The 138516-nt window shown below is 32.1% G+C and overlaps 8 protein-coding genes across 9 annotated transcripts; 3 read left to right on the plus strand and 5 right to left on the minus strand.

Annotated features, from left to right (window-relative positions):
• Positions 1-8223: 8223 nt before the first annotated feature.
• On the plus strand, positions 8224-11769 carry LOC118056815 (indole-3-acetate O-methyltransferase 1). The gene is made up of 4 exons (XM_035069175.2): positions 8224-8475; positions 8721-9137; positions 10048-10323; positions 11163-11769. The coding sequence occupies exons 1-4, from the start codon at positions 8365-8367 to the stop codon at positions 11514-11516; spliced, it is 1158 nt and encodes a 385-aa protein (XP_034925066.1). The 5' UTR covers positions 8224-8364; the 3' UTR covers positions 11517-11769.
• Positions 11770-30049: 18280 nt separating this feature from the next.
• Positions 30050-47072, minus strand: LOC118056814 (1,4-alpha-glucan-branching enzyme 3, chloroplastic/amyloplastic). The gene is made up of 21 exons (XM_035069174.2): positions 46610-47072; positions 46459-46530; positions 46287-46351; positions 45386-46072; positions 44506-44678; positions 44316-44405; positions 43702-43777; positions 42687-42794; positions 40699-40789; positions 40454-40555; positions 39821-39923; positions 33512-33649; positions 33378-33449; positions 33163-33267; positions 32864-32941; positions 32649-32756; positions 32355-32435; positions 31875-31979; positions 31557-31642; positions 31396-31450; positions 30050-30610 (listed from the first exon to the last, which is right to left on the minus strand). Exons 1-21 carry the CDS (start codon positions 46960-46962, stop codon positions 30578-30580), a joined length of 2781 nt encoding a protein of 926 aa, XP_034925065.1. The 5' UTR covers positions 46963-47072; the 3' UTR covers positions 30050-30577.
• Positions 47073-61622: 14550 nt separating this feature from the next.
• On the plus strand, positions 61623-68686 carry LOC118056813 (uncharacterized). Its single transcript, XM_035069173.2, is given in 10 exon segments — positions 61623-61893; positions 62758-62829; positions 63451-63540; positions 64355-64397; positions 65011-65036; positions 65038-65118; positions 65476-65571; positions 67189-67379; positions 67527-67596; positions 68355-68686. Coding segments are annotated over 10 exon segments (972 nt in total). The 5' UTR covers positions 61623-61704; the 3' UTR covers positions 68469-68686.
• Positions 68687-75729: 7043 nt separating this feature from the next.
• On the plus strand, positions 75730-81078 carry LOC118056811 (transcription initiation factor TFIID subunit 6-like). Its single transcript, XM_035069172.2, is given in 12 exon segments — positions 75730-76152; positions 76232-76348; positions 76430-76538; positions 76614-76717; positions 77169-77306; positions 77409-77504; positions 77722-77846; positions 78841-78973; positions 79370-79450; positions 79452-79496; positions 79599-79710; positions 80480-81078. Coding segments are annotated over 12 exon segments (1644 nt in total). The 5' UTR covers positions 75730-75933; the 3' UTR covers positions 80845-81078.
• A 5958-nt stretch (positions 81079-87036) lies between these two features.
• LOC118056810 (cell division protein FtsZ homolog 1, chloroplastic) lies at positions 87037-90903 on the minus strand. Its single transcript, XM_073409201.1, has 6 exons — positions 90489-90903; positions 90196-90295; positions 89771-90000; positions 89255-89422; positions 88001-88234; positions 87037-87460 (listed from the first exon to the last, which is right to left on the minus strand). Exons 1-6 carry the CDS (start codon positions 90717-90719, stop codon positions 87191-87193), a joined length of 1233 nt encoding a protein of 410 aa, XP_073265302.1. The 5' UTR covers positions 90720-90903; the 3' UTR covers positions 87037-87190.
• A 404-nt stretch (positions 90904-91307) lies between these two features.
• Positions 91308-93449, minus strand: LOC118056784 (uncharacterized). The gene is made up of 3 exons (XM_035069129.2): positions 92447-93449; positions 91956-92352; positions 91308-91868 (listed from the first exon to the last, which is right to left on the minus strand). Exons 1-3 carry the CDS (start codon positions 93193-93195, stop codon positions 91308-91310), a joined length of 1707 nt encoding a protein of 568 aa, XP_034925020.2. The 5' UTR covers positions 93196-93449.
• Positions 93450-103695: 10246 nt separating this feature from the next.
• LOC118056809 (V-type proton ATPase subunit e1-like) lies at positions 103696-106502 on the minus strand. Its single transcript, XM_035069170.2, has 4 exons — positions 106382-106502; positions 106171-106297; positions 105033-105080; positions 103696-104040 (listed from the first exon to the last, which is right to left on the minus strand). The coding sequence occupies exons 2-4, from the start codon at positions 106266-106268 to the stop codon at positions 103974-103976; spliced, it is 213 nt and encodes a 70-aa protein (XP_034925061.1). The 5' UTR covers positions 106269-106297; positions 106382-106502; the 3' UTR covers positions 103696-103973.
• Positions 106503-110101: 3599 nt separating this feature from the next.
• LOC118056808 (DNA topoisomerase 1 beta) lies at positions 110102-116909 on the minus strand. Of its 2 annotated transcripts, none has more exons than XM_035069169.2 (16): positions 116589-116909; positions 114925-116054; positions 114562-114756; positions 114104-114184; positions 113796-113855; positions 113561-113655; positions 113287-113443; positions 113079-113204; positions 112146-112226; positions 111857-111947; positions 111649-111782; positions 111464-111532; positions 111275-111364; positions 110901-111004; positions 110652-110820; positions 110102-110517 (listed from the first exon to the last, which is right to left on the minus strand). In XM_035069169.2, the coding sequence occupies exons 2-16, from the start codon at positions 116035-116037 to the stop codon at positions 110449-110451; spliced, it is 2634 nt and encodes an 877-aa protein (XP_034925060.1). In that variant the 5' UTR covers positions 116038-116054; positions 116589-116909; the 3' UTR covers positions 110102-110448. The 2 variants fall into 2 exon arrangements, with proteins under 2 accessions (XP_034925060.1, XP_034925059.1); XM_035069168.2 differs by having other exon boundaries at positions 114925-116083; positions 116589-116908.
• Positions 116910-138516: the final 21607 nt, after the last annotated feature.

Consider the following 138516-nt stretch of genomic DNA (forward strand, 5'->3'; position numbering starts at 1 on the left):
ATTTAGAAAGGTGACATACCTAATGGCTTAAGAATGACTTACCTGGCCATCATACTACTTCGATTGAGACTTTTGATGATTAGATGTGATTATTCCTAGTACAAGTTAAATTTTACCACATGATATGAGTACTGGTTTGAATTCTTATGATGGTTTGAACTCCACCAATGCAAGATCAGTCTTTTGGCACTATTTGAAATTCAGTGACTCAAGATTTACCTTTTAGTATTTTTCATGATGGTTTGAAATCCACTGACACATGATTAGTCTTCTAGAACTGGTTGGAAACCCAACGACTTAAGATCTACCTGTTTGGTACTTGTTATGGTTTCAAATTCAACAACTAAAAACTAACTTTTAGTGATAGTTTGAACTCTATTGATACAAGATTAGCTTTTGGTATTGGATTGAACTCTAATGATACAAGATCAACCTTTTGGTACTAGTTTGAAACCCACTAACTCAAGGATATTTTTCTAGTGATGGTTTGAACTTAACCAGTATAGAATCAACTTCTAGTGTTGGTTTGAACTCTAGTGACACAGGATCAACTTCCTCGTACTAGTTTGAAATAAAATGATTCAATGATAGCTTTTACTGATTTTTTGAACTCTATGGATATACAGATCATATTCTGAACAAACTTTTAGTGATGGTCTGAATTCCACCAACACAGGGTCATTTGATAAAAAAGTATGATTCTTGGTGCACTATTTTATCAAAGATATCAGCTCGAGGTGATTTTGAATTTTTCCTTTTTATAAAGAGATCATCACAAAGTGATTTTGAAAATTTAGTCCCTCTAAAGAGTGACAAGCATAAAAAAAAATTTCAATTATACATTTTAATTCTGAAAGGGAACACAAATTACAAATTTTAAAAGCTCAACCTTCCTTTTTAATGTCATTCACATCTTTAAAGGTCTTTAGCTATGAAAGAGTCAATAATCAATAATTAGTTTGCTCTAACTGTTTCAATGCCCTTGATGCTCACTATGGATTTATCCTCTCATGTTCTTCATTATTGATTACTAAATCAGTATAATTCATCTATCATCTTAGCTCATGTTGAATCCATTTTTTAATGCCCCCGAGTTCTGTCTATGGTTATTTATTCATTACTACTCACTTTTCAGCATCATTATAAAGATGCTAACACTTTTTCCTCTCACAACTTGTGATGAAATTCTTTAAATTACTATTTGGTTATTATCCTTATAATGGATCCCTTCAAACATAAGTGCCTCCAAAAATTATAGATGTATTCATTTTTTCAATGGTTATAAAACAATGCATGCACCATCATCATCATTAGATGTATTTTTATCACTTATAGATCATGATGGAGTCCCCTCAAACATTGTTTGAATAATGCTATTTCAATTAGTTTCTTTAAATTGAATTACCTTTAAGTTGATCTAAATTTGATCATCTTTCTAGTAGTTATTAAAATGTATAAATGCATTGTCTTCATAATAAATTCTTTTAAATAGAGATATCTATAGCTGATATAAATGTATTCATATTTCCAGTTACCATCAAAATCATTCTTGCCAAGAAATTTGCAAATTCAGTCAATAAGAGTTTTGTTATATAACATTTTTCTTCAAAAGTCATCTTTTTATGTTTCAAGACTAGGCCTTAAATTTTAATAGTTTTGTTCATATAAGTTCAATTGTTGAAATAAATCAATGATATGTAAATTTAAAAGTATTTTTATCAAATGGACATTTATATATCTTTGGTCAAAAGCCAAAAACATGTCATTCAAGTGTTATGAAGCAATGTTTGGATTTTATTTTAGGAATATGATGAAAAGGATATTGGTTGAGAAAGAATAGTTATCCTAAAAATTTAATTATCTTTTAAAAAATGATTAGCTTGGATAAATTATTTGGTAAATAAAGTATTATTTTAGAAAGAAGAAGTTGGATTCCAAAATGAGAGTTTTGGCTTGTAAAAGCATTTTGCTTCATGTTGTAGTGAACTTATTTATTTATTGTTGGAAACTCATAATTCCATGTTATAAAGAATGATTTACAACACATAAAGAAGTTGTGATTTCTGATTAAGCTTATCTTCTTAGAGGCTAAAACTTATTAACACAAATAAACTATTTTTTTTTTATCAGAAAAAGCTTTTAAAAGCATGTTATATAAAAGCATGTTCTATAGGTTGAGGTTCGTGTCTACAAAGGAATGAGATATTCATAAGTCTAAATCAATGTTCAAAGGTTTAAAGACATAGGGTCACTTGTTTATCATGATGATCTTTTTAAGCTTGATTCATTGACTTTGTGTCATTATAATGATTGATCTCACTTCAATCTCAATTATTTCAATTGTATCTTATGGTTTGTCTTTGACATTTTTGTCTTTAGTTTTGAACTTTGCACCATTATAAGGGACACTTTGGAAAGATCTTACTTTTTCATTTTTTTTTTAATAATTTTCTAGCTCTTTTTTGTAACACTTTTGTCCCTTTCACATTTTTATTTTTCTTTTTGTTTGGAGAATTTCATCTATTATTTATAAATTTCTTAAACATGCCTTTAATATAAGGGGTGATCCTAACCCAGGTTATCATTCAAGAAATATTTAATGTTCAAAAGGACAACAATGAATATAATTTTACTTGTGAAAGTTGTACCAAAGATGGTATTTCCATAGTTAAAAATCAAAGTTGCTCATATTGATAAATTTTAGCCTTATCATCATAAATAAAAAAAAACCATGAGGTTAACCTTAGAAAAGAAATAACATGATATATGAGATTATGATCCGAATACACGCTATTTATTTAAGACACCAAATCATTTGATTATGTTTTGGACATAACTATATTATTTTATTAAAGACTCTTGTAGTTGAGGTTTGATGAGAGTGAAAAAGGTATTTTAGGGTTCAAATAAGGTTTGATATAAGATTTCACCCTTTCATGACCTATTAGGGGAGGAGAAAACATTTTGGAATCCAAAAGGAAGAGATGAGCCTTAATATACCTTTTATGGTTTATCAGGATTAGAAAAAAGAATTTAGGATTTAAAAGGAAAGATTATCCTCTAGCATTCGCATGACATGCTTTGGGGGTCTTTGAATGAGTTTTTCATTGTATTTCCAATCATTAAAGATAATAAAATGTCAAATGTTACTTTCACATAAGCATTTATTGATTTCATAACAACTACAATACATAGAAAAAGGCACATTTCATTAAAAGATGTGATTCAATCACAAAACATACTAAAAACAACAAAGTTCTTAAATAAGTCTAAAATGGATAATATGACTTTGCAAATTTTTAACATCCATTTTTCAATAGTAATGATTTCTTTGGTTCACTTCGATAAAATCTAAATTATGCCTCTTTTCCTAACCTTTTATAAAACCAGTTGTTTGATCCATGCATCATTAAGATCTCCTCATACCTAGGTTATTTTGTTCAATAACCTAAAACCTCTTGTGACTATGCTATATTTACCATTCTTCTCTTCAAGTGACAAAATCCATATTAAATCATATTGTTAACTTGCTTTTTGAACCCTTAACAATGATCAATGAAATGACCCATGACTCCTGTATGATATTCGTATATAACATTTTTGTTTGTACTGTTTATGAAAAGGTGGTTAGATAGGTATAAAAAGGTTGAGGTATTATTGGATGGGCATTCATAGGGATTTGGTAAATATTAAGAATAGGGATTGGAAAGGAAAAAGATTGTTCATAGTGTTTTTTTTTTTACAGCTTGAACCTTGCGTACTTTGAGAAGCATGGTGTTCATGATAAAATAAGGTTGGTGATTGTGATTAACTTTTAGGGTAGAATGTATCATTTTATGGGATTGATAAAATGTGTTTGATTTGGGGAAAATATGGATGATGTGACTAAGGTTGTGGACCATGTTCATAAATGATATTGACTTGTGAGTTCATTTTAGTTGCCTTCTCTTCAACCATTTTAGGTTGTATCCTTATATATTGGATCTTCCTCTCTTTTAAAGCCCTCTTGACTTTTTCATCTATAACCACTATATCTGATAATTATTTTGAGGTATTATAAATTATATATCCAAAATAAAAAGCTTTGAAAGTATTCATTAAGATAAAGGTTATTTCATTTTCAACCAGATGAGGTTTAGCTTGAATGGTGAGTCATTTTAACCTTTAAGCATATTCTCTAATAATTTCATCAGCTTTCTTTTCCATCCTTTTATAAAAAATTATGTCAGGGGCTAATTCTAGATTCAACTATTATCGTTTAGTAAAATATTTGATCACATCACTTTATTTCTTGATTTTGGTTGTATCAAATCCCAAGCATCAATCAACAGCAAGTCTACTTGAGCTTTCATGAAAGTAATGCATCAATAATTTTTCACCATATATTACTTTAACCATTTTGCTATAATGGAGCCTTTAGTGAATTATAAGACATCAAGATTCGATAAATTTTTTGAATTTTGACACCTTGAAGTCTTTAAGAATTATGATATCAAACACTAAACACATCTTAACAGTCTCACGGGGGCCATAAAAATCTATTTTCTCAATAGATTTTATTCACTCCTTAATTGAATGATATCAACTTGCGCCAACTGATTCAATTTTCATTTCAACATGATGGATAGTTTAAGCTTGACATGGTTGAAGTAACTTTAAAAATGTGCTTAGAGTAGTTGAACCTTGTGTACGTAATATGGTTGATTTGATAAAAACTATAGGCTTACTTTTTATAAGTAGGCATGTTTTGAATTGTAGGATATGGTTCTTCAAGAGTTACCTTGATTGATGGAGGGTGAAAAGAAGACATCCTTATAATGAGTTTAACTATATAAATTGAAAGCCTTTTCTGGATAATGAAGTAGGTTTAAGCATGCCAGTTATCTGGTTCATTTCTCCTCTTAAGAAATTGATCTAATTCAACCTAAATTTGAGCTTTTTCATTATCCTTTATGTGGGCTTTCAAGTAAAATTACATTTTCAAATTATCATTTATATTTGTTCCTTTTTTATTATTATTATTATTCTATACAAACTCAAAACTAACATATATATAAATACTTACAAAAATAAAAATAAATAATTAGATATGGAGTGGTGATAATAGAAGGAGACACCATAAGAAAAGGTTATAACCATTACGTATACCAAGTTAAGTTTACTATTGGTCACAAAGGATCTCTTGTTGCTTAGTGATCAATCTCTAGAAGTTAGTATGAGGTTTATAAGGTGCGTGAAAGCATAGGTCATGACTATGTCATATCAATATACTAACCAAATCTAAGTTGACAATGAGATGGGAGTGGGTAGTTTCATGAATCTTTCCCAAATCGATGGCCATTAAGGTATCGTTGCACCCTCATCTAACCTAAAGCAAATAGTGTGTCATCTTAAACACTATTGCCCTAAAAATAGGTCTACATCCATATCCAATATAAAAAAAAGATAGAATAAAGTATGAATGTTAGGCTGAGAAAATAACATGCAAATTAAACAATAAGCACATCAAGAAAATTAATGATAAAAGATTAAAAAAAATGAGATATACTATCACACCAGATATCACGGCATCCCACCATTCTTTTTAGAAAGGGGAAAGGCTTTCTCATGTTAAGAGGTGGGAAAATGTATTATGTTAAAAAATGATCATCACCTAGTATTATGGTTATTATGAAACCGTAATTGGTATTCAAAGTTCATTAATATAAAGCATCATACATGAGGTAAACTTCATTGTTAACTTGTCTTCTATTCCGAATGGTTTGTTATGTTTAACGTGTTTGTGGTCTATCTACATGGTAAGAATGGGTTTATTATAATGATTTAAACCTTAGGTGGTTGATTAAAGCCTAATCATTCTAAGATTTAGTTCATCTTTGTCACTCTTAGTTATTATCTTTTGATAATACTTGATGAAATGACATTTCTATAACTAGTGACTCTTGATTATGACCTATGAAAAAACCAATAGACTTATAAGTATGCACTTAAACATTCATAGTTTAACATAAACTCAAACGAGGACCTTAACATCCATTCACACTCAGTATAAAAAATATTTTTACATGTTATCAAATTTTAAAAGCAAGGACAACCATAAAGATGATTATAATAGGTACAATAGGATATGCCTAGGTTGCTGGTTGACACTAGTTGAACAGGACAAATAGAGGTAATGTTTAGGTTTCCAAGAATCTTAACTTCGAGACCTAACACTGAAATCTCATAGGAACAAGCCGAGAACAAAGTAGAAACCTAGAAACCAAGAAAACAAGAGCTTATTGTTTTCATATTCTCCTCTAGAAAATTTCTTTAAACCTTTTATGTTCTTTAGAATTCTTATATTTCTTAGGAAATATTTCTCTCAAAACTGTTAAAAATCTCTTTCGAACTCTCTTCCTTTTTCTCTTTTTTTTTCTCTCTCATTTTTTAAACTTTAAAGACATGGTTCTTATATAGTTAAACAATGACTGACTTGAACTAACATGGGATTTTATATAAAATCCTCTCAATTCTAACCCTTAAACATATACAAGACTGAATGACAACTAGGTTATGTATGAGAGAGCTAACTCGCTCACGATGTCAGAGATAAAATTGTTGAGGAAACAAACAAAATAAAAAATGACACGCAAAACTCTTAATGCTTCACGAGTTTTAGCAAACAAAACCAAATTAAGAGGCGTTGAAAGTTAAATTAACTTGAATCGATGTTTAAATCACTACAAATGATGGTAAAAGTGAGGTTCAGAAGAGAGCTAAAAAATAATTGCTAGGGTTTGGTCACATTTTTATTCTCGAGCGAAGAAAATGATAATGCATCACATGATATATATATATATATATATATATTCAAACTTTAGATCAGTCCTTGTAAACTAAGGATTTCATTCGAGTTCCTAACTAGACTTAAAAATAACTTGTTAATTTCTTCATTTTTTCAAAATAGCTCCAAGATTTCAAAATCCTTTTAATTGAAATCAAGTAAGCTATAAGCATTAAAAAAAAAAAAACTTATTTAATTAAGCCCTTGATTGAATTAATAAAACCTCTCAAATTATGCCAAATTGAAAAATTTGATCCTTGATCCTTTAATTCTTTCAATTATAACTTATTTCAATTCTTGAAAAAAATTATCTTGTCCAATTAAAGCTTGGAAAATATGTCCAATCAACTGGAGAATATATTTTGAATTTTCTTGTTTCTAGATGTTTTTTAAAGAATGTTTGGCTTTTTTCTGAAAAATAACTCTGGTTTAAAATTGGGTTATAACATTTTATCAATTATGTCAGATGCTATTCTTTTATTGGACAATTTGTACACATATACCCATTGTTTGAAATGTACATTTAACTCCATGTATTTATATTGTAGGCATAACAACTAATTAGGGAGTAAGAACAGGGCAAACTAAGTTTATATTGTTTAATAATTTGACATATATATTGTATTTGAAATTCCTTAAATTAAATTCATTTAAATCAATTTTTCTATTTGTTTTTTTTTTTCCACGATATTGATGGAAGGTCCTTTAAATTACTACAGTAAATTACTTAAAAATTAACCTTGAAATTTTTATCACAAAAACATCCACTTTTTAACACAAAATGTTTTATGTGGAAGTGAGTGGCAATAAATAGTACAACCTCTTCCCTTTTCTCCTTCTTTTCTTTTTCCCTCTTCCCTTTTTCATATGGTTTTGCATGATGGTTACTTTTTTCTATTCCCCCAAAAGACCTAAAAAAAAACAAAACCCTTTTAGATGTTAGGTAAAATCAAAAGTCTTGGGACCTAATCGACAACGAGGTAAACATGTAGGGACTTAATCAAAAGTTTTCCCGCAGTGCTGTGTGTGTCTATTCCGTGTCTGTACGTATTTAGCAACAATGATCACAATAATTAGCAAATGCAAATTGATCTCAATCACCATCTTATCCTTTCACTTTCTAATTAGGCAATATCATGAGCTCAATCCCACCATAAGCACACAACACAGTGCTAGTGAGTTATTGCATAGCTAGGCATAGAGAGAGACGGCAGGCCAATAGGAAATCCGGCGATAATCTAGGGCCTAGCTACTTCTTTAATTTGTTGTTGCATGTGAGGCCCCATATGTGTGGATTTTGTACCTCATCATTTCTAATTTCTCAACTTTTCTTAATTAGTTTTTAATTACACTGATAATAGCAGCTAAATAGCTAACTTTTGTATCCTTGCAAGAGTACAAACATAACCTCCATATATCCTTCACTGCCTCTATATATACTGAACTCTGCCTAGCCTCCTTCCACAACCACCACCACAGCATCTACTTGATCTCCCTGTATTGCTAACAACCAGCTAGAACACGCCAAGATTATAGATATGGCTCCTAAAGGTGACAATGTTGTCGTGTCTAGTATGAAGCTTGAGAAGTTGCTTTGCATGAAGGGAGGCAAAGGAGAGGCGAGCTATGCCAACAACTCTCAAGCTCAGGTTGCCGATTTCTCCTTCCATTCTTGCATTTCTTTCTCGTGGTTTAAGTTTCCTGACAGTTGTTTATATAAATGTTTTATTGTGGACATGTATATGCGTATCAACAGCTGATTAGGTTGTTAAATTAATTCCTTTAGGAGCTAGCTAGCTATCAGTTAACTATGAACTCTCCTAATTAGGATTTCAGTCTTACCGAACCTTTTTATGTAGACGAGTTTTAAACTAACTCCTGAGTATCCATGCAGGCCATACATGCTCGATCCATGCTTCACCTTCTGGAAGAAACCCTAGATAGGGTGCACCTAAACTCCCCAGAATTCCCTTTCCAGGTGGCCGACTTAGGATGCTCATCTGGCAACAACACCATCCACATCATTGATGTCATCATCAAGCATATGATCAAGCGATTCGAGTCATCCGGACTCGAGCCGCCGGAGTTCTCGGCTTTTTTCGCCGATCTCCCTAGCAATGACTTCAACACCCTTTTCCAGCTCCTCCCTCCCCCGGCCAATTATGGGGGTAGTATGGAAGAGTGCCTAGCTGCTAGTGGCCATCGAAACTATTTTGCAGCTGGAGTTCCCGGCTCCTTTCACCGGAGGCTTTTTCCGGCAAGATCCATTGATGTTTTCCACTCGGCATTTTCCTTGCACTGGCTCTCTCAGGTTTTTTCCCCCCACCTTTAAACCTTGTTTTGCATGTTTAGTCAAGGGATAGCTTTTATATTCTGTTCTTTTTTAAGTTTTCTTATGAATGGCTAGGTGAAGCATTAACGCTACGGAGTGTGCAAACATTTTTAAATAAATATTGATCAGGAAGTGCCAATAACTCGTTGCTATGTGTTATAGAATTAACTCTATAAAAATAGCCTGGTCATGTTCTTGAACTAGCTATAGACAAAAGAATATATAGCTAAGTAAATAAGAATAAAATAATTAATAGTCTATATATAATCTTTTGTCGGTTTTTAGACGGTCAAAAGTCACGAGTCCATGGTTATTATCATCCTAACAGGTGTTGAAAGAAAGTGTATGAAATCTTGGGTGTGTAAATTCAAGGCGTGTTTGATTTTCAAAGCATCTTTTTGGAGGTGTGTTGAGTGGGTGGATGCTGTGCTTGATAGAGACAGGAAATAAGGAGAGAATTCTGGGACCTTGAGATTTGATTAAATTAAATATTTATTTTGTGCCATGAAATTCATCAAGTTTTGAGGTATAATTAACTAGCTAGCTAGTTGAGTCTCTGTATTAATCAAGATCGACTCATCATTAAGTTATGAAAACTTGCTTAGATTTTAAAGTGATATGGAGCTAGCCCTTGAATAATTTAATTTCCGTGTGCAATAATCCATGAAAAAAACTTGGATTAGCTTAGTTAATCACTACTTTTTCTCAGAAAAGTAGATTAATTAGCACCTGACATTAGATCAAAAGGCAGTTAAGCTAAATTATTAGGGGTATCTAAGAGCATGCATCGATCGCCAGCAAGCAAATCAAATTGTAAGTTGAGCAAATTAATTACAATTAATTACTCAAAGTGCATGGCCTGAATTGATCACGACCAATAATCTTGCAGGTGCCGGAGTGTGTTCTAGATAAGAGATCAGCAGCATATAACAAGGGGAGGGTGTTTATCCACAATGCAAGCGAGTCCACAACAAATGCATACAGGAAACAGTTCCAATCAGACCTCGCCGGCTTCCTAAGTGCAAGATCTCAAGAAATGAAGAGCGGTGGGTCCATGTTTCTTGTCTGCTTGGGCAGAACTTCTGCCGACCCCACAGACCAAGGTGGGGCAGGCCTCCTCTTCGGGACCCACTTTCAGGATGCCTGGGATGATCTTGTCCAGGAGGTAATCATCATTTCTCAAAAAATGCTCCTAATTCTCATGTTTGAGTGTATGAACAGTCTTTATCCATTTTGCCTTCGAGACCAAAAAGCAAGAAAACACCATGCAGCAGGGGATATGATTAAACGCGGAGCTTACAAGACCTTATTATGAGATGTCACTGGTCATTATTAGTCCTATTCAAATCGAACCGTTGATGCGATAGGTTCTAGCCATCCATCCTCTGATCTCCATGTCGGCAATATGATTAACTGTTTGCAGATGGGCAGGCCATATTATTGATCGCCATGCTAGTTTATACAAGTGCTGACTTTTCTGTAGCACAACACAATCATAGCATACTTTTTTTATCTGGACAAGAAACTCATTTTTGGATCCATTATATCATAAAATGATGGATTGTGGGGCTCAGACCATCGAGTTTGAGTACATACGTATGATATCATGTCTCTTAATCAACTACTCTAATCAGAATGGTACGTACTATAGATTATAATAATTAGGTTTTCATGGCTTTGAAGCCTATGAATGAATCAATATCTGTGTAGCTTGTGACGAATACAGAGCCCTGCTTACTGGTATTTTCTATCCTAATAATTGGACCTTTGATTACCATTATCTAAGTTTTAACTGTGTGGGATAGCTAGCTGTCGGCCCATCAGGCAGCTGCTGTTAATGGGCCTGGTTTGCAGCTGAATCTAAGTGGGCCGAGAGTGAAAAGGCTCGTTCTTCCCTAGGGGTTTTTTTTTTGGGAGAAAACCTAGCTAGCCTTAGTTATGTGCACTTCTCAAAAGGGTTTCGGGACACTTACTGATGAATGGTATGCTGCTAATTAATCTCAGGGTCTGATTACTAGCGAGAAGCGTGACAATTTCAACATTCCAGTGTATGCTCCAAGCCTCCAAGACTTCAAGGAGGTAGTGGAAGCCAATGGCTCTTTTACCATAGACAAGCTCGAGGTTTTCAAAGGAGGGAGCCCTCTGGTGGTTAACCATCCTGACAACGAAGCTGAGGTCAGCCGGGCCATGGCTAATTCCTGCCGGAGTGTGGCCGGGGTCCTTGTTGATGCCCACATTGGTGATGGGCTAAGCGAGGAGTTGTTCTTACGGGTGGAGCACCGAGCCAAAAGCCACGCGAAAGAGCTTCTAGAGAAGCTGCAATTCTTCCATATAGTTGCATCTCTTTCTTTTGCTTGAGAACAAGGGCAAGAAAAGCAGGCATTCGGAGAAAGAAAGGGGAGCCAGCAAAGGGTCTGCAGTTTCTTCCTCGACACTTTTCCATCTTTTCTCCTCTTTCATGTGAAGGTTTTTGTCAATGTATATTAAAGAAATATCGTCAAACACACAAAAGAGGAGACAGAGACTTTGTTTCACTTTCCTTTCTCCCTCAATTTGTGTGTTTTTGTGTGTGATTACTGACTATAGCTACCTTTATACTTGATGGGTGTTACGACTTTGTGTTCCCTTGAATCCAAACTAGGTAAATAAAGCTTGCAAAACGCTTCCTTTGGAGACCATTGCACCAGCTTCGTTTACTTTCCTTCAAGTTCTTTTGAATATCGTGGGAGGTTGTGGTGGCCTGGGGGGTCACCGGTAGTTTTTTCAGTTGGAAAGTCCTTAATTAATTTGTTATCTTAAGCAAATCCTTGACCACTACAGCAGCCAGGGACCATGGCACATTCAACCTTGCTTAGCAGGGCGACTAATTCAACGAAATGATGGCTTTTTAGCTGCGTATGCATCACTGTTCAAAGGCTTGCAAAGTCAATTGTATCAGTACCATTCCCCACTTTTATATATATATATATATATATATATTTGCTTTATGCAAAAAAAGTAGCGTAAAGACATGAGGTTGTGGAATATCAGAAAACCTTACGCACAATCTTTTTCAATGCTAAAGATTATAAACCTCTTTTTGACTCTACTAAAAGATATATCTAAGTGGTCCAAGTATTACTTACATTATTACAATACTTTTTCTCTCTTGAAAGAATGAACACACCTAACATGAGTAAAAATAACAAAGATTAAGCTCAAGTTTCTATGGAATTATAATATAACATATAAAGGTGAGAGAATGAATTTGATGCAATAAAGATTCGAAGCTTTTCAAAAGAATACAAGGAATTGATCAAAGCTTTTAGAAATACCAAAGCATCAATAGCGAGAACAATTAGAAATATTGAGATATTGTGTAAAGAGAGTTCTTACTTGAACTCAATTGGATATTTATAAAGAAACATGAAAAACTAGATGTTAGGCCCAATTAAAAAAAGAGAGAGAGAGAGGAGATTTTGCTCTTCCAAATGGTTTCCTAAGATGTAAGAAACGGTTAGGTTATGACTTTTGAGAGAAAAAGATTTTGTTCCAAGAATAATAAGAGTATTGTGTACACTTCCCTTAAAATTATAAGTCTGTCGCCTTAGGTTTTAACATATGAATTGTGCAAAAAGCCATACGATAAGGGTTTTAAATACAAATAAACAATAAAATATTTTATAATGTAAAAACACTTGAAAAGTAAAGTGCTCTTCGGTTTAGTGAAAATACCAAAATTATATGATGAAATAATTTTTCATGAGGTAATTTTTCCTAGAAAATATTTTGTGTGCTTAAAATGTTTTAAGATGATGAAAAACATTTTATGATGCCAAATTAAATCATATAAAGATTTGATTACATAAAGACATAAGATTGAGAATATTCAAGTCAATATTGCATTTAAGGAGTTTATAGCTTTGGTTTTATGTATAGAAATTCCTATCACAATAATTCTTTGATATACATGTTAAATGCAATAATATGATGTTATCATCAAAACAAATAATCCATAGGGTAGTGTTTAATTACTGTCCCGAGACAAAAGAAACAATGACAATGGAGATAGAGAAGACAAGATAGAAAATAAAACTAAGACAGATTGTGTTTGGTAGTAATGTACAGGACTAAATTACTGTCTTTGTATCCTGTTTGGTTATGGTGAACAAGACAGAAAAAAATATAAAAAAAATCTATTTTACTCTTAATATGTATTATTGTCAAACTTACATATTTAATAAAAAATTGACATTTTATTTTTTTACTTTTTTTTATATCGAGTGTTGAAAAAAATAATATTATAATAACTCTACTTATAAAACCTTGATTGACTTGACACGTTGATCCGAGGCTTGTGTTGGTCTGAGTTTAAAAAAAAATAAAGGAATGATTGACTCAACCTAGCTCAATCAAAAACCCAAGTCAAATTGAGAATAAAAAAACGGGTCAAAAACCTGTTGACTTTATTGAAAAAAATTAAAGATTTTGGATCAACCGAATTGACCAGCCCAACCTTTGACTTGAACCTTGTCTTGGGTCAACTCCCGTGTGTCACTCAGGTCAAACCCCTTGGGTCGACTCTCAAGTCGGGTTTTGAAACTATGATAACAACCATTTTTGTTCTTATGTTGACCTGGGTCAATGTTCAATCTCACTCATGACCCAGACCTTACCTCGATTGACCCTTGAATCGAGTTTAAAATTATTATAATAATCATTTTTGTTCTTATGTTGACTCGGGTCAATTTATGTCAACTCGACCAGAGACTCGAGTTTTACTCCAGATCAACCTTCAAGTTAGTTTTTAAAACTATGATAATAATATCATTTTTATTCTTACAAATATCTTATTTTACAATGATATTTTAGGAATAAAAAAATAATAAATATTGTCTCTGGAAATATGTCCCTTTTGTACCTTTTATTTTGAAAGTACATAAATTCACTCTAAAGCTATCTTAGAGAGAAATTTATTTTTATATCTTTGTCTATATCTCTTCAACCAAACACATTTTTATCTTTATTGTCTCTACCATTTCTGTCACAAACAGTAACCATACACTACCTAAGTGATTAAAGACCTTCAGGCTAACATAATCAACTTCTTACCCTCAATCTTAGCATAGAAAGTCATTAGGTTTCCTTGTTGCTTTAATACTAGGTCGTAACTCATTTTCTTTATCTTTCCCTTATAAGCTTGTTGTTCGATGTCCCCCTACGATAATCATAATGATTAATTGTATAAATATTACTATAATTTTTTTTTCAATTTAATAGTCAAAATAAATAATTAAAAGACAATTATCATTATATCTTATATGATAAAAAAAAAAAAAACAAAAACAAAATCCATCCAATATGACATATGTTAGGTGTTACGTGTCATGTAGCCAATAGAGTGGTTATACTTGGTATTGACTTTATTCATACAAAACATATATTTATTATTATTTATAAAGGCATTCTTAACCTTTAATATTCATTTAAGTTTGAATAATAATTCTAGACTAAAGTTAAAGTCCTTGGAACCAAAATGTTCAATAAAAAAATTATAAAGTGATTATAATTATATAGATATTAATTGAAGCTATTGAGATTGTTTTATATTTTATTCTTTTCTTTATAAAAGGAAGTAACTAGTCTTATAAGCTAAGGTATTAAAGATTCTAAAATCAATATCTAGATGCATGTTAAATGATAAGTACACTGAACTAACCCATATCAAGATTTCAGGTGGAGAGATTACTCATGTATATATATATATATATATATATATATATATATATATATATATATATATATATATATATATATATATATATAACTCATGTGATAGTTGTGTAAGTGGTCCTTACATTTGATATCACTAAGTTATATTATATAAAAATATTGTAATTTTATTTTAACTATATATTGTCTTGATAAAAAAATAACAAAAGGACAAATATTGGGTATAGCATAAACTATACGAAGGTATTTAAGAGATTAAAAGATGATTCATCACTTTAGGTGATTTAGAAAAAATATATCATATGCTCTCAAATAGCATTGATTATTAAATACATGGATAAGGTGAAATGAGATTTGAAAATAATTTCAAGTTTTATTCAAATAATCAATGATCATGGTATTGAGAACAAATATGATTTGAAAAGAAAATACATTCAATGCTTAAATCAAAACATTCTTGATGAAGGGATAATAGTTACACTTATAAATTAGTCACTAAAAGGTTAAGTCAAACAACATATGATTTTTCTAATATTTAGAGGCTCATAACATGTTATCAGATAATGTACTTGATCTTCAAATATAAATTAATTAATTTATTAAATTGATAATGAGATAAATTATTTAGTTTATTTAATCATGTTCAATATAGGATTACAATTTATATTCAGGCCAACATATTAGGAAAAAAAAATGATTGCACGCATATTAAGAATCATTGATAAAAAAAAAAAATTAAACTCATATGAGTAATGAAGTATTGTTTGATTGTACATAAATTTTAGAATTTGACTATAATATAATTACTATAGGAGATTACAATTATATACCTAGAAAAACCAAGACCTTGATTGTATAAATTTCTAATAATTGTCCTAAAATAAAATATGAAATATTTTTCAATGATCAAATTTGATGTTTTATCATAAATAGGGTTATCATATTTTTTTTCTATGAATAGAATGTTATATGTTATTTTTCTTGACGTACAATATACATAGAAATACAATAGAGTATATATGAGAGCAAAGAATTAAAAAAAAAATAATATCAGCACTCATTGCATACAAATCCCTCTCTCCTAAAAAGGTTTTATGACTTGGTAATTAATGTGGATTACTATTAAAAGTTAGACAATTTAAAGACATGTGGTTTGTGACAACCTAACCTTGAAGAATTGATCAAGCACAAGAAACAAGAAATAATTTTCAAAAAATCTTTGCACTAATCCTAAACAAACCTATTTAAAAATATCATTTTTGTTGCATTCATATCTTTCAAGAAATCTAGTGGTGGTAATTGAGTCCTTGTTAAACAATTAGAGTTGTTGATTGCTTGTTTTAATTCTTACTGGTATTAATCATGAATTAATTTTATGTGTAAAACAATAATTTTTAAAAAAATTGTTTTTCCTCTCATATATGTAAAAAAAAAAAAAAATGTTTTGTTGTTACAATTCTGACCAAATTTGTTGGAATTTAAAAACAAAAATAGGAGGTTATGTCTCTACCAACAACGAAGTTAGCATTGTTGGTGTACTTGGTCACGCACTAGGCTAGCACGCCACTAATAGATAGGTAGTAGTCAAGGGCTACTACCCCACTATGAAAGCACTAGCTTAGCTGCCAAGCCTAGAACAGAGTGAGGCTACTACCTCTTATTGTTGTGGAAGCTATTGGTAGTTGGCAAGTGTGCCTACATGCCTACTACCACTAGTGGTAGTGAAGAGAAAAGGGGAAAATTATAAAAGTGTCATGATTGTTCTCGTGTACATATAAAATGTTGATTATAGATTAAAATTAAAATACTAAAATAAATTAATTATAGAATTAACTTCTTCTAATGGATTAGGATTAAATTAAGTTATTTAATTTAAAATTTTATTTTTATATTATTTTTATTTTTTGTAATAAAAATACATTTAAATCTTATAAAAAAAAGATTCACCTCGAAAAATATTTGTTGCATTAGTTATAAGAACTTATTATTTAACTTAGCATAATAGGTTGATGCTTGAATTTTATAATTCTTATTATGTTTCGGTACTTTCTAGAAATATCATATCCATTTTTATTTAGCTTTAAATGAATTTAAATTTATTATTAAAGGCCAATGTTGTTCATTTTATAATAATGATGTTTATTATGGATTTGTTATTTATACAAATAATTTGTATATACTTGATTTAGATATGTCCATATTCAATGTAAACAATAAAAAGAATATATTATATAATCAATATCTATCATAATTATGGCATTGTAGACTAGGTCATGTCAACGAAAAAAAATTACTAGTTATATAAAGAAGGATATTTTGATCCTTTTGATTATGAATCAAATAAAAAATTTTAAATTTATTTATTGAGTAAGATGATAAAAACATCCTTTATTGAAAAGAGAGAAAGAACAAATGAATTGTTAAGTCTAATACATACAAATATATACATATTTCATTACATTAACTAATATTCATTTTGTACATGGTTATGTGTATAAGATGAAATAAAAGTTTGAATCATTTAAAAGGTTCAAAAATTTAAAATAAAGTTGAAAATAATATCAAAATACTTCAATCAACTCAAGGTGAATAATTCTTGAGCCAAGAATTTTAGAATTATCTGAAAGAGAATAAAATTCTCTTACAATGTACATCTCCTAGAATATAGTTTATAAAAGGAGAAATTGCACCATGTTGCATATTGCAATGCGTGATGAGCTATGTAAATCTTCCACCTTCTTTCTAGGGACTCATACTTACCTTTTAAATATAGTTCTAATAAAATATATTGATAAGACTCAATATAAGATATAAAAGGATAGGAAACCCAAAATTTATTATACTTAAGTATTTGGGGATTTGATGTTTATTTGAAGCATATAGTATTTAAAAAGCGAAGAGCTAAATATTATAAATAAAAGTTAATAGGATATTAAAAAAAAAAAAACTACTAGATATTATTTCTATCATCTTGTTGAGCAAAAAGTATTTGTCTCAAAACATTTCGACCTTTCTAGAAAAAATTGTTCTTAAAAGGAGAACTTGGAGGAAAATAAAATTTGAAGAATTTCAAGAGCCACAAACTGATATATAAATAGAACCTAAGCTTAAAGTTGTAAAATTTTATGTTCAGTTTAAAGATCAAGAAACATAGCAACTTTATAGATCAAGTAGAACATGTGATGCACCGATGAGATATAGATCTCTCATGAAAGTTAGAAATGATGAATTATACATATATGATAAGCCTACTAACTAAATGAAAGAAATACTTAATATTGATTTAGAAAAATAGCTTAATATTATGACATCTAAGATAGATTTCATGTACACCAACTAAGCATGGACCTAGGATGATCCATTTAAAGGGAAAAACTCATTGGATGTAAGTGGATCTACAAGAAAAAAAAAAAAAAACTAATATGGATTGCAATGTCCAAATATACAAAATCAAACTAGATGCCAAATGTTATAGAAAAGGCAAGGAGTTGACTTTAATTAAACTTTTTTGTTAATAGTTATGCTAAAATCCATAAGGATTTTACTTATAGTTGTTTGTAATGATTATGAAATATGGAGAATGGATGTCAAGATTGCATTTTTGAATGGAAATCTTCACACAGATGTGTATATGACACAATTAAAGGTTTTGAATCTAAAAAAAATTATCAATGAAGTATTCAAGCTATAAAAACTCATTTATAAACTTAAGCAAACTTTAGGGATTTAAAATATATGTTTTTGATGAGATAATAAAATATTTTAATTTCATAAAAGAAAATCATTATTGTTTATAACAAGGTTAGTGTTAGTGAAGTTGTTTTTCTAGTGTTATATGTAGACAATATGTCATTGATAAAAAAATAAAAAAAAAAAAATAATTTTACTTTAGTCGGTAAAGATTTAGTTGTCCAAGAATTTATTCATGAAGTATATGGGATAAATAACCTATGTATAGGCAATAAATATCTATAGATATAGATCTAGAAGGTTGCTTGGATTATCTCAATTTACATACATTAATGAAATGCTAAAATGGTTTAGCATATAATAATCCAAGAAAGGATAATTACCTATTTCACATGGGATATATCTCTTCAATGGCATATGTCCTAAGACATAAATTGTGAGATATAGGATGTGAAGGATTCCTTATGTTTTGGCTATAAGATTTATCATATATATGATGTCATGTACAAGATTAGATATATTTTATGCTTTGAGCATAACAAGTAGAAATCAATCTAATCCATGTTACAATCGCTAAAAAATAGTTAAAAATATTCTTAAGTGCTTAAGAATAACTAAAAATATCTTTCTAGTCTATAGAAAAAATGAATTGGCAGTTCGTAGATATTCAGATGCTAGTTTTTAATCAGTAATTAATGATAGCAAGTCCCAGTCTGGATATATCTTTACTCTAAGTGTTGATGTTCTGAGCTAAAAAAATTTCAAACAAGGGCCATAGTAAAGTCAATAAATAAATTTGAGTATATCTCTCAATCTAAAGTGAAAAAAAAGGTTGTTTGAATCAATAAGTTCATCACAGAACTAGGAGTGGTTCCTAACATTATTGATTCAGTAGTCCTTTGATATAATAATTATTAGTACTTAAAAGTGCATTTTTATCAAGGTTTTATATCATCATTTTACACTTGAAGTATCAATAACTCCTTAACTAGAGCATGTTTTATAATAACAAGTCTAATAATATAAGTACCTTTAATTTTTGGTAAATATTCATTTTAAATACAGTCATATCTCACAATTCAAAGGATTGATTGATGTGATTAACTATTGAAAGTGAAAGGACAAAGACAAGGCTAAGCTTAGAAAAGAGATGTTGATTCAATTCAAATTGGAACACTGTTCAGTTATCGGGTCATATTTGAAGCTGTAGATCTTGGATTTTAGTTTGGTTTATATGGATAGAAAGCTAAGACATAGGCCTAAAACATTCATGAGAGTCCAAGACTTAATTTTGTTGTTTGGAAGTCCAAATCTTAGCATCAAAAGAGAAGTCTGAATCTATCCTGTAGCTTAAACATTGTTCAGTATTTAGCCTATATTTTGAGTTTTAGAAGTCCAAATGACCTTATTCTTGTTTTGTTGGAAAGTTGAGACAATTTTCCAGAACTTTCATGAAGACTATTTGTTCAAATTCTGGTGTTAGCAATGGCGTTTTCTACAGATAAGAAGATATGAATTGTTATCAAGTCAAGAGGTGGTCACCCACTCAACAATTAATCATCAAATCAATAGTTTTGAATTTTAGCCAATAAAAGAAGGCATTTGCCATGCATTTAGGCATCTTGGTTTTCACATCAAGATCATGTTCTTACTTTCTTTCCTTATATTTTTATAATGCTTAAGTTTTGCTTTCATTAATATCTAGTTGATGTCTTTTATTTCCTTTATTATACTTATATAATCATGTTCTCCTCTTGTTTATTTATGTTTCTCTTCTTCATTATGTTTAGCTAAGTTTATTATGTCAAGGTGAAAAGGTTTCACTAACTGTGTTAGAATGGGTATAATATAAACTCAACATGGACTTCAATGTTTATATCCAAGAAAGTTTGCTATTAACATGTCTAATCTTTTTATCTTATTAATTCTTAATACCTTTCTTGTTAAATGGTTAATCTAGATTTGTGTTGTATAACACTTGGTACAACAAATGCTTAGCACTTTCATAGCCAACCGTATGGTATAACCTACACATATGATATGAAAGGAACTTGATTTATTATTAACATAAGTTACCATCATGAATTCCTGACAATATTTAAAAGTATGAGGTTACTAAAATAAGATAATTAATATGATTATGTTAAAAATTTATAATGAACTATTAAAGATAAATCATCCGATTGGAACCTTCTTTGTGTGAGGTTTCCAGTTGATTAATAAAAAGAATTTATACTATACTTATTTCTAATACTATTAGTAGATCCTCTAACCTTGATAATTGCTTTTATCTTTGATTAATACTCACATTAATATCACATCTCAAAAGTTCTCTTCAACTCCTTTTTCATTTGTTGTTTATAATTTTATATAGTTCACCTCCATGTGGTTCGACCCCGTTCTTGCTAGGTTATTTATTAATTCAACACTCCTGCACTTGGGATAAGACATCAATCTTTTGATCATGTTAAATAACAATAGAGCCATTGATTAAAAAAATGAGCAAGGTCTCATTAATGGTCCAAACATGTACTAAGGCAATACCATTTAGTTAGAGAAATCATAGAATTTAGGTAATACCATTTAGTTAGAGAAATAAAAAAAAAAAAATGTAATGATAGAGCGAGTACCTAGTGAATAGAATTTTACAGATCCTCTTACTAAGGCACTATCCTAAAAGAAGCATGATCATCATATAAAGCAATATGATATTAAATACATGAGCAATTAGCTTTAGTGTAAGTAGAAGATTATTAAACTATATATCTTGTATCTAAGGGGTTATTATATGCGGCACTACCTTTATTTTTGCAAAACATATATTTCTTATTATTTATAAAGACAATCTTTATCTTTAATATTCATTAAAGTTTGATTAATTAGTCTAGAGTAAAATAAATTTCATGAGACAAAAATATCTATAAAGACATTATAAAGTGGTTACAATTATGTGGGATCCTATTCTATCAAACCAATGTTTTCAAATGTTCATAGTCATTATTTTGTTAAGACTGAATATTAATTAGAGTTGTTAAGGTTGGTACATATTATATTTTTTTATTACGAAAAAAAATAGTTATTTTCATAAACTGAGGTATGAAGGATACTTGAATAAATAGGTGTTTGTTAAGTTTGTACAATGAATTGAATTATATAAGGATTCTAGATAAAAAGATTACTCGTGTTTATAACAAGATTCATGTGGCGGTTGGGGTGTTCAAAAAAATTGATTAACCGAGAGAACTAATAGAAACTTAACCGAGAAAACTGAACCGAGATGGAAAACTGATTAAACCGATTTTTAAAACCATAAAATCTTGCCTGTTCGATTCGGTTTTGTTTTTACCACTAAAATCGGCGCACCGAACCGGTCCACCCATAAAATAAAGCTAATAAGTGACCTAGTATAAATAATACAGTAAACCAATAAACATAACCCTAATTGACATTACATTTGACACCGCCGCCCACACCAGAGACGATTTATCGCCTTCTTCCTTTACCTTTCAATTTTCATCCTCCCTACATCTTGCCCCTTACATCTGTCTCTTCTCTAGCCGAATAATAAGTCAATAACCCACATCTCCACATCCATCTAGTATACTTGCAGCCGAACAAAAACCCGAACAAAACCCCTTGGCTTCTCTCTTCACATGCAGTAGAAAAAGAGGGCTCCTCCATCAGAGAAAAGGTAACAAGGTAAAGTTTATCTTCGTGTGCTTGTAAGTTGTAACATTTGTTTTAAACTTTGATTCTTCTCTGACCTTTGCTTCTTCTTTTTCTATCCTTTTGCAGCTAGGGTTTTTGCATCTTTCTTCAGGTCCGCCCCCCTTTCCCTCGCCCTCTCTTCTTTCTGTTGATTTATGTTGATATTAAGTTCTTGATTGCTTTGTTTAGCATTGTTAACTGTGACATGTATCGATTTATCTTGATTGCTTTAATATGTATTATCGGTTTCTTTAATTTGTATTTTGCCTAGTCCATTACAGTGTATATGGTTAATATGGTTATTGGTTAACATGGAAAATCAATATATGGTTACAATATTTCTTCTTGATTCTCAATCTCTTTTTTGCCTAGTCCATTTACAGTATTTCTACTTGATTCTCAATTAGTCAATTAGTCAATTGTAGTTAGTAGGCCTATATCTTGATTGCTTTGATATGTATTACTATTATCGATTTCTTTAACCTGTATTATGGTTATCAGGTGTTATGTTAGCTTTAATAATAAGTTCAATCTATTTTTTCATGGTTGTTGGGTGAATCTGTTGTATCAAAATGGATTTGAATAGTGTTCATAGCTTTATTCTGAGTAATAAGTTTAATCTATTTTATCTTGATTGATTTTCATGTATGATCTATTATAAACCATTGGTCCATTATAGTGTACACCTTGTTTGAGATTTTTTTGCCTAGTCAGATGCAATGAATTGATTTTCAATTGTATTTTGCCTAGTCCATTACAGTGTTTATGGTTAATATGGTTATTGGTTAACATGGAAAATCAGTTTATGGTTACAGTATTTCTGTTTGATTCTCAATCTCTTTTTTGCTAGTCCATTACAGTATTTCTACTTGATTCTCAATCTGTTTTTTGCCTAGTCCATTACAGTATTTCTGTTTGATTCTCAATTAGTCAATTGTAGTCAGATGTTGATTCATGTTGTTGTTTTTTTAATTTCAGATGGATAATCGGGAAGATCCTACACCAATTGAATCAAATCCTTCAAGTTCAGAACCCAATTATTTGCCTATTCCAGTTCCAGTTCCAGTTGCTACTTCTAGTACAAATAGCAACATTGCAAGTGAAGGTAATCCAGCTTCTAGATCTAATAAAAGAAAAACATTTCAAATTTGGGATCACTTTAAAAAACTAGATGGTAATTTAAAGCCCTATTGTGGAGACTATGCATGTCATACTATACTTAATGGGACTAGTAACATGTGGAGTCATCTAAGTGTATACAAAAAATTTCCTTTTGTGGTTAACTAAAAACAAAAACTTTAGTCTTAGAACCCAGGCCTATAATAAAAGGGGATAATAATGGAGAGGAAAATCTAGTGACTATTAAAGCGGTAGGATATAGTTATGAAGAGTGTAGGAAAGCCCTAGGAAAAATGATTATACTTAATGAGCTAGCTTTTAACTTTGTTAAAAAGCAAGGATTTAAATCATTTTGTCAAGTAATGCAACCTAGATTTGATGTTCCTTCTCGTTTGATGATTTAGAGAGATTATTTGAAAATTTATGTAGATGAGAAGGAAAAATTAAAGAAAGCTCTTAAGGATCAACGTTTATGTTTAACAACCGATACTTGGACATCAATCCAAAATATTAATTATATGTGTTTGACTGTCTATTGAATTTATGAAGGTTGGAACTTGAATAAAAAAATTCTAAACTTTTGTCAAGTTTATAATCATGAAGGTGAAACAATTGGCCAAGTAATTTAGAGTTGTTTGTTAAAATGAGAAATTGATAACATTTTAATAGTTACAGTAGATAATGCATGTTCAAATAATTTAACAATAAAATATCTGAAGAGAGTAACAAGTAATTTGGCAACTAATATATTGTTAAATGACTTCATGCATGTTAGATGTTGTGCATATATTGTTAATCTTATTGTATGTGCGGGATTGAAATATATTGATGATTCAGTTGTTAAGATTATGAATGCAGTGAGGTTTGTTAGATCTTCTCTTCCTAGACAACTTATTTTTAACCAATGTGCAGAGAGGTTAAAAATTGAGAGTAAAAAACATGTTTACTTGGATGTTGCAACTAGATGGAACTCTACATATATGATGCTAGATGCGGCTGATAAATTTGATGTGGTTTTTATGAGGTTAGAAGAAATTGATCCTAGGTATTTGAGTTACTTTAAGGTTGATTCAAAAGAAAAACAAAAAAACTTAGCTCCTCCTGCTTTAGAAGATTAGGAAAAAAGCTAGATCTTTTGTCAAGTTCTAGCCTTCTACCCCTCTCCTAACGTCGAGCCGCTTCGCCCCTTAGTCCGGAGCAGGAGCAGCGGATTCGCCTGCTTAAAAGTCTAAATTCAATAATTCGGATTTCCCCTCTTTCCTTCAAGTAAAGCTGACTTCATTAGCTATAGGTAGACTTCACACAAATCCAATCGTTCAAGACTTTCTAATCCAGGGAACCGAAAACGAACCATGCGTCGTCGGAAAGTCTCGAACCTATCTCAGGATAGTTCAGTTCCGAGTAAGCATGTAAGCGGGGTCTGGCTCTATGAGCTCCTTTTAGAAGCTTCAACTAACACACTCACAGAAAGATAGAAAGAACTCTTCTTTAAATACACAATTCTAAAAATTGAACTCACTTCGCTACCTTTCTCCGAGTGACTAATCAATTAGGGAATAGGGGCTTTCGCTTTCCTTTTTTTTGTAAACATAGAGTATATATACGAAAAGACTTCAAATCCCACATTGAAAAAATAACTTTTTTCTTGGGAACATAGAATATATATACTAAAAAATTTCAAATCCCACATGAAAAAACATGATTTTTTTCTTGTGAACATAAAGCATATGTATGAAAGGGTTTCAAATCCCACATTGAAAAAAAACTTTTTTCTTTAGAACATAATATATATACTAAAAGGTTTCAAATTCCACATTGAAAAAATAAAATATTTTTCAAATATTTATATAGTGAACTTTAATAGTCAACTAAAAATATATAAAAAAAAGAAGGGTATAGAAGAAAAATCACATTTGAAAAAAAAAAACATCGGGTCTCGCCCAAGGCATGGTTCAACCCGTTGAGTTTTGCCGAGTTGTTTGCACTAACCAATCTTTTAAAAAAACTCGGACCAGTCCAGTCACCAAGTCGACCCGTCGGGCCAGTACAAGTTTAATAACAATAATAAAAGCCAAGTAAGGACTTGATTGCATAAACTCTTATTAATTATCATGAAATAAAATATATGATATTTTGTAGGGAGTCAAATTGATATTTTGTTATTAATAGAGTTATGAGCTTTTCCCTATAAATAAAATATTATTCCTCATATTTTTCAACAAACTATATACATAGAAATACAATAGAGTAGATTTGAAAGCAAAGAACAAAAAGAAAAGGAAAACACTAGCACTTAAAACATAACAATTGCTCTCTTAAAAAGGTTTAGAAGATTCTAATCTAGTGATTCGTATGGATTACTATTAGAGACTCGATAATTAAATAGTTGATGATTTGCAACAACTTAACCTTAAAGAATTGATCAAGCACTCAAAGAAAGAATTAACCTTTAAATAATCTTCACACAAACCCTAAACAACCTTATGTCATTTAACGGGATCTAGAGGACTCTTAATAAAATTTAGAAATAGTATTTCTTATACAATCATGTCTTTTAAGAAACCTAATATTAAAGGCATCACATCTCACTACATCCATTTTACTATTATTGTATAGATCACCTAAAAATAAATAATTATTCATAGTATTTTGAACATTTTTATTGGTTTTGAAGATTTTTATTAAATAATATTTTTTTAATCTTGCATTGGTTTTGGAGATTTTTATTTTTTAGTATTTTGAAAGATTTAGTTGGTTTTGAGGGTTTTTATTTGTTTCTATAATTTATTAATGCAATCCAACTTATACCAAAGGATCCATTATTAGTTTTAGTAGGGTCAATCACTATGGCTAGGCAAAGAAATTCAAAAAGCCCTTTAATGAGCTTTTGCAAGATACATAGGCTAAGGTGGACTACAAAAGAGCAACAACCAAAAAAAAAAACAAGCTCTCAAAAATTTGATTCATATTTAACATGGCTTGAAGACCATGGATTTCGACTTAGGGAGTAATTTGGCATCATTTGGCTTGTTTTGTTAAGTATTTTATGTTTCCAAATCCAACATGAAAATCATGAATTGTTTAGGCAAAAAAAGTATAACTTATCGAGTTAATTTATCAAAGGAGATTTAATTAAAAGAAAAATCTTATTATACCTTGGACACTAAAGGTGGCGGCAAAATAGAATTATTGGGACAAGAGAATTTCCTAGTCTAATTTTCAAAAATTAGTGGTGGCACCATAAAATAAAATTTCAGAATATTTATTTTATTATTTTCATGTTATTTAGTTTTTTTTTTTGGGTTATTTTGAGCATAATTCAAATTGGCTCAAGTGAGACCATTAAGTTATCTTAGGGGTTTATTTTTAAAAATATAAATATTTTTTTGTAAGACTTGATTTTCATATTGGAATAAACATTAATTGCTGCATATTGAAACATAGAGAATAAGATTATTTTTTTCTTGCTTAGTTGTTGATTGAACTACATTCCTCAAAGAATTGATCAATCTTTATTTTGATTTTACATTTTTTATGCTCATCTCCAGGTGAGTACGTTGTGTGAGGGTGATTATTATAATTTTTGTATTTTGGGGTAAGTCACCTCCTATGTCATGCTGAATTATCAATCTCGAACTTGAATTAGATAAATTTTGAGTTAATGAATTTAATTAAAAAAATTCTGCTATAGGATTCACATCATTTATCATTTATGTATTTGATTATTATTGTTTTGTAGTAAAATAATATAATGAGTAACTAAATTATATATATATATATAATTGTTTTTAGGAGAAATTAATTTTAGGATATTCAAAAACTAAATAAAATAAAATAAAGAAACTAAGAAATTACGAGCCAATAAATCAATAAATCAATAAAGAAACTAAGAAAAACTAAGAAATTATATATATATATATAATGAGTAACTAAGGCATACATGATTTATTGATTTATTGGCTCCTAAATTTCTTAGTTTCTTTATTTTATTTTATTTAGTTTTTGAATATCCTAAAATTAATTTCTCCTAAAAACAATTATTACAATATTTTAAAACATTTAACAATACCATATTTTTCAAATAAGGATTAGATATTTTTCCTACACCAATGTTAGTGATTTTTAATGAAAGTAAATTTATGAATCTAATGTGCATAATTTTTTTTCAAAAAAAAAAATTAGAATCCAAGAGGATTTAAGTCTAGTTACTATTTAACAACTAAAATTATTAAATCTTATTTAATATTTTTAAATTTTTTTAACATTAATTTTTTTTTTTTCATAATCAATCTTTTTTTTTTAATTGAAACTTGCTATTGAAATTATATTAATTTTTTATTAAAAAATAAAAATAAAAAGACAAATAAATCATGTTTAAAAAAAAAAAGGAAATTCGACTGGGAAGTAAAAATTAATTATTTTGATAAACAAATATATATAAAATCAATAGAATTTGTATTTGTATTGTTGAGTTTATCTTTTTAATTTTCAATTTAGTAAACTAATTTTTTAAAAAAAAACATACTTAAATATATTATTAATTACAAGCACAATAACACTTATTATTAATAATAGTTATTTTAAAATCACTATTTCTTAATTGAAAAGATATTAATAAAAAATAGAAAATATTAAATAATTGACATGCGCTTCGTCGGATGAAAACAAATTAAACAAAAAAAATAAATGCACATGCTCTTCTAATATGTTTTTGGCATTAAAAAAATTAGTTGCGAAAAAAATATAATTATCTATAAAACAATTGATAATATCATCAAAAAAAAAAGGTTATAATAGTTATTGAAGTAATGGCATACTTCTTTATTAGGAGCATGTTTTTTTTCCAATAAAAGTCACTAACAATCAAAATAAAGGTTTCTCAAAAAATTCCATCATTCGAGATAAGCAGGGAAAATGCATATTTTCAATCTAAACTCAATTTTCTTATCAATGTATCTTTTGATTATTTTGATAAAACAATATTTTTTAATTGCAGTCATTATTCTCTAGGTAAAAACTTATTATAATCTTAAAAAAAAGTTTAAAAAAACTAAAATAATGTCTAAATATTTTGTATGCGATCAAAGGTTAGAAAAAATAGTAAATTCAATAAAAATCCTATTCAAAATCTATTTAAAAAGATTTAAATCAGTATTTTTTAAATGATTATTATGACTTTGTTTTTCCATATTAGACACATAAAAATTTGATGAAACAAATTGCTAAGATTGCCATGAAAACCTCTAATATTATCAAAAATCATGGCAAAAATGAATAATAATTAAAAAATAATGCCAAGACTTTATATATATAAATATAAAGAAACAAAAACTCAAAAGGAGTGAAGTCCGGGCATGTGGCTCAGATAAAAGAATGCTTGGAATGTGTAGGTCTGCTAGGTTAAACCCACATGCTTGAGCATTTTTTTTTTTTTTAAGATTAGTTGGGCAACGCGTCACCTGCATACCTAATTTTTTGCCGCCCTAGAGATGGCTGAAAATTTGAATTGTGTATATTTTGACCATAAAACCCTATTTTCACCTAAAAACAATCGCAAAACACTCATAACCTCAAGAAACTAATTTCATCAGGGAAAAAAAAATCAAATCAATTAAATACATAAAATCAAAAAAAAAAAAAAAAACTTGTGCAACCCTAATATTATGTTTTGGGCAATATAGAAGCTCAAAAACACCTCAATATATCTTATCTAGTTCAAGATAAAACATTTGACACCAAATTTAATTATTTTAGTCATTGAAATTTAATTAACCAACTTCTTTCTCTTTCGTTTATTATTTTCTAGCAACTCTCACATATATTTCTCAAACTTAAAGACGTAAAAGTGAACAAAATAAAGTTTTGGGCTAAATTGTTTAATTTCAAAATTAAAAGCATCAAAAAGAAATTTTAAAAATATCCCAAGTCAAAATTAAGTAAAATGACTCTAACACCATTTTCTGTTTTTAAAAAAATGGGCCTCCATGTTTTTCTTTATTTCATTCTTGGTACCTTTATTTTCAATCTTTTTCAAACAATAAAATTGAATTATTTTTTATGAAATCAAGCATTGAATAATAAATTAAAAAAAAAGAAAATTAATGATTGAAAGCAAAACACACAGAGAGATGACCCAAAAAAATTTTAAAAAAAAAAACAAAAAGATTGTCATTTTTTCTTTGTTTCAATTTTGATCCCCTGATTTTCAATCTCTTGCAACACAATAAAATTAAATTCTATTTCATGAAATTAAATGTCAATTCAATGCCAAGATTTTTTTTGAGACTTTCAATAATAATTAAAAAAGAAACAAATCAAAACAAATTGTCAACTCCAAGTCTTAATCAACATTGTCAAAATATGAAATTGAAAAAAAAATCAATGAACAAATAAAAATAATTAAAACAAATAAAAGAAAAAACAATATTATAAGCCACTACATTTTATGTATGTAAAAACAATGTTTTTTCCATCCCTTTCAGGTTTTTGTTAATATTATGAGTTAAGAAAGAGGTTTTTTAAACCAGTTTTTTTTTTCTTTTTTGCTTTTTGATTGAAACTCCCTCTTTAGATTAATATAAATTTTATTTAAAAATACATGCATAAAGAAAAATAACTCAAGTTTTCAATAAAGGAAACTTATTTGAAATGATAAGAAAGAATTAACTAAACACAAAATTAAATCCATTCAACAAATTTTAGTGGACATCAAACCAGTGAAAGCTAGGCTGCAAGGATATGGGATTCTACCTAAAACAAAGGCAAATAACATCAGTAATATTTGTTTGCTATTATGTGGAGTTTGCATTCTACATTCTACCATGTAGACAACGAAGGGGTATTTCCATTTGTTACTGAAATTGTCGAGGTTGGTATGCAGAAAACCTTCTATTTTCCATTTCTTCAAGCAGCGTGACCATTATTCACTTGGTCCAGTCTCACAAAAAGATAAGATCACTGTCCAAACTCATGCAGTGAAGCCTTCGATGCAGCGGCAACCGTTTAACTGCTAGTACCTCAAAAAATTATCATAAACCATGGAGCGCAATATGTTATTCCCATCTCATGTATGGTTTGAACATTCGATAATTTATGAAACTGCTCTTGGAAATGACACAGTCGAAGTGAGCAGTGGGTTTTGAGTTGCTACCCTTCAAGTTCCTTGGGAAACCAAAATGATAGAAGACAACTCAAATTCGTAATATGCGAGTTAATTTGTAAACCTGTAGAAAAGAAACAAACTTTTGGTCACACAAATAATTCCTGCAAAATCAACTGTTGGGTGGCATAGTTGATGAGGATTTTTTCTTCCATGTAGTATAGGGTATTCGGATCCATGAATATCTTCGTAACTAGAACATGATGAGTAGAAATGGCACAGGGTGCTACAGCTTTGATTTCAAATGCAACAGGAACCCTAACATACCATTAAAACATGCAAAAGTAGTGCCATTCACACGAGCAATAAACACTGGCAATAGCTAAATGGATCTTCTGTGATGAAGATCAACTGCATAAACTCTGATTGCCATAATCACAATTCATTACAGCTCAAACAATGTTTAAGCAATATGCATGACACTCAATTTGAAAGGAAAGTATGATCAAGAATTCAGTTGCTGCCATTTCCAGGTTTTAAGTTCAGAGAGTAGCATCAATTCAGAAGAATTTGTACAAGGGGCAGCCACTTGATGACCATAAAAGATGAAGCAAATTGAAGCTTACTCCATGGCATGTGGATGTGATGGTTTGCATGTGTGGTTTAAATATTCATGAAGTTTATCCCAAACTGTAAACCAGATTGGGGTTCCTGGCATGAATGCATATTGAGGATTAGGAACGAAAACTTGGTTTGACAGTAATAAATTGCAAACAATCTTTCTGTTCTTGCTCTTTCTTCACTATTTGTTAATATAGAAAGCAGTACATTAGGTGTCTAGAGTCATCTGATATAGGTTTAAGCGTCCAAAGTAGTGAAAAAGAAAAAATATGAAAAGCAAATACTAACCTGAGCAGTCCTGCTAGGCAGAGGCAGTTCTAAGCAATTTTGGAGGCCATCAGCTCTGCGCATAAATGGATGGAATACAATTAGAAAAGAAAAGAAAAGGAAAAATAAATTTGGAAAAAACATTTTTATACAAGCAAAAGATCCAAAAGAGGAATAATTACTTTCTGCTGATTGTTCTTTGAATATGTTGCTGAGCATCTACAAGTCCCTGGCCTCCATACTTCTTTTCATCAGTATTTAGTATGATCTGCAACATCAGTACAAGTTAAATAAGAAAAAGACATTTGTTGAAGAGTAGAATCAGACTACCAGGAATGTTTTGGCGAGGAGAAATGAACTAGAAGATAATTAGCAGTGCTAAGACTAAAAAAGTATTATGTATTATGCTTTGATCATATAATCCTCAAAGCAACTAAAAACTGAGAACAGCATATCTGAACAGTGAATATAATTATAGAACAGGCATCGACCATACGTACTTGATACTCTCCAGCTTCTTCCACACCTACACTATATCTTTCATAAGCTTCAGTTGGATGAAAGTTGAATACGAAGAGGAGAGGTCCTCTTATGTATGATATTACCTGTAAACAGCAGTGAATCATCCAATTACTGAAAATATTACACGACTTGCCATTCACCAGAAATTACCAATAGCTAAAATAAAGTGAGTAGCTGTATTAATACCACAAAAGGTCTGTTCGACGATGGCTAGTATCTTAGTCTCAAACTTTGCCCATTTTAGAATTTGAGTTCCAAGAAGTTTCAAATGTCTTTGTTATTAGAGTATTAGCATACCTAAGGTGCTTTATACATGTTTGTACATTCTGATTCTGAGAAATTTTACAACAATGCAAGCTTTTAAAAAAGGAGCACGATATTTTTCAAGTTTTGATACTCAAATGCACGTGGACATGCATGCACAAAGTAATTTGTATGGAAAGAAAGTACACCCGTACCATGGTAGTGTCATTCACATGGTGAATGTGTGGTAAACCCCTTGAAAGCAATCTGTTATTTTCATCCAAATTCATAAGGTCCTAAAACACAGGGAAAGTCAATTAAACTGGTAGCACAACAGTCAATGTATTTGAAGTCCAAAACCGAAAGAATATAAAATTTAACAAAAATAAATCTGCGCATATTATATTAGAACATGTATGGTGCAAACCAATTGGAAGTTTCACCTTCCAAATCTAAGCTTAAAGCAGTACTGCATAAACTGTATTAATATGGAGGAGTAAAACTGATACCTTATCAAAGGAAAACAAATTGTGATGCACTTCATTTGACAGAAGATACCAACTACGATGAGCAAGCGAATATGAGAAGTTGTTGCTTGCCATTGGGAACTCAACCCTCTAAGACAGAGAAAATTCATAAACACAAGTAAAGTCTTCAAATTGCAGATGCTTCACCTAGCCAATATATAAGATGAAAATAGAAGGGACTGAAGCCAAAATCTCACCTTGGGATGCCCAAATTCATTGCCCATGAAATTGAGGTAAGCACGCCCACCAATTGTGAAGGTAATCATTCTGATCATCTACGTCAAGATGAATAAAATATATTGAACCAAACACTCGTGAAATGAAAAAGTGGGAAAAGGGAATGGAAGTTGATTTATGCTCACTAAGTTCACATAAGGAAATATCTCTTTAACTGCCATTCAGAAATGGATATTTACCTAATCTCAATTTACAGTGCCACTAAAACAATTGAAGCTGATTACACTCTGCATATGCGAAGGCTAGTGGCAACACTTACTTTGTGTAGTGAACATCCTCTAAGCAAAGATTCTGTAGAGCCAGGAGTGTGCTCGTTGATTTCACCAAACAATATCTCAGCAAATGACTGCCCTCCAGAGATACACTGACATGCAGAACATTATAGAAGGATGTGAACGATATTCAAACATGCATACAGTAAAGTAGCATGCAAACATTTGAGCTAGAACAAAGATTTATTGAAGGGATGCTTACTTGATTGTGATTTTCAGCATATATAAGCATCTTATCAGCATATTGTCTGTTGCCCATTAAAGCACTGACTATCTGCAGCATAGAAGCAAATTTAGTAAATGTTCACCTGAGAGAAAGAAAAATCAACAGCACACCTTGCTCATGCTCCATTCATGATCTGGAATATTCTTTAGAAAAGACGACCACATCTCTGGTGCAGAAAGGTTGACATAATAATCAAATCCCAACCCCCCTTGTGAAGTAGGATCACAAAGTCCAGGATAAAATGTTGCCTGAGCGACAAACAAACAAAACTTTTTTAGAGCCACATAATTTTATTTAAAACCAGCTCAGCTAACTAATTAGTGCTAAATGTTATCTAGATAACAACACAAAGGCATTGAGACACAATTAACAATTGCAATAAAAACACAGACGATGATATTGATTAGAATGTGGCCCAAACAAAAGCATGCATGATCAAGTGGTTTTCACTGCTTTCAGTAGACTTCATTGCATCCAAACTTTTTGCTTATGCATATAGCAGTTATGCTTGAGCAGAAATGGTGAAGAGAGCATAGGGCTTTAGGGTTTGCCAAAAAAGATTTGATCATTGGGAGAACAGGATCTGTCTGTTCAGTTAACACATGGTTTCTTCTGATTTTTATCTTTTTCTTTTTCCTTCTTTTCTATAGCCATGCTGGCATTTATCTTGCTATCCATGTGGAAATTTTTTGCCATTTGAAGAAAATGCAAAAAACTATCATATCACATGTTTTTTAGGGTTCTTCCAAAAGTTATCAATTCATGCAAAAATTGACCACACAAGAGAGACAAAGATGCTAACCGACTATTCTATCTTGCCCAACACAAATATGGCTACAAAACACAATTCATGTAAATGATATTGTTATATTGTTTACATCTCAAATAAATATACACGTGTTAATCATAGAAAACAATGATTATTCATCACAATAAAAAAGAGCTAAAATCGATCATGAATCAGAAGAATTGACCTAGCTGGAAGATTCCTTGATCAACCAAGAGAATTGAAGATGCAGTCAACCTAGAGGTTATAATCTACCAAAAGAAAGCAATTGACCAACAAAGTTTTGAATGCCCACAAATAATTTGAAGATATAGTCCTATTCAAAGCATAAGTCCTCAACATAATAGATTAGCCTAGGATTTATTTGGGTATTAATAGAAGAAAAATTTAGCTTGTATTAGGATTTAATAAACTTTTTTATCTTATATCAATGTATGCATAGGATTAGGATTATCAATGTAAATAAGATTTAAACTCTATAACAATATGCATAGGGCCAAATACTTACAGTAAATGATGGTAAGAAGCAAGATCAAGTTTCTAAATCCGCCACCAAGTCTAAATATTGTGCTATGTCATTCATATGCATTGAGATTGTTTGGCTTCAGGGTATGTTGGGTGAACTTGGTATTCCTCAACCTTTTACTCCTCAACACCAATGCTATTCAAATTGTTGTTAATCCAGTCTTTCATGAACGCACCAAGTACATTAAAATAGATTATCATTCTATTCATATAATACTTAATAGATATATGATTACTCGCTCTTACATTTTTATTGAGTCCCAAATGATTGATGTGTTTACTAAGGCTCTATCTCATCATTGACATCAATTTATGGTTGATAAATTGATGCTTCTTTATCCAACAACATCAATTTAAAGGGGGGGTTTAGCTATACTATCTTGTTTTAGGAAGGCTAATTGATTTAGGTAGTTTGGTTTAAGGAGATTGATTGATAGGAAATTAGGTGTACATAACTACCTTTTTAAAGAGATTATAATTAGGTCCAGGAGCGATTACAGGGTGTAAACATGTTAATACTTGACTATTTAAAGAAAAGAGATTCCCCATTAAGAGGCATTCAGACCATTTTGACATAATAACTTTTGGAAACATGACACCAACGGTTGTGTAGTCTTTAGAAAATGAATCCAGAAGGCTCTAGAATCTGGATACATCCGTTTTTTGAATAAGAAGATGAAAGGCGATAATAATTCATTCTCAAAATCACTACGGCAGTAGTTATCCCCAAGCTTGATGGGCTCCTTGTAAAGGGAGAGCTCCAAACAACAAAGGCTCATCAACCATGTTAAAGGATAAAGTTGGTCATGGATGCTAATACTAGAAAAAGAAATAGACGATGGAAAGTCAGAGGGATAGTTTGACAAACCCAAGATATACCTCATAGTCTCATAGTGAGGTCTATATGTGTCCTCCCACCACACAATTCTTCCTTATAGTTAAGGGGTAATGTTAAGCAAGCAATACCTCAACAACAAGCCAAAACATTTAGGCATAAAAGAATTGCTGAAAATGACTAACACAAGTACCAATCACAACATAAATCATCCAAAGCCAAGTGATGAGTTGTGATGAACTTGTCAGCCATCACCAATATCTCTTAGATCTTGAAAGGAGATGAAGACAAGAACTATTGTCCAAAGCTCGTTTTAGGAGAATCCAATGCATGGACACCTTGATAAAGGGAGGATGCACATGCCTAAGAAATAGGTTTTGGATGTTACACAGACTAACAAAATGGTCGAAAACAAATTGCCACAAGTACCAATTAGGTTCTTAAAAGTACACCAAAATGATCATTATTGGACATGACCTCACCTGCTCTTATGCAAAACAGGTCCAAATTGATCATTAGTTGATATTTGTTAAGAACATAATCATCAAACAACCACAAACCTTAACAAAAAGGATGAAGAGGGTTCTTATCCCTACACCACCCCCATCTAGGAGGCTAAGGAGACAAATAATGGAAGAAATCTTTAGAAAAATAGACAAAGCTAATGCTAAGACAGTAAAAGAGAATGTGAAAAAGCAACCAACTTCAAAGATGAAAAGGCAACAAGGTAAAGGCAGGGATCAATCAACAACCACAACCACAATGACAAAACAAAATTGTCCATAATGTTAAGCACCCTTGGAGATTGAACAAAGAAGACAAACACCATAACAATGAGAAAATAGTGTTAGCTCTTGAGCAAAAGCAATGAGAAAATGCTATTAAGAAAGCCACCTCAATAAAAGAAGAACATGCACCCGTTGTAAAAGAGACAACACTGACAGTGCTCGAAGATAGCAAAAATGTCAAAACTCCAAACGAACCCATAAGCTGTGAGAAGGCTTCAACATATACGCTTATCCAAACAAAAAAACAGCTAAATGAAAAAATGAACATGATTATTGAAGTTGATGGCTTCTTGGATGATGGCATGATGGATCAAGGTTAGAAAACCCTTCCTGATGACAACACATGGGAGGAGAAGGTAAAATAACTAGAATTCTAAGTCCTTGTGCAATAGGTAAGTGAACAAAATACTTTAAAGGTCCGAGGAACTGGAAAAACCTTATAATGCATAAGCAAGCGACAATGAGGGAGTTGCATCAACAAACATGGTGCTCACACTATCATACTCCTTCAAAGCCAAGTCTGACCAACTAGCTTATTTGAAAAAAGACTATGATGATAGTGCAAAAGAAAAGCATAAATTGTTGAGGTCAACTAGTCAGAGCCAGCTATTTAAGAAGAGTCAAGACTCACATTTCCTATGCCAACATTGGGTATGAGGCGCCATTTGAAGCATTGTATCAGTACATAAGGTCTTGGTCAATAAATTATTTCATGGCAATTATGGTTTGATAAATCCAAGACTAAGATAAAATTGGTGTAAAGGTAGTCATAATATCCCTCAATAGATCATAATGTGACCTTATCCATTTATCTTGATTTTTCCTGCATAAACAATCAAGCTGAATATGATGTCTTCATTATAAGTCTATAAATACTCCTAGAGTTTGGAGCAAAACCAACCACAATCAATCACGATAACTAAGGATTCATTACTTTAATGTCTTTGGAGAATATAAGTGTAAACACTCAACTCTAGCTCCATATCATATTATAACCACAAATCTTTTAAAAAAAATTTCTAATCTTATTTTGTTTTTGCAGTAAGAAAATACAAAAGCTAATGACTTGGGTCAACATGTATCAAAGTACTTGACAAGACAAGTTTAGTTATGGCATTATCCTTGTCAAAATCATTGATCAATCAGCCATGGCTGATGTCCAACAAGAATATCATGACAATTTGAGAAGTGCAAAAAAGCACATGACAATAACCACAAAACTATTGCTAAAATTTTCTATCAAGTACAAGCTTGTGAAATCCTTCACAAAAAGTTCAAGGTTTTTCAAAAAAAAAAAAACAGTCAATTATATACTCTTAGCAAATATATATTACACAAGATATAAGACTAGAATATTGTTAAAATGTTTAGTTCCAAAAAAAACCTTGCTGGTCTTGTTTCATGAAGGGCATTCTAGAACTCACCAAACTAGAAATAAGATGGGGTGGCTTATTATGAATCATGACTTTCATTTACCAAGCATAACCAAAGATTAATTATGTAAAAAGATACCAAGAACATCAACAATTTGGTCCAATCCAACATGTGCCTTCTAATGAACTCAATGTAGGAGTCAAACCATGAACATTTATTGGATGGGAAACGGATATCATTGGCATGATACATCCTCCATCATGAAGAGGGCATAACTACATTGTGGTAGCAACGAATTACTTCACCTAGTGGGTTGAAAATAGTGATCAAATTCATTAAAAAACATATCCACAAATTTAGACACTCAAAAACTATCACTACTAACCAAGAGTCTATATTTATTGAGTGTTCACATGTCTTTGTACATTGTTGACTTCTTGTTGAAGAAAAACTAGCAAAATGTCACACAAAGGTTTGGGGATCAACAACTCTTTGGTAGAAGTTCTAGGTGGAGTGACAACACCAAAAAAGTAACACCTCATTTCTTTTCATAGTATTTTTGTGATAGATTTGAATGTACTTGAGATTACAGAAATGTTGAGCCGTAAAAGAGTTATATTTTTCCATGTGTTAATGTTTGTGAGATTGATTTGTAAAAAGGATTTTGTCTTTGTGATGTTCTCTAGTTTTATCCACATGTATATTAATACATTAGCTCGTCCGAGGAACATAGTTGGAGTGGTGAGGAAAAGGAATTGAAGTTATCATTTTACAGAGGATTATAGCTCTAATTTCATTTCTTTTTTATGAGTAAATTTAGTGGAAGGTTAGATTTTATAGGTATGGCATTGATTATTGGGCAAGGTAATTGATTATGGGTTAGACATGCATGAGTGGAAACCTAAATGTTGAGCACATGTAGTTTTTAAAATTAAAATAATTGGCTAAAACGATTGACATGTCAGATATGTTTTAAAACATGATCAATTAATTTTAGGTGAACAATGTTCACATCATACTTCATTGATTTAATTGTTTGACTTCAATACAAGTGTGATTGGGTTGACATTCCTTCATTTGATAAATACAACAATAAAGGGCATTGTGTACTCCTAAAATATACACATACCAATCATAGAGAATAATGATTGTTCATCACAAAACAGGGAAAAAGTACTGAAATCAATCATAAAGGAAGCAATCAACTAAAAAAGTTGAATGAGAAAATGACCATGATATTAGAAATCATGGTCAACCAAAAAGAAGCAATCAACTAACAGAGTTTGAATACACTAGATAACTAGAAGATTAGCTTAGGATTCACTTGTGTAATAATAGAATAGGAGTTTAGCTAGTATTAGAATTTAATAAACCTTTTTATCTAATATCAATATTTGTATAGAATTAGGATGACCTATATAAGTTGGATTTGAACTATGTAACAGTATAAATAGGGTCAAATACTATTGTAAACGATGATCAACTTTTATTTATCTTTTCCCATTGAGGGTTTTATTGCTCCTCTTATTGTTTTATTTATAGTTTTTTTCCCTTTATTTTCCTACATTTTAGATTCCATTAATCTCTTTCTTCCTAAACTCCTATCTTTTTCTGTATGGTGGTACTTCTTAGAAGAGATAGCCCTTTTTAAGAGTTTAAAATATAGATTCCCCACTTCTCCTTTGATAGAGATAATTGTCGCCTCATCACATGTTCAATCCTAAATAATCAATCCTAAATAAAATTTAAGTGGAAATATCTACCAAACAATGAAAATTTATATCAATTAACAAACAACACGAAGTTAACTCCCCCCACAACAAGTAAAAGAGTACATAGAAGAAATTGTAGTGAGCTATACCACAAAATTAGACCCTGAAAATGATTAGAAGGAACTTCCTAACCTAAAAAACTATAGCACAGACTTGCATTATATTTACATGGGGATGGTGTACCACAAAATTCAAAGAGATGACTTCAAGTCAACAAAAGCACAAGGTTTTTTTTTTTTTTTTTTTTTTTTGCAGTTCATTAGCTTGAGAAGTTTCTTCCAAAGAAATAAACAAGGAAGGCCATATAGTAAACTACAGCATAAACCATAGTTACCTACATCTTCAGCAATTGTTATGATATCAGGATGAAGAGCATGCAATAGCTCATTTGCCAAAATGAGATACAAGAATGCATCCTTGTCAACATGTTGATTGCAGTAACTGCAATAAAACAAAACTTGTTTCAAAACACGCCACAACCTTGAGTGCACACATTGAAAAAATTCTTGAAAAATAGATGATATGGAATTAAAACTAGTGACACGGATAACTTACCAGAACCCTGCTTTGAGAAGAACTAAAGACCTTTTTTTGGACAAATGGTAATAGGATCTTTTTCCTTAATAGCAGTTGATCTTTCTATTTGTACCACTAACCCATAGCTCTTATTGCCATTAGCCTCCAATTCATTTGTACCATGTCAATTTTTTATGCATTTTAGGGATTATAGTCATTTGCTCATCTTAGAAGCAACATATATAATTTGGATAAGCACCAAAAAAACATATCATCTATTCAAAGGGTACAAAAGCAAATTAGGGGCAGATTTGATTAATTGAGAGGACTTGAGCAATGTTTGAGAAATTAAATGATCCTATAAAGTCAAGAAGCTATGAAAACAATTAATAGATATATGGGAAGAAAATGAAATTAAGATTAGGAAATCAAGATTGACATAACAAATGCCTTACTCTTCCAGGTTGCCTGTAAAAGAAGCAAAACCATTGTGTGTGTACATCATTGATGAGAGTGAATGAAACTGGAAACCATCTATGTGATACTCCTCAACCCACCTGCTCAAAGACAACATCTTAAGAAATGCCATGAATTATGTACTAGAAAAGTACATGATGCAATATGTTTCAAGAATTATTAGCTAGCAGGAGATACTATAAAGAAACAGAATTTTTGAATGATTTCTTGTGTTCACATTTACCAATTCAGATTTGAGAGTAGATACTGTAATACTTCTTGGTCGCCATATTTGAACATTCTAGTACCCCAATATTTGTGATGTCCTCTTTTACCTATTCAAAAAGGGGAAAGTTAAATATAGAATTAAAAACAAATGTGTATATATAACAAAAGGGCATAGGCTTATGGAGAAGTTTGCAAGACCACTGCATCACCTTGTGTTTGTCAAAGAACCATCTCAACCCAAAAGCTTAAGTTGTTAGGTGAGGCTCCAAGATATAATTTATATTATTCTCTAATACGTTTTTGGGTTGAGATGGTTTTTTAACATAGTATCACATTCTCACCATTCATATTATTTGATAAAAATTAAGCATAAGATAATGTGGGTATGTGCAAGTTTCAAGCCCAAATAGCTTTCACTTGAGAGGGTGTGTTAGAGAATAATATAAATTATATCTTGGGACCTTGCCTAATAACTTAAACTCTTGGGTTGAGATGGTTCTTTGATGATGTTTTAATGTTTCACAAAAACATGTGTGAACAGAAAAGAAGTTAATCTTAACATGACATTGAAACGGTGTTTTGCCCATAAGTGTATATGACTCCCTTAAATACTTCACACATGAGAGAAGAAACACTACTAAGATCTTCAGTGAAGGAATGTTGCATCCTCTTAGGACATTCATTGTTTGTCCGAGTAAAGCAGGTAGAAGATGAAGATTAAAAAAGTAAAAAGTAAAAGCTTGATACATAGACAAGTCTTGATTTGGACATGAAAAGGATTTTACATCAGGGATATGGACTGAGATTATTACATTATCCTTGATTTTTGCAACTAAAATTAGGTATACAACTCATACAAAACAACACGGTGTAACCTCTTTCCCATGCTATTTTGAGTATATAAACTATAACTCAGCTATATAGGACCATGGGCTTTCGGTAAAGGAATTGTTATGAAGATATGCATGTCTATGAACATCTAGAAGGAAAAGTTTTGTCAGCATGATTCTTCAGTGCATGTTTCAACTCATTGGTTGAGGTGGATGTTTGGGCAAATTTACTGGCAATTGGGTAGAGCTTTTTGTCCCTCTTTGAATAGAAAATACTTGGAAAGCTTATACAAGTATGAGATTCCTTGTGAGATATCAGCTCCGCCCTTGCATAAGTGTGATATGCACAAATTGAGAAATTAATATTGAAATTGACTTCCCTAATTAGTATAAATAAGGCAAGTTACCTGTAATCCGATCACCATAATAGAATAGGTACCTTTTCCTTCAATTTATTGATTTCATGCCACAACATTCAAGGTGTGGAGATAGAACACTAAAAATACATGTTCATCAAAATGCTCCATATGATTTTCTAGTACATTAGGAAAAGGAAATTATTTGTTCCTAGATTTCTTGCAAAAACAACAGACAATGTTAGGGCATGGACATCTGCTTAACAATTCTGCTTTATACAACCTCAAGCCTTTAAATGACCACCAACTCTGTCACTAGAGTAGATTGACATGCTTGTTGTCAATCCACATGCTAACTTTTCGTATGTGTTCCTGTTATGTGCTCATTTACCTTGTGATCACTTAGGTCATAATAATACTTATATATAGAGAAAGCAACTCATATTTCCATTAGATGAGAGATTGGTTACTCAAAGACCTCTGTGAGACTACCTTACACATAAACATCATATTGCCACCTCCCCATCTCCCTCAGCAACTACATGACAGAAGCACAAGGCTGGCTCGGTTAAAGCCCAATAAAACTATGAAAAAGAATCGGGCTCATCTTCATTTTCTTTTCCCAAAGACAATTAATCCTAACAACCTCTTTATAAGCGTAGATACATAATGTGCACATTGCAGCCATCTTACACAGAAACAAAAATTATACTCTTTCAAGTAAAAACATGATGTATTTCGCTTCAAGCTAATCAAGAAGCTGGTAGGAAAACAGAGAGGTGACAAACATATTTCACGGATTATAAGATCAATTTTACCAGTGTGAAAGTAGCAATCATTTGATCCATCAAACAGTGATAGTCCAACCATCTCATCTGCAGCTGAGTAGGAATGCACAATATCTAAGAACACCAACAGTCTCAATCCTGTAAAACAAAAGGCCCCAATAAGAGAGCCTCAGCTGAAAATTAATTGATGAATGACAAACATGATCAATGTGTATGTTCAGAGAGAGTGTTTGTGCCAAAAGGAGACAAGAAAAAATATGTCTGGATGAATATTGAAGGTAGAAGTCAATTTTAAACACTTTTGTATTCAAAAGTTGATAATTGGTTGTTTGGGGATTATTTTCTGTTCACATTCAAGGTGAATTAAGAATTTATTTCATATATACATCCCATCTCTATTGTATGTTAAGGGCCCAGAAACAAGTTGTAAATCTACACATCATAAGAATTTTAACGAGATGATACAAGACCTTTAGCCTTGTTATTTTTCCTTCACCCTAATTGGTGCAATATGAGATTCCATGCAAACATAGTTATTATATAAGCAATAAAAGGTAACTACAGCCACTGGTTTTGAGTTAAAAGGGGTTAAATGTTAATTAACCCCCTTTAACCTTGTTTGGGATATTTTTTAGGAAGGGAAAAGTTAACGGCCTTAGCACCTACCCCCCAAAAAAAATGGGGGTTAAGCGTTAACCTATTGAGGGGTGGGGTAACAATTTTTAAGGGGGAAAGATTTTGAAGATATTTTTTTCAAAATTCAGCTTTCATTTTCCCTCTTTTTTACACCCAGCCAATAAATTAGTCTCACCATTATACCTTATTTATTATTGTTTTCATTGTTTTAATTTTTAAATTGACTTAAAAATTATTGGGTCCAACAATTATATATAATTTTTACACATCTACCAAACATCCTTAACACTTTACCCTTTAACCACTTTCTTACATCCTTAACACTTAACCTCCAATTTTTTACCCCAAACCAAGCACAACCTTAAGGTTAATGAATCAAATGAACCAATATCAGATGAGGAATGGTAACCGTGTGCTGCATCAACCAAGCGTTTGAAATCATCAGGAGTGCCATATCGGCTACTAACCGCATACAAATTGGTGACCTGCATTGCCATAGAGATTATCGCTCATCAATGAACAAGGAAAAAAAGCACTTCACGGGTCCAAACATGTGTTGAGATTACAAAACCAATAAACTTTGGAAAGAAATTTAAGATCGCTAGTAAATGGGCTAGTTGTATGATATTCAAGTAAAATTGAATATATTATGTCTGTAACATGCTCCATTTACATAACACAATTAAGTAAACAAGAGGTTGTGATAGCAATTAGCATTGAACATGTAGTCTGTAAGATGTTCCATTTATACAACACAATTAAATAAACAAGAGGCTGCAATAGCAATTAGCATTAAGATGCAATTATTCTCAAGGGTTTAAACTTCATTAGAAATGGGATTGAAAACATTAAGATTTTACAGCATCCAGTAAATCCAAAACCTGCTTATTGATTAGAATATGCGTTTCAGCTTACCACCATAAAGGAACAAATTATGGATGTCAGCATTTCAGGGAAACTTAGATTCACCAGGTTTTTCAATTCTAAATAAGATACAGAGTGTGGGAAGAGTGCTTGACTCACCCGATAGCCAACAGTGAAATAATCTTTGTGTTCAACAATTCCAATCAACTGGATTGCATTATATCCAGCTCCCTTTACATGAGGAAGGACCTATCATGAGAAAAATCATAGTGAGGAACAGAAGTATGGGTTGCCAATCATGTTACTCTGTGTAAAAAATAGATCAATAAAGAAAAACATGAATAGCTACCTTCTCTGTGAAGTCAGTGAAAGAAGATATTTTTGGCTCTGAGCCACTAATACCAACATGGCACTCATATATACGCAAGGACTTCGGCGCCTTTGGGTGTTTGTTTTTCCATTTGTAAGCATGCTCTGGGGGTGGTTCCCAATGGATGGCAAAAGCTTCGTTCCCGTTTGTATCTGATAATCATGAACAAAGTTCAGATGAACCCAATAATTAATATATGCAGAGTATATTCATCGAACTAAAGAAGAGTAGAAATTTTGAAGGCAATGGGAATGTTCCTGAAACAGAGCTAGGCACTAAGATTTCAAGCAAGCAGAACAACACTGGTTGTCTAGAGCAATACTATCCTAGAGAAGCTGTTTCACCTCATATGCATTTCTAATTTCGAGAAGGTAGGGTCCCAGTAGTAGTCTGGAGTAAGGGAACCAATTATAACAACTAGGAAAGAAAGGCGATCTTTAAGAGCCCAAATTAATCATCCATGATGAGAGAGGATGAGAGGCAGACAGAAGGAGGGAAAGGTCTTGCCCAGAGATATACATTGAGAGGGTCATATAAATGGAAATCAAGTCCCATGTTTTCCTTATGGTCAAATACAAAACCCCACCTTCAACACTTAGACTTGTTCAGTACGTGGTTTTTTCTTTCAGGAACGAAGAGTGGTGCTTGTAATTCTGGGGGCTGTGTAAATATGCAGGGTGAAGGCGAATCATTGTGTGGATAAAGTTAACTTCCATTCAGCCATCTTTTATTTTTCATTACAATAATATCACCATCAACCAAAGAGTACCTCGATGCTTAGTTAACAAAATTAAACAGGATTCAGTGCTCTCAGTAAAAATGTTAGAAAAGCAACAAATGAGTTGCGGAATTTGTTTACCTGGTTGCACATAAGTAGCCCAAGCAGGCACACGTTCCAGTGGTCCACTAGGAGTGTTAAAATAGACCCTGTATTTGCTTCCATGAGGAATAGCTGGGGTGTACTTTTTCAACCATGCTTGCCTTCCTTTACGTGTCTCAAACCAATATGGCAGAGGAGGCTTCTTAGCACGAATTTTCTCAAGCCATACAGGGTCACTCTTGATATTATATATATCATATTCTTTTCCTTCATCAATCACCGTACAAGGAGGTAAGTTACTTGGTGGATCATTTTTATGTAGTTGTTTCCATTCATTGTATCTTGTTTCTGCATCTGGGATAGGTATTTCTTCCAGTTCTTCTTGTGTTTGAGGGCCATTAGGGCCAAATAATTGCTCATATAACTTTGCTGGCACTTCAAAACGTCTATTTACAAAAGTATCTTCTCCAGGTTCCCAGTAGTCATCATTTGCTTTCTTGAAGATTTCTTCAATACTAGAATCGCCACTGTCACCTTTATCGTAGTCATCCACATAATTATACTGCTGAAAATAAAGTTGATCAGGTTGAACTCCATCCTTGAGTTTATCTTCAAGAATAATAAACCAGTAGCCATAATCATCATGACCAAAATGACCCTCTCTAGCAGAGTTTTCCGTGGGTGACCACCCATTGAAGTCACCAATTAATGAACAGTAGCGAGCACCTGTATCCAATTCACCATCCCTTATTATTTTTCAATTTCATCCAAACAAACAAGAAGTTGAAAACAAATCAAAGCTATCTAACCGGAAAGTTAAAAAATGAAGACAGATGAAACGGAAAACTCAATAAGTGGTGATGATGGTGGTGGTGATGGTGGCGGTGGTAACAAATATCAATGAATCAAATCGAATAGAATGTGGTCTGAATTCAATAACCTGGAGCCCATTCCATAAAATCCATCCGATGCTCTGGGTGACGATGCAAACCCATAAGCTCAAATCTACACAACAAAAGTGAAGTGTTTTTTATCCTGGTTTGTTTAATCTCTTTTTATTCAAAAAAAATAAACAGAGAGAGAGAAAGCGGGTGGAATGAAAGGAACCAAACCCATAAGCAATGTCCTTCAGCATAAGGTTTCGTTTGAAAAGTTCATCTTTGAGGTCCTTCAATGATTTATACCTGCAAACAACAGGGAATATTTATTAAAAAAAAAAAAGTTGGTGGTTTCTCAAAGGAGAAGAGTTGATTATGTGCTTACCTTTCCCTGAGAAAGTAAGCAAACTGTTTGTGAGAAATGCCAAGTCTGGTGAGAAACCCAACTGGGTTTATCCCTTTTTTCTCTTCGTCTTCTTCTGTTTCATCATCACCTTTCTTTTTCTTCTTCTTCTTCTTACTACCGTTATTATTCAAGTCTTGCTGTTGCTGTTCTTTTTGGTTTGCTGAGGCTGTGCATTTTATTATTCGGACTTTGTTGAAGAAATTTAGTGTGGTATGAGGTTTGTTTTGGAGAAAGAAATTGTTTGGATAGAGAGATTGACATTGACAGAATCTGGTTGAGGACACTGAGATTGAGGCTGAGAAAGTGTTTAGTGTTGAACAAGTCACCAACATGTTCGTCGTTCTCAACTGGAAGCAGCACACAGAAACAGAGAACACTCCGAGAGGCTTTCGGGGTTTTAGATAAGAACAAGAGGCTTTTCTTTTGAGGTTTTAGACATGACTCCGTCTTCGTGTATAATTGGAGGCAGTTTGTTACTTTTTTAATTTTTTATTTTAAAAAATTGTTAATTTTGTTTTTAACATTATATATATATATATATATATATTATATATATATATATATATATAAAAACTCATACTTAATTTAAGATTATAATAATATATTTTAATTGAAAATATAAAAAAATTATAATAAAGGACATCACAGTTATAATTATCAGGACCAATCCGGGAGTTGACCTAATCAAAGAATCGGGTCTCGAGTTGCATTGGTTAACTCAAATAAATCTGAAAAAAATTAAAAAATACATATTTAAAGTTTTAACATTTTATATGAAAAAATTAAGAAACAATTCATATGAATATAGGTTATGCATGTTATAAATAATGAAGTTTAAAATATTATTTCAAAAGGTTTTTTATTCCACATTAAAAAGATACTATTTTATTACATTATTCTTTTAAGTTGAAGTATTTAAACCAAAAAAAAAAAATTATCCCACATTAAAAAAAACATAACTTTTTTTTATATACATAAAATATTCATGCTAAAGGATTTCAAATATCATATTAAAAAAATAAAACATTCTTCTAGTGTTTATTTAATGAACTTTGAAAAAGGTTATATATATAAAAGGAGTCTCTAGCTAGAATAAAAAAACATTTGAAAAAAAAAATATCTCAAACCGGGTTTTGTCGGGTCACCCGGGTCATAGGTCAACCTGACAGGTTAACCAGGTTTTGCTGAGCTTTTTCTCATCCTGGTCTTTTGCCTTACTCGACTGGTCTAACCACCGAGTCGACCTACCAAGCTGGTCTAGGTTTAATAACTATGATCACAACAACAACATAAATAATAATAATAATAATAATAATAATAATAATAATTGATAATATGGTATGGTTAATAAGATGTTAAAAATAATGATAAAAATTATGGTTATGGTTATACTAAATTTATGGTGATTGTTAATTTATTGGAAAATTTATAGCTCCAACTTACTTGTTGGTTGACAATAAGTGCTCGAGATATAAGATTATTGAGATTTCTTTATTGAAAAGCAACATGTGGAGCGTTGAAATGTTCAATTACAAGTTTTTGTTATTGCATATAAGGTTGTTATGTCGTGAAGTCTGCTACATAGGGCATTGAAATGCTTAATAATTTTTTTTTTTTTTGTAAATAGGGTTGTTATGTTATGTTATGTAATTAGTGAAGTCTGTTATATACATGTGAGATAGGTGGTACCTTAGAAGTGATTATGCTTAAATTGGACTAAGCTTGTTATAATGTCTAATATGTGGTCACGTGATATCCAATAAGAGGTTGAGAACCTTCAAACATTTTTATTTGAGTACTTGTTATTTTAAAATGTCTTAAGACTGGCCTTTTAGATGTGGTAGACAAAATAAGTGTTGATTTACTCTGTTTAGGCTCATTATGGATTTGATTGAGTTAATTTGCTATGGCATGCATGGTCATGTCACTACCTCAATTTTATTGTGGTAACTTATTTTAATTGTATTTAATATCTGTAATTGGATAGCCTTAAATCAACGTTAGATATGTTTAGATTCTAATAATAAGATATTCCTTTAAAAGGAGTCATTGCTAGTTTATTGGATTTTGGAGAATTGTTTATGATCACTTGATAACACCATTAGGTCCCCAAAAAAGTGGTCGTTTGGTAATGTGGTTGCGGGTGAACCTCACCCGCAACCATATTACCCAGTGTTTGATTAAAGAAAAAGGTGTGTTTTGCTGGTAGGACCCATTAACATTTAAGGCTGAACCGCAGGTTTTGAGAAGTAGCATTTTACTGCTTCTCATGCATATAAGGTAACCTCAACAGTGGAGCCATGCTCCACTGCGCATTGTTCACATGAATTTTTTTTTTTGAAAAATCAGTGCGCAAAATTTATTTTTTTCTTGAAAAACTAGTACAGTTAATTAATTGCACTCATATTGTTCACGTGAACGTGAACAATATATATTTTTTTAAATAGTTTAAGGTAAATTAAATTTGTTCGTACTGTAATCTCAATTTTATTCCTGATAATATTTTTACTTAATTTTATTGCACGCAGGATAAATCATGATAACTGTAGTTATTGTCGAATGAATTTTGTACATAATGAAATTGTTGATTTTTTTTAAAAAAAATTGTGTTTTACTCGAAAAACTAGTACTTAATATTATTTAATAACACTACATAAATTAGAAGGATATCGCATGATGACGTAACATTTGTGAAATTTGATCGCAATTCCAATTATGTTATTGCCGGGTCCGACCCAGTTAAAAAAAATTCAATTTTTATTTTTATTTTAATTGTGTTCTATTCAAAAAAATTAGAAGGAGATGATTTGATGACATAACAAAAGATTCAGTTTTTGTTGTTGTGCGCTTAAGAAACCATGAAAAATATTTTCCTTGTTAGATAGATTTTTGTATGTGATGACATTGCACATAGTTTAATGGAATAATAAAAAATATTTGATATCAATATTATTTATTTCATGATGTAATAACAGTAGTTAAATTTACAATATTTAAATTAAAAATCATTAATATTAATATATATTTTTTAATTATTTTATAACCTCAATTTGAAAAGCATTTTTTTAACCAAACACATTAAACTACTTTTTCTTCAACCTCAATTTCAACCACAGTTTTAACCAAACACCTATTTTTTCAAACAAACTTCAACTAAAAGTACTTTTTTATAAAACAACTTTTTTTCAAAACACAACTACAAAAGCTGCCGCAATACCAAACACACTCAAGATAAGTATAGGGCTATGCTGGAAACATAAAAGCTCCAACATATTCACTCTAAGTCAGAATAGGTAATAACATTAAGTAAAAGCATGAGGGACTACATAAAGTTACTAAAGTTTTGCCTAAGCACAGTCTTTTACTATTATAGAAAATTATACGATGAAGAGACATCATATGAAGCACTTGTTACAGGTTATTCCATTTTCACCTGTGTTGGTAGATGATATTCGAACCTTCATGGCTAAAAGAATGGCATTTATTAGTTGCGTGAATCGACTAGTCATTAGTCATTATAACGATGTTCTCATTTTCAACATGATTACTAATAAGTTATGGTGTTAACAAATTACTCATGTTGTGTAAACCCCCGGTTATAACTTTTCTAGGTATTTAAAAGAAGAAAAATTTAACCAATAGTAAAATGGGTTAAATTAAATTAAAGAAACCTAAATTAAGATAAAAATAGTGAAATTAATGAAAATAAAAAGTGAATATAGTACTAAATCATTGAAAAGAAAAAACATTTGTGAGGACAAAATGAATATGGAAGATCAAGAGAGGTCAACATTTGAATAACAGAAGGTTGGGAGTTTATGTACAAATGATAAAAAGGGGTGGGGATAAATGTGCAATTAACAAGATGTTAGAAGTATAAATATCATTATGTTTCCTCTCTTAGGGGGATTGACAAGAGTAAGAGAGAGTTTAGAGAGAGGCTGGAGAGAAGATATATTGATGGCAGATCAACCGACAGTTATAACTCCACCTTCCACCGTTGGATCAGCACGATATTCGAATATGTTGTTCTCATCCATGTTGTGTACATTGTCACCGTAGGGATTCTCTATATCAGTCCTTGTTTGAGAGATACAGAGGGGGGAATATATCTGGGGAAATACACTTCTTGATAGTCTTCTTTGTTGTCTGTTTTCTCCTTCGGCCACCGTTGGATTAGGCTATAACTTGGATATGTTGTTCTTCCTGATTCTGTCTAGATTCAGAACGGTTAAGATCTGAAACAAACATTCGGTATAGAAGTTGTGTATCTCGCACAGTAGGTCTGCAAGTTTGAGGTCAGTTCGGTTAAACCCATATTTCTGGAAATTTCACCATTTGATGAAGTTAATATTTGGATATGTTATACTCATAATAATGCATTACAACTTGACAGTATAGATTGTTTGGAATATTATTCCTTTGTTATTTATAGTTGATAGAAATTGTGTGAATGATTGTGTTTAGAAGAATATTATTCGGAAAGTTTGTAAAATCAACAAGAATGTTTAATTTTGATGGTAAGAGGGAAGATTGAAATAAATAAGATAAATTGGCTCTTATAAAGATATTTTTTTTTTCAGTCTTAAACGATATGTGATATGGCCAGAGGTTGAGACGATAGAGAAAAAAAGTTAAATTATGGATATTGTGTGTAATTGGAAAGGTTGATGAATCTGGACAAATTCGTCTCCTAACTTTTGGAGAGAATTTGAGTAGAAGGATGAGAGAATTAGGATAAAGTTTCTTCAAAGTAATTGTAGTTTTGATGTTAGCTAACTAAGAAATTGGTCTTGCTCAATATGGAGCTGTAGAGCCCAAACTATAGGTCATCAACCAAGATTGGGTCCTAACAGACCCTGTAGGGTAGTGTTTCTTGATGAGCAATTTTGACTATCTCAAAGGAAGAACTGGGTTCTCCTTCCTTCAGAGAACTTGTAGCCTTGTGTATTAAAGTTAGACAATAACTCTAGATATAGTTAAAAATCTGATGAGTGTTCAGGTAGTAACAATTCAATGTGTGGACAGTAACAGTTCAAATGTCTAGAAAATAACAGTTCAATGTTTAGATAGTAACAGTTCAAAATGTCTAGACAGTAATAGTTCAAAGTTAGACAATAACTCTAGATATAGTTAAAAATCTGATGAGTGTTCAGGTAGTAACAGTTCAATGTGTGGACAGTAACAGTTCAAATGTCTAGAAAATAACAGTTCAATGTTTAGATAGTAACAGTTCAAAATGTCTAGACAGTAACAGTTCAAAGTGAGACAGTAACAGTTCAAAGTTAGACAATAACTCTAGATATAGTTAAAAATCTGATGAGTGTTCAGGTAGTAACAGTTCAATGTGTGGACAGTAACAGTTCAAATGTCTAGAAAATAACAGTTCAATGTTTAGATAGTAACAGTTCAAATGTCTAGACAGTAACAGTTCAAAGTGAGACAATAGCAGTTCGAAGTCAAACAGTAACAGTTGGAAAAAAGTCAAACAGTAACAGTTGAAAAAGTCAAACAGTAACAGTTCGAAAAGTCAAACAGTTACACTTCAAAGTCAGACAGTAACAGTTGGAAAATGGACAGTAACAGTTCAAAGTTAGACAGTAACAGTAGACTTCCACGAGAATACTATATAAAAGAATTAAGTCATACGAACACTTGCATATTGAGATACTAACTCTGAAAATATACATGATATATGTATGTATGTTATTATGAGGAAATGAACATGCATAAAAAAAGTAACATATAAGTAATAGATGAATATGGATTCTTTATAATATCGGCCTGAAGGAATGATGACTATGGTTGGATAAAGGATGACAACATTAATGGGTGTAATGAGAAAAATGTAAGATATAAAGAAAGAAATGATTGAAAGAAAGATTTATTAGCTATTGATATGATTATTATAAAACATATCCTTGAATTAGAAAAATTTATGAGATGAGTCTGTGACTGTAGGAGGGACCACTGGTGTGGTGCAACAGCAGCAACAAGGGAGCACGAGTAGAACTTTTACTGCAGGTAGGTGACTTCCACCTTCCTTTTAAATAATGTTGAATAATGAAAATACTTTATCATGAAAGTTACTGTATTATGTTAATTCAGATATCAGATTTGCCAAATGCTTAAAATGTTGACAAATGGTTGATTAACTTCGGCTAATGACATCTGAAGAGATGACCTTGAACAATGAAATACCTTATCATCAACATTGTTGTATTGTGATAATTCAGATATCAGATTTGCCAAATGCTTAAAAATATTGACAAATAATCGATTAGCTTCGGCTAATGGCATCGAAATGGATGACCGGGACAAACGATTGATTACCTTCGGCTAATGGCATCCGAAGGGATGACCGGGACAAACGATTGATTAGCTTCGGCTAATGGCATCCGAATGGATGACCGGGACAATCAATTGATTAGCTTCGGCTAATGGCATCGGAATGGATGACCGGGACAAACGACTGATTAGCTTCGGCTAATGGCATCCAAAGGGATGACTGGGACAAACGGTTGATTAGTTCTGGCTGATGGAATTCGAAGGGGATGGCCGGGGTGAGTGAATGGTTAACCTCGACAAATGATGTCTTAAAAGAAGGGCCAGATTTAAGATTATAGTTGATTGCAAGAATTGGTGCATCTATATGTACTGCAAGTTGTGTATAGGAAGAACATAAAGGAACTACAAATGTCACGCTTCAAACATGAGATAATGTTAATGCTTCATTAAACTGCTAGACCATTTTCTTATTGTTATTATTATTATTAAGTAATTGCATTCTTGTAAATATTTTGTTCTGCAGTAGGGACGTCATACCAACAAGGTGCCTAGGAAACCCGATTCACGGGAACCCATTTTTACAAGAATCACGTAGTTGCATTCTAAATCATGATGTATTTTATATGAATCAATGTACTGAATGTATAACTATTATTAGATCCTTTTAGATTATATTCGTGATGACTACTTGCAGGATAGAATACAAACTCATGACTATGCATGCATATTTTAAATGCGAACTTCTAGTCATGCAAACATAATATTATGAGTTTATGTAAGATTCACTTTTAAATGAAATGTTAGTTGTTGTTGATGTATGGATTATATATTGATGATGTGAAGGGAATATGTTCGCCGATTATCGACATGATGTGTGTCAAGTATATATAAAAAAAAAATTACTGTTGATTTGGGCTTAAAAAGCCGGGTTGTTACATGTTGAGTATGTCAAAATGTTGATTTGTTAGATAATCTATTTAATTGATCGTCATCAAAATATTAATTAATCATTAATTCTCTGATCAAGATGTTAAATATTCTTCGTTTCTTCTTCCTATCAAAGAGAAACTATAGTTAGAAACTTAATCTTGAATAGAAATATATAGCAGTCTTGTTGATCAAATGGAAAGTGGTGTTCTTAATTTATGTTAATCTAATACATAATTTGATGATCGGTCATCACCAACTTGTTTATCGATCATCAATTTCTTGATCAATATGCTAATTGTTCTTTATTTTTTTCCTTCCAACAAGGAAAAAATACAATTGAAAATTTTAATTCTGGAAATAAGCATGTAGCCACCTTATTGATCAAATAGAATGTGGAGTTCTTAACTTTAACAAGTTACAAAGAAAAGATAATGCAAAAATTGAAAAAAAAAACATAAAGAAAAATATATAAAATGGTAAATAAATAAAGTTATAGATATAAGTTTTAAGAAAGTAAGCTATGATAAGTAAAAAAAAAAAAGCAATAAAAAGCATAAGTTTATGAATAAATCATAAAAATTATGTATATAAGGCTAACCATTATTCCAAGTTGTTGGATGGCCTATTTATAATATTACAAAGATAGAGTTTCATGTAAATATAAAATCCTAATCATAAATAAATTGTTTATGACAGAGAAAAACCTCATAATCTCAATCATAGTACAATATGTACTTTTTTATTTGTATATATTCTTTTAATTGTTATATATATTCATGTCAATCTATAAAATTCACTAGTTAACTTGTTAAAGGCTCTTATTATCATGTGTAAGACTTAATTGTTTATATCGTTAATGTGAATACTAATCTCCTAATTGATTTCACCCTTTTTTATTGATCATTGGTCGATTTAACATTTCTCACAAGTTTGCTTGAAAACGAACAGTGAACAACTATTGCTTTTAATTATATAACATGTAGATGGATTCTTGCTAGTATAAATAAAGCCCTTTATATTCCTTTATTTAGAATAAATGTAAGAATATTGACCCAAATTTTATGTATAAATCAATCAAAAAATTAACCTTGAATGATGTGCTAATTTGAGTATAAAATGTTATGTTTTATTGTTTAACATGTCATGATTGTTTCATATGTCATCTAACTAAACAATTTTAAAAAGAAATGTTTTTTTGGCTTTTAAGCATGACATTTAGATTTCAAAAACTACAAAATTAAGTTATAATTAATTCATCAATTCTTCAATCAATACCTAACCTTTGATCTTCTTTAACAAATCCTCAATTCATCTCTACAAACATTTAAATATTCTTAGAAAAAGAAAAATTATGAGCTTACTTCTTTGTTCAAATATGCAAATGGGATCTTCAAGGTTTGCATAACAAAAACCTTATTTTATCACCTACTTTAAGAACCACATAGATTGTATGTTGGTCTATCATCAATGATGATTTAGAATACATGATTGAAGAATCTTTTGGTCCATACTAAGAATAGATTTTGTAATAAAGAGATAATTTCTTCACATTAGAAGCAAAAAGAGTCTTTCATTCTAGGATAACCATACAAACCTCAACATATAAAAAAAATTCCATCTTAATATGGCTTAATGTTAAAAAATTTCCATGCAATTAATTTGACTCAATTGAGTGTATGACCCCGACACAATTTTTTTCCCTTTTTAATGTGTGTTTGTATTGAACAAACATCGTCTTCTTATGTTTAAAAAATAAAAAAACAGCCCATAAAAGAGCACGAGCACTATTTAGTGTGAGATGTTATTGGATGAGTAACATCCTTAAAAAAAAAAATATTTACTTATATTTATACTCAATGTCTTACGAGATATTATAACTTTTAATGTGAGATTTTATATATCTATATATTCTACTAAGAAATCTTAAATTGAAAAATCTATTGAAATTTCGACAAAGTCTCCCTTGTACTGAAAGATCCCAAATTATTGCCTAAAACCTGTTCCATATTAATATTCAACCAATCCACATCTCATTCATTGTCCAATCGTCATGGACTCATCACACCATATATAAAATTATCAATATAAAATATGCAAATCTGTAAATAAAAAACAAATTTAAGGAGTACAAATACACATTAATTATTTAGGATACAATCATTATTGTTCATGGTTGTAATGTACTTATAGTTAATATTAACTAAGATTACATCATGAAAATTATCAAGGAAGGAAAAAAAGTGATAATACATTTAAATTGCAACTCAGCATTATTAATAATTTATTTTCAATAATCAATAGAATTCATATGTTAGCCTATAGAATTCGTTCATTCTTTCACCCCTCACCGACATTATTTTCATTTCTAGAAAAATAAATTGTATTGTCCATTATCAGGCATTAGTTCCATTACCAAAAACTAATTTCTTCACTTCAGCATTATTCCCACTTTTGGGAATCTAAGTTCGTTGCCCCTCACCAAAAACTTATTCCTTCGCACCATACTACGCATTATTTTTCACTTTTGTGAATCTAATTTTGTTGCCCATTACCAGGCATTGGTTTCATTACCGGAAACTAATTCCTTCACCTCTTACTAGGCATTATTCCTCTTCCAAAAATCTAATTTTATTGTCCATTATCAAGCATTATTTCATCTTCTAGAAATCTAATTGTACTGCCCATTACCGAGCATTAGTTCCATTACCGGAAACTAATTATTTCATCTCTTATCGAGCATTATTCTCGCTTATAGGAATCTAATTTCGTTGCCCATTACCATAAACTAATTCTTTTGCCCTTTACCGGATATTATTTCTTTTTTCAGAAATCTAATTTGTGTTGCTCATTACTAAATATTAGTTCTATTCCTGGAAACTAATTCATTTGCCCTTTGTCAGGCATCATTTCCATTTTTAGGAATATAATTGTGTTTCCCATTACTAGAAACCAATACTTTACCCCTTTCCGGGCATTATTCTCACTTCCAAGAACCTAATTTTGTTGTTCATTATCGGAAACTAATTCTTTTACCCCGTACCAAGCATTATTCCCATTTTCAGGAATCTAATTTTGTTGCCCTTTACTGGATATTAGTTATATTATCAGAAACTAATTTTTTCTGTCTTACATTACAATTCTACACATAATATCATTGCATCATCAAAACTATTATTATAAACTAAGTAAAACAGGATTGAGGTGTACGACACTTACCTGCTACAAAAACTCTAGTGGTACCTCCCTGGCTGCAGAACTCTTGTGGCTTCTCTTGTATTAATAGATACACCACATTATTTTTCATTCCATGTGCATTCCTCCAAATTAATATTCTAAATCAATTTCTTTCATCTTAACCTTCATTTCTCATTCAATCCTCATTGAACTTTTAATTTATTTTCTTAGTTATCTCAATAAAAGAAACTCTTATAGCACATATACACACATATCTTCTGAAACTATATTCTTATAACCATTTCCAATTTAAATCTCACATCAAAGATACCTATAATTAAACAAGCAACTAAGCATATAAATTTCTTCCAATTAGGCATATAAAATTTCCTTGTTCCTTAACATGTTCTTCAAAACACATATAAAAAGTTCAAACAAAACTCAATAATAATGTTATTAACATTTATAGTTTTACATTTGAATGATCATAGTCATATATATATTATATCACACAAACATTATCGTATTTACATCAATTTATTGATATATTCTTCCTTTACATGAGAAATCAAACATACTCACAATAACATTCAGCTTTAGGTTCAATAATTCTCCATAAATTTCAACAACATAAATGTTTAAGTTAATCTACATAATATAACCAAACTCCTTTAAAATCATTTATTTCATAACATATACATTAATCTACTACAATATCACTTCACTACATATAATTATATTTCATGCAATGTAACCCCACATTGATTGACCATTGGACCCTTAAGGATCTCAGGGTTTTTTCTTCATCATTTTTATCTAAAGCAATAACTCAACACAATTTAATCTAACCCAATTGATCAATTCATAGTCAATTTACATTTTCCCTAAACTTTCACTCTAAACCCTAGCATCAATTTCATGATTTCAACTTCAATTGTTATCCATTTCATATGAAATTGCTAGATTAGGTTTAAAACTTCTTATTGAATAATAATCAAGTCTTCGAACCCCAACCAGTCAAAATATTCCATGTTTCCTTTTTTTTTTTACTCTTTTTTTCACCTTATCTCTTTAACTTAATCTTTTATCTCTTTGATCTTTCTTAATTCTAAGAGTGGATATATTTTTATCTCTTAAAACACTCTTTTTTCACTTTCCAGCCTTTAAAGGTATAAGAATAGAAGAAAATAAAAAATAGTCTTTTCTCCCAAAACAGTCCCCCGTCAATTTTACAAAAACAAAAACAAAAACGGTTCCACCGATACAACAAATCGGTCTAGCCGTTTCTCAAAAATAACTGGATCATTTTTTGCTACTGGAAAAGTTTGACATTTCGACCAAAAACCATTTCTTTTCCTATCTTCTTAACACTTTTTTTTCCCAATTTATTCTTTTCATCATTTTTTTTTCATATCATCACACTATAATTCCAATGATTTTATTATTTTTATTTATATTTTATTTATCCCAAGATTTACAGGATGACTCAAAGCCATAATATCATAGTTTGTGGGCAATGGGCGAAGGCTAAAAAAATTTAGAATTCTTTATTGATAACATTAGGTAAACAAAATATATCTATTCTCACTCCCCTTTTCTTAGATTTTGTTTGTTTTTATAACAGGTGAGGATTTTTGCATTATTTGATGGGTCCATCCTGCAAGATCCTTCAATGAAAATGCTATTAGAGAACTCTAACATCTGGTAATTAATGTCCTTATAGGGTTTATAGTAAATAGATATCTAGGTTAGTTTAATTTCACTCTAAACACCTTGCACATCATAGATAAACCGTCCACTTAAAATTTATTCTCTATATTTTTAATCTCTATTTTATCATTGTTCACAAACTTTGGAGGTGGGCAAAAATACAACTATAAACAACTGCATCTTTTTGTTACTTTAACCCTAATTATTTTTTAGGTTTTGTCATATAAGCATTATTATGTAAATGGCATAAAATTTTCATTTTACTATAAACTTTTCTTACTAATATAAAAGATCTTTATCCAATGCTGGCTTCCATGTTCCTACTAGCTTTGGAGAAATGCTTATTAAAATTTAAACAATTTACTCACTATAGACTCTTTATTTTTATGTTTTAAAAGTATATTTGAAAAAAATTAATTTTTTTCTTTACTTCAAATTAATATTTTTTAGTGTTTTTATATGATTTTGTTGTACTAATGTCAAATAATTTTTTAAAAATAAAAAATATTATTTTGATCTATTTTAAAAAAAAAACTTTAAAAAATAATCGTTATCATAATTTCAAACACCTTATACCTCATTAACCTAGCCACACTTTAATAATGATGCTCACTTTCTTTTTTATTATTAATATGGAATGTCTGGATTAGCTTGTGTGTCTCAACTAATATCACAGACCTTAAAATTAATGACTATATAATTTTTAATGACGCTAAGATAACTCGAACTCACATCTATTAAAAAATAAATTTAAAATTTAATCAGTTGAGTTTTCATAGAATTAACGATGCTTACTTCTTTGTATATCAAGAGGTTTACTTTATGTGCATCAATCATAGATTAAAAAAATGACTTGTTTTTGTACTTGCGGGACAACAACCACCCAAGTTATACCAGATAAATAAAATATGCTAGTGGCAAGTTCTGATTACACCTACATGATTACACTGATAAACTTTTTGCTAAAAAAACAGAAGACTTTCAATCCTCTAGCTGTAAAAGTTCTACATTGCTCAAAATCTGCTTCACTGCAACATTATGCTTTTGTATACATATTCCTTCAAGTTTTACTCTAAGACATGCTTATTTACTCCTCATTCTCTTAATCTATTCTAAAGTAGACTCAGTGACAATGACGAGTTATTCTTCAACCAAAATAAATTATTTATGTATATGTTGGTGGTGCTTGAAAAATAACAATTTCTATTTATAAAGCAACCTTTCAAAAAGTTTTAGATTCAAGAAATACAATCAAGATGAAAATAATTTAAGGTGTAAGGAAAGGTAGATTTTGAATTCCTAAACTTTGTTCAGGTAATTTGTTTAGAGAATTGTAACAACAAATTACCAAGTGATTGGTTGTTAGTGTGTGTTGATGGATTATGAATGTTATTAGCTTGAAAAAACTATTGAAAATGCTCTATTTTTTTTCATTGGGTTTTTTCTATTGTATTTACAGTATGTGTATGCTATTTTTTAATGTTGGCAGACTCCTGTCTCTCTTTTAAAGTGTATTTGATACTTAGCTTGTGCTTTTTGCTAAAGTTTTTCCCTCTAGTTTCGATATTTATGCTTTCGTTTATGCATATTGACACACACTTAATAACACTGGTCTTTTGCTAAACTTCTTTTGATTTTATTTATTTTGTTTTGTTTTTTTTAGGGCACTCTCTAAAATTTAGTTGTTTTTTTTCTTTCTTGTAGGTTAGCTCCACTTTTGATTTTGAACTGGTCCAATCATTACCTCCTCTACTTTTCTGTTTTATTAAAGAATGGAAACTTAATGAATGAAAAAATATATTTTTTTTAAATAAAAATTTCACTATTAAAAAAAAATAGCTCAAAAATATATATTTTCCAACTCATTTTTTCTATATATCCCAGGACCATAAAGTTATTTTCAACCCATTTTTCATTATACAACTCAACATATTAATAGATTTTATTTAAAAAATATTTAACAAGTTTATAAAAAATGAAAAAAAATACTAATATATTTTACTTAAAAAATATTAACAAGGCTATATGTCTATAATATTATATTTAAAGTATTTATATCATATGTATAATTATATTTTTATAAAACAAACTATATATAAATATATAATATAATAAATTATTATTTTTTCCATCATAGCACTTTTCATACCTTATTAATTTTTTATTATAAGTGGTCAAATATTAACATCTAATATTTTTATATATATTGGATAAATTTTAAAATCAATTAAAATATGAATAAGTAATTTTCCACTTTATTTTTTTTATAATATGATCAAACACTAAAAAATATTTTTTAATTAATTAATTTATTATTAGGTATAAAAAAATAATTTATTTTTCAAAAATTTATTTTTTTATGAAACCACTATTATTTAGAAAAAAAACTATTTTCTGACAAATAAATAATATATTTAAAGTATTTCAATTTTTATTGAAACAATTGATTGATGTTTTCTAGAAATAAATGATGTCTTATTACTGTATCTGCGTTTTCTTACAAATAATTTTATTGAGCTTTTATATATATATATGTATATGTATATATATATATATATATGTATATGTATATATTTCTATTCTAGCTTGTTTGTCAGTGTGGTAGCGGTTGTTTTTCAAATAGTTTTTCGTGCTGAAATACATGTCAATAATGTTTTTTCATTTTTTAAAAATTATTTTTGATATTAATACATCAAAACAATTTAAAAAATACAAACTACATTCAATTTTAATAATTTTTTTTTTTTAAAATTAATGAAAACGACGGTTGAAACGGAGAGCTAAACTGCTTCCAAATCGAAGTGTCAATACACCGAGAGAAACTCCCACACGCATGTAAAGCACGTGTCAACTGTCAGTCTGGACAGACTGAAATCCCCACACCTTCACAAGGCCCCGAAATTATAAAATCAAAAACAAAAACCAAACAGCACATTTTGAGAAAAGAAAATTTAAATTTGATAAAAAATCGAATGGCCAATCTTCCTCAATCTCTATCGATGAACGCACCGTTCGGAGTCCCAAGCGCGTCTAATCCAGCCTCCGCTGCAGTAGCCGGAGCTCCGGCTAACAAAGACCGGAAGATGGCATCAGCAGAGCACTTGGTTCTTGACCTAAGCAGTCCTGATCTTCGTGAAAACGCCCTTCTTGAACTCTCTAAGGTAACAACAGTATTACCAAGTAGATGGCTTAATTTTTTTTTCTTAAGGAAGAAATTGAGAATTGAAAAATTAGGATTTTGTTTGAAACCCTCATAATTATGAAAAGAGAATTTAGTGTCTTTAATTGTTTTTATTTAAGAAAAAATAGTTAATTTCATGAGAACTATTCTTTTGTAAAACAGCTATAATACTATAGACAGTTGAATAGGAAGGAATTGTATGATTATTGGCGTAAAACAGATCCGTCACTAGCTCGGCACCACCCATGATTTGTGGTTTTTACTCCATTTTATGCAGCTGAGGAAGAAAAAGGCCACCCCTGAACTAGTGAAACTTAGAATTCAAGGCATATTCAAACTTTTCATTCAATAGAACATTTTATAATTAAACAGGATGTGAGTTTTTCTTTTTAAATTGGAGGCCCGTTATCGTTGGATGCTACCTGATAGTTTGTTTTGCATGCAAAGGAACCTTTACCTTGGTTGGCTGCATACATGTGAGAGGGGAAAGTTTTACCATTTACTTTGCACACCAGTTCTTTTTCTATATATATATATATATATATATATGCTTAAACAAGAAATAGATACACATACACAGCTGGAGGTGGTCCATGTGCAATAGCTTCATTTAAACTTGTTGTGTGCAGATCTTGCCATTTTTTCTCCTTGCGTGGTTATTCCATTTAGTTGTTGAACATTCAAGTGCTGCCATTATAAACTAGTGTCTGCCTTTGCTTTCATTTTTAGAACAAGGATTTATTTCAAGAATTGGCTCCTTTCGTGTGGAATTCTTTTGGTACTATTGCTGCACTCATACAGGTATGCCTAATAAACTTGTGTTTGTTTTTGTTTTCATTTATAGAAGAGAGAATTATTTCAAGATTTGGCTCCATTGTTGTGGAATTCTTTTGGTACTATTGCTGCACTGTTACAGGTATGCCATTTGAAGTCGATATTATCAGATCCTTGCTTAATTATTCTCCCTCTTCGTTCATGTTGAATTGTGATATACTTTAGCTTGTAGAATTTCCTACACAACTTCAAATCTTCATTTTTTTCAATTGGAATTGTAGAAGCTCTTGCTATTTTTCCATGATTTTAATGCATTATGCTGACAAAAAATAGAATAAACATGTATCATATCAAGGATAGGAAGTGCGTGAATTAGAATGTTCCATGTTGTAAGGATACAGCAATTGCTTCTCTATGATCTGTTGAAACTGGGCAAAATTGTTGATGTTTTACTGCATACATTCATAATTGAGTTAATATTTATTGCTTGTTTATTTTTGGAGCGCTTTTGTTTTTGTTTTTTGATTGTTAGTTTAGCTTGTCAATTGGACCTATTTGACTGGTTTGTGTGACTTTTTGTTTTAATTTTTGTTGGAGCTCAATAAACAAAATAAACACCACTGGTGTTATTTAGTAGTTCTCGTGTCCTTGACACATTGCTTTTTTGTTTTCCAGAAATTGTACATGGTTTAAAACTTTTCAACACTCAAAGTGCTTGGTGTATGTTATTTCCATGATTTTCAACTTTTCCTGTTGTTTGCAGGAGATCGTTTCAATATACCCTGTCTTGTCACCACCTAACTTAAGTCCTGCACAATCAAATCGAGTTTGTAATGCCCTGGCTCTTCTTCAGGTCAGAGTTTTTTTTCTTGTAGTTCCTTAGGTTGCTGTTATGTATACTTCTACTTTAGTTTTTTCAACTTTACTTCTTGCCCTTTATTGGTAATTTATTCTGTGCATATATTGTTATATATTTCCCATTAAGAGATTATGATTTGAGATATTGAACACTTCTAGGTATTCAAATGAAGTAGTATTATATGCTCACATTCTCAATGCTTTTGGTGGTGTGGGGGTTAAAAGTTCAATTTATCAATGATTAAAGACTTAATATTCTGGCTTCTTGCGCGAATCTCACTTTTATTATTTTGGGAAATATTGTGTATGCTTGACATTCGACAGATTCAAATATCACTTTCCATGTGGCTATCTATTACGATAATTATTGCCAGCTTGTTGACATGTTTGAGCATAGAGGAGATGATGTAGGTGTTTATATTTAAATGCATCTATTAGAAGAGGGACAATGCAGAAATTATTTTTCAAAGCATTTCTATAAATGGTTAAATTATTTGTGGAATTTTATGTGTCGTAGTGTTTTCCCAGAGAACTAAAGTATTTATTGACAGTATTTGAGAAAAATGAAAGCTCAAAACTAAAAATTAGAAGTAGAGAAGAAAAAGAATATGCTTTACAAATTGTTTTTTCTTTTGTCTGATTTCATGATATGCTGCTTGTTTCTGTTTTTTGCCTGCTAATCACTTGGACAAATGTTGAAGTGTGAACCTGGATATTTTAAGTCATTGTACCTTTTGTGGTTCTTTTTATTCTATTTCCAGCTCTTAGTTATTTCTAATGCTTATGATCTATTTTATATTTTCTTACAGTGTGTGGCTTCACATCCAGACACAAGAATGTTGTTCCTCAATGGTAACATTCTTGATCTCGTTTACTCAATTGAATAACATTTGAGAGGAGAAATCTATTATTCTTGTTTGGATTGTGGCTCAAATTTGAGATGACAATATATAAAGTGTGAAGTTTTCAATTTTCACAGCTGGGTGTCTCAACTTCGATTTTTATCAATTGAGTTGCCCATCTGCTAATAATGTTACAATCAAGTGCCTCAATGAATGTCTATTATCAAATTTGTTGACATACCCATTAAATGATGACATGGACACCAAAAACTTACAAGAATATGTGTTTCTTGGGTTAATTGGTGTCATGGCATGCCTAGAGTGATAAAGACCTAATTTTTTTTGTAAGATTCTGGTGTCCATGTCATCATTTAAAAAAAAAAAAAAAAACATGTCCATGGCACTTAATTGTACCTTTATCAATAGTTGAGCAACTTAATTGATAAAAATTGAGGTTGAGACACCCAATTGTGAAAAGAAAAATTGTTTGGACAGTTAATTTACATTTATCTCCGCAGATTTTGTTTTTATGGGAAGAATAATTTTTTCACTACCTTGTGGAGATGATAAATTCTGTTTAATGTGTTGTATTCTTCCAAGTGACTGCTTTTTTTCCGCTGCAGCTCATATACCTTTATATCTGTACCCTTTTCCTGAATACAACTAGCAAATCAAGGCCTTTTGAGTACCTGAGGCTCACTAGTTTAGGTGTCATTGGTGCCCTAGTGAAGGTACTTCATCCTTTCTGATATCCTATGTCTCAAACTCGTGATTTTTATATTCTTTATTATTTTATAGTTCAATGTCTGAACCTTTTTGTAGTTAACCATCATAGCTTCACAGAACAATATATGTGTGGGTTGGTTTCTCATAAAAGAATGATAAATGTATGGGTGTGTGCATTTATCCACATCACTCTATCTATGTATCACTTGGCACAAACAGGTCAACATTTATTCAAGCAAACAAACGTTATATTGTTTAGTTAACTTTGTTGCATTGATCTCTACATTGAAGCTCATGTTTTGTTGCTTTTGGTAACAAGTAGTTCAAAATTTCGATCTTATTTCTTCTCTGTTCTTTACCAGGTTGATGATACAGAAGTTATTAGTTTCCTTCTTTCAACTGAGATTATTCCACTGTGTCTGCGTACTATGGAGATGGGAAGTGAATTGTCAAAAACAGTTGAGTGTTGTTATTTTACATCCTTCTGTTTTTCCAAATATGTCAAAAACCTTATTCTGATTCTGTTTACTTTCACCATTTATGCCTTTGTTTGGATGTTTGTTTGGTGGACAACTGACCCACTGGAGACACATGGTGATAATGAATTTATTCAGTTTTCTTAAAGAAAAACTTTAGTGTTTTAGAAAATGTCTTTCAAATATCTGAGTTCAATGTATTAAAAATATTGAGTTATAGTATAGAGTTATTGTGTAGAATTCCCAGGTTTATTTTAATTGTAGAGTTAATTGAACTTCTATCAGCACTTTGGTGTAGGAAAAAATTGAGATTTCTGCTATACAAAGGATTTGTGGTGAGGTAGGGTTTGCTATTCATGGAATTAGAGTAGAATAAGCTTGTTTAGGAAGCAACAAGGAGAAATTAGGCGGGTGAACAGTGATTCATGGAATTAGAGTAGAATAAGCTTGTTTAGGAAGCAATAAAGAGAAATTAGGCGGGTGAACAGTGATTCGGTTACTGCAGCAGCGATATGTTTAAGCAAGAAAGAATAATTACGAGAAAATAGAACAAGAGAAAGAAGAAGAAACCTCAGGCACTAAGCTTTCAAAATAACTCTGAAACTCAATTTATTTCATAAATCAGCTCTGCTGAAACATAAAACATAGTATCCTTATTCATAGAGATTAAGACTAGGATTACTAATCCTCACTTGACTAGCAAAGAAACTAAACAGGAATAAACTATTAAAGACCAAGACTCCAAAATCCTAAATAAGAAGACTAGACCTTCAAGTAATTCTCATAATTACTAAAATGCTCCTGATTCACCAGAACATGCAGTAATTGTTGACCGAAAAAACTTCTTGCTTGATGAATAATCAGTTAATGTAGCTTTGGGTTTCCAAACTGAAGTGTTTCTCCAAGAATAACATAGCTACTCCATCACATTTCCTTGTTCAGACAATGAAATCAATATCTTTAATTGTATGTTATTTTTCAAGTCGCCATAGGGTTAAATGACTTGTTTTTGAGGCTAGTGGAAGCAAAAGATATCACTAACCTAAACTTCATCAGCTATATTATGTTTTTAACAACCTAGATTTCCAGAAAGTTGGGCTAATGTTTTTGCTTACCATTTTTCACTTGTCAAAATATTGAAACGGGTTTGTCTGCTCTGATTTCTTCACACCAGCTTTGAAATGTTTTCCGTCTTGGGGTGCCCTTTCAGAATGAAATGATACAATGTCCTGTTTCTTTTGTTCCACTCAATTCTTTTGGTTGCTATGCAGCTCCTTGAAATAGTCCTGAGGTTGCTAATACGGATCTTCTTGAAAGTTTCAATCTGTGCACTTACTTCTTACCAATTATGTGTACAATTGTTCAATCATATGATTTATTGTTGAAATGCAATGGAGAGTATGATTTTCATAAACCTGTAATATCAATGAGATTGGATGTTTGAAAACACGTTACAGACACATGGTTCTGTGATGGTAAGGTACTATATGATCGAGTTGTCTCCTTTGTTCTTAAATAACAAATGGCTTGTCACTATACATGTGATAAGATAATTGTGAATGATAATCTTTCAGCTAGAGTTCTCCTTTCTGTTGGCAGGTTGCCACATTTATAGTTCAAAAGATTTTATTGGATGATGTGGGCCTGGATTATATTTGCACTACAGCAGAACGGTTTTTTGCAGTGGGCCGAGTTTTGGGGAACATGGTTGCAGCACTTGCTGAACAACCGTCATCACGGTTATTAAAACATATTATCCGATGTTATCTTCGACTTTCAGATAATCCAAGGTTGTTACATTTCCAAATAAACAATGGCTCCAAGCAGCCAGCTGGCTCTGTACTTCTTGCTTTGATTGTGTTGATGATTCTTCATTTATAAATTATTTGTTCTGACTTCATGTTTCCATTGGGATTTTTTTTGTCTTTGGAATTCAGGGCTTGTGATGCTTTGCGAAGTTGCCTGCCAGACATGCTGAGAGATGCCACCTTCAGTAGCTGCCTACGTGTAAGTACAGCTTGTGTAATTGTTAATATTCCCTTTTCTATTACCTTAGGAGTCATCTGGAGGATGGTGATTTTTAGCTTGTCCATAATCAGGTGAATTTTGACTGAGGCAAGGACTGCAAGCCATTTATATGGTTTGAAATTCCTAACAAGCAGTTAGCAACCTTGTCCTGATTACTGCCACACTGATTGAGATTCTACAGCTGCTTTTATAGGCCAGTTTTTGTTTTTGACGGCAACAATTGGAGTAGTGCATTTGAACCCATTGATAGAAATTTCACCCCTACAGTTTGCGATGTGCATGATCTGGCTGTTGAATTGAATTGCATGTGCTTGATTGTTCTATCGATGAAGTTGATCATGTGGCATATCTTTATGTTTAATTGAAACATGAGTTGTTTTAGAACCACTTTTTTTAAGTTTGAAGTTAGAGTCTTTAGATGGGGATTATAATCACGACACCATGATTAACCAAGTACATGTTTTGCTGACGTTTCTGACTGGATGCATGCTTGTGTGTTTTATGTGAAAATATTAATAGCTAATTAGGATAAGAAATTTATTTGTGTTCCATGCCTCAAAAATTAGTTAACTGTGTCAGGAATATCAATATTTGGAGTTTCAAATGATGTATAGGTTCTCCCTTTATTTCCCTAGAATAATTTTTCAAAATCAAGTATCTTTTTTCCCCTCCCCCGTCCCCTTCTTTCTTCCGGCAATAACCAATTTCATGGTCTTTGTACATTGTAACTTCTTCAGGAAGATCCAACAACAAGGCGATGGCTACAACAGTTGCTTCACAACGTGGGAGGGAATCGGGTGGTTCCGGGACTTCAGGCTGGTGGGGGATTTGATCATATGCTGGTGAACTAATACCGCAATTTTATTTATGTTCCATTGCTTCAAGACCTACTGTCTTCCTTTTTAATGTGCGATAGCGTTTCTGGTAACTGTAATTAACACCCAGAAGAGGAAGCAATGGAAGACAAAAAAAAGCTAGTTATCATTTAGCTGGTATTTGTTCATGTATAATGAAAAGAGAGGTGCTCCTTTGTTTACATTATCGCTAGTCTTTTTTTCCCTACCATCAATCTGTTATTTTAGTGGGTTTTTTTTTTTTTTTTTTTTAATACTCCTCATTGTGTATTTCTGCGTAACAACATATAATTGCACTTGGACAAAACCCTGGTGTCTCCATGTAGTCTCTCAAGTTCCCATTTCTCTCATCGTCACTACCTGTACAAGCATTGGGCATTGGCTCGACTATGCCCCCTGCGCTCACCCTTTTTACGAGCCGGATGGCGTGGTGAGGTGATCATAGCCAACTGTGCCAAGTTCCAGTCATCAACAATGGATGCTGCTGAGGGGTCTTCCTATTATCAGCCATTAAACTTATCCAATGCATGATGAGGTCTATTTTGATGATGAAAAACCCAACAAAAATTGACTTATTACAGTAACATAGTCAATAAAACCATAGAGGCTATGGTCAATCGTTAAGGTACAATTGATTTTTTTCTTTTTGGGGGAGAGGTGGGTGGGCATATTCTAGGTATCACATATATTTGCAACAAACAAAGTCGCAACATCTGTGATAAAGGAGTATAATCAAACATAAGGGTAGCCTGAAGCCTATTATATAGCCCAGCAACCTTACTTAACTCTTCTATATCTTAAAGACATGTTCAATAGTAATTAAGGAGACAAATGGATAGGGTTAAGGTAACCTAACATGTAAGAGAGACGGGGCTAGAAATTATACAATTAGCTAGGTTTGTGTAGAATTGTTCATTTTTCAAAATGGTGGACATGTTCTACCCAATTAAAGACATAAAAAAAGTTGTTTTTAAATAATTCATTAAGAAAAACAACCAATCAACAAGGAAACATATCACTAAATTCATAGATCAATGTAGTGATGGTGCAACAAATCCTTTCATGAAGCTAAGACTATTTGGCTCATCACTAATCAAAATAATTTTTACTAGTTCTTTATGCAGCCAACCAATTATATCAATAATTATGATGAAATATATATAATTTTTTTAGAAGCATTTTTATAAAATAGAACAAGAGGTGACACTAACTGACTTAGCCAGGATATTTTATGATCCAAGAGAGTCTATAAAAAAATTATGCTATTTGATTAATGACTTTAAAACTATGTATAATACAACTATAATAAAGTAAGAGTGCATCAAACCTAGTTTAGAGAGGGAGAAGTGGAATGCCAGGAACCAAGTACTTAGATATATAAACCATTACAAACGATGTTGCTTGTTATGAAATGATTTTGGCAAAATAATTAGAAAATAAAAAGTTAAAGGGAATTTACCTAGTTAGTTACTTGAATAAGGTCATAATGTTACAAAAGGATATTAAGTCTGGTAGATCTCATTATTTAATGATCAATTCAAAAATTAAAAAAGAGTTTAAAGAAGATCAACCATAGCTAATTTTAATTGTAAAACTCAAAAAGGGAAGGTCATTCAAAATGGTTGTATAAAGAAAGTCTAAAAAGGACAGCAAGGCTAGTAGCAAAGACAGAAACAATTAAAACACTTAGTGAAGGCAAATAGTACTCTTTTGACATAAAAAAAATTGGAGAAATTTTTGACCAACTGATGTATGGGGGAAAATCAAACTTTTTGATAGTCATATGATTCCTTTTGTTAAATAGTTTAAATGGAATAAATATTGCAGATAGCATGAATCATTGAGACATGACACTAATAGTTTTGTTATCTTTAAGAACGAAATCCAGAAGCACTTGATGTTGATCGTATTCGCCTTTTAGATAAAAAAAAATGAAGGTTGATAACGACATTTTCTCTAAAATGATATGAGTAGTGGCTACTCCTAAGCTAGAAGGACTCTTTGATAAAAAAAGAATTACAAAATGTAAGGTTTAATTTACTATAACAAAGGTGAGAATTAGTCATATATTTTACTATTACAAATATATATATTGATCATGGAGAAGCCAAAAAAGATCAAGGTATGCCTTATTGAGATATGCAAGTTCCTTATATACTATACCATCATTTCTAAATGAGAGTGCTTGAGGGAAAAAGTTGAGCCGACTTAATTATTGGGTTTTCCGAAACATATATACATAGTGGAAACAATAATTTAAAATTTAAAATTTTTTAGGAGTTCCAAGAATCCCATTAGATAATCTTGGATTGTTTAGGGTTTATGTGAAGATTACTTGAAGTTCAAGTATTCTTTTGAGGTTTGATTAATTTTTTCAAGGTTGGACTGTGACAAACCACAAGTCTTTCCAATTATCCGACCTTTAATAGTAATTCACACAAACACTAGTGAGAAAATCTTCTAAAACCTTTTTTTTTAGAAGAAATAAATTGTTATGCCTAGGAGTGTTAACTTTATTTGTTCTCCTAAAGTTACAAGTGGGTAACTGCCAGTCTACCTACCATTTATACATAATATATGCTCGGTCATTTTCTTAGCAAGTACATAATTTTTCTTTATTGAGAAAATATGAGGTATAAAATTTTATTTTATAGGAAAACCTGATAACCTTTTTTTTTTTGTTTGAAAATATTAAGCTGTATAAATCCAAGAATAATGATAAGATACAAGGGACATACCCTAAGTAGTAAAAATCTAAAGACCGTATTAATAGTCTATACGGTCAAAATAAAAAACAAAGTTAAAACAATAAGAAAACAAAGCGAAAGCTAAAATATAGACATTTGGTTGATCAATTAACAAAAAAAATCCCAGGAATCAGTCAGCTGGTTTATGGTAACCTTAAAAAAGGTCGACCTATTCTACAATGAAACCTAATAAAAACCCTAGGAACTGGTCGACCGGTTTTTGAGAAATCCAAAGCCGATTGACCAATTTTTACAAAGATATCAATACTATGTAGCCAAACTGGATCTAGAGAGACCAAGATAAAAAGCACCTAGTCAAAATTCATGCTCTTCTTCTTCTTTCTTTGAGTAATAAGAGATAAATCACCATCAAATAAGGTCTTAAGAGAGATTATAGGTGACATTTGCTTGTTAGTAGTGCACCGAGTTAAATTCAAATGGCCTTGTTGAGATGACCCAACATGCCTCTCATTTCATGATAGTGGATGCCTAGAACCAACATCTTTATGATGGTTAGATTGCTAAGCTGGTGTTGGCAATAAATCCTAAAAAGCTTTTAATATTGCCACTTCTAACAACCAGATGATTAATCTAAGTATGATTGTCATTTTTCTTTGGTGGAGATGTCATTTTAGTGTTTAAGGAAGACATAATATGTTTAGGGTTTTTAATCCTTTTCTTTCTTTATAAATAATTAAGTCATTTGAAAGAAGAATTGATGTTTTTACGAGGAAGATGAAGAATTAGGTTTCATATGGAGATTTTATAAAACCTAAATGTCATGTTTAAAATAGACAAAGCATGTTTATTTGAAATTATTTGATTGGCTGATATGTTAGATATAAATTAAGAGCATGGTCGATAATCTTAGGCAAATAATGCTCGCTATCCATGTCATAGATAATCAATTTGTTTGATTGATTCCAGGACTAATATTATAGGGGAATATTCTTTTATTTGGTCTAGAAAAAAAAAATTAAGAGCATTGCTTATATAAAAAATTAAACATTCCATTTATTGATTATGCAAGAACATTAGTTATTCACAACCATATAAGGAAAGGAAAGCTAAAATCAATCATTAATGGTGAAACCAATCAAGTATAGGAAGAGTTCAGATCAAATAAGAAAGATAGAAAGCGATCAATTGTTGTGGCAAGAGTTCACATAATTGACTAAAGATTCATTCGTATTCAAAGCATAAATCCTTAATGGATAAATTGATATTTGCAGTATAAGTAAGGACTCATCATTTGGATTATCTATAAAGGATTAGATTTAAGTATTTACATGAAATTCTAACATTGCACTCATATAAATACACCTTCTAGTACTGAAAAAGACGGTCAATCTCATATATATATATATATATATATATATATAATTTCTTTATAGCTTTCATATAAATTTATCTTTCATTATCGTTTTTTTTTCAACTCCTTTATTTACAAGTTTTCCTTTACATTCAAATTTATTTTCTTTTTATACCATGTATTTATTATTTACATATCGAACACTTGAAATAATATATTTTTTTACGATACGGATACTCATATTTTGATTCATTTATAACGTTGTTATTTATTTATTCTCCATATTCAATTTCTAATTTTAGTTTCTCCTATGTGAAAGGAAGAATAAAAAAAAATGGCATATTTGAGCCAAAAAAATTATCTAATTGATTAACAAACCTTGTTGTATTGTTCTTCCATGGGGAGCTGATATAGTAACCGAGCAAGATTTCCTTCACCAAGTCAGGTATTAGGTTTTTTTTTGCTTCCAAGTTTGAACAACCACTATTATGATTTCTACACACATTGTTATGGGTATTTCAACATTCTATTTATTTTATATATGAATGAATTTTTATGTATCATCATTAGTAAGTGTTAATTTGGATCCAATTAAGAAAAATGATTGATGATTAATATTGTATGTTTATTTGTTTAATTATAGTGAGAAATATATGAGCTTATAAAAATATAAAAACTTTGACTTTTTATAATTTATGTATGTGTATAAACTAAGAAAAAAATTAGGCAGTCTTATCTAAATCCACATAGAAGATAAAAAATAAATTTGGAAAAAATGAATTAAATAAATATATGTAGCAATTTAGTGCCATCAGTTTGCATAAAAAAGATAAATACATATTACACATGAGAATTGATTATAAAACATAATTTTTAACCTGTCATACATAAATTCAGCGCTATTGAATCATGTTCATAACTTTCTACTTAAATATTTCTCTTGTTTTTGTTTTTGTTTTTGTTTTTTTTTTTCTAAAATTTTTATGAAGAAGATATGAACAATTAATTAAAAGAATCAGTGTAAAGCTATTCAATAATAAATAGATGGAATTAGCCAATTACTCGCACTATGTTGTGAGTGGGATTCTATGTTAATTCTTAGAGCAAGAAACGAATGTGCTAGTATTATAAGCTCATTTTCTTGCATAATGACAAATTTTACTTGAGAATTGAAAAATTATTGCGTTTATTTAATAAAGCAAAGTGAAAATGATATGAATTAAAAAATTTATTAAAAGAGTTGTTAACGCAAATTAGAATCTAAAATGAGAAATTAAAAGATAGATACACATGATAATTTTTTTATCTTGTGATGTGATGCGGGATTTTTTTTTTTTAAAATTTTCTTTCATTTAATGATATGGAAATAAAATGGAGTTCCAACAAAAACATAATAATTTAAATGCTACGAAAAAAATAATTGGTAGTATAATTTTATTATTAATATATTTTTTAATCAAACATATGACTTTTATTAGCTATGTTGTTTATTGCAAAAAAGCTGTAAGCAATTAAAATTAATAGCCAAAAAAAATCTAACAATTTGAAATAATAATATAAAAGCTACCTCTTTAATTAATATTTCTTTCACATGTTAATCCTTTTTTCTGGTAAAATAATTTTTTTAAAAAAGTTTTGTTTTTTAAACAAAACCATATCATAATCTTAAAAGCTAATTTTAATAAAATAAAATAAAATAATAAATTAATAATTTTAACGTGAATGTATTAAAAAACTAACAATCATAATGTTGAGAATAATTATATAAAAAATACATAATAAATATTTAAAAATAAATATTTCCTGAAGCATATTGAATTCATATATAATTATTCAAAAATCAAATTTTAAAATCTCCATGGAAGACACTAATATTATTTAAAAATAATGATATATTTATATAATTATTTAAACATCATTTAAATAATTTATTTGAAAAGTCTTGAAAAATAAAATGTGATAAAATATATATTTTTTTTTAAAAAAACAAGATGATAAAACAAATTGATGGGTCAAGTATGCATGGGTTATATGTGTGTTCGACCCGCTTTAAAATCTGGGCTTAAGCATCTATTCTTTTCCTCTTTAAAAAGTAAATGACACGTTTCAATCTCTCCCTTTCTTTAAATTTTGTGGATGGCACATCACTAGGTAGGACATAAAACATTTCTTTTGTCTACCATTGTTTTAGGTCGCTAGAGGTTGTATTGATGATTAAAAAAAACATGATATAAGTTTGTGGATTCAAAAAAACCTATATTTAAACTATCTTTTTATCTAAAACCATGAAAAACACATATCTCATAAATCTCCATAACCCCATTCAGTTTTCAATAACACAATAAAAACAATTTTTAATTAGATAAAAAAAAATTAAAATCAAATTAAATTAAAAACAATCTTTTTAAACTCTGATTTATCTTTCTAATAAAATGAAAACCACTTTTATTAATTTTCTTCCTCAAAAATAATTTTATAAATACCAAAATTGTAGTTAGCGGTTGGAATCCAAGTACTTGAAAGCCATCTTTCCTTAAAAGTTTTTTTCATGACTTTCACGCACCTCTCTAGCATGGTCTAAAAACTAAAATGCAAAATAAATAAAGTTTTTAATCTAAAAATATTCAAAATTTTAAGGGAGAAAATTAAAAAAGGTAAATTAAGGGACCAAAATGTACATTTATGTTCATTTTGAATAATAAATTTGAAAAAGGCTTTAAATTTTTATCAATATCAATTCCAATCTTTGTTTTTTTAATTTTATTTTTTATAATAATTCCAAAACTCCCCACATAAAATCAATACCACATTCAACTCCTAGATAATCTACAAAACAAAGGAGAGGATATTACTTGCAATTTAAAGAGAATGAAAAGGTCTTGACAGGAAAAAATAGAACTTTTGAGGATCAAATTAAAAACAAATTAAGTCTAAGGATCAAAATGAAATAAAAGCAAGATTTAAGGGATCAACAATAAGTTTTTTCACAGTAAGTAGTGTCATAAACAGTGAAATATGAAAGGATGAAAAGTAAAAAGTGCTATCGTAAATCATAATTTTGTTTTAGCTTTTTTAAAATTTTAAATTTAATATTAGATTGGAAGGCGTTGGATATTCGGACAAATTTTCTGTCTGTGTATGAAACATAAATTACCATAATAAGATCAAAAAAAAGTAAACTAATAAAATGGGCTTCCCCGAAGCCCAATAAAACCAGTCTTCGTTGTTGATGTTTAACCATGCCATGGCTTCTGTTCACCTCCGCCATTACTAACGATTTACTGTTAACCCTAACTGGCGGAGACACAAACCAGATTGAATTCTCACTTGCAAGCAGAGAGATAGATTGATGGATAGCAGATGATATGAAGCTAAATTAAACTAAAAGGGAAATAGAGGAAACATGAGCAGCAGCATAGTAGCAAAGGAAGCAATAGAGGTGATAGCACAGAGCATCGGAATCACGAATTTGTCCCCAGATGTTTCCCTCACTCTGGCTCCCGACGTGGAGTACCGTCTCCGGGAGATCATCCAGGAGGCAATTAAATGCATGCGTCACTCAAGGAGAACTGCCTTGACTGCTCATGATGTTGACACTGCTCTCATCTTAAGAAATGTCGAGGTTTCTCCTCTTCCTCTCTCTCTTTCTTATTAATTCAATGAATGGGTTTTTGTTTTTTTAATATTTCTTTTTTTTGCAGCCAATTTATGGTTTTGGTTCTGGAGGAGATAAAGCTCCATTGCGGTTCAAAAGAGCTGCTGCTGCTGGACATAAGGATCTATATTATATCGATGACAAAGACGTCAATTTTAAACATGTAATAGCGAAATTGTTAATGTGTAATGTTCTCCTAGTTAGTTAATTAGTTTGTTTAAAAGAAGAATATGATGAAATGCAGGTGATTGAAGCCCCTCTGCCAAAACCCCCGCTTGATACTTCTCTTTCCTCACATTGGTTAGCTATTGAAGGTGTTCAGCCTGCAATTCCCGAGAATGTTCCGATTGAAGGTACGTTTCTCTTCCTAATAACATTTGCTATTCTTTCATTTGTTGATTTCATGACGCACTATTTAACCTTTGCAGCACTTGGAGTAATCTCTGATGGCAAAAAATCTGACTACAAGGATGATGGTCTTTCGATCGATGTCAAACTACCTGTCAAGGACATATTGTCAAGGGAGCTTCAGGTGAATACCAAATTGCTTATTTTGATGTGTTCCAATTCCATTTTTTCCCCTCCCTTTTGCTTAGTCATTCTAAGTTTTTTAGTGGCATTTATGATGCAAGAGCTTTTTAGGAAAATATATATTTTCCTTAATTTTATTTTTTCTATCCTTTACCATGATGCTTTTGTAGTTTTTTTTTTCTATTTAAATGGAATATTTTTCCTAGTTTATTTTTTTCTATTTAGTATTATTAGGGCTTACTAGTTTTTTTTTTTTAATAAAAGGTTGTAATAGCCTTTTAGCAAGCAGAGACAGATAAATAAAAATTGAATATTTTGGTTGTCTCCCCATACTTGTGATGTTTTTGGTCTTTGAAGGTTTTTATATGTAACAAACCCTTATATACTTCGTTTCACATCCCAAGTTCATGTCATGCTTGAATACGAAAAGTTTTTCATTCGTGAATGTGCAGCTTTACTTTGAAAAGGTCACAGAGCTTACTAAGAGGAGGTCTGAATCTGCTATCTTCAAACAAGCATTAGTGAGCTTGGCCACAGACTCAGGACTGCATCCTTTAGTTCCTTATTTCATACAGTTCATTGCTGACGAGGTAGTATCAAGAATCCTATGATTATCCATTTCTTCCCACTATCTTTAAGCAGGGATGGTAAGTTAGTTATTGAAAGTTAATGTTTTTCTACAACAATCTCAGGTTTCACGGAATCTGAATAATTTTTCTCTTCTCTTTGCTGTGATGCGCATTGCCCGAAGCCTTCTTCAAAACCCATACATTCATATTGAACCTTATGTAAGTTCATTTCCAGTTTATCAAATTTGGCTATACAACTATGTAACTGAGTCTCGGAAGGGTGTTTCATATCTGGTTATTGCTTTGATTTTCCTAGTCTTTATTGCTTTTAATTGGCACTGCAGTTTAATACTTCTGGTGGTTTGGAAGTACCTAAAACTAGTATATTTAAGTTCATGGGCTTTTCCATCTAATGTTACTTTTTTTTTCTCTTCAGCTACACCAATTAATGCCGTCTATTATTACCTGCCTAGTTGCAAAAAGATTAGGTAACAGATTTTCTGACAACCATTGGGAACTCAGAAACTTCACAGCAAACCTGGTTGCTTCAATATGCAAAAGGTGAGGACTTATTGTCAATTTCATTAGGATTATTCTTTTTTAATTTGCATTAGGTTCAAGGTTAAAAAGTAGAGCTAAATTGTTATAAGTGTAACTATTATAGGAGTACTAGTTGTTAAGAGTGCAACCTGACTTTGATCAGAGGTTAAAAGATCGAGTGTGCTAGCAGACTCAATGAGTAGAATCTATCTATAGAAATTTAAAAACTGATGGAAATAGAGGTTATTGGTAAAGCCACTTAGGATTCCAAATGTCTGAGTTCATTTTCCAAAAGAAAAAAGTGAAAAGAAAAAGATCCAAAATCGTTGTTTTTAAAAAAGATAAAAGAAGCAATTATTAGTGTTGGGATACATGCATATAAAATATATTCTGATTCATGATAGTTTTGGGCACCATATTAGTAGATAAAACAGAATGAATTATTTGGATTAGATAAAATAAGTAATTTGCACTACTATCTGAGCATAAGTAGTAAGCATATGAAAGTAACAAGTGGGCCACAATACAAGGTGCAAGTAAAAGAGAATCATTTAAAGGTTTCCCGGGGGGGGGGGGGGGGGTAGCAATTGTTCCATTTATGACAATCGCTAACCCCTCAATTCCATATCCCCATTTTGCAACTACAACCTTAATTATTACCTCACCATCAAACTCACCATTAAGTTAGATCTGCCAAATGCAATCTTATGGGACTAAAGGTGAATAACTGCATAGCCATGATTTTAATTATTTCCCCCCCTTCCATTCACATGTAGCGAAATTTAATTTCTATGCTTTGTGCACAACTAAAGGTGAATAACTGCATAGCCATGATTTTAATGGATGTCACAGTGACTGAGAGGATTTTATTATACATGCACATTCTGTTTTGCCTCCTTGTCCATATAAGCTATTTATATATCTTATCAATTGTTCTATTTTTTTGTAGATTTTCTCTGTTATTTGTCTTCTTGTCATAGAATTTACTTATATCTCTATCAGTTGGTCTTTGTAGATTTGGGCATGCTTATCACAATCTGCAGCCTCGCATCATGAGGACTCTAGTCCATGCATTCTTGGACCCGACAAAATCATTGCCACAACATTATGGTTCAATACAAGGATTAGCAGCTCTAGGACCCGGTGTGGTATGAACTAGTATCAATGATTTTATGAGCAAAACTAGCAAGTATTTCTTTCTTCAAAAAATAAAATAAAAAGGGTACTGATGTTATGCTAACTATTTTAAACTCATTTTTCAAGAAAGATAGGTCCTTTCCTACTATCTGGAATTGCAGTTTTTTAGGAAGATGTATGAAATCAAATAATCTAAGTCCTAACTGTTGCATTTTTATTTATCACTCTGTTATGGTCTTCTGACTTTTTAAATTTTTTTCCCTAACTTCTGGTTCATTTTCCCCACTCAAATGTATTACACTGTTCGGTTTAGTGTTGGTTGTTGCGTTGTCAATTTTCACTCTTCCTTCCTAGGAATCCTCTTTGTACTGGTTTGACAAATTTGAGCTTGTTCTTGATTCTGGTAGGTTCGTCTTCTTATACTACCAAATCTAGAGCCGTATTTACTCCTCCTTGAACAAGAAATGCTGCTTGAGAAGCAAAAAAAATGAGATAAAGAGACATGAAGCTTGGCAGGTTTATGGAGCTTTGACGGTGAGGCTATTTTTCAGTTTGACTTTAACTTCTGTTTATGCATAACTGAATTAACCATCAATGTAGCTTTGTTATGTACTAACATTGCTATAAACCATTCAGCGTGCAGCTGGTCTCTGTATGTATGATCGGCTCAAAATGTTACCTGGTTTGTTAATTCCACCAAGTCTTGCTATCTGGAAGAGCAATGGAAGAGTTATGACTTCAATGCCAAGTATGACTTGCTTCAACTTGTCTCATTGGGACACTTTTATACATGCATCCATTAATCCTGTGACTGGTTATGTTTACCGTTTGAAAATACCTGTAAATGCTTGTGTGGAAATGGGTCTCTATGTGGGTACCTCTTCTTTACATGTGTGCGTGTGTTTGCATTCATTATGCAAGTGCTGGATCTGGCAAAAACTAAATGTTTTAAGACCTAGTCTTGGAATTTGTTTGGGAGCAACTCTAAGGCAGAACAAGGATAGCCTTTGAAAAGGTTAATAGCAACTGCTTTCTGATATATTTTGCACATAATGAGCTGCAGATGTAATTATGATGAAGGGGGTGGTTATTCAAATATTAGGTGGGGGAGAATTTCTGGTGAGCGGACCGACCCTGCAGATGTTATGATGAAATTGTACAATTTTTTCACTACCACATGATATAATCCTTAAACAACAATTTTTTAGGAGCTTGCATCTCTGGGTGAGTTGTTTTTAGGGCTTGCGTCTCTGGGCAAGTTGGGATTTGCTTGAACCATGACAGATGATTCAGATGTTTGTCATAGTTTGACATACAACTTACCACAATCCATGTTCAATTGAAACTTTATACGGGTGTGCTCAACCCCTGATTCAGGATGCATGCCATTGTACTTTGAACTTTTATCTTATTACTTCTTTGTGTTCTTACAAATTACCCAGTTTAAAATATTCAGTATGTGCACTTAACCCTCTACCCTGCTTTTATTTCATGTCGGTCATTGCTTGCCAATAAAGATAAACGCAAAGCTAGCACAGACCACTTAATGCAGCAACCACCGCTTAAGAAAATAGCAGCAGATAGTGCAATTGGTGCCATGCCAAAGAACTCCATGCCAGTTGAGATGCAAGGGGCAGCAAGTGGATTTCCTACAGCAGTTGGAGCTTCCAGTGTGTCAGTATCAGCAATATCTCGGCAGTTATCCAATGAAAACGTGCCACGAAGAGAGATTAGTGGAAGGGGGTTAAAAACGTCAACTGTTCTCGCACAGGCTTGGAAGGAGGACATGGATGCGGGGCATTTATTAGCATCCCTCTTTGAACTTTTCAGTGAAAGCATGTTCTCCTTTACTCCCAAACCTGAGTTGTCTTTTTTCTTGTGATTAGCAGTAGATCATTAACAATGTCACTCAATATGCGTGTAAATTCTGTCAAATTCCAAGCTATTTGTTCTACAACAGGCTAATAGTAATCGATCATTGACGAATGGTGTATTGTCAAGGACACTTCTGCATGTAGAGAGAGTACAATTTTGCCAGAATTCCTCGTATAGTGGAGGAGCTGACATGTGACTATGTGCTTTCAACTACGGTGTTGTCATCTCAACAGTTTTACAAGTTCAGATCTTCCATGCCATTTAGTGTCTTTAGAGAAGTGGCATTTCATTGCTTGGGCAGATGATCTCGCCAAATTTTAATTCAACTCCACATGGTTTTTCACAACGTTAAAGAGTCGAGAGGAATGCCCAGATAGAAATCGGGCACCTTGGACATAGGCTGCTAGTTCAACCCTACATGTAGGATTGAACTCATAATCTCTGCTGATTGAAAAAGCAAACATCTCACCGGCCAATTGCATTCCACATCTTTGAGAAAGTCAATCGACGGCCAGATCATGACAGTTCCAGTCGCAAGAATATGTCACACGCCATCACTGAAGGGATTTCAATTGACGAAAATGAGGGGCAAACAAGAACAGGCGCAATTGGGATTTAAATCAAAACAATCAAGCGGGAAGACAACCACAGAAGAAACGCACCGTTTTAGTTATTTTGCAATATTATTAGAAGACACATGTAATAAGTAATATTTCCTTTATGTTCGGAACAAACTTATTGTGTGTATATAAATGGTTACAACATAATATAACACACGATGAAAAATTGTAAGGCAGGAAACGCATGAAGAAGGATTCGGGTGAATCATTTCTTGTTTTCTATACAGTTTTAGTCTTTCGCATTTAACCATTTCCTTCTATACACTGCAAATTGAATTGCAACCCGCATCCCTTAAAACCACAATTAAGCTCAGTTATCGGTAACAGGGAAGCTACTCAATTCCACCTATAACAACTAGTATCAGAGCCAACCTTCCTTGGCTGAGGCTATGGCGCCAGACACTCGCACCACAGAGATGAAAAGGCTTGAGGAATCCATTGAACTGATTAAAAGAGAAACCAACCACAAATATGACTTACTCGTTACTCTTGTGAAAGATCAAGGTCAGAAGCTGGACACCACCACAGGATATCATGGAACACAAATAGAAGACATAAAGAATTTGCTCAGTGATCTGACGCAACAGCTGGAGTTTGTCATGCAAAGAATTCCATTTGCTGCAGGGGAATCTAGCCAAGGCAGGGATAAGCAGACGACTCATCAGAATGAATCCACTGGCAGACCTAGCTATTCCAACGAGGGAAGATCAACCACTTACAAGGTACACAGGCCAAAACATCTCTTTCCAGTATTCGGGGGGGATGATGTGCATAGATGGTTGTATAAATGCAATCAGTACTTTGAGATTGAGGATATTGAAGACTCCGAGAAACTGAAACTTGCTTCTTATTATTTAGATGGTATAGCTTTATACTGGCATCAAAATTTCATGAGAAACTTAAATAATCGGAGAGTAAGTTGGGATGAGTATGTAGAAGCCTTGTATTACCGATTCGGAGGACAGAAGGACCCTATGGAAGACCTGATTGATCTGAAACAAACAGGGACACTAGAAAACTATATCCATGATTTTGACATATTATGGAATAAGGCAGGCATAAGGGAAAAACAAGCCTTGTTTATATTCTTAGGGGGTCTAGAATTGGAGATCAAAAACACTGTGAAAATGTTCGAACCTAAAGATTTGAGGCAAGCTTACAATCTCGCTAGGCTACATGCAAACACCTTAGCTCACAGACAAAATGCAGGAGTAACTACAAAACACCCAGCCTCCACTATCAGCCACAGCCTGCCACAAAAAACCATGCAACCACAAGACGTAAATATTACAAATCTTGCAGTAGCCAACTTACTCAAGGCAAATCCTACATACTTGAAAAATAACAGTACTCAAAATCCTTTCAACCAAACTGCCAACAAACCGTCCAAATCTATAAAAAACCAAGAGTTTGAAGAACGTAGGTTAAAAGGATTATGTTTCTGGTGTGATGACAAATTTGTTCCAGGTCATAGGTGCAGAAACAAGAGATTGTACTCTCTTAGTATTATAGACGAGGAGGAAGAATTTAAGGGGGGGAGCAGCTTGAGGAAGGGTGCCCAACTGGAGAATTAATACCCCAAATTTCACTAAATGCACTAGAGGGAACTGTCGGGTTCCACACCATGAAAGTCACAGGGAAAGTGGGAAAACAGGTTCTTCACATTCTTGTAGATTCGGGGAGCACTCACAACTTCTTAAACTCGTCATTAGCCCATAAGTTACAAAATCACTTAACCACCATCACTCCTATAACTATACAAGCTGCAAATGGAGGGAAGATGTCGTGTACTTCAGTGTGTGAAGGTTTGAAATGGGAGATTCAAGGGGTGTGCTTTGAAGCCGATGTGTTCATCATGGACCTGAGTAACTACGACATGGTGTTAGGTGTTCAATGGCTCTCAATGCTGGGGGACATTCTGTGCAACTACAAACATCTTTGGATGTCTTTTGATTGGCAGGGTCAAAGAGTGCTGCTGAAGGGTGAGAGTCCAATTACATTCCAAGCTATTGAGCTCGCACAACTACAGGGGTTATTAAACAATTCAGAGCAAGTGACCGAATCACTTATGTAGTCTACATGTCTTAGAGGATGATGATCTCACTCTTAACTCCCTGACAGTAAAACGACATCAACACCAGGATACTGCATTAACTACATTGTTAGAGGATTACAGTGATCTTTTTCAGGAGCCTGAAGGATTACCTTCAGCAAGGGGGCATGCTCACATTATTCCCTTGAAGGAAGGGAGTCAACCCGTTAACTTGAGACCATACAGGTACTCAGGGCTGCAGAAGGATGTACTCGAAAAAATGGTGGAGGAAATGCTGGGAATTGGAATTATAAGGCTTAGTAACAACCCTTTTGCCTCTCCTGTAGTATTGGTTAAAAAGAAAGACTCCACATGGCGACTCTGTGTCGATTATAGGGCATTGAATAAATTAACCATCAAGGATAAATACCCCATTCCAGTGGTGGAGGAGTTGTTGGAGGAATTGGTGGGAGCAACAGTATTTTCGAAGATCGATCTTCGATCGGGTTATCACCAGATTCGGATGGGTGCAGGGGAGGAGTTCAAGACAGCTTTCAGGACACATAATGGTCACTACGAGTTCTTGGTTATGCCGTTTGGGTTAACCAATGCTCCAGCTACATTTCAGAGCTTGATGAACGAGGTTTTCAGAACTCATCTCAGGAAATTCATCTTGGTATTTTTCGACGACATACTAATCTACAGCAAGACATTTGCAGCTCACTATGAACACTTACAGACTGTTTTCGACCTCCTGAGGATACACCAGCTGGTTGCAAAGGAAAGTAAGTGTAGCTTTGGCAGCGAACAAGTCAAATATTTGGGCCACATTATATCCAAATACGGAGTTGCTATAGACCCCAACAAAATCCAAGCTATAATTGAGTGGCCATTGCCTAAGAACTTACGGCAACTCAGGGGGTTTTTAGGGCTTACTAGCTACTACAGAAGGTTTGTCAAAGGATACGGATCCATTTGCAAGCCCTTGACACAACTCCTTAAAAAGGATGCCTTCGGTTGGAACCTAGAAGCAACTACTGCATTTACCTTACTTAAAGAGCTGATGACTACACCTCCAGTATTATCCTTGCCAGCTCTAGATAAATTGTTTGTGGTAGAGACAGACGCATCCATGGTGGGTGTAGGGGCAATATTGATGCAAGAGGGCCACCCCATCGCCTACATCAGCAAGTCTCTAAGGCCTAAACAACAGGCTATGTCTATTTACGAAAAAGAAATGTTGGCTATACTACATGTAGTCAACAAATGGAGGCATTACCTATGAGGACGACACTTTAAGATTCGCACGGATCATGTAAGTGTTAAATATTTGCTTGATCAGAAGATAGTTACTCCTATGCAACACCAATGGCTAATTAAACTAATGGGGTATGACTATGAGATTGAATATCGAAAGGGGAAAGACAATGTGGCAGCCGATGCCCTCTCACGAGCTTCAAGCCAAGCACTTTATTCCTTGGTTGTTTCTTCAGTATCTACCCAACTTATGGAGGAGGTTGCACAATCTTGGCACAAGGATCCACATTTACAGGCTATCATTCAGAACCTGCAAGTCTCTCCTACTTCACTATCACATTATGCATGGGTTAATGGCCACCTACAGAGGAAAGGCAAAATTATGGTGGGACGTGATATGGAATTACACAGCAAGCTAATTTCATTATACCACAGCTCAGCCGTGGGTGGTCACTCAGGAAGCACAGCTACTGCAAAAAGAGTGGGCAGTCTGTTCTACTGGAAGGGCCAGCAGAAACATGTCCGATAATTTGTGCGAGCATGCTCAATCTGTCAGCAAAACAAGCATGAGAATGTAGCTACTCCTGGCCTACTACAACCCCTGCCTATACCTTATGCTCCATTCATTGATATCAGCATGGATTTCATCGATGGACTCCCTAAATCAGAAGGCAAAGATGCCATTATGGTGGTCGTCGATCGCTTCAGCAAATATGCTCACTTCATGAGCCTTAGCCACCCCTATTCAGCACCTACAGTGGCTAAGATATTCATGGATAATGTGTATAAACTACATGGACTTCCAGCATCAGTTGTCAGCGACCGAAACACAGTCTTTTTGAGCACATTCTGGAAAGAATTGTTTACCATACAAGGGGTTAACTTATTATACTCATCAGCTTATCACCCTCAAACCGATGGTCAGACAGAGATCGTCAATAAATGTGTGGAAAACTATCTCAGATGCATGACAGGGACCAATCCCAATCAGTGGGCACGTTGGCTATCACTTGCGGAATGGTGGTACAATACCAATTTCCATTCTTCAACGCAGCTCACTCCCTATGAAATACTGTACGGTTTTCCTCCTCCTATTCATGTTCCTTATTTTCCTAGAGATTCTACTGTGGAGTCAATTGATGACATCCTAACCAGACGTGAAGCAATGCTCAAGCAAGTCAAACAGAACCTACAAACTGCTCAGAACAGGATGACACAAATTGCTAATAACAGACGCAGTGAAAGGAGCTTCTCTATAGGGGACTGTGTTTATCTTAAACTCCAGCACTACAGGCAAAAATCAGTAGTCCACAGGTCATCACAAAAACTATCCGCAAAGTATTTCGGTCCTTACCTGGTGATCAACAGAATTGGCAATGTAGCATACAAGCTCGAGCTTCCATCTTCATCGACCATACATCCGGTGTTCCACGTATCACAATTGAAACGACATGTTGGGAGCCACCCAGTACAACCTACACTGCCACAAATGCCTCCAACCCCTGCAGTACAACCACAAGCAACATTAGACAAAAGAATCGTGAAGAGAAAGAATCAGGCCGCTACCCAATTATTAATTCATTGGAAGGGATTCTCACCTGCAGACGCTACCTGGGAATATGCCGAAGACATCACGACTCATTTTCCACAGTTTAACCTTGGGGACAAGGTTGTTTCAATGGGGGAAGATTTGTCACACGCCATCACTGAAGGGATTTCAATTGACGAAAATGAGGGGCAAACAAGAACAGGCGCAATTGGGATTTAAATCAAAACAATCAAGCGGGAAGACAACCACAGAAGAAACGCACCATTTTAGTTATTTTGCAATATTATTAGAAGACACGTGTAATAAGTAATATTTCCTTTATGTTCGGAACAAACTTATTGTGTGTATATAAATGGTTACAACACACACGATGAAAAATTATAAGGCAGGAAACGCATGAAGAAGGATTCGGGTGAATCATTTCTTGTTTTCTATACAGTTTTAGTCTTTCACATTTAACCATTTCCTTCTATACACTGCAAATTGAATTGCAACCCGCATCCCTTAAAACCACAATTAAGCTCAGTTATCGGTAACAGGGAAGCTACTCAATTCCACCCATAACAGAATAACATCTCAGGAATCAGATTGAGACGAAAAATATTCTTCATGTCCATTTGATTTACAGATATATTTTTTGTAATTGGGAAATGGTGACTTAGCGCATCATCCAACATTAAATTCGGCAACGCATGCTAGTTTCAACAAGAATGTGCAGACACTAGTCGGAAGTCGGAAATATCATGAAGAAATTGCAAGGTTTCCACTGGCATTATTCCACAAGGACCTCAATACACTCGGAGAAGGCAAACATACTCGGAGATAAATTACTCGATTGAGCTTAGCAATCAATACACAGCTAAATCCCCCCTCTCCCCAAACTAAAAACAAAGAATCAAAAGAAGAGCTTTCTTGGAGATGGTCTGGTTGGAACAGTGGAAGATGAGGTGGACGACTTGAGAGGAACTGGAATTCCCTTGGCTACTTGACTCCCTGACATTCTGTCTACCAGTTTTGCAGCCTTCGGGTCTGTTAGAAGTGACTTCTGAAATGACTGTGAGAAGCCAGTGGCAATAATAGTCACATGAATCTCTCCATTATAACGATCATCAACAACAGCCCCAAATATTATGTTTGCAGATGGATCAGCCAAACTGGTCACAACCTGGAAACTCATTGTATATATACAGATATTAATACCAGAATGTAGAAGAAAGAACTCAGTCACAACAAATCCAACAATTATGAAAATGAAAGCAACTTTATCTTTGCCATCACCATACATGTTAAAGTACAACAGACTAGCTGGGAGCTTTCATGAAACCTACTATCTTATAGCATGTTGATATTTATTATCCTGATCATTGAAACTCAAACATTTGATCCCTGCCCTAAACTGGGTGTTAATATCAGCATTGAGGTAAGAAATCATTGGCTATACATCTCATAAATTCATGGTTGACCGGGGCAGTTCAAAGAGATCCAGTGGGTAAAAAGCAAGTGAGATCCTTTGAAACCCTAATATCTACTACTATCATGTCCTACATCAGGATATATCAATCATGCTGTGTCCAATGACCCCACTCTACAGCATCTCTTTGCTCGCTTGAGAACTTTGTTCTAAATCAAAAGACATTGGTACGACTTGATGCAGGGGGTTCCCTTTTCAATCAGAAAATTTAGAAATTGAAAGGTAATAAAGTACCTGGGACACTCTATTCACTTCCTGTAATGTTATGTCCTTTCCTCCAGTAATATTGTATACCACTCCAGTAGCTGACTGGATTGATGACCCAATCAAGGGCGCCAGAGTTGCTTGTTCAGCTGCTTCTTCAGCACGATTTTTGCTGGAGGAAACTCCAATTCCAAGCATTGCAGTACCTGAATTTTTCATCACTGCCTGTACATCTGCAAAATCCACATTAACTAGTCCAGGTATCTGCAAAACAAGAGGAACAGACTTTACACTTTGCAGGAAAGTACAGAAGTAGAAAATCACTGGTGAAAAAAAATTATGAAAGAGAAAGTGCAGTGTCCAATAATAAACGTAGTCATCATTCAAAAGACCATATAAACAGTGTGCAATAATAACCCACAATCTATTTATTTAATTAATTTTTATTTGCAAGAAAACAAATTTTATGAATAATACCGCAAGGTGATCAACCCTCATACACAAAAGAAGCAATTCTTGGTAAAGGGGCTACCTCTAAATAGCCCATGAAAGGCTAAGCAGCCGAGGGAAATTTAAGTAGAAATTCAACAAGGGATTCAAGTCAATACAGTTAAAATAAAGAGTAAAATGTGTCAGACCCCCTAAACTATTGGTCAAAGTACAAATACTTCATCTTAATTTTATTCAATGCAGATCTCCATGAGGAAAACTAAGAGAAAAAATTAGTCCCTCTACTAAGTTTGAAGTGGGTTAGGTTTCAGTCCAAATTGGGTTGGTATTTGCCACATGACCAGCACATGCCACTAAATGACCCTAAGCACAAGTGATTCTCTCATGAATTTGTGCATCAAGGCTCATCGCTTGACAAATACTAACCCCAATTTGGATGGAAACCTAACCTAACTTAGTAAAGGGACTAATTTTTAGTCTCAATTATCTTCAGGGATTATCTACGCTGAATAAATAAAAATAGAAACTATATGCGCTTTGACTAATAGTTCAAGGGGCCCTAGCACATTTTAAGGAAGATTTACCCAAACATAAATGTACAAGGATGGGAAGAAAGACAGGAATGCGGTCATGTTCTAAGGAAGATTGGGGAAAAAAAGAAGCAAGAACATTCTGCTTGTAATGGTAAATTGCCAAGCATGTTATGTGGCCATAAACAAATCAAGATACTGTTGCTTCATTGAAACTGTAACAGGCAACTTACAACTTGTAAATTCAGCTGGTCTAAAGACTAAAACATGGTAATATACTTCAGTGTTTCATGGATCCACTCACAGTAATAATATCTGAAATTCCTTGCACTCCTTGCCGTAAAACATCATCGGCCAGGAGGAAAGCATCCTGGAGGGGTGTCTGCTCATCAGCAATATCAAGCAGGCGGTCATTGGGGATCACTATTAGAGTATCCACATTTTTTTGCAATTTCTCAATAGCCTCTAATGCCTGCAAGCATGAAAATCTGCTCATCAGCAATATCAAGCAGGCGGTCATTGGGGATCACTATTAGAGTATCCACATTTTTTTGCAATTTCTCAATAGCCTCTAATGCCTGCAAGCATGAAAATTGTCTATACTCTCAAAAATTGACCTTTGGAGGAAAGAAAGTTCATTCTATTTTAATAAGCACATCTAAGAAACACCAGTTTCTACAGCAGGCTAAAGGGATGGAAACAGCTATTAGTAACAAAAAAAGGAGCAAACTTTTCTCTAATTATAATCTCTTTTTTTTCCTCGGAACAATACTTCACAAGTAAAAATCTTTCATGCGATGAAACCAACAACACCACCTGCCTGCAAGGATCTTTTTCGCCCCTCAAAGCTGAAAGGATACGTAACCACACCAACAGTCAAATATCCTGCCTCCTTTGATATCTGAGCTACAACTGGGGCAGCACCGGATCCCGTACCTCCACCCATACCAGCTGTTATAAAGACAAGGTCTGATCCCTTTAGCGCATTTGCTATCGCATCTTTTGATTCCTCTGCTGCTTGTTCTCCCAAAAGCGGATTCCCCCCAGTACCTGAATCACTGACAAGTGAAGGAGTCAAAGGGACACATATAAATACCCCACAACAGATACAAAGAAAACGCAACGAGGCCCCGAAAGCAGTTATAAAAAACTAGGTGGTTAACTGTGTGAGATGCATTACAAAATTGGAAATGTCTAAAGAGGAGCGAGGAGGAAAAAAAAAACACAAGAAGAAGAGTGGGAGACCTAGTCCGCGAGTCAAAAGCTCTCCAATTTGAAGTGGGTTCTGGGCAGCAGACTGTACAAGTGCTTGAGCATCCGTGTTTATGGCGTAGAAATCGATACCCTGTTTTTTTTTCCCCCAAAACCGAATCAATATATTTTGAGCACATCATTGTTAATGAGTTGAGATTAGACATGAATGAAGAGAAGACGGTTAAAAAATCTCAAAGTAGACAACTTAAACACATGATCAGTTACCAAATTAGAAGAAGAAGTGGGTTTTACTTAGAATGATGAAGAATAAAAGGTAGAAGAACCTGCAAATCGCTGCCTATCATGCGATTAACGGCATTGTTGCCACCGCCACCAACACCAACAACCTTTATCTTGGCAGACTCCATGGGGGCAAAGGAACAGCTTACACTGCCATGTTTCGATGATGACAGTCTCCTTTTCTGTGAGAAACGGCATAGTTGTTTCTGAAATGAAGTTGAAAATGAAGGAGACGATGTGTTGGGGTTTGCTAGTTGAAGTTGAAGTGTTGCCATATCTGTCTTTCTAATTGCAAATATTTTTGGTTTATGAGAAAACAAAAAGGCGAGTGAGAGACAAGAAGAGGTTTTATCTAGGGTTTTTTTAAGTTTTATGAATATTTCACATTTTCTTCTTGTTAGGACGGATAAAAGGCAGAGATGCTGAGAGATATTTTGTTTTTCGAGTTGAATCAAAAGATTGGGTGGACCCCTTTTCTGCTTCAACCAAGGTTGTCAAAAACGCATTTTTGACACGACACGGAACATTCAATTTAAACTCGACTCGTAAACTCGAATCGTAAAATCGTAAAATCGGAAGTAAAATTTTTTTAATTAAAATCGTAAAATCGGAAGTAAATTTTTTCTAGCTAAAATCGTAAAATCGCAAGTAAAATATTTTAAACAATACAAATATCCAAACATATTAAATTACATAATTCAAATAAAAGTAAAATAAACAATACAAATATCCAAACATCTTAAAATACATAATTCAAATAAAAGTAAAATAAACAATACAAATATCCAAACATCTTAAAATACATAATTCAAATAAAAATTCATACATGTCCATAGTATTTCAATAAGTAAAAGTTAACACACCTAAAATAAACAGTCTGTAGGTGTGTCATGTAAACTAAACACACCCTCATTGCCTTTGTCTCCCTCGTTATTCCTAAAACAGTAATTAAAATCATTACCATCTAAAAGATTATTACTACTACTACTCGTACCAGCACCGATATTAAGAACATTAGTGCTACTGCTAGTACCAGGACCAACACCAATGTTGTCAACAATATGTAACTCCAAGCTCCTTGAATTATCTGGATTGACATCATTCTGAATCTCTAAATCATCTTCAGTTCCATGACACTCCATCCCAACATCATTAAGATTTTCTTCATCATCACTTTCATTTTCTTTACCGTTTTTCCTTCGTGTTGCACCATCAATGACATCAAGCAAATTAAAGTTGGATGAACCATCATGTTTCTCTCCCTCGGTTATCCAATCATCATCAGATGAGAGATTATCAAAAGCTTCACCAAAATCATTAGCTTGCTTTTTGACTTGGCTATCATTTAATTTGAGATTGCACATTACAAATACCAAGTCATTCATTTTTTTCTGGTGCAAACGATTTCTTCGTTTTGTATGAACCTATGTAAGCAATTTAAATTAATACCATATAAGATTCTTATAAAATATAAAAACATTAAAAGGAAAAAGGAAAAGGAAAAAACTTACCATCTCAAATGCACTCCAATTTCGCTCGCATCCAGATGAACTACAAGTCAAGCTTAGAACTCGAATTGCAAATTTTTGTAGCTCTGGACATTCATCCCCATAAGAATCCCACCATTTAGCTGGAGTCTTTTTATCCCTTGTTATCTTAGCCGCCTCAATACCGAACAACCCACTTGCATCCTTGAATGAATCAAGTTGCAAGTCAATTTTACACATTTCACTTGCATCGGGCACCATCCTTTCTAAGCATTGATATAATCCAATTTTAATGTTGGCATTAACTTTAAAATTAGAATTATAATGATAATGAGGATTCAAATAATATGCTGCTGCATGTAAAGGTCTGTGAAGTTGAAGTTCCCATCTTGCATCAATGATATTCCATATAGGCATATAACTACAAAACAAATAAGAATATTATCATCAATATTATAATCAAATGATAGTATCATAGTAGTAAATAAATAATTAGCAAGATATATAATTAGTACCTTTTTTTCACATAACCAAAATTCACTTGTATCTTCTCTTTTGCTTGATCCATTGCTTCATATATAAAACCCATAGCTGGTTTCTCATCTGAATCAACCAATCGAAGAACTTTTATCAGAGGATATGCTGCCTTAATACATGTAGTAACATCATGCCAAAACTTGCTGTCCAAAACACAACTTTGAATTCGCTTCCCTTCTTCTATTTTTGAAAACCTACATGACCTCCATTGGATGGAAGTAAACATTGTCATCAACTGTATCTTACAATCACTCAAACATCCAAGAGTTAAGTATGCAGTAGCAAATCTAGTGGCAGCAGGCCTAATCAAATCCTTTCCTTTTGTGAAGTGTCTGAGCATGGAAATGAGAATAGTTCTTGAATATATGTATGAAGTGATTCTCCTCCCATTAGCAATAGTTACTTGATGGACCTCTAGTTTCTTCTCAAAATCTTCCAATATCAAGTCAATACAATGGGCTGCACATGGTGTCCAAAACAATCTTTTTCTTTTTCCCATCAATAATTGCCCTGCTGCCTTATAATTTGCAGCATTGTCAGTGACTACTTGCACCACATTTTCCTCTCCAATCCTCTCCACAATAGCATCCAACATCTCAAATACTTTATCAGCAGTCTTGGATATATTAGAGGTATCTACAGATGATAAAAAAACAGTCCCTTTAGGACTATTAACCAAAAAGTTGCAAATAGAACGCCTTTTCTTATCAGTCCATCCATCAGACATTATTGAGCAACCTGTTTTTTTCCATTCTAAGTTGTACTCCTTAAGCAAGTTGATTGTGTGATCTACTTCTTGCTTCAAATACTTCTCTCTAATATCATGGTAGGATGGAGGCTTAAAACCTGGCCCATGCTTTGCAACCAATTCAAGTGCCTTAACAAATTCAGGGTTTTTCACACAATTAAATGGAATTGCACTGGTGTAGAAAAATCTTGCAATTTGTTGACATGCTTCTTCTCTAAGATCTTTTTTCAGCAGGTGATTGATGGTAGTTTGTGTACTTCCACTCCCACTTGCTACTCTCTTTCCTTTGTCCACTGAGGTAATTTCATTCCCTTCATCATTATCTTCATCTTTTCCAATATATTGGAAAGCCTTTCTTTTCTTCTCAGATGCTTCTTGATTTTTCACCAGAAGATTCAAAATTATCTTCTTTACATCTTCTAGTACTTGCTGGCATGGCTCAACATCCTTTCGAGTGCAAGCCAAATGATGCTTGAAACGGTAAATGCCTCCACTAATAATTTTCTGACAAAACTTGCACTGCACTTTTTTTGAATTCTTGTCAACATCTATACCATATTGCCATCCCACGTCAAGTCTATTGCCACTTGTAGTTTTTTTAGAAGCCATGTATCCTACAATTCAAGAATAATTTGTTTCTTGCAGATCAATCATTTGTTTAAGAATTACAATTTACAAATATGCATGTTGTATCCTACAAAAATACATTCACAGGTTAACAAAGAAGAGTCATTTTTTTTCATTTTTTTCTTATTGGAACTGTAATCCTAGATGGATAAATCATGATAGTTTAGACGTGAATTGTTTTCTTATGAAATACTTTTATTTATACATAGTTTTTTTGATTAGCAATTCTGATTACTCAACATCTTTTGCTCCAAATTTGCAACCATTATTACATTCCTTTTTTTTTTTTCTTCTAATCATTATTACAACCATTTTATATTCCTTGAGCTGTTATCAATTCGAAGTTTACAACCATTTTAAATTCAAAATCACAGAATAACGCAGTCTTCCATAGTTCCATACTTCCATTTCTGTCACAGAATCACGATAATTCAAAATCACATTACAACGCAGTCTTCGATGGGAACTGATCAAAATGATTCAATTGATCAATAGGAAAACGATAATTCACGAAATCACAAAATCACATAATCACATTACATTCAACTGCATCTTCTTGCAGCAAATTACATTCAGCAGAATCACAAGTTCCATGGGAACTGATCAACAGGGCATTCGGACTTCCAAGACTAATCAGCAAAATACATTCACAAAATACATTCAGCAGAACTAATCACCGATTCCAAGACTACCAAAGCAAGCAAGATCAACAGGGCATTCGGTTCCAAGACTAATCAGTAATCACCGATTCACAGCAAACCAAGACGATGAACATAGATTCACAGCAAACCCAGATAATTTTTTGTCTCTAATCACCGATTCACCACCATTAGATACAAAAAAAACAAAGCTTGGGTTCCCAATTCGTACCTTCGTCTCGCTCTGGAGTGTGAGACAGAGAGGGGATGACTGGACGAAGTTGCGACTTTGGAGTCAGGGAGGTGACCGTGTGAGACAGGGACGATGAAGTCACTGACGAAGCTGCGAGACAGGGACGAAGACGAAGGGGACGGACGAAGACGAAGTCGAGGACTCGAGAGACAGGGACGAAGACGAAGTCGAGGACTCGAGAGACAGGGACGAAGACGAAAAAGACGAGGTCGGCTGCTCGGGCACTCGGGTTGGATTTGCGAATTTGGGAAAGAAAAGAGATTGTGGTTTACTGCCACCGTGGCTTGTTTCATAATTGTCAATTTCTCATTTCTAATTTTCGGCCTTCGCAGGAACTTTTTACAAACTCGGGAAAACGTAACGTTTTTAACGTTTTTTACGAGTCAACCGATTTTTCTGCGAGTTTGACCAAGTCAACCCGATTTTGCAGATTTTCGAGTTTTAACTCCGACTCTACACGTTTTCTGTCTTTTAACTCGTAAAATCGGACGATTTTACGAGTTAAAACGCATTTTTAACAACCATGGCTTCAACCCTATATGTATACGGGTTTTTTTATATTTTTTTAACGATGTCGTTTTATTGGATAACGTTTTTGTTCTTTATATCAAAAATAAAATTTTTAAAAAAATTATTTTGATATATTTTTAAACAAAAAATACTTTGAAAAATAATTGGTATCACAACACAAAAGGTTTAATTTTTTTAAGGGTGAAAATTATTATCCCCTATATATTTTTTTTTTAATTTTATCATATACCCTCTACATTATTGATTTTGATTTGCAACAACCCTTTAACTAGAAAAGTTATTACCTTTTTACCTCCTTTGTCCGATTCCATTATATATATTGTCATGTAGTCAATTTCTCAAAATTTTCTATCCTTATGTAGTCCAACAATGGGATAGATACTACATCAGAAACGGGGATAGATACAGTTTTTCCAGGGTGTAAGGCTCTTAAATCTTTCAAAGATGAAATGAATTTACTTTTTCTAGTGTGATAACACAATTACTTTGAAAGTAATGAACGTCTCCTTAGAGTTATAACACATTTTACCTTATAAGGGATTTATATATTCTTTCTAGTGTAATCGCACTTTTCTCTAATAATGAGATAAACACTACATCAACAATAAGCAAATGCTTGTCAACGATATTCCTTCTTAGTTCCTAGAAGGCAAAACCATCCTAAAGTCTCCTAAGGTTAGATGATTCACTGTCCATCACTATAAATGATATCTTAAGTATAGACATTGGACTCAGAAATGATATATTAAATATAGATATTAGACACATAAATGATTTTTTAAGCATAGGATCCTTAATTAGATACTTATCCACATTGTTGTTGAGAGTTGAGTTTTTATGACTGGTTTACTTTGTTAAATCCGTTGAGTATGTCCTATTTCTAAGTAAGATTATATTGCATATATATATGACGTGTTTCTTATAGGAGACCCTTTAGCTGTTTATACTTAGTAGTTTGGTCTTTTTACGAAACCCCTGTTATTTCTAAATAAGATCATATTGTATATACATAATGTGTTTTTTATAGGAGTAATACGATCCAAACAAGGTCAGATTTAGATTTTGACGTAAAATTTTCTATTGTTTAGTTTTACATTATTGAGCATAACTCCAAATCAAACCGTTGGATCGAAATGAACTTTACCGAAAGATTCAAAAGGTATTTTTTTATATTGGGGTAAAATTCTAGGTGAATTAGAGGTTAAGAAGGCTTTGTGACAGAGGTCAGAACATACTATATGAATTTTATTATTTACTTTATTTTGACTTGTGAACTTCCTATTTAGCAAGAATCATTTTCTTGAAATGATGTGGTGGTTTGTTTTGGGAATTTCATAGTTTTATAAGGATCTTTAATGGGCTGCAACATAATTTCTAAGTGTGAAAATGATTCATTAATGGTCCCAAATTCTTTTTTTACAAGGATTCATTATTCATTCTAGCTATATAAAAAAAGAAGGCCTAATTGTATTTAATGATAAATTGGTTTCTAGGATTATTGGGCAGTATTGTAGGCTATATATAAGTCTTATATTAGACTTGTATTATTTTCTTTTCTTCTTTTCTTTTTATAACATCATAAGGAATTAACTTATGGGTTTTATTTTTATAATCTTAGCTATAGTCTAAAGCTTGTTTGAGCTTAATTAATACTTTGTTTTTTGCTATGATCCAAGACTTGTTTAGATTTAATTAATATTTTGTTTTTTAGATAGGATCTAAGGTTTATTTGACTTCATTCCAATAGTGTCAATACCTTGGGGTAGGTTTCTATTATATTACACTTCTATCAAACCTTTTTTAGTTTTTTAGGATCAAATTTCAATTTTGATTGTAAGTTATGTGACAATGTGATCACAAGGTTTGCATCAAGGAGACTCTTTAGTTGTTTATGCTTGGTAAATTGGTCTTTCTAAAAAACCCCTATTGAAGATCTTATTTGAGACACTGGCTTTAATAATCATATTAGCTTCCCACCTTGGAAGCCATTCTAGTATTGGATGAACTAAATTGTATTTCAAAAACTAAAGATTGTGAGTATGATGTATTATATACAGGCTGCCCCTAGTTAAGTTTACACACATACACGCATGCACACATACCAAGGAATTTTCTAGATTACCATTGCCTTCCCTTATCATAACAAGGTTTATTGAATCCAAAACTAGGTAACAATATTTGTTGTAGACCTTGATGAGTTGGAAGACTATAATGTGCTCTTATTTTTATTAATAAGAATAAGAATTTTCTAGGCTTATAATGAATCATTGAGTAGGGCATTTATGTTAGCAACCCAAATTATAGTCATCGTAGATATTTAGTTATATCATATGATAAACCCATATTTAACGGGCCTAACCCCTTTTCTTCCCCTTAAAAAAAAAATCCACTTTCTTTAGACTTAGTCAAGGGAAATGACCCACCTCTACTGAGCTTAGCCAAAAAAAGAACCAACCTCTATTGAGCTTGGCCAATGGAAGGATCTAGCTCTTTTAGTTTCAACCTAGGGGAAGAGCTCAAACCTATGAGCAAGGTTGTTAAAATTATGTTATAACTCGTAAAATCGTATGATTTTACGAATCAAAAAATGCTTTACATGCTGAATCGTTTGAAAAAATAAAAAATGGATGAAATTGAGTTGAAATCAGGTGAAATCGTTAAAATCAGGTAAAATCGCAAAAAATCACGAGTTCAAGACTGATTTAACGATTTCACCCAAACACATAAATTGAAGTAAATGTTTCCCTCCATGCTCCAGTTGTCTGGCACCTATTGGCTGGGTAAATGCACAGTCCCTCTAAAGTCTCCAGTCATCGGTGCATCACCTTTGTTCCTTTTCAATGAAAACAAATCCCTAATCTTCTTCTCTATCAACCAACCGGCAACCACAAAGCGGTGATGATCAATCTAGTCTTCACTCCAGTCATCAGTGCTCACGGTCGAGTGTTTAATCGGTTCATTTATTGGTGAGAAGATGTTTCTTATAGGTTCTCTCTATGAAGCCTTCAAGCTCTTCGGTCAGTTTATCACGAAACCTCCTCCTCTGTTTATTAACATCTTATCTTGCATTATATAATAATTTGTATTTGCCTTAATTGTTACTTTATTCGCACACTAACCATGCTCTCTCTCTCTCTCTCTCTCTCTCTCCCCTCTTCATCATTTTCTAATGCATTTGCTTCTCTGTTTATTGGAACTATAATTATAGAAATTATGTATTTTTAACAAAAACAAATTTTGTGCAGCACAAAATAATTGTTATACAAGGCATCTGGCGAAGATTTTGATTCACTTATCATGGTGTTTGCAAGAGTGTGTTTCGAATTTTGTTGCACCTTCGGAGGTTTATGTGAAGGCTGTTAATGCGGTTTGCATTTCATTTGTTTTTTTGAAGTATTTAATTGAAAATGCTCAAAGCAATAATAGCATCGAGGAGCTGTATTTGTCATTGAATATAAGCGAACCAACACTTAATGATTTCAACATAGGTATTTTTTATTTATTTGGTAAGTAGTGCAAATTGAATGTCAGGGTGTAGGCTTGTTTCAAAGCATCCATAGTGTATTTATGTTCTATGCTCTGTTGAAGTAAGGTACACCATGTATTTCTCACCATGCTCATTATGTTAAGATTTTGTGCAATTTGATCTTCTAAAATGCGTTATTTTTGTTCTAAGTTCAAACACATACCTTCTACATCACGAGTTGCTCAATTTCATGCTTATTGCAATGTTAACCCAACTTCTCTACTGACCATCTCCTGGACCAAGTGACACGAACCCTTTTATTGATGCAGCCATGGTTCAGGTTAGTGGATGACCTTTGGCTTTATTTCTTGCTCTAAGTTCAGAATTGTTTAGATCTTGCAATCTTATTATGGACGTCTTTTATAATTTGCTGGAAAGTTCTTTGGTTCATGTTGTTGTTGGGAGATTGCTACTTAATTATATAGTGCAACTTTGTATCCTATTTAACAATGCATCTTATCCAGTATTTTTTGGCGGGAGTTAGCCTGGAGTTTTGCAAAGAGTCAGTTTTGCAGCTCGTATGATGTTCTTATTAGAGCTTCCTTTTATTTAAATAGGCTTGAACTAGCCAGTTTTCTCATCTAAAAAAGGCTTGAACCACATAGGTCTGCTATATGGAATTTTCTAATACCCATTTACTCTTTCTCTTTTTTGTCTCATTTGCATTGCCTGTCTTATGCTTTCAAGTTTGGGTCGTATTTATCATAATACAAATGAGGGTATTTGTGGCAATGCATTGTGATTTTATCCTTCATCTAAAGCAGAGTATATATTTCTCCACAACTTCTTTGTTAATTCGATTCATATATTTTTGTTAGCCTTCATATACTATTTTTCTTAACCCATGGATTCTCTTTTAAAGATATTATTTCAAACTCAATGACCTTTTTTAGCTTTTCTTTACCATAAGTGCTTTTGTTGACATTATATATTTGCTTTGCAGCCATTTTTGTTTTATTGCCATTCAATTATTTAGTTAGTTCAATTGGTGAAGGCTCAAGAAATCCATGTCAAAATATATATGAATTTTTATTTGAATCATGAATTTTTTTTAATGTATTTTAAAATTCCTTACGATTTTATGATTTTACGATATGTTTTTACAATCCGAGTTTGTTTTGCATTTTCCGTGCCGTGTCAAAATCATGATTTTAACAGCCTTGCCTATGAGCATAACTATTTTTTGGATCCTACTTTCCATATACCTTTAGGTGTATAAAAGTCATCTAAAGGCTCATCACATTTCCATCAATATTAATGTTGTGTAAGGGATAGTGTGCAAAAGATGTCTAAATGACCACCACATTTTCATCAATATTAATACATATGTTAGATATATTTTTCCTTATTAAAATTATTAGTGTAATATTATGCTTTGGACTTTCCTCTCCATAAAAAGACTATTGGTCTATAAATAGACCATGAATTCTTCAATTAAAAAAGGGTTCGGAATCTCCATTCTTTACTGCATATTTATTTCCAAAGTATCTCTATATAATATTATTGTATTTTCTCTTAAAAGATCACTAACTTAATCATCAAAAAGTCCCTAAATTCACAAAAAAAGAACCTTTTGCAGGTATCAAGCACCCATCTTTAGCCACTTTGGCAAGGAAGAATGGATAAGATTGTCAAAACCACTAAATTAACCGATTATCCAAGATATAAGCCTTGCCCCAAAGTTACATGGGTTTTTTTTGAACATCTTCATTAGCGTTATATGTGGAAAACTGATAAAAAACCACTACTTTCTTTTTAATGACATTTCCACGTCATTTTATGGTATATATTAATCATGACACATCTTAGTTAAAATGCTTGATGAATCTACCTGTTACCGCAAACACTTCTACTTATTCGGACCTTCAAATGTTAATAATAGTGTCTCTCTGATTTGGTGATTCGTGAAAATTACTATCTGAGACTGAAAATTTAGACAGCTTATAGTTTATGACAATCTAACTTTGAAATAATATCTAACCCAGGCAAGAAAAAATATTCTCTAAGTAGTCTTTGCACAAACCTTAAACGACTTTAGATTGTTTAACAAGATCCTAGGAACCCTAAAAAAATAATTTAAATTACCATTTCACTATGTTTATATGTTTTGAAAAACCCAATAATGATACTAAGTTCCTTTAAATTTAAGTTAAAGGCCATGGATTAGGAGATTAATAATTCTTCTTATAGTGAAGAAGCATGATTAAATCTCATGAATTTATTAAAAAGTTAGATCTTGAAGCTAAAAAGGCAAGTGGAATAAAATAATTCATTGTAATCCTTTCAAATTTATTATAAAATTAAAGTCGAAAGTAAATATTTGTTTGGATTTTCAAGCATTAATAAATGGCAAAACCATGGCTTTTTTATTCATGTAAAGTTGTTGGATGGAAATTTCATGTGGTTATATCATTGTTAGGATTGGGTTTAATGTATTGTGAGCAAGCTATTTTATTATGCTTCTTCTTTAATTGATATTTTTAAACAAAAATAAGTTTTTTATTAGTCAAGTGATCTATTATAAAACTAATAAGTTTAGAGAGGTTAGTACACCTTATTTAGGATTTAGTCAAGAAGAGGATTTGAATACCTTTATGTTTGGGAAGATTCAAGCCGCTAGTGTCTTATCTTTGCTTCTTAGATGTTATGGTATTGTTCTTTGAAGTTTTTGTTAAGCAGGCGATAGTTATGAAATTAAGTATTTTCACTTATTACAATAATTTGAAAATCAATATTATCCTAAAAACACAAGTAATTTTTTTTTTAATGAAATAACATAATTCAATACTTGTCACAATTAAGAAATATGATATTTAAAGTTATCACGATTGGGAAAAGTGATATTTCAAATAAATTCTTAAATAGGTTGCAACAAATTGTAATAAGGAGAGAGTAAAGAGGGGAAAAAAAAAAAACAGACCTTAAAGACACATCGAAGCTTTAATTACAACATCATTTGTACCATTGAAAAGACCTCGATAAAAAAAGTCTCATAACATCAAGAAAAATCATCAACAATTACTAGAGTTGGCCATGCTCTTCATCCAAAAGCAAATGAACAGTTATAATGAAGAGAAAAGATATATAAAAAAGAAATAAAGAAAGAAAGAGACCCTTAAGGCATATCAAAGTTTCGATTATGATACCATTGATATCATTGGAAAGATTTTAACGAGATAGATCCAACAACATCAAGAAAGGTCATCAACTATAACTAGAGTGGGACACACTCTTCATCCAAATGAAAGTGAACAATTATAACGAAGAGAGATGAGAGACAAAAAAAAAAAGACCTCAGAAGCTCACTGAAGTTTCAATTATAACATTATTCCATAAGAAAGATCTCAGTGATAAAAATTAAATGACACTAATAAAGGTCATCAATGGTGACTGGAGTGAGCTATTCACGTAGCTAAAATTCAATTGAGCCACTTGTATGGCCCACTTTAGTCACCATTAGTAACCTTTTTTTGCTGACGTTGGATCTTTCTCATTGAGATCTATCAAATAGTACTTGTGGTGTTGTAATAGAAGCTTTGTGTGTTTTTTGGGTCTTATTCTTTCTTTCATTTACTCTTTTCTTGTTGTAATTTCTCACTTGCCTTTGAACGAAGAGTGTGGCCCATTCTAGTCACCATTGGTGACCTTCTTTAGTTTTTTTGGCTTTTTCTCATTGAGATTTATCTAATGGTATCAATGATGTCATAATTAAAGCTTCAGTGTGTCTTTATGGTCTCTTTTTTTTGGTCCTTTTCTCTTTCCTCTCTCTTTAGTGACATTTTCTTGGTGTCGTTGAATTCATTTCGTCGATATCTTTTTTATGGTATTGGTGGTGTCATGATTGGAGTTTTAGCGTGCCTTTAAGGTCTTAGTCACCATTGATAACCTTCCTTGGTGTTGTTGAATTTGTTTCATCAAAATCTTTCTGATGATATTGTTTTAGTTGTATCGGAGCTTCAGTATACCTCTAGGGCATCTTCCTTCCTTTCTTGTTTTCTTCTCTCTCCTCTCTTCTCATTGTAATTTTTACTAGTCCATTTAACAATTTCTTTGAAATGTTGTGTTTCCCACTACGACGTTTTAAGATGTCTTATCTTTCAATTGCAACTTGTATCAAACTATGCTATTTCACTAAGACTTTTTTAAATTGTGTTGTTTCGCCAAATATTCTTTTAAACTATGCTTATTTTAAAAGGAAATCCATGAAATCTTGTTTAAAGAGATTTTGCTCTGCTTCAAGCCAAGAGGTTAGCAAGTCTAAACCTCAGATTTTCTTCTCTAAGAATGCTCGGATGAGAGTTCGACAAAAGATTTATGCTGTCTTCGAGCTCCAAAGGATGGATGATTTAAACATAGGAGAGAAGTTTATTATTGAGAAAGTTCAGCAAAGATTTGCTGGGTGGAAGGCAAAGTAACCATCAAATGGCGGGGAGGTTAACTATCAATGATTTGGTCAAGTGGAATGATGTTCGTCAACCTAAGAAGAGTAGGGTTTGTAAGTTGCAATCTTAGGATGAAGCCTTTATGTTGAAACTAGGCTGGAGTTTAATTACACAACCTAGTTCGTTTTGGGTTCTACTTTTACGTTGGCAAGTATTCCAGAGGTGTTCTAGTTTTAGAAGGAGTTACAACGAGGAGCAATGATTCAGTTTTATGGAAGAGTATTGTTGTTGTTTCGGACAAGCTGAAGTCAGAAATCCATTGCCGTTTTGCTTTGCTTCTTTATAGCCACATGACATCCATTTCAACTTGCTTTCAGATAACACAACGAGTGAGTTCACATGCAAAAACCATACAGTTAATAGGTGCAGAAATCCTTGTACCCAAAATAACCTTGAAGCTCAGCCAAGTTTCCCCGGCCATTGCCTGCTCATTGAATCTAAGCTGACATGAAACCCTCAGGCTGGCGCACAAGCTAGCTGATATCATTTATTTCATCCAAATTACATATTTGCACGCAAATTCTGATGGAATGACTACTGAAGTATTATAAATTGAATGAGGTAACAAGGCAGCTGAAAGAACTGCAACAAGTAAAAACCAATCCGAAGCTCACGCTGATAAATTACAACGACCCAAATCGGGAAGATACATGAGGATTCATTAGTCATAAAATCTGATATTATCTGGCATCCAATGCTTGTTTACCAATAAGGTACAATGTGCTCATTTGGGAACATCTTCACTCCCCTTCACTTAAAATTGGGACAATGAGAGGTTTCATTTGTGCTAAATACACAATGGCCCACCTGACGCACAACAAGAAAAAAAGAAGAAGAAAAAGAATAAGTGTAACAGGAAACAACTGCATGCAGTTCTGAATAAGAAATAAATAACCTGAAAGACAATTGACTGAACAGGTTTCCCAACTATGCTCCAGGAAAGAAGATTAAAAAAATGAAAATAAAAATTTCAGTGCAAGCAGATGGTGCAAAATCTGAGGAAAATAGCTTATTCATGCTTTCACTACATTAACAAAGTGCAAATATTATTCAAACAACAATGGAAAAGAAAGGGAAAGGGTAAAAAATATAAATGGGTAAACTTAGGTATGCTTTGAAGGTGCAATTCATCTACATGAACCCGTTCCTCGACAATTTCTCTTTCAAAAATCATGTACTTGCCATTTATGAACATGCCACAGAACCAGGGTGGGTGCATTCATATCACTGAGAAATAAAATGGATGATTTTTTTCTTATGGCAAAATGACATTGATAGCAGATCCTCCTCCTCCAACGTGACATGGGATTCTGTTACTGTCAGGCTAATTGTCTCAACAATGGTAACAAAGCAGAACCCCCAAAGTTGGCAATAGAGCTTTCTCAACTAATTCTAAGCTCAATGGGAAGGAAACATGTATGAAGAAAAGAACAAATTTGTTAATGCACAGTTTCAATTTACCCTAAACTACATAATGGATAAAAAAAAATGAATAATTTTCTGAGCAGCTACTGACAAGGATGAAAATCTCAGGCGGATATGCTGCCAACCTAGGGAAACTTTTGGAGAAAGGGCATAAACAGGACTAGCACTCAATAAAATTGAGTAATGGTCATGGTTTTGCAACATCATGAAATCCCGTTATTGTATAATCACTCTTCTAAATTTATGGATGCATGCATGCAGCTGGAACACTAACCACATATCCAGGACACAGATGATCATAAATCAAATTCCTTCTACGTAGAAAATGAATACAGTCATAGAAGAAACAAAAATGCAAGCCAGTACAAACTTACATCATCCAACAACAGACTGTTGCTGTTAGGACCAATGTAAGGTGGAGCCTGCAACAGTAAAACCAAGATTAGCTATATTGCATAAGAATAAAAAGAGCAAGAGATGACCATACAGAGGCCATATTCACTTAATTAAATCTGAATGACTTAATGCATACACCGTCTTATTTATTGGCTAATTTAAAAGATCAGACAAATACAAACATCTGACCATTAAAATTACTCACGGTGAATGAGAGACTCATTCATGATGGTACTTGCATAAACATCGGATTGTGCTTTAATCCAACCTATCATTGAGCAATTGTACCATGCATACTTCAGCACAGACACAGAACTAGAATTGGTGGCTACAAGAAACAGCATTTCCAGAAAATGTTTTTTTCACATGCAGAGCCAGTTCAACATAAAAGTCTGATGGCACGCCAGGGGTATCATAATACTAGAATCATATGCATTTAGGTTATGTTTGGCATGACTTTTGGATTTTGATTCTTTTGACTCAAAGAAAAAGTCATAAATATATTTGGTTAAGAATAACTTTTAACTTAGATCAAAAGTTTTTCACAAAAGTGAGTTAAAATTTCTAGCTTTTGACTTATGAATTAGTACTTATGCTACTTCCCTTCTTCAAAAGAGTTGTTTTGAATTATTATTTTTTTTTTTGCCAAACATACTTCTTCATGAGTTATTGATGAAAAATAATTTTTGAATTATGACTGAAAATCAAAAGTTAATTTTCACAAGTCATGCCAAAAGGACTCTTAGTCAATAAAGATTAAAGACATGGCTTATGATTTTACAAGGATGAACTTGGAAATATGCAGACAATTGAGAAACAGAAATTAGATACCATCAAACGTGGACTCTCACAACTAATTGAAGAATAAAAAAGAACATGGAATCCGCCATTTGATCATCAATACCATAACTAAACCTGGCAGTTAGCTCATCGCAGCAACATGACAACAGAGAAGCTACATGCTAGTAATTCTTATTGATGGTTAAGTAAAATTGGCTATGATCAAGATTTGCATTGGTATTTTACAGTTGAATTAAATTGATATGGCAACCTCTAACAATTAACAACCTACAAAGAAATAACTAACTTGAATCGATTAAAGAAAATGAAGCGTACAAATTAGTAGAGGGTCCTCTGTTGCAGCAGATTCTGGTACAAAGCGAAGCGATTATCCCAATCACTACGAAAATCAGTGTCGTTACGAAAAACCCCATCCCTCTTTATTCGATCTCGAGATCTCTTTCTGCAAAAATAAAATTTACAGTTAGAAAAACAAAGAAAAGGAAAAGAAAACCGTATCGGCATCGGTATCGTTATCGGATCTCACTTGGGAATTTGATGATGAAGCTTCCTGTGCTTCGTTTTTCAGGTCCCTCGCTTCGCTGTCGCGAGATCCAGCTTTTTTAACTGAATTTTGATTAACAATAATAATCGTAATCCATTAATCCTGAACCTTCCCGCTGGCCCAAATATTTGTAGTTCAATCTGCGTGGGTTTCGGTTAACGAGGCCCATGCCAGCCCATTAAATGATTAAAAGTGATCGTGTAAGGATCTGATTGCAAGATCTTTTTCACTATAATGACTGAATTGTATTTTTATGAAGTTTTGAGGATCAAAAGACTTCCAAATAACGATCAATTTATAGATTTAAATAAAATACAGAGGTTATTTGAAAATCACAAGGATTAAGATGACTAATAAGTTCTATTTGGGTGACAAGACTACTTCTAAAAATTTTAAAATACATAAATTTATGTGTTTATTAGAATCATAATAATAAATTTGAAATAACTAGGTTGATTTATAGGATGTATAGAAATGCATTGCGAAGACCATTCCTTGATAAAAACACACAGATTTTTTTTCACATGAAAATCATTTTTCCTTACCTTTATAAATACTAACTTAATTATTATAAGGCTACGAACTTGTTTTTGCAAGTAATCATGGAGCCTAAAATCAACAACAATATTCAATAACTCATTCACCAAGCCACTCATTCACCAAGCCAAAAGGCTGGTGAAAGAGAAGGGTCATTTGTTCTCCCAAGATGCCTGAAAAATGTGCGAAAGACTTTGATGAAGTACTTCTATCTTTTTTTCTTTGTACTTTGTTATGGGCTTTCAATCTCCCTTGTAATTTAAAAAAAAAAAATTATATTTTACAACTATGAAAATTTTCTCCCACTTAGTTATAATAACAATATTATAATATTGTAAGACCCCTATAATTGTAATTCCACACTAATTTAAATAAATGACTAACAACTAAGAAAATGAACCTAAGGATTTATTATATAGCACATTGGAACACCATTTTGAAGAAGTTTTATTGTAGAAAGTATAGTTATTAAACTTATTTGATTTTATGGATGGATTTAATGACCTATCAATTTTAATCACGGATCAATCAATTGGGTTGCTTGATATTCATGGATGAATGTCAAAATTAGTTAAAAGATTTTCTATAATAATTTTAACACCTTCCACTCTCTTCAACTCATCTGCTTGTGAATTTTTAGGTTCTTTATTGCTTTACTCTTTTGCAACTATATAGAAAGAAGTCCCTCATTTCCTTTTTTATACTTGCATAAATAACTTCTTTGAGAATGTAGTTCCCAATATCTTATAATCATTATTTAGATCTCGATTTACTCACGATCACAAGCACAAGCACAAATTGTTTACACATATCATCACAAAGTATTATGTAATGGATGTAGTTATATGGGTTGTAAATTAAATAATATACTTAATTAATACATTAAAAGTGATATCTATTAGTAATTAGTTTTAACTATGAATTGTAATACATGATATAAATTTAGATAAAATGATAAAATATTTATTACATTGCATATTTTATATTGGATTCTTATAACTTATTCATAAAACTCGTTAAGATTTGATCCAAATTAAAAAAGTTCTTATGGGCTGACATTTCAAAATCCTTTCAAAAAAGCTCTTTAAGAAAAGAATCATATTAAAAAAGTAAATGTTTCATCATTCATTCATAATATTTAAGATAAATAGACTTATAACAAGATATTATCTTAAATATTAATGAAGAGTAATATCTTGATTTCTCGTGCCTTTCAAATTTTCAAGTCTTTAAGTTTGATATTCATCAATGATACCTAAATGTCAATTTAGGGGTAGTAATTTTCCTTATTAAAGTGCAAAACATTTTCCACTGGAACATACCACCAAATAGATCAACCCATGGTTACTACTTAGATATTTTAGGACTATGGTGTAAAATTCTTATTCAAAAAAAAAATACGAGTGAAACCTAATACTATAAGATAAATGAACATAAACATGTTATTATTCATGGGCTATTGCTGCAAAAACAACAAGCTTCACGAAAACTCATCCTAGAATTTGGGTAGGGCTTAATGAGCATAATAAAAGGCTTACCTAAATATTTATTATCATAGCTTGATAAACTATCAATAATTATAGGTTGTGATAAGAGTAAATATTTATAGATATGTCAATTCACCAAACAATTAAGAGTGGAAAAAATGATCTAGACTTTAGAATGGATAGACTTGAGCACACTTTTCTACCCAAGGTTTAACTCATTGTAATACTCATTCCCACCCATGTAAATAAATTATTGATAAATTAAGCACATTATACTATTAGAAATAAAAAACAAGTAGCATTTCAGCTAACCTTAGATAGAATGCTTAAAGATGGTAGTATCTTTCATTTAGTATAATTAGTTCTTTACTCGATAACTCAGCAAGCCACTTAAAATTTTTAGTGATTATAATATTAGTTGGCGACTTCTTTTTAACATAAAATTTTTTATTCTTTCTATACATATAAACAAAAAAAAAAGCATTTTTCCCTTTTAAAAAAAATGGACGAGTCATCCTAATAATGTTACGTGCGACATACATTATAAACTAGAAAAATTCTTGTTTTCCTTAAGACAAATGAAAGCCAAAACTTGAAATGTATACTTGTCTAATATGGATAACTCCTATACCAGATTATTATCCAAAATCTAAGAATGACTATTTTACCTCTAAAAGTGTTAGAGTTGCTAGTCAACACATTCACCTACAAATAAATCATTCTTTCACCTTGTTAAGGTGATGAAATTCCTTCTAATTGTTGACGCTATAATCTTTATTATTTATTTCATTTTACTTTAAAACAGTCAGATTAATTCCTACTAAACATTTGAGCATTTTACTATGTAATCGATTTTCTGCTATGCATGATTTAGTTCATCTCTTTAATTTGAGTGAAAAACCATTGTTAAAGTACAAGCGATATTTTAACCACTCGGGGAGTAATTGTTAATGAGCTCTAAGAGCTTGAGTGATTGAATCTTGAGCCCATGAAGAGGATTTATTGTAACAAAGAAGTGAGATAGTAGAAATACTCAAATTAATCGTTCAAAGAGTTGGACTAGACATCAAACTAAACCACTATGTATTGTGATGCAATCTTTCATATGATTCTATTATTATTGTAAAAATTGTAAACGAGGATTAAGTATTAAGCATTGTTCTAAACATTTAATTTACCCGCTTGTTAGGTGCAAGGGTTTTCAAGATATGTATTATAGAAGAGTAGCATGGTAATTTTTTTTAGAAAAAAAATTCTGGTTAAAAACCGTAAAAACAAATAAACTATAAACTATTAGAGGATTGCATGCCTATCTATACGAATCCCAAATCCCAAAAAATGAAACATCTACGAGAAATAGTTCAATAATGTTAATTACATATATTTTTATGTTTATTGTATTTTGATTTTTCTCATAATTTATTTTAAAAGAATTACATTAATCTCCTAGAAATAAAAGAACGGGAAATGTAACAAAATTACGAGGCTGTGGTAACGAGAGGGTAACCCTGTTATATAACCATAATAACGATCATTTGCCTATTATAACGAGTCTATATAATAGGATAAAAAATTAATGTCCTTATATTTTTTTTCACAAGTAAGTTATCGTCTATATTTAACAAGCTCGTTCCAGCTCTAACAATTAACAAGGATCAAAAAAGATAGCAGGCGACGATGAAAAAAAAGAAAAAATTTTACTCGGTTTGAGGCATTCAGTGTATCTTCTACATTTATACTGTTAGCAACCGAATGTCGAAGGTGCAAGTAAACAATTCTTGCTGCAACTTCTTTTCACCATTGAATGGTTTAAACATGAGGTGCAGTATGAAGAAAGGGAAAATTTACCCAATGATTAGATTAGAACATTTAACTTTTCGAAAATGTGCATAAACTGTGATGACAGAGAGAGAGAGAGAGGAACATGGATTCGCCTCCCCTCTCCCTCTCCCTCTCTCTACCTCTTTTCTTTTGGTGGGTGGCCGGGGGCGGAGGGATTTGAAAAACAACCATTTTTTCCCATGATCAGAATCTGAATTGGGGGTCAACGTCCATCGCCCAGGTAAACTTTGCTAAGAGAGACTTGTTGAATATCTGTAACAAAAGCATATGATAAGAAACAGCTTGATTTAGACAGTCACTGCCACAGTACCAAATAGAAGAAAACGATAAAGCATAACTGTTGGTTAAATTATTTCATCCCATAAATAATTTCAGAAGCAGTTCACCTTATCAATAGGAACTTCATGCCGCTTGCACCACGCAACTGTGATCCTAGGATCAAGGTAGTTAATCTTGGATGTCCCCAATGCCACTGTTTTCAGATCCTCTTTGGTCTTCATGGCCATTCCCATTTTCTCAATCCTTTGATTGATTGTTGCTATCTTCTTCTCTATTCTGAAAATCAATTCCAAGAATCATTAAGAACCATCAAGTATACACAAAATACCCGAGCACAAGGGCAAAAGTTATATTACGCTTCAGGAGACAAGCTCCTCTTTTGCTTTCCATCTGCACCCTTCAATGGGGGCTTCCCCTTTTTGGCCCTGTCCAGATCAGTTTTCAACTCCTTTAGCGTGCCCTGCAAGCAAAACATGAGTCAGCTCAAAGCATGGACTCCACAAACACAATAAGCAGTAAGAAGGAATGGGCAAAGTTTCCAATATGCTAAGGGCGACAGTATGCCAAAGCAAGAGTTGGCTTGGCGATCTACACACTACCATAATAAATCCATGCATTCAAAGAAGAGAGAATAGTAAAACACAGCCAGGAATTCCTCGAGTTAGATTTTCTCCCAATTTCTCAAAAAATGAGGGCCAAAAATTTCTCGTACAGTTCTAAAATTAATTACCTTGAGTTCCTCAATTTTCTCAGTCAATCTTGACATTTGTGCATCATGAGATTTTGAAATGGTTCGTTGATGATTACATATGATTGCAACCTGCAGAAAAAAAGAAGCCATCATTATAGGTGCAAGATCGGCAGCTAAAAAACACTACCAAAAGTCCAAAAAACGTTTCTGGCCACAAACTGGCTTTACCTGTTTGTTTGCTTGGTTATAAATGACAATTTTTTCAGCAACATCACCATCTTCTGTTTCCTCATATAACTGTTTACACGCCAAATATAATCCCGACAGCATGTAAATTCACATACTTCCAAGTGACCCATAGGAAGTTGATTATACAACTTCAATGTAGTAATTGATCTCAGCTTGAAACTTACCTTTTCATCCAATGTAATTGATGCATTGTATGTACGAAAAACTTTTGCTGTGAGCCCCGGCATGAGTTCTTTTAGGTGAGCATTTAGTTTAGATGTATCCAGTGAGTGAAAAAGATCATCAGTTGGCTTTTTTGCTGAAGAAGAAAAAATTGCTCATCAGTCCTGCTATAAGATTTTAGTAACCTAATCTTAACTGCCATTTACTCACCAACTTGAAAATGTCCAATTGCCTTGTACACAGGAAGCTCAACCTCAACCGTGTTCTCATATCGAATTGAATCTTTACCAAGGAAGTCAAACTGAAGGGTCAATCAGAAGCAAGTATTAATGCTAGCAATTCACTAGAAAGGTTAATGCATGTATATAGCCAATCAAATTTAGGCAACTCAAAGCCATTTTACTCCCAAACTTTTGAAAGTAGGCCCGCCACTGCAGCTATCATATATGAAGATACTACACTTAAAAATCTACTGTCCATAAAAATAAAACCACCATACCTTCAGCTTATTTGGAGGGATGCACTCAACATTTGCTACTTTTAATGTGCAGCAACCAACAGTATCAGCTTCATCATCATCCTATAGGCAGCCAATCACAGAATGAAGAAAATTTGATGAAGTTCTCACTCAAAATGCATATATGATCAATAAAGCTAATTCCTACATGAAATCTCAACACTGCTCAGTTGGGAACCCAATAACAAGCAAACACAAACCAGCATAACAAAATGTGTTTTGGAAACACTTGCTAAGTTCTAACAAGAAAAATAAAACACATACTGAATACATTTTTCAGGTGATTAGGTCCATGAAAAATATTTGATGGGTTTCAATTATCCTAGGAAGAGGTACATGACTTTTGGTGATATTCCCTTGGAATCAAATGCAATTTTAAATTTCTACAGCCTGACAATATGTTTCAATTATTGTACAATTCAAAAAATAGCTGTTGGTTTCACTTCACCACCTCACCCTAGAAAACCTCATAGCAGAATTAAAACTAAATTGTAGTCCAAAAACACATGCATATGATCTGCTCAAGGCTGAGTTGCCACGTAGAAAGGGGAAGATAAAAAAGAGTCCAGGCATTTTGAAAAGCAACAGTGACATTTAAATTTGGAGGATGTGATAATTGATAAACTGAATGTGATTCAGCAAAATCAAACTAGTTTGAGGCCTGAATCCATTCTTATCATTTGGCTTTCTGCAGACCATATTCACACCCAAAGGCTGAAATTAACTTGTCAATTTGAAGCACCAGGTTCATTATGCGAGTTAAAGCCTCATTTGTCTTTACACATTCTACCCTCCAAGGAAATTCCAATGACAAGGCAAGAACACATTCTCCAAACAAAAAGGTGTTATATCCAATCTAAAAGGCCCAAATCAACTGCCAAGGGTTCAAGAAACTTGTTTTGTTGGTTGTTATACCTTCTCATTACCCGCCCTCAGAGCTAGCTTATCAATAAGATAGGTTGCTACTGCTATTTGCCGCTTCGTAATATCTTTACTTGCAAAATCCTTTGTGTAAGCTGCCCTAATGTTGTGTATATAGTCCTGCACTCAAAATACACAAGCTAAAGACAAGTTCCTCAATCATATCACAAGTTACAACAACTGTAAGCTCATAAATCAGTACCTTCAACTTCCTTGCTTTCTCGTATTTCTCCTTGTCACTTTGCCCCTTCAAGGAACTGCTCGCAGCTAAGAATACATACTTGAATTCTTTTGGATTGATTGGATCATTCCAGAACGCCAACCATGTAACAGTATTATCATGCTTCACTTCTTTCCACCTGCAAAATTTTCACAAGTTTCCACTAACCCAAACAGTACTAATTTATCAACAGAAACTAAAGAAGTGTCTCCCTTCTATTCTCCCCCAATTTGAAAGAGATAGTAAGAAACCAAACCTTTCACCAGGAATAGGACATTCCGGGATTGGTGCATCCTTTCCAATATTTATAGTAATGTCACTGGGACGAATTCGGCTTTTCAGCTTCCCCATCTGGTATATACCAACAGTTCATGGGAAAAATTACATGACAGTGCAAATTCAATCATTAGCGGCCATGAATATCAATATAAAATGTAGTCAAAGCTGAAAGCTCTATGTCTCAGTTAATGGTTAGAAAAAGTCACTGGAACCTTTGGATGCTCTCCCCGTCCTCGAAATAGACCCGGTGGTTCTACTCTGAAATTCCCAACCTGGGATTGAGATGATCAAAATTGGCACAATTAATATGCAAGAGGTGAGAAGTGCATCAAAACAAAATGCAAAGAGTTAAATTAATAAAATCTGCACCAAGAAACCCATTATTGTTTAAAATGTATGACCACGAAGCAGAAATCTACTCGCTCGCATGCACATGCACACTCGTATGCATACACATGTTCTCTATATATAACATTTCCCAAATAATGCTAATAAAAACACTTGATCCACAGATAGTTACCTTCTCTTTAACACCATTAACAATGGCCCACATGTACTTCTCCTCTTGCTTCAATTTCTCTTCTTTCAAGAACTTTTTCTCCTACATGAACAGAAAATACTGATAATCATAGAGAATGACATTAAATGAAACTTATTCTCAAAGAAAATGGTAGTGATAATTGGTAAGGGTTATTTCCATGAAGCAATTGAAACTGCCAGAATCTCCATGATTAGTGCTTGGTTAAAGATAGAGGATGGAAAGATCCCCTCCTGCTCATTGGCAGAGAAAAAGGAATTAATATAATTCCACAATTTTACACAACAATAGCAACACTTGGCAAGATTTCTCCTAAATGTAAACCAAGTATATGAGCTGGCAGGCAAGGGTAAGTGCAAATGATGTTAATTGCTCACTCTCACAGACTAATATGGTTTTGCATCTCAATCGCACGCAATGTTGTATGTGTACCAACTTACTTCAGTACTCATTTGTTTCTTCTTCTCCTTTTCTTGCTGATGCCATTCATATATGGGGTTGAAATCACAGTCATCTAGCTTCTGTATTACATGATTTTTCCCTAGTAATTTACGCCAATCGTTCCAAAAGTTTTGAAGGAATTGTGGTTTTTGAGCATAGTCTGTATCTTTCATCACTGCAAACATGGTTGCAACCTGCAGTTAAAAGATCAAAGTTTAAATGTATCTAGCACCAAACATACAAGGACAAATTTGAAAACTTCTAATGTACATAATAATAATTCAACCAAACTAGGAGCAAGCAGCAGAGGTTAACTTGTCGACACAAAGGACATAATAAGGCAACATAAAATTGAATCATACTTCCTCTTGTTCAGGAGTCAAATCAATTGGTTTCCCCTTGTAAAGAATCTTAACCCCATGAGGCTTGTATGGAGGTGGGAAGATGACACCATTGTGAACTAAGGTAGTCCATTTTTTCTGGCCATCACTGGAGCCAGGCTGCACTTTTGTTGACTTTGAATATTTTGAATTTTTCATTTGTTTCTTGTTCTTCTGAGTCGTCTTCTTCAATGATGAAGAAACAACTTTTGTAACCTTTTTCTTCGCAAATGATGATTTGTTAGCTGAGGAGTCCGCCTTCTTCATTCTCTGGGAAATTGTAAGGTGGTCATCATCATCTGCCTTCTGCTCAAACTTGACAGTAACTTGCGTAACTTTTGTTGTTGTACATGCATCTAAAAGTTTTGGTTTTTTAGCAGAAGAATGGTTTGAAGGAACCTTATTATCCATAGGTCTCTTAGCTGGCACCACAGAAGATTTCTGTTGCTTGTCATTTTTAGTAGAACCATTTAGCTGACTTTTAGAAGACAAAGGTCTTATCTCACTAGATCTGATAGACTTACTACTTGATGTCCCTGCATTTGACTTCATTGCAAACCTCGAGGATAAAGGAACTTCATCATCATCTGAAGGCTCATCCTTGACATGAGCAGGTGCAGTAACCCCTTTATTGACATTGTTTGTGCTCCCCTTAATTCTAGAACTCAAGGGCTTATCATCCTCAGAATCCTCATCATCCACAATCGGTTTCGTCTCCTCCTTAACAGCATTTGAGACAACCTGTTTAGATGCCTGCTTCGACTGATCATTTGAAGAAGCGAGTGCTCTAGTATATGTCAGTGGTGACTTCAATGGGGATGCCTTGGCAGATGAAGCTGATGCTTTAGGGCTCCCTGTAGAAGATTTCATAGGGGATGCATTGGAAGATGGAATAGGCGATTTACCCTTCTGCAAATTCAAGCTTTGACCATTGGAATTCTGAGAAGATGAAGACGGTTTCTTCGCTTCAGGGTTTAATTGATTCTGCTTCGATGTTGAGTTACCACCCCTCTTGAAAACTATGGGCCCATCGTCATCATCATCATCATCGTTGAAATTATTGGGAATTAGCTTTGGAGGTGCTTGAACATCCATTACAGTCCAACTACAGTCTGTTCTGGCATGTATACCACATCAATATCTGATAGAATTTACAACTTCAATTCAAAACCCATAACGATATAGCCGATAGTAATCCACAACAACACATTGACTAGATTCTTAGATGCAGTAATATAAATGAAAGAAAAATAAAACAAAAAACCAAGCTTTTAACATGCAAACTCAAAACTAAACCCAAATCAGAAACAGTAAATTCAACCACTAATTCAGCAAAGCTAAGCGATTGGTTTTTCAAAGAGCAGCCAAGCTAATACGGACACAAATTCTAATAAATAAATCAGTGAGCTGAAGATTATTATTATTATAATATTCATCACCATTTGAATTAAAAACCCGAATTGAAAATATTTCAAAATGAAAATAAATTAACAAATAAGAAACGCCCAATTAGCGATAGTAATAGAGATTCCAGAATCTCTGATATCTAGTAATCTTTCATTTCTTCATTCAAATTGAACAAGAAAAAAGCACAGACAGCTCTTATATAGATATTTGAAAGATCAAAGAAAAGAATGAGCGCCTACCTAAACAAGAATAATTAAACCGTGGTTGTATGTTTGTTTGTTTATAACAAAAGCGAGTGTAGCGGTGGATGAGAGGAGGCGCTGCGGAGCTTAGCAGCTAGCTATCGCAAAGTGTGGAGAGAGACCAAACACAAGCTTATTAAGGTGGATTTTTTGGGGGGGGCTTTGCAGCCCCTTCCTTCTCGGCTATGCTGTGATTTTCTTTTTTGTTTGTTCGTCTAAAACGGCTACGTTCTGTCTGAGTTCAGTGTTTTTAATTTGTTTTTTCTTCTGATTTTAACAATCCAGGCGGACAGTTTTCTTTTCTTAAAATCACAGTTTCTAGGAGAAAACTAGGTCCTTTACTTGTGTTTCGTCCGGGTCATATGTTTTTTTAAAAAATTGTATACATAAGGTTTTTTTACATGTTTTTGTAATTTAAAAAAATAAATAAAACTAAATTTTTTTTATATATATATATATAATATCAAATTGATTGAGAACTATATATATTAATAAATAAAAATAAATAAATTATAAATGATAATTAAAAATAAAAATAAAAAAATTAAGAGATAGATATAAGTGTAAATCAAGATATTTAATCTCACAGAACATGATATTTACCCGGTTGTGTTTGTTAAATTTATTTTTTTAAAATAATTTTTTATTCAAGCAAACAATAATAGAATTAGACACAAACATTAAAGTGATTGAATAAAATAAAAAGAGAAAAAACAATAATATACGAAACTACATATATTAGAAATATTATCTTCAAATAAAGTTCATATATACAAAAAATATATAAAAAAATTATAAATATATCAGGAAAACTTCAAAAATTAAATGCATACAAAATAACTAAAAAATAATTATTATTTAAAAGAGACTCTTTCAACAAAATAAAAGAAAATGATTATTAATTTAAATATAAATAAAAAAATATAATTTTTAGAAAAAAGATATATAAAAGCATTAATTTAAAAAAAAATTAAAAAAAAAAAAATCAAGTATTATTGGGACTGACAACCTAAGTCAACCCACTTGGCCCATTTATTAGGGCTGATGCTTTTGGGCCTTTTTTTGCAAAGTTATAAAATTATATACTTGAATAATCCATTCACAATGCCTTGTGAAAGGACCCACAATGCATTTTGCATAGTAGATCCCTCACACATTTTAAATTATTACTTAACTAGTTATTTAACTCGCGTTTTATGGCAGGTTTGATATATTTTTTTCTTAAAAAACTTGTATACATAAGTTTTTTTTATGTGTATTTTTACATAAAAAAATGTGAAAATTAAAAAAAAATGATGTGTTATATATATATATATATATATATATATATATAATTACATAAATTGAGAACGATTTATGCAACAGAAAAATAATAATTATAAAGCTTAATTCTTAACCAATCGAAGTTAACTGACCAAACTTGTGATTCGGGTCATGGACTCAATTGGGTTCAACAAATTTTCTTATCTTAAATAGACACCTATAAAATTGAGAATCAACCAAGTATCGAGGCAATTGAAAAAAAATCAAACTGAAACAAATTACATTGTTAATTAATAATCAACCATATAGTGAATGATAAAAAAAAAAAAAAAACGATTCAATTGTGATGGATAAAAAATGGGAAGAAAAACAAAAAGAAAAAAAAAAGGCTCGGGCACTTATGTTTGGATGACCCAAACTTCCTAAGCCTTTTTTCTTTAATTTTATGAAAGGATAGATCGTCCACCCCTTAAATTTTTTTTTAAAAATACCAGGTAACATGTCGTCAACCCTGCTCTAATTTGGATGATCTCTAGCTACTAGAAAACCAGGTTGTGCTATTCTAGATCAAGAAAAATTCAATTTCAACCATATTTTGACTAAAAAACACCCTAAATACCTTGGAAAACATATTTATGGCCTCGAACAACCTAAAAGCTGCCCCAAAACCAAAATTATGTTCAGGCTTGGATCAACCATTTCAGTCAAGTTTAAGGGGAAATAACACCTATAAATAACTCTTCCCCTAAAAAAGAACTCATTGATACCAAAATTACTCTTTTTCATGACTGGAATTGGTCTCAACCAAGACGTTTTCTCTCTACTACTGAAATTTAGCCACTTTCTATCTTCACTCTTAAATTAGGGACCAAAAAATAAGAAAAATAAAGTTTAGGATCAAAATTAAATTTCATAATTTTTTAGGGATTGAAAGTTTATAATTTAAAACATTGAAGAATCAAAGTGAACGTTTAGCCCAAAGTTTAAAAAAACTACCTCATTTTACTGCCTTTTTAATTTAGTCTCCTTTTCTTTGAATCTTATCATTCCTCGATAAATATGTTTTAATTGGCTATCAATTTAGGCCTATAAGAATATAATTAAAGAAAAAAAGAGGAACTAAAAAAACACAAATCATCCTAATAATCCATGGTGATTTATCTTTAGTTGAACAATGGCATGAATAACTGTGTTTTCTCCATGTCTTTTAGTGTTTTGTATAATGATAAATTAATTCCTCTAGTTTTGCAAAACAAATGCAATGGTCCTTTTATTTTCAAATATCAACAGGTCAAAGCATTTTATTAGGCCGACACTAACATTGACATTAAGTGATGAGTGCTTTATTGGGTTAAGAATGAGAGACACCAAGAAATACCGATAGAGACGAAAACTAAAATTAACTAATCTTCAAAATACGTGAATCATACTTAATTTAATATTTAAAGTTGTTCCAAAAACAGGTGTGATTTTCTCATTAATATTTTCATATTATCAACTTCTTTTTTTTCTTTTTATATTTCTCAAAATAAAAAATTAAATTTGAAAAGAACATAAAATGTAAAAAAATTAATTATTTAATAAGTTTTTAAAATTAGACGGACCATTTGATTCATTTTTTAAATTAAAAGAAATAATATATAATTTACTGCATTTTTTAATTGGGTATTAATTAACTAACATATAGCAAAAGGCCTTGGCATTTTACTATAGCAATGAATAGTGAAATGCATGGCCTTTTTAATTTTAGTCATCAAAATTCTCTAGGACCAAAGTTTTTCATTTTATTTCAAACTTAGTTGTTTCTTTCAATTTTATCATTCAACATTAGGTTTGTTGGGTCTTTTGCTTCATAATTTATTTTGACTTACTTTCTATAGAGTTATTTTGGTTTCATGACTTGTGTCGCAAGTTTTGCAGATTAGCCATGTTGACTAGAGGCATTTTTTAAATTATTTTTCTCTCAACTATATTATTCAATATTGAGTTGATTGAGAATTAAACTTCATAATTATTTTTTGATTTGCTTTCTATGAGGTTATCACAGTCTCATGACTCAAATAGTGAGTTTTACGGGTTAGCTAGGTTGACTCGAGTTTTTTTAAGTCTTTTTTTAATTTCATTCTTCAACATTTATATTATTGGAAATTGGACTTTATAATTTTTTTTTATTTGCTTTTTGTGGAGCTATCCAAGTATGTTGGTTAGTTGAATCGTATGGTTTGTTATGCCCTTTTTTAACCGATTCTTTTTAATTTCATTGTTCAACTATAGGTTAATTAAGAATCAAGTTTCATTTTTTAAATCAATTTTTTTTCTATAGAGTTATCATGGTCTCATGATTCAGATTTGATAAGTTAATCTGAGTTGACTCAACTCATTTTTTTAGTTGAATTTTGTTTTCGATTTCATCCTTCAGTATTAGGTTGATTGAGAATTGAATTTGATATGTTTTTATTTGTTTTTTATAGGATTATCAGGGTGTCATGATCTGGATAACGAATTTGGCAGGTTACCCCGAGTCGATATAATATGTTGTTGTTTTAATATTTAGAAAAGATGTCGTTTTTTTTTTTTTAGTAAAACTATATTTTTATTAGGTATCCAGATTATTTTTGAATTTGTCAAGTCGATCATGTCATATCAAGTTAATTCCTATATAGTTTGAAAAACATTTTACATCCAAAAAAATTTAGATCTAGCCCACAACATAGCATAAGAAATAATCTAGTTTCTAATCGAACTCCACTCAAGTTATCTTGCTTGTTGCCTAACCCATACAAGTCAAAATATATGGGTTACCTAGTTCACCCATCGAACCAAAATAGGTTAAATATGCATAAAATTATGCATTAATAATATGCGCTAAATGAAAATATGAATCGTTTGGGATTATATAATGTAAAAAAATAATAATGATGATGTTTACAAGTTCTCATCATTGTGATTCCTCAATCACATAAAAGGGAAATTAAAAAATTATTATTATTTATATAAGTGATTGAGCAGCACAAAAAATACGTAGTATTTTTTTCATATATGAAAAATCATTTCAACAATAAATAATAAATAATCTTATATAAAGATAGTAATTTATGTCATAAATAAAAAGGTAAACATCATAACATATTACATCTAGAATTCACTAGATTTATGGGCTCGCACTATATCACTAGCCTCAACATTTTTTCTATATATTAAAAAAAAAAGATGCTCCGATAACACATGCTTCTTTCAAAAAAGTTAAAAAAAATAAATGAAACCTAGGACATAGACTTGATTGAATAAAAAATCTAGTATAATTTAATTAGATGATAAAAAAACAATTATGAATGGTAAATGGATCAATTTAAATAAAAAAAAAGAATCATAGAACCTGTAAAACAAATTGTTACCAAAATGAAAATGTGACGAAGCCAAGATTCTAACCAATCAAATTTTTTTTTAAAAAAAAATCGATGTGAGCCAACCTAAGTGAGGATGTTACATATGTAAGTCAGTTCATGATACTAAGATAAACTAACAAAAAAAAAGTTCAACTTCAAAAAAATTAAATTTAAAATGATGAAATTAAAAATAAAATCAATTAAAAAAAACAGTAAATGAGCAAGTCAACTAAACTCTACGACCCAGATCATACAAATAAGATAACCTAATAGAAGAAAACCCATAAAACATTATGAAAGTTAATTTTAAAACAACCAAATGCTAAAAGATGGAAAGTAAAAAATAATAAATAAAAACAAACAATTCTAAAAAAAACTTGAGCCAACTTAGACTAAGCCACTACAACTGAGTCCAAGTGATAGGACTAGGATAAACAAACATTATAGAAATTAAGAAAAAAAAAAGCCCAATATTGAAAACTCCAACCTTGAAGGATGAAATTGAAAAAATATTAATTTTAAAAAAGTTACAAACTAAATTCAACAAAGAACGACAAATGAAAAGATTTCATATAACCTGAGTCATTTTAAAAAATAATAAAGAATTTAATAGAAACAAAATAAATAAAAATAACATAGCCTTATCTCTAATTGGATGAAAATTAAAGGATGAAACTACAAAAAATATGAGAAAAAAAAAGAGCAAACATGAGCTAACCTCCTAAACATAAGTTAATCTCCAAAACTTGCAACTTGTGAAAATCCTAAACCTATATTCAATCAAGAAGCTCAATTCCGAATTAATTTAATATTGAAGGATAAAATACAAAAAAAACATTAATTTAAAAAATTTATCAAAGTTTAAAAAATAGCAATAAAAAGGATGAGACTCAAATTTGATAGGAAAAAAAATATTAAGGAGGATCAAATTGTAACCTGTGAAATCCAAGATTCGAGCTTAATAAAAAAAGCTTAATTCCCAACCAATTTAATATTTAAGGATAAAATAAAATAAAAATATCAATTAGAAATATTAATGATGGTTAAAAAAACTAAAGGATAATGAACTTGTAAAAAATAATAATCAAGTTTAAAAACCATCTCAAAGATAACACACTTGGTCTAAGAAAACATCAAATAAATAGAACAAAATAAACTTGACCCGAGTCAACCTGGCTTAAGTTGTGAAAATAACAACCTTAAACATGAGATCAGGATAACTTTGTAGAATGATGAAATTGAAAAAATATATAAAACAAGACTTAGGTCAACCTAGCTTAAGCCGTGAAAATCGCAACTTGAAATATGAGATCAGGATAACCTCATAAAATAATGAAATTAAAAAAAGATCTAAAAAAAAAATTAGGTCAACCTGAGTTAATCTTTCAAACTCGTGACCTAGATCGTAAGACCATAATTATCCTATAATAGGAAAACCTAAAAAAATCATAAAGCTAAATTCCTGATCAACAAAATACTGAGGGAAGAAATTGAAAAGGAAAGGTTCAATAAAAAAAGGACAGAAAAAAAAATAACAATTAAAATAATAATGAACAAAACAAAACAAAATATTGTAGGATGTAATGAAAAAAAAATTCAATTAAGAAAATAATAAAAAATAGCAATAAAAAAGATGATAAAATTAAAATAAAATTACAATTTAAAAAGACAAGTTACGAGCTGATGCTAAATATTATTTTTAGGACACTCATTATCTGTGGAAATTTTACACAGATCAAGTAGTCAGAAGATATGTACCATAAGATGAATTTCATTTCATTCTCACTTTTTTGTTATTCTCATTCTTGTGGTGAGCATTTTGGAGCAAAAATAATAACCCACAAGGTACTTGAAAGTGGTCTATATTGGCCTTTTATTTTTAAGGATGCATGTCACTTTTGCAAATCATGTGAAAATATCAAAGTATATGTAATGTCACTCATAAGAACCAAATGCCTTTAATGAATATTCTTGTAAATGAAATTTTTATGTTAGGGGTATAGATTTTATGGGTCCATTTTTTTTATTTTTTATTTTTGTAATCTTTATATCCTTCTTGATGTTAATTATGTGTCCAAATGGATTCAGGTAAAAACCACACGAATTAACAATGCAAAGGTTGTTTTAGATTTTGTAGGACTCAAATATTTGACAAGTTTGAAATCGTCAAAGCTATCATTAATGATCGTGGCACTTATTTTTGCAATCGTTCAATGAAAGCATTTCTATGCAAAAACCATGTGACTTATCAGACTTCTACAACCTACCATCCTCAAATGAATGGCCAAGTTGAAATTTCAAATTGAGAAATCAAGTCCATTTTGGAGAAAATAGTGCAATCTAATCGGCGAGATTGGAGACTACGACTTGGTGATGCACTTTGGGCTTACTAAACTACTTACAAATCACTTATAGGAATGTCACCTTATAGAATGATTTACAAGAAAGCATGTCATCTACCAATGGAGCTTGAATACAAAGCTTTTTGGGCCATTAAATAATGCAACTTGGATTATGATGTTGTTGGGACTGCAAAGAAGTTGCAATTGCAAGAGTTGGAAGAGATATGAAAGTATGCTTTTGAGAATGTAAGGATTATAAAGAAAAGACCAAGAGTCTTCATCACCGAATGATTATAAAAAAGGAGTTTCATGTTTGAGAAAAAGTCTTTCTTTATCATTCATGTTTAAAACTTTTTCTTGACAAATTACGCTCTTGTTGGATTGAACCCTTTGTTATGTCTAATATTTTTCTTATGGTGCAATTGAAATTACAAGTTTAGAAATAAACAAAATGTTCAAGGTCAATAGGCATTGATTGAAAACTTTCTATGAAGGTTGGACGGTAGAACTCACCACTTCCGAGGCATGAGCATACAATGTGTCGAGTCAATGACATAAAATTAAACTGATTACTGGGACGCAAATTTGCTTTATTTTTCCCTTATATTTTATTTTTCGTATTTTACTTTATTTTTATCATTCTCTTATATTCCCTTTTCTTTTATTTCAACATTGAAGATAATGTTGTGTTTAAAGTGTGGAGGTATTGAGAGAATTTTGGTTTTCTTTATTGTTTCTACGTTAAAGAAAAAAATCTTTTGAACTCTCATTGGTTTATGAGAATATGAGTATTATGTATGAGAATTAGTTTAGATAGATGAAAATATAAATTGAATGAATGAGCCTTCAACACTATATTCTTTAATTGTACATTCTTTCAATGATATGTATCTCTAGAACTTGCTTCATATCTTATTGAGATTACATTCACATTACATATGTACATGAAAATGATAACGACATTTGTAATTTTAACCACTTGAGCTAAAAAAACAACCTATAGCATATTATCCTTAGTGAGCTCTTTTGTGCTTGTTTATCTTTTCTTTATTTTACCCATGTTGTAAGCCTTAACTTTTTATATGTTTTCCTTTTCTCTTGGCCAGAGATTAGTAGAGCATATACTTGTTGATATCTCATCTCATGTGATTATAGTTATAAATTATGTGAAAAGAAAACAAAAGTGATACTTTATGAAAAGAATGGGCAAAGTTGTTAAAGGTAGACCATTCAAAAACAAAAAATATGTTCCATTGTATTCTTAAAATTTTATATTGATGGAGCTTGAAATCAAAAGAAGTTAAGTATTGGTGCTTAAAGATAGTAAATTTATGTGCTTTGATGAGATATCTTATTTCAAAAATCATTGTTTATAGAATGCTCTACTTTCTTTAGTTTTAGCTTTTTCTTTTCTTTTCTTTTACCTCACCTTAACCTTAGCCCAATTACAACAAAAAAGTAAGACCTTTTAATTCATGCATTGCTTGTAATATTTTATTAATAAAGTTGAAACTAAAGAGTATGCTTATGGTAGAAAATATTCATTAATTGAATTTTAGAGATTTAAACACATAAGCCCTAAACATGTGAGTGTTGGAGTGTATATCAGTGTGAGGACCTATCACTTTGGCATGACATAGATTTCATTTAAGTTCCAATAATTAATTAAGTTTTGAAGTTCACATGTAAATAAATTCATGAAAATTTATGTTTTTATCCTTCTTGATTGTATTCTTGTTTATAATGCATGTACTCTTGGACATTGATGGGAGATTAAGAGGTTAATGATAGTTATTTTATTTATTTAACTTAATTTTGATTTTATCTCTCATTTTTCAAGGATGAGCAAGAGCTAAGCGTGAAGGTATTTGATGCAACCATATTATTTAATAGTTTTACCTATATTTGCCTAATATTTTGCATATGTTTTTATATATAAAATGCATTAATACTCTTTGTTTTATGTTTTGAAGATACCTTTGGATGTAAGATTCAAAAAGAAGTAAATTGAAGATAATTCAGACCATGTTCCAGCCCATGTTGAACATTGGCAGATTTGACCTCCGATCGATGTTTTATGCATAGCTTGATCTCTAGAGATGGAAATGAAGTGATTCTAGGGAAATTAGAAAGCTAACATCTATATCTTTCTTTACATATATGGAAAGAAAAAAAAAAGAGCATGGAAATCATAGCCTTCAAAGACAAATCTCGTATTTTGCTAGTGTTGACCTTTGGCTATTCCGACTTGAATATCTTGAGTTAGAGAAGTTTATTTGATGCAAACTCAATTTTGTTGGATTCTTGACTCTAAGATCCATCATCCTACCATATTTTTTCAGAAAAAGAGCTCATATAAGAGAGATATGATTTTCCTAAGACGACTTATAAATTCTATCAGCAGGCATGTTTTGTGAATATACAAGTCTAATTTTCTTCACAAGCATCCAAACCAACATCTAGGTCTTTATTTGGGAAATTTAACTTCTCTAAGTCCTAATTCAAAGCTTGAAGATTTTATGCTAGACTTTCTTTTTTTTTAGGAAAATAGTTATTGCACTACTTAAATATAAGTTGTCTATTTAGAAAAGGACTATTTTGTAAGGAAGTAAGGATTACCGTTTCCTATCAAATAAAAAGAAAGAGAGAAGCGAAGGGAGTGGCTGCCTGAAAGAGAAGTAAAATTCTACCCTTTCCTCTCATACCCGAAATCATGTATTTATATTTTCTCTTGATTAGTTTTTTGATAAACATGCAAGGTTAAGTTTTTTTTTTCTTGATTGTAAGGATATATAAACCTTTGGATTTCAAAAACTATGACATCTATTTTACCTTTTTCTTTTCAATTTATATGATGAGTATATTTGTTTTTTTATACTTATTTCCTATGATTGCTTAGTTTGATTGTTGGAGTAGACTCTAAGTTATTATTCTAACCAATCTATTGCTAAGTTTGCTATCAAAATCAGAGTTATGATATCTAAAGTTGTGAAGCAACTAAGTTTAATAAAGGTGGCAGATATATGTTATTAATCTTAGGGAAGATATTCGATCAAATTAAGCATAGCTTGCAAACAATTATATTGTCTAGATTTATCAACCTATCTAGTTTTTAAGGCTATCATTGAATTTAATTACTAGTGCGGACACTGTAGTTGTTTAATGGTTAGGGTTAGTTGCACCGCGGATCGATTAACTAACTAATGTTAAGAAAAAACAAATATTCATAATATAAATTGACATATCATTTCAATGATCAGTTCTGATTTTCGTAGATGAACATTTACTTAAGACCAAGGTTTTCTCTCTTAATAAGTTTCAGATTTATTTAATTTAGGTTGATTATTTTATTCTATTTACCATAGCATAGCCTAGATAACCTCAACCCCCTCCCCCCAATTTCATATCATTTAGCATAAAAACCTGAACTAAACCTTCCTCGTGGGATCGACCTCTTAGTTGCTCTATACTATCTTGTTTATTTAAGCTAAAGTAATTAATTTATGTGATCGTGACATCGCAACAATTATAATCATATATAAGTATATTTCAGGTTAAAAGATCATAAAAGAACCAAGAAATCATCAAAATATGCATAATGGCCAACATGTCCTAGTAGCCAAAATGGATTGTCCATTTTAGAGAAATGGTCATGCCATTTATATAAAGATGACTAACAATTTTGACAAATGGTCAAACCATTTTCTGGAAATTCCAAAAATTCCCATAAATCCTAACAATCTTCAAAGCAACACATTTCGTATATAAGGCATATGTTATATTCAAGATTAAAACATATGCATGCTTTATGTAACATAGTCATAACTACTTGTGTATAACATATTCATAACATTATATCAACATTATAACATAATATGCAGACACAATCAATCATAATTCATCCTAATCTTATAACACAATATAAACATACAATCCATCATTATTCATCACAATCTTTTCCTCTTTGTATGGCCAAAATTGGACGAGCACAAAATATATGTGCTTATAAATCCCAATTTTGCTCTTGTTTCCCTCTCATTGTGATCATGAGATTGTCAATTCATTAATTGAGGGAAGTGATAGTAGGTAGGGGGATTGGGGTGTTTCCACCTCGTAGACGAAGTCACTCGTGTCTTCATCCCATTTAAACAAGTTTTAGAGGAACAAGGCTTGATTGAGATCAAACCTGAATTCAATTGAATTCTCTTAAAGGTTTATCCCTTGCACATTGAAAATATTATGAGAAATTATCCATAAATAAAAGGAGAGTTTGGATTCCTGGACATATATGATTTTTTTAAGAATAGAAGCCAAAAGATTAATCATGCAATAGATCTTTAGAGAAACCATTACCTAAGTAGTAAGCTAATCTAGATCATTGTTTAGACTTTCATAAGGAAAAAACAACCTATACATGAGTTTATACAGGACTCAAGTTGAAATACTTAGGAGATTTGCTGATCTTGAACCCATAAATATTGCCTTTTGATTTTGTCCTTAAATAATTTTATGTTACTCATTTAGAGGAAATGTCAAGTCCATACCCTTTAGACCCTCTTCTTTTAATATATCCTCCCCACTTAAAAGCAACAACAATTATATGCTAACAACATTTACGGTGACTATGATAGGCCTTTTTGTTCACCATATTAGAACTTAATTTTGACTCAAGATTGGCATAAAATTGACTAATATATCAATATAGATTTAGTTTCTTTCATTAACCACAAGATTATGCCATTATATATGGATCACTAGCTATCTAACATTAGAAAATACTCCTAACTCATAAAGAGTCATTTTGCATCCTCTAGTGAGATTTCTTTTATAAAGTATTTGAGTGTAATATTCCTTAATTGATTTTTTATTTGTAAAGAAGGATCTTGGATAAAGGGGACTATTTTTAAAAGGTACATCATACTTACTTAAAGAAATGAGATTGAAAGCTTGGTTAGAGAAAGCCATGGAGAAGGACAAAACAAATGCTTAGAAAAAATAAGAGCTTTGTAAAGAAAAACAAGCTAAAAGAGAGAAAGACTTTATAAAGTTTTGAAATGGGTAAGTGTTTCTCTTTTGAATTATTCATAAAATATGTCTATAAATAACATTTTTACACATGGAAAGAATAAGTGAATTGTCTTGTGATTAGACAAATGAATGAGAGCTTGCTTATTGGAGGATATGATGTAAAAGTAATCATGTTTTGTGTAAGAGAGGGTAAGTTTTATGTAAGTAAATTTACACTTCATAAGAAAATATCATGCACTCTTATGGAATAGTTAAGTTTCATTCTTACACATGTTTCTTCTCATTAATTAAATGGTTATTTCAAGTTGACAAGATAAAAAAATTTCAAAGACCACAAAAATCCTTTATCCCTAAATTACCCTTTAAAAATTAAGCCAAGCATGAAAGAAATTGAGCCAAAAGTTTATCTCCTTTATTTTCAACTAGATTCTTTTCTTTCGGTCAAAACTTAAGTATCCAAGTGTTTGTCTCTTTTCTAAAGGACTAAAATGGAGTTTTCCCTACCAACTATGCTTATTTTCTTATACGTAATCACAAACTCAAGAGTAATATCACTTTTTTAAACATGAGTGTGAATAAAATGATGTCTAATTTCAATGTGCTTTGTCCTCAAATGTTGGATCGGATTTGTAGTTAAATTGATTACACTGGTATTATCACAATAAATATGAATATGGTTTAACTATAGACCAAAGTTCATAAGGGTTTATTTCTTCCATAATACTTGGGCATAACATGATCCAACAATAATTTATTCAACTTTCATAGTGGAATTTACCATTGAAATTTTCTTTTTGCTAGACCATAAGACTAAGGCATTTACTAAGAATTAACAAGTCCCACTGGTGGTTTTTTTAAAATTGACTATGCAACTGGTAAAATTACTCGTCTAAGAGCACCAAATCAATTGTGGCTTTCATATATCTAAAAAAGTGTTTGATAGCACAAAGGTGTGACTTTCTAGGAAGAGCTTGAAAATGTGCACATAGGCAAACACTAAACATAATATTTGGTCTACTTGCCATTAAATAAAGTAAACTACCAATCATACCTTGATATTTCTTTATGTCCACATCTTTATCATGTTCATCGTTATCGAGTTTGGTGGTAGTGTTCATTAGAGTTAGGCTTGAACTCATAGATTCTAAATCAAACTTCTTGAGAAGCTCCTCGGTCCATTTAGTTTGTCTAATGAATATATCATATTTGTCTTGTTTGGTTTGAAGTCTAAGGAATAAGGTCAATTCTTTCATTATGCTCATCTTGAACTCTTTATACATATAATTTTCAAATTCCTTGCACAAAAACTCATTAGTAGCACCAAATAAAATATCATTGATATAAATTTTCATAATAATTAAATCATTATTTTTATACTTTAAAAAAATATTGAATATATTTTTCCTATGTTAAATCCTTTCAAGAAAAAGAAAATTTTTCTGCTTAGTCTCTTATACCAAGCTTTAGGTGTTTGTTTAAGACCATACGAAGTTTTTTTTTTTTTTTAGTTTAAAAACATGATTTGGAAAATTATAGCTTCAAGACCAGGAGGCTGCTTAACATAAAAATTCTTCTTGGATATAACCATTTAAAAATGCATTTTTACCATCCATTTGAGAAAGTTTGAAAATCTTAATACATGCAAATAAAAGCAACAAATGAATAGATTTTATTCTAACTATGGGGGCATAGGTCTCATCATAGTCTTTACATTCTTCTTGGTTGTAGCCTTGTGTAACCAATCAAGCTTCATTTTGAACAAATTCTCTGGATTCATCAAGTTTGTTGTGAAAGATCTATTGGTTCCAATAATAAAATGACTTTTGTGCTTATAGACTAATTCTGATACTTGATTTCTTTTAAATTGATCAAGCTCCTCTTGTAACAAGAATATGCAATACTCATCACTAAAGGCTTCATCACTATTTTTAGATTCAAGTTTAGAGATAAAAGCAACATTACCGATTTGATTTATAATAGAGGTTGTTGTTCTTACTTCACTCATTGGATCACTAATTGTGGGAGTTCCTTTGGTCATTGGATTGCTTTGGGAAGGCTTTAAGAAGACTCTCCTTGCTTATATTTATAAATTTGTTCAGTTGTCACCATTGGATCTTTTTTATCATTATTAGTTGTGGTGTCTTCTTGGTCTTTATTTAGGTTTAACCTATCAAAGACAACATCTACACCAACTTATTCTCTTTCTTTCTTTTTTCTTTTTAGGATCACAAGGGTTAGACTTATCAAATACAACAAGCATATATTCTTCAACTACTAGAATTGTACAATTATATATTCTATATGCTTTGCTAATTGAAGAGTAACCAAGAAAGATGCCTTCATCATATTTGGAATCTAATTTTTCTAAATTATCTTTGGTATTTAAAATGAAACATTTTGAACCAAACATCCAAAAATATGACATGTTGGTTTTTATTTCAAACCAAAGCTTATGTGGAGTTTTATGCAAGATTGGTCAAAGCAAAATTCAGTTTGAAGCATAATGAGAAGTGTTTATGGTTTCCATCCAAAAATATTGAGGCAAAACATACTCATTATGCATAATTCTTTCCATTTCTTGAAGAGTGCAATGTTTCCCTTTTATAACACCATTTTGTTGTGAAGCTCTAAGAGCTGATCAAAAAGTTGAAGATTCATGCTTAAAACTATTTTCATCACAAAAAATTTCAAATAAAAGGTTTTAAAATTCTCCACCATGATCACTTCTAATTTTTAAATCAAGTAGCCCCTTTTCATTTTGAACTATTTTATAAAAGTTTGAAAAGGCTTTAAGTGCTTCATCTACTATAACAAATGCATATTTCTTAACACCAAGACTTGAAATAGGCATAGGACCGAATAGGTCCGTATGAAGGAGTTGTAGCGCTTGATTTATGGAGACTTGATTGTTGGCTTTGATTGAGATTTTGACTTGCTTTTTATATTGCCAAGCATCGCAAATCACTTGTTTTTAATACTCTAGTATTGAAAGTCCTCCCATAAGCTTTTTTTTTAAAACAAACTTTGAATTACTTCCATGTTGGCATGACCAAGTCTTCTATGAAAAATACAAGGTGAATCCACTAAAGCATTAAAACACTTAGTATTATAATCAATATAATTTAAGTTGATCATATAAGTGTTTCCAAGTCTTTTTCCTATAAAAATTATTTAATTATCAATGATGCGAATGATCAAGCAATGTAAAGATTCAAAGATAATGTTATTGCCTCTATCACGTAATTGACTAATACTAAACAAGTTATATTTTAACCTATCAACAGGTAAAAAATGCTCAGTGATAGAGAAATTTCTAATATTACTAATATATTTTACCTGTCTCTTTGTATTGTCTCCAGATGTCACGTGCCTCATCCTTTTTTTTTAATGACATGAATTTGGATTTGTCTCCTGTCATGTGTTTTGAACATCCATTATCCAAATACCATTTGTCATTCTTTTCCTACAAGGAAAAATCTTAACATGATGGTTTTGGTACCCATAATTTCATAGGTCTATTTTGGTTAGTAAATGTGCATATTGGCACCCAAATATATTTAGTTTTAGTTGAGATATTCTTGTCCAAGCAATATATTTCATTAAAATCATTTTTGCCACAATAATTACATATACTTTAAGATGTTGATGCTTTAACAAAGTAGTTTGAGTAAAGTTTTTTTTTTTTTTTATGGTTTATAACCCATACCTCTTTTGTCGAAAACATATTGATTACCTAGAAGTTTATCTAGGTTCTCCTTTCCTTTTGTAAATTTATTCAAAGTAGAATTTAAATCAATAACTTGGGTTTTCAAAGTCTCATTTTCCTTGACTAATTTTCATTGGAAATGGATGAATTAGATATGTTTTTTATAGAATGTAATTGCCTTTTAAAACCAATGTTCATTGTTGATAAATCATCATTTTCCTTATGTAAAACATCAAAGTCTTTTGAAATCATATCAACTTTACTTTGAAGTAAAACATTTTTCTTATGCATTGTTTTTTTGTATTCATGAAATAAGCATCAAATGCATCTTGCAAGTCATCAAAAGTAATTTGAGGTTCAAATTCATTTACCTCGTCAATGTTGATGTTCTTATTTGCCATCATACATATCTCTTCTTTAGTGATGTCATTGTTAGCCATTAAACATAAATTAACTAGTTCCTTGAATTCCATATCATCATCATCATCCAAAGAGGTTGCACTATCATCTTTGTCATCCCAAGTTGATGCCCTTTTTTTTTCTCTCAAAATTTGATTTTTTTTTTATATTTGGACAATCATATACTTCACATGATCCAGCTTCTTGTATTCATAGCAAATGATAGTATCATGATTGTTTGGCTCTCCCTTATCATCCTTTTCTCTTCTAAAATCTATTTGATTTGCATCATACTTCTTAAATCTCAAATATTTGGTGAAGTTTCTTGTCACTAATGCTATATCTTTATCATATTCACTATTATATCTATTTCTATCCTCATCTTATTTAAGGCTTTAAGAGCTAGAGATTTCTTCTTGATATTACTATCATCAATATCAAGCTCCTTAATTTTTCTTCAGGATCCAATAAACTCATTAAAATAAAAAGTTTATGCATGCATTTTCTTTTATGTCATAGAAGACTTAAAATATAATTATTTAAGGTATTTTTAGGAACCATGCTAATTAATGTTATTAACTTTATCTTTTTTTAAAAAAATATTATTAACTAACATATGTTGTTCTTTGGATGCGCGTGTGTACCAATAAAAAAAATACTCAAATTTCAATGTAGTCAACACCTAGTTTCCAAGCTTTCGCAAACCTATTTATATTTTGAATTGCGTCTTTGTATATATACACACTTGATGAATATTCATTTGAAATTCTTAATTATTGTAACATCCAAAAAAAAAAAACAAGAAGTGGAACCGAAATGACTCCACCATCGCTGCCGATTCAGAAATCGGCAGCGACGTAGTTTCAGGCTGCCAATTTCTGAATTGGCATCGATGCAGTGCTGGCTGCCAATTTCTGAATCGGCAGCGACGCAGTTTTGGGCTGCCGATATCTGAATCGGCAGCGATGCAGTGCTGGCTGCCGATTTCTGAATCGGAAGCGACACAGTTTGAGGCTGCAGATTTCTGAATCGGCAGCGACACAGTTTGAGGCTGCCGATTTCTGAATCGTCAGCGACATCAAAATAATAATAATAATAATAATAATAATAATAATAAAATAAAAGGTTTTAATATGGGACCCACCTATCCTAGGAGGGAAGAAGGGAAATGAAAACAGCTCAAGGATAACCCAAAATGAGGGTTAGGACAGCCTTGTCCAACATCCAAACACCCCCCGTTTTGCTTTTAGGAGGGGTATAAATGCAGCAAGAAGAGAGAGAGGGAGACACCCTCTCTAAAAACGAGTTGGTCCCCTTCCCTCTCCCCAAAGTGAGCTGCATGCTCTTGTCCCCTTCCCTTTTTCCCTTTCCAAGGAAAGAGCTTGACCAAACCCTAGCTACTAGTGCCTCCTTAGACGTGAGAGAAAGAAGGGAGAGCTTGACAGGAGGCTGGACAACTGCAAACATGAAGGGAGTAGAGGCCTAAAATCGGTGGGGAACTAACAAGAGGAGGCGAAAAACCAAAAGAGAGGAAGAGGAAGAAACAATCGGGAGCAGAAGGGGAGAAATGTTGTCAAACCCCTCCCAAAAATGCTAAATCCGTGAGGTATGAACCATGTCTTTCTACACCTGTTCTTAAGGTCTTGAAATCGAAAGGAAGAAGAATAAAAATCTGGATGCATGGCCTAGGAACTTTACTCCAACTGTTATGAAAAAGAACTAAGCTAAAAGGAGGGACAAAACGGGGCTGGATGGGGGACATAATTTCAGAATAATTAACAAAAAGATTTTATGCTGAAATTGATGGGTTCAATGTGTGTATGCTGCTAGAATTTATTGAAAGATTTTATGCTGAAATTGATGGGTCCAATGTGTGTATGCTGCTGGAATTTATTGAAAATTATATGATGGAATTGATGGTTTCAATGTGTGTGTTCTGCTGGAACTTAGTGACAGTTTATGTACTAGAGTTGTTGCAACGTGTGGTGTGTGTGTGTTCATGCCAAAATGTGGGTTAGGCAGTGAATTTGTGATTCGCTGTCGAAGTGGAGTTGGTTACAGCGAATTTGTGATTCGCTGTCGAAATTGGTGTTCTGCCGCGAATTTGTGATTCGCTGCCGAAGTGGAGTTGGCTGCAGTGAATTTGTGATTCACTGCTGAAATTTGTGTTCTGCCGTGAAATTGTGATTCGTTGCCGAAGTGGAGTTGGCTGCAGCGAATTTGTGATTCGCTGCCGAAATTTGTGTTCTGCCGTAAATTTATGATTCACTGCCGAAGTGGAGTTGGCTGCAGCGAAATTGTGATTTCGCTGCTGAAAGTTGTGTTCTGCCGCGAATTTGTGATTCGCAGCCGAAATTTGTGTTCTACAGCGAAAATGTGATTCGCTGCCGAAGTTGAGTTTGCTGCAGTGAAATTGTGATTCGTTGTCGCAATTGAGTTGTCTGCAGCGAATTAGCATTCGCTGCCAAAATTTGTATTCTACAGCAAATTTATGATTCGCTACCGAAGTGGTAGCCCGTAGTGAACCAGTTTTCGCTACTGAATTGGCAGCCCGCAGCGAACCAGTTTTCGCTGCTGATTTCTATAAGGCAGAAATGACTTAAATTCTAGTAACAATCTCATAGTATGATGGTGTAAAATGTGGAACACTCGAATATGAACATATGAACTCTTGAAATAAGTGTGGGATGAATGTGAATCGAAGATACAAATGAATTGATTGTGGTCTTTAGTGTCTTAAGTGTTGTGGCCGGGATCGGATCATTGCCAGGACAAGGACAGACCATAAGTGGAGCAGGTAGGTGGTTTCCACCTTTTTCCCATTTGGATTTTTATGTTTTGAAATGATTAACTTGTGATGATATTTTATTAAATCCCTATTGTGAGAGGAAACGATGAAGAAGAGTTGGATTAAATTCTTGATGATTGTCGAAACGACTATGAAATGTCGAACAAGTTCTTGATGAATGGTGAAACAATGGTGAAAATGTTAGAGTTCTAAACTAACCCATTTGAGATGAACATCTTATTGAATTGTGATGAATACTAAACCGAATGTGATGTTGGGACTGTTATGAATTTGGCTACTAATGAATGGTAGTATGTGTCGTACGAAGGATCTACTTTTGTATTCTTATTGAATGTAAGGGTGAAGAATGATTGTATGAGTATTATGAAGGATCTACTATTTTATTGTATTGAAGTAATTGTAATGAATGTGTTACCAATGATCTATCATTTATTACATTGAATGTAAGGATGATGAATGATTGTATGAGTGTTATGAAAGACCTATCATTGTATCGTATTGATGGTTAATTACCACAAATGGTGGTGTGAGTATTACAAGGAATTTATTATTGTGTTGCATTGAACATTAGCATGGTTGGATGAGTGATACAAAGGGTATTATTGTGTTGTGGGATGTTTGGTTCTGCATTACAAAGGATCTATCTTCGTGTTACGGAATGATAAACTACTAGGAAATGGTGGTACGAGTATCCCTAAGGGTCTGCTATAATGTTGCAAGGAATGTCAAATTGTCATGAATTGTTTGATAAAACAATGATTAGCTTCGGCTAATGGCATCCGAGTGGATGACCGGAACAAACGATTGATTAGCTTCGGCTAATGGCATCCGAGTGGATGACCGGAACAAACGATTGAGTAGCTTCGGCTAATGGCATCCGAAGGGATGACCGGGGTAAATGATTGATTAGCTCTGGCTATTGGCATCCAAAGTAGATGATTGGGATGAATAAATGCTTAGTTTTGGTAAGTGGCATCCTAAATGGATAATCGAGATTAATAAATGATTAACTATGGTAATGACACCATAGATGAATTACCAGATTAATAAATGATTAGACATGGTAATGACACCATAGATGAATTACCAGAATGAATAAATGATTTACTTTGGGGTAAATGGCATCCTAAATGGATCATCGAGATTAATAAATGATTAGCTATGGTAATGGCACCATAGATGAATTACCAAAATGAATAAATGATTAGCTTTGGTAAATGGCATCCTAAATTTAACTATGGTAATGACACCATAGATGAATTACCAGAATGAGTAAATGATTAGCTATGGTAATGGAACCATAGATGAATTACCAGAATGAATAAATGATTAGCTTCGGTAAATGGCATCCTAAATGGATAATCGAGATGCATGAATTACTAGCTTCGGCTAATAACATCCTAGGTGGATAATCGAGATGAAAAAATGATTCATTACGACTGATGACATCCTAAAAGGATAATCGGGATAAATAAATTACTACCTTCGGCTAATAGCATTCCAAATGGATAATCAGGATGAAGAAATGACTAGCTTCAGCTAATCGCATCCTAATGGATGACCGAGATGAAAAAAAAAGGGAAGAAGAAGAAACGGTTAATGGCACCGTAGTGGATGGCAAGATGAATAAATGATTGACTTCGACTAATGGCCTCCCAAGAGGATTGTCGGATTTGAGTTTATGAGTTAGTTTTAAAAAGAACTGATGTGGTCATGTATACTACGTTTCGTATATACTAAGTATGTGAAAGCATTATACTAGTTATGCTTTAACCAAAGAAAAACATTAATTCGGCTAACGACATTCGAGAGGAATGATCGGGTTTGAGTACTGAAATTAGCCTCGTTAATTGATGGATTATTAACGGTGGTGTTTACATAAGTAAAGGGAAATTAAAAAATTATGCTTTTTGATCCATGAATGAAATGTGACTTTAATCTTGTTTTATTATGCTTCTTAAATAGTCTATAATGCTTAAAATTACCTTATGTTGGAACAGGGACATCATACTAATATGGTGCATAAGGAGATTCATTTCGTGGCTCACACATTTTGAAAAATAATTATATACTCGCATATTATGGGTGATATGAGCTCTGCATGAATGAACATGTAAATCACTTAATTAGTCATTCGATTCCTTCTGTAAAAACTAGTAATTAAATATTGAAATGGAATACGAATGATAATGTATGAACTCGTGATAATATGAGATTAGAACAAAAATGAAAATTATGAATAAGTCGAGATGATGAAAAAAAAAAATCCAGCGACTTTGGCCTTGAAAAGGTTGGGTCGTTACAATTATAATCTATGCTTTAAAAAATAATGAAATCTTAATGCACCTTAAGATGAATTGATACAATCTAAAATACATTTTTCTTGTTTCATATTTAAGAGAAAAATATGCAATATATATCTTTAAAAAAGTTCACAATATGCTTATGTTTTATATATAAAGATAGAAGATAGATAGATAAACATATATAAGAGTGATGTTATACAAACAAACTTTTTATTTTATTGTTGATACATCAGTTTCCAACAGAATTTAATATGAAAACTTTATTATTTCATAAATATATTGAAAAATCAAGTTACATGTCTATAGTAAAGAGGTAATTTTTCTTATAGATAAAAGATTATGTTAAAAAGTAAAAGATTTTCATGAAAGCTCTGCCCGTACTACCATTTTCACTTCTTCAAAAATTTTTGGGAAATTATCTCAAAATCAAATTCAAGTCAACTCATTTTGACTAGTCAATCATAGAAAAAATTTAGAGTATGGAAGGAGAAATTTCATCTGGTTCGGTTTAATTTCTTACTTCACTCCAGAGTATTTCTACTATTTCATGACCTTCTTTACATGTTAGGCTTCACCTTATACAATATTAATATTTTCATAAGCTCAATATTAAAACCCTTTAACTTACAAGTTCTTACTTTTTATAAATCAAGTGGTCAAAGTGTCATTTACACTTTAATAATAAT

Source organism: Populus alba, chromosome 1 (assembly GCF_005239225.2).
Source record: "Populus alba chromosome 1, ASM523922v2, whole genome shotgun sequence".
NCBI lineage: Eukaryota > Viridiplantae > Streptophyta > Magnoliopsida > Malpighiales > Salicaceae > Populus > Populus alba.

Bases quoted from the DNA above. Each gene is read 5' to 3' on its own strand.
- LOC118056808 (XM_035069169.2), bottom strand. From the start codon at position 116,037: ATGGATGTTCAAGCACCTCCAAAGCTAATTCCCAATAATTTCAACGAT. The intron at 113,444-113,560 runs GTTTGGTTTCTT...AAAATTTTGCAG, and splicing joins TGTCCTATTCCTGGTGAAAG to GTGGAAAGAAGTGAAGCATG. The intron at 112,227-113,078 runs GTATAACAACCA...GGCTGCCTATAG, and splicing joins TGAGGGCGGGTAATGAGAAG to GATGATGATGAAGCTGATAC.
- LOC118056814 (XM_035069174.2), bottom strand. From the start codon at position 46,962: ATGTTGGTGACTTGTTCAACACTAAACACTTTCTCAGCCTCAATCTCA. The intron at 43,778-44,315 runs GTGAGTCAAGCA...ATGGCAATGCAG, and splicing joins ATTTCACTGTTGGCTATCGG to GTCACCAATTTGTATGCGGT. The intron at 31,980-32,354 runs GTACGGGTGTAC...TGCTGTTTACAG, and splicing joins ATGTGAATGACACTACCATG to GTAATATCATACATAAGAGG.
- LOC118056810 (XM_073409201.1), bottom strand. From the start codon at position 90,719: ATGGCAACACTTCAACTTCAACTAGCAAACCCCAACACATCGTCTCCT. The intron at 90,296-90,488 runs GTTCTTCTACCT...AAAAAAAAACAG, and splicing joins TGATAGGCAGCGATTTGCAG to GGTATCGATTTCTACGCCAT. The intron at 89,423-89,770 runs GCAGGTGGTGTT...TCATGCTTGCAG, and splicing joins GGCGAAAAAGATCCTTGCAG to GCATTAGAGGCTATTGAGAA.
- LOC118056815 (XM_035069175.2), top strand. From the start codon at position 8,365: ATGGCTCCTAAAGGTGACAATGTTGTCGTGTCTAGTATGAAGCTTGAG. The intron at 8,476-8,720 runs GTTGCCGATTTC...GTATCCATGCAG, and splicing joins CCAACAACTCTCAAGCTCAG to GCCATACATGCTCGATCCAT. The intron at 10,324-11,162 runs GTAATCATCATT...AATTAATCTCAG, and splicing joins GGGATGATCTTGTCCAGGAG to GGTCTGATTACTAGCGAGAA.
- LOC118056784 (XM_035069129.2), bottom strand. From the start codon at position 93,195: ATGTCTGATGGATGGACTGATAAGAAAAGGCGTTCTATTTGCAACTTT. The intron at 92,353-92,446 runs GTACTAATTATA...TTTGTTTTGTAG, and splicing joins TTTGGTTATGTGAAAAAAAG to TTATATGCCTATATGGAATA. The intron at 91,869-91,955 runs GTAAGTTTTTTC...TTGCTTACATAG, and splicing joins ATTGGAGTGCATTTGAGATG to GTTCATACAAAACGAAGAAA.
- LOC118056809 (XM_035069170.2), bottom strand. From the start codon at position 106,268: ATGGGGTTTTTCGTAACGACACTGATTTTCGTAGTGATTGGGATAATC. The intron at 105,081-106,170 runs GTACGCTTCATT...TTACTGTTGCAG, and splicing joins AGAGGACCCTCTACTAATTT to GCTCCACCTTACATTGGTCC. The intron at 104,041-105,032 runs GTAAGTTTGTAC...GTTGTGCGTCAG, and splicing joins ACAGTCTGTTGTTGGATGAT to GTGGGCCATTGTGTATTTAG.